Genomic DNA, 142051 nt, shown 5'->3' with positions numbered 1-142051 from the left:
GAGCCAGGAGGGAGGCAGGCGGCACCAAGAAGAGAGGTTCATTAAGGGGCTGAGTGCTCCGGGCAGCCCCTCCCCAGTCCATGGCCCCAGGGGCAGGACCATGCGTGGGAGGACCCCCTGCCTAGGCTTGTGTGAGCAAGCCCGTGGGTGCCAGCTGGGCCCGTGCAGAGCAGGACTGCGCCCCCAGGTAGGGCCGTGGGAGGGTGTTAAGTCTGGGAGTGACCAGGTCTGCTGGGAGTGGAGCCCCATTGCCGGTGGTCCCCGGCTGGTGGGTGGAGCTGAGTCATTCGACACAGAGGCTGAATGTTCTGAGAGGAGGCACAGGCTGGATCCGGATCCTGGCTCCCCCAGGGAGCGCAGAGGCCCGCCCTCATAGCCAGCTTTGTGGATAAGATCAGCCAAGCGACAGTCCTGCAAAGGGATTGGTTATTTGATTATGCTAAGAGGGTGTGTAGCAGGCACCCGAAAGGCTTATGTGACCTTTCGGGATTGGTCCTAGGCTATTATGCAAATCGAGTCACTGTGGTACAGCAAGGGGAGGGGGGGGGGCAGATCTATCCAGGACTGTAAATTGCATTTCTTCAGAGGCTGCACGTGGCAGAGAAATGGTGGCAAGAGAGAGGAGCCGGGAGGAGTCGTGGGCCACCCAGCCCACAGAGCAGGAGAGCCGAGCCCTTGAGGTGGCTGCTGGCAGGGGGAGAGCTGAGCACTTGGGGGCAGGAGGCCTGTGGCAGAGTGGGGTGTCCCTGAGCTGAAGAAGGGTGACCCTTGCCGAGCAGGACAGAGGAGCACTGCAGGGCCTGCCGGCTAGTGTGACCAAGACAAGGCCGAGAGGAAGTTGGCCGTCTGCGGGCGCAGCCGGGAGGACACTGAGTGCTGTCCTGCTTGAGCCATTAACTGTCTCCTGTCCGCTGAGTTGTCCTGTGACTCCCCAGATAAGCCCCAGGAGCGTGAGCTCCAAGGAGCCCTGTGAACAAGTGTCTGAGCCTGGCTGAGAAACAGAGCATCTGGTGTTGGGAGCAGTGAAAAGCTGTGGGGGAGCAATCTGCCTGACACCCCCTCGTGGGAGCCAGCTTCGGGCCAATCCCCCTTCTTATTCCTCCTCCTCCATGCAGATTCGGGCACTCCTGTCCTAGGAGGCACCACGAGCTAGCTGTGTGGTCTTGGGCTGGTTACTTGGCCTCTCTGTGTGCCTTGGTTTATGCAGCGTCGGCTTTAGTGAGCTCTCACCACATCCCCCACATGGCACCAAAGCAGCAAGGCGACAGGGAGGGGGCCCTGCCCCTGGGAACGGGCAGTTGCAGGGGGTAGGAGGCAGGGTGCCTTTCTCTGTGGACAGAGCGATGGGGATCCCACCTGGGCCTGGAGAGACTCTGGAGAGGGAGACATCTGAGCTGACAGCTGACACACAAGTGGGGATGAGTGGGGCAGGGAGGAAGGAGGGGCTGACAGGGGCCCTGGTCCCTGCTGTCTTCATGCTGAAAGCAGTAATGAGCCACTGGAAGGTGCCTGTGAGGGGCTACTGGCCCTTGGAGGTGAGCAGGGAAACCGCCTGGTTCTCAGTCTGTGGCTGGCCCGCCCTCCTGCTCACTGGGCTCAGGGAGTCTCACTGCTGTGCTGGGGTCGGGCCCGTGCTGCACGTGCATGGACATGAGCATGACTGAAGTTGGGTGGGGGAATCAAAAAGTACTGCCTAAAGGGTTCTCGTTCATACGTGTCATCCATGAGGACCCCCAGCAGGGCTTGTTCCACCCTTCTGCCATCGGCGGGTGGATGGCTGTTGACTGTGAGGTTCTCCTTAACAAGGGGTCAATTAAAAACAGGGGCTTCCGAGGGTATCCGCTGGGCCAGTGACACTCGGGCTCGGAAAGCAGCGACCATTTGGAGGGGATCCCAGGCGTCACCTGGACACATTTTCTGGAAGCAGGCAAGATGATAGAAAAAGCTTGGGAGGAGGATGTTTGAAGTAACCAGGAAGCTGCACTGGTAAGGCCAAGGCCAGGACTCTTCTCCAGTCTGTCGTCAGAATGACGGGCCGCCTGCTCTTCCCTTGGGTGCAGCAGCCAGGGCCTGCCCTGTGAGGATTCCACTGGGAAACCTGACATCATGTACTCTACGGCCCCACCCAGGTCCCTCCAGACTGCCCCCCCTCCCCAAACTCAAAGCTCATTGAAGAGGGACACGATTTGAGTGTCTCGGGGGTGACAGACGTCCACTTTGAAGGACTGTGAACTGAGCGGGCAGAATGCTATGAGGAAGGATCTGCCCTCATTGCCATCGAGTCGGCTCTGCCCCACAGCAACCCTGTGGGACAGGGCAGATCTGCCCCTGTGCGTTTCTGCGGCTGTACCTCTTCAGGGGAGCAGAGAACCTCCTCTTCCTCCCCTGGAGCAGCTGGTGGTTTCCAACTGCCGACCTTGCCCAGTGCATCACTCAGAACACGACCAGGCTCCTCGGCAGAGGGTTAGAGGGAGAAACGCCACCTTCAGGCGGGTGCAGAGCTGGGCGGAGGGCGTACAGGGAAACAGTAGCTTTGCATTGTGCTTCCTAGTTCAGTGGAGGTTTCTCTGGTTTGCAGCAGCACTTGCGGCCGGTCCCTCCTGGCAGGGGCGGGGGGTGGGGTGGTCCCGAGGGATGAGGACAGGGACAAGATCTACCTGGGTGGGGGGAGCAGGTCTTGCTGACATTGTCTGGAACTGCCCATGTATGATGACAAATTGTTTTTAAGTGATCATATTTACACTCTAGCAACAATGTCCCCCCCCACACACACACACACTCCTCTGCTCACTCCCATCGTACCCCCTCAGCACAATCTAAGGACATTTACCAGAAGCAGCACCGGGGCTTTGACAAAGTGGCAGGTCATACGATGGTGTGCCAACGTGGGATTTAGGCATCACTTTGGATACGGGTCTCAATGAAGAGAGTAATGGGGTGAAGCAGCTCGGGGTGGGTCAGGTTTGAACATGGAACCTTTGAGATCTCTTATAGACCAGCCTCCGCCCCCCACCCCTTATCCAGTCCCCACCCCACCCTGCTGGAACATCCTCATCCAATCAGAGCTCTTGCTTGACTTGTGTGAGAGCCTTTCTCCTCTCCTGGGACTCGAGTTGCTCAATAGACATGGCGGATAAATGGGCCCCCGGGGAGGTCAACCAGTCGGCTGGCAGGTCAGTGAGTCTGGTGTTCTGAGCAGGGTCCTGGCAGGCGAGGTCCATCTGGGAACACTTGGCATCAAGCCTCATGCAGAACCACCGTGGTCCAGTTCTGCAGCCGCCTCGTGGCTTCAGTGTGCTTGAGCCCGGAGCTCTAGGACACAGCGGCTCCCAGGCTTTTATTGTCCCTCTGCAGACTGACACTAAGGAGCGTGAGTGGCACAGGAAGGAAATGTGTCTTGGGGTGAGGCTGGGAGCACGTTGGGGAAGGGGAGTGGGGACAAGGAGGCCTTGGACCCACTCTGGGCAGGCCTGGTGTCCCGGAGGGGTCAGGTCTGTGGGAGACGCTGGCAGCACACTAAAGGTATCTCCTGGCTTGTTTGTTCCCATGGGCTCTGAGCAGCATGGCTGCGGGTGTGTCTGGGGAGGACCAGGTGGGGAGAAGCAGTCACAGCGGGTCAGCACAGTATCCCGTAGCAGGCCCAGCATTCAGTCACACAGAAACCCCCCAGAGGCACGGTTCATGTGTGGCTGGTAAACAGAGCCGGTCGGTAGCCGACCTTCTATTACACGTCCCCAAGAGGCCAATACCGTGCAGCTGTAAGAGCTTCATAGACGTGGGGGTGGGGGTGGGGGTGGGGGGGTGTGTGGCACAGATAAGGGTCTGGCAGCACAGGGACACGGACATAATGAGCCACGTGGGACCGGGTCTTGGGTCTCTGTTGGGTCACCTGTAGGAAACGACTTTCCCTCTAGGGGCTGTAGCTGCATCCTTTGTCCCTGGCTGAAAGCTGGGCCCAGTGGTTCTCCCTCACCTGGTCCCTGAGGGCCTGCTGTGAGCCGAAGGTCAGGCTGGTGAGCACTTGGCAGTGGTGGGATTCACAGGACAGCAAACTCACAGACACACCAAGAGGCTTGAGAAAATTCATTGAGATTGAAAGCGAATGGAATGTTAACTTTTAACTCCTCACCTGCTGTTGTCATTTCCCTATCAGGAAGACAGGGGGTGCCAGGGCCATGGGGAGAGAGAGCTTGAAGGAGAAGGATATGTTGATCAGAAGTCCCAAGTGAGAGGCCTGGCCGGCTGGAGCCCAGAGCCCGTATGTGTATGTGCACGCTTGTAAATGTTTGGGCCCCATTGTCTTAGGAATGTCCTGGTGACATTAGAGCTGACGGTGCTGGGTCAGATACCCGCCTGCCTCCTGGAGGACCCGCAGGCACGACGGAGGATGTGGGTGCAGCGTGGGGCGAGGCTGGCCAGGATTGCTCAGAAGGCTGTGGTCGCCCCCTTCCAGCCCGAGATCAAACTGATAGACGCCACAGATTCATGAGTCAGAAGCAGCTCAAGGGCAGTGAGTGGGCTGTTTTGTGTGAAGGGCTGATGATGCATGACCCCTGGGAAACAGCTTGGACTGTCGCTGCATTCGATGCAGAGCATGAGTGCTTGGAAAGTGTAGGGAGCCTAGAATTCCCAGAGGGCCTGGGAAAGGGCAGGCGCAGGGCAGGTGCTTCCCGCCCCTGGGTGATAATGCCACTCTGGCTCTTTATCTAGCTCAACTTCTGCATTTCGCCGGGAGGGCGTGGGGGAGGGCGGGTCAGTGGGAGAAGGCCTTTTTGAAGAAAGGCTGGCCCCACCTCCCTCGCCTTCGTCCCAAACAGCGCAACAAGGTTGGCAGCAAAGGCGACCCCCGTCCAGCATGACACTCCTGCTGAAGGTCCCCAGGAGAACCAAGGAGCCCTGATGTGCAGGGCTTAAGTACCCAGACGCTCGCTGAAAGGTCAGGGGTTCAAATCTACCAGCCCCTCTGGGGAAGAAGAGGCTGTTGCTGTAAAGATGGACAGCCTTGGAGATCCCATGGGACAGTCCAGCTCTGTCCTACAGGGCTGCTCTGCGTTGATGGCCCCAGGATTGATTTCAGAGGGTGTTCTGGGTGATTATTTCATGCCCAACCTTGTCCTGCAAATGAGCCAGTTTCCTGCCTCTGGTGAGCCTCGCTCACTGCATCAAAAATCCTCACTGTCATCAGCTTGGCGCCGACCCATAGGACACAGTGGAACTCCTAGGTCAGAGTAGAACTGCCCCTGTGGGTTTCTGGGACTCTAAGTCATGATGGGAACAGACAGCCTCATCTTTCTCCTGCTGAGAGACCGGTGGTTCCGAACTGCTGACCTATGGTTCGCAGCCCAACACATATAACCCACTGTGCCACCCAGGCTCCTTTAGAGGGCTGCAGAGAGCTCAAGTCTTACACCTGTACCCCTCACTGTTTCTGACTGGCTCACCTGCTAGTAGGCCACTGTTCCACTGCCACCCCTTGGAGGAGGACGACCCCAGGTGGCAGTTGGTGGCAAGGAAGGGTTTCAGATTTGCGGAAAAATCCCCCCCCCCCCGAGGCTGAGAAGTTGCTCCCCACCCCGTGCTTTCCCTTGGTCTCAGGATTTAGAGATAGGAGAAACTGGTGTCTAGCCTTATTGATGTGGTTGGAACACAAAGGAGTCTTGGATGGCTCCTCCCAGAGGGTTTGGAAAGGGAGGTCAAGTGCTGGGTCAATTTGTGCAGGCCCTTTTCAGAGGAAAAAAAGTATGTGGTGCCCCCCCCCCCACACACACACCTGGCAATTAATCACTTTTGTACTCTGAACCATAATCCAGAATAAAGTGTAGACATTTTTTGTACCCCCCTCCCCACCCTGACGGTCCCTATTCAGTGCCCCCCGGGGGTGGTACCGCCCACGATGAGAAGTCTTGTTGCAGAGGCCTTAATCTGTGTGCTAAATGATGGGCTATTTTATCATACTCATTCAGCACTCAACACCCCTTTGTGGTTGGGAATATTGCCATCCCTTACATCTGGGGAAACTGAGGCCAGGGCTGGATGTGACTGTGCTGGGGCAAGTGTCGGACACAGGCAGCCTTTCTTTAATGGCCGTGGCTTTACTCGACCTTCTTGTCTGATCGATGATGGTTCTGGTCTTCTGTTTCGGTGTTACTCACAAAAAGGAAATGGAAACCCACCACCCTCTGGTCCGTTCTGTCTTGTAGAGACCCCATATGTAGGGCAGGTAGAACTGCTCCTTGGGATTTCTGAGGCTATAAATCTTGTACAGGGGCTAACAGCCTCATTGTGTTCCTGTGGAGCAGCTTGTAGGTTTGAACCATGGACCTTCACGGTAAGAAGCCTGTCACTTTGCCCACTAGGCTCCTTCAGTGGTAGGTTTTCAGAAAGTAAATAAGAGAAAGATGGTCATGGGGGCAGGGGGGGGAGCAGATCCACCCCTTGGGGGTGTGGCCCTCAGAAAACGCTGCCTGTAGGACTCCTGCCTGTGTACGCAACTTTGAGTTGCCCAAGTCCAGCGCCATTCGGTTGGCCACCTTGTGTGATTCTGCCCAAAACGTACTGAACAGCGGCCCTCGGGAGCCGTCCCTCACCAGGGGGCCCTTCTGGGAATCCAGCTGACACACACCCCCGCAGTCCTAAGCTGAGAACCCTGGGCTCTTAGAGACACTGGGGTGACCTTGTGCTCTGAAGGGGAGAAATATAGACCAGGTGGGCCTAGCGACCAGAGGGGGCTTAGGGACATTTCAATGTCTGGGCTTGGGAGTCCCTGCCCACAGGGAACTCGCAGCTCTGGCGCAGAACGCTGACCAGTGGGGGCTTTGAGTGAGTGAGCTCGCGGTAGCCTTGGATCATCGAGGGTGCAGTGGGGATAAGCCACAGGGGCCAAGGCAGGGATGAAGGATGGGATGAAGCTTGAACGTGGTTGGGATTTAAAAAGAAAAAAGGAAGTCACTGCCCAAGCATCTCAAACCCCTATGGAGGGAAGGAGTGGGAATGTTCTCGTCCTTACAGCATCTGAGCATCCGACAGTAAGAGGTACACTTAAAAAACGTTTCACCTTGGTGTTTCTACAAACCGTGTAAGCAAAGAGGGGCCTTTTGACTAGGATCGAGAGGCCTTGAAGCGAGGTGAGCCCCTCTGACAGTTGATTTAAGGCAGGCATTAGGAACCTGGAGGGGCCCCTGGTGGGGTAGTGGTTACGCCTTGGGCTTCCAACTGCAAGGTCAGCAGTTCAAAACCGCCAGCTGCTCCGTGGGAGAATGAGGCTTTCTATGTCAGCATAGGCCCGAGTGCGGCGAGTTCGAGGTCTCGTTTGCCTGCAGGCTCTTTCTAAGGAAGAGGGGGCAGGAGGTGCCATGGACCCTCGTGGCTACCTTCCGTGTGACGGAGGGAAATGCTGCCCATCCCCGCCATCCTCGCCCTCTTGGCTCTGTAACCGTGAGCAAGTGGCTTCGGAGCCTGTGTTATGGGCTATAGACCGGGCCTGTTGGTGTGCGTACGGCTTGCGCAGAAAGATGAGACCCTGGCCCAACAGTATGAACTGCGCAGGCCCGACCCCGAGCAGGTCCAGGTGGGAGAGTGCCCTCCTGGGAGACAAGACAAGACACTGGTACAGCCACTGCTTCCAATGGGTTTATTGCTCAACTATCACGATACAAGCCGTATAAAAATACTTTACATGTAGCAAAAATAAACTGCATTACACTGGAGGGGAGACGCTTTTCCGGGGAATGTGATGTATTCAAATGCCTTGTAACAGTTGGTGGGGTGGTGGCAAACCCACACCCCGCAGGGCTCACCCACCATTTTCTCCCCAGGAGGGGGACCACAGAGGTGATGGGGGCATGTGAGGTTCTTTGACAAGCTGACCAAGATGCTAAGTTAATGGTCCCCAAGGCCATAGACCCCACGCCCTGTCCCCTGCGATGTCATTCTGGGGAGATGGTTCCACCTCTCACGTCCAGTAACTGCACCTCATTTTCAGAGGCGGGGGGGGGGGGTCGCTCTCGCTCACCAGCCACCAGGAAGGTTTGTTTGGGGCAGAGTGCGGGCCGCGAGGTCGGCTCCCACTCAAGGCACTGCGGTCGCAGGAGGTATGCTCAGGGTCATGGCTGAAGGCGCTGGTTTGGTTCCATGAGTCTTCCGGCCCCGAGGCTAAGAGGCATCGGAGGGCAGGGGCCCAGCTGGTCGAGTGTCACAGCCCATGTGGCCTCCTAGTAAACTCAAAAAATGAACAGCGGCGTGAAGTGGCCTGCTGCCGGGTTTTCCATTTGGAACAATGGGGAGCACTTGGAAAGGCGACGTGAGCAAGCGTCAGCGTTTCGGACTGCTCTGCGGGATGGCCCGGCGGCAGTGTCCATCCTGCTGCTGTGGACCACAGCCTGCATTTAGGACACTTCAAAGACACAACTGGGGCTCACTTGGAATCACATCACAAGTACAGGTTTTGGTGAAAAATCAAATTATCCTGGGTTGCTTCTGGGTAGGGGGCGGTTCTACGCCTTACAACACAGCCCCCTTCACTCACAGGCTGAATAAAGAGAGGCGGCATCACCCTCAAACAAAACACAGAGGGGGTGTACTTTATCACCCCACCCCTGATGCTGGGAGATGGGCACCCAGCAGCAAGTCGGTTCCAAGTCGTTTTCTTAGTAACAAAAATGTTGCAGAATACATCGTTTCTCTTAAGATCAACATATATGTAAGGAGAGAGGCACTGGGGAAGAACATTCTGGCCGTTTATAAATATGTTCTAACTCCAGCAGGGCAGAGTACAGAGCATACAATGCAGCTGAGAATAAACGTTCCGTCACCCCGCGTCCGTCCGTTGGGATGGCTGTTACATGTGACCAAGCAGCAGCATTAGGACACAGGGAGACTTGGCAATGTCCCAGGCAGCCAGCATTCAGCCCCAGGGCTGCGAGTTTACATGGGATAGCTAGCTCATGCTTTGCCCACGCGAGCTCCTTCAAACCCAGGCGGCTGCCTGCCATTTGTAACTGACGATACTTGACAGCCCGCAGTCTCTACGGTCGCCCTCTGGGCCCGTGTGTGTCCTGGACCAAAGCTGCTTCCTCCGCAGGCAGCAGTCTTAGGCGGCACGTGGACCTGAGCGGCCAGGCGGCGTGGTTAGAAGATGCACCAGTCCTTTCTCGCCCTGTCGACAGGGAGGCCCGGGGTTTTTGCTACAAAGCAGGAAGGCATGTGGCTGCAACATTCCGCGATGGAGGAAGGGCCAAAGTTTGTCATGTGCAAAGGTGGCTGTGGGCCAGGCCAAGGGAGAGCCGCCCCTGGCTGGCTGGAGCAGGCGGGCCAAGGTGGTTGGGCGAGGAGCGCCCTGGAGAGTCCGGCGGAAGTTAGCATGCTGGCGATCCTGCAGCAGTGGTCAGCTCTCACTGGTATAACCATTGTGCGTTCCTCTGGGCTTGGGGCGGGAGGAGGAAGGGGGTGCAAGGAAATGCTTGATGTTTACGAAAGGGACAGACAGATGGACGCCTCTGTCTGGAACACGGACATCGCGGCCGTCACTCTGGAAGGTTCAGCAACCACAGTGCAAGTTCTACCCGCCCCATCCTCCTCGCAGGCCTCGTGCCCAGCGGGGGGGGGGGGGGGGCTGAGGAATCGCTGTCTGTGGGAGTGCTAGGAGCTATGTGCACAATAAGCACTTGGCCCGCCAACCGATGATGAGCTGTTCAGGCCAACCCTGGTTCCACGGGAGAAAGAGCTGGCAGCCTAGCAGGCCCAGGGGCAGTTCTGCCCTATCAGGTCAGTGTGGGGTGGATCAACTAGAAGGCACATCACAGGGTCTGGAGATCCCTGTGGTTGCTGATGAAGGCGTCGTGGCATGCCCACAGCTGGGTCCCAGCTCATCCGGGGGTGTCTGCAGGAGCTGCGGGTTGGGGGCCTGGGCATCACAGCATGGGGCCTGCTGAAGCAGAGCTCTGAGACAAACTTGGGGATCCAATCCTGAGCAGTCCTTGCTCCGTGCAGGCTGGACCCAACTATAGAAGAAGCGTTTCACCCCCAGACAGGCCCTCACTTAAAGCCCTGCCCTTTCACCATTCCTCCTCAAAATCCATTGCATGTGCTTAAACTTGAAGCTGCTGAGTCGTTCCATGGAGAAGGTTGGGCTGCAGCGGGGACAGAATAAAATAAAGGCGCAGGGTTGTCATAACTTAACGCTGAGAAATCTGGAGAGGAGATCCGAGTCAGCCAGTCTTGGTTTGGGATAAGCGGTCGGCCAGGCTTTAGCCGTGACCCTGGTGTGTGGCTGGGCAGTCCGCAGACATGGGGCTATGGCTTCTTGGTTTGGACCAGACTCCTGAGCCCTGTTCCTTTGGTTGATTGCTTTGAGAGCTCCGTCAGAGGGCCCAGGAGCTGGACGTGTCCGGGCTTGCCCGCTCAGCTAGCAGGCACGTCGCGGCATGCCTGGTTTCTTTGGTCAGAAGGCCCTTACGTGGATGGAACACCATGCTCTTTGGGGCAATGAAGAAAGCGATCCCTCGGGTGTTGACTGAGGGAGGTGGCGAGCACCTCAATGCAGAGTCTGTGGGAACTGGCATGTCGTCTGTTCCGCAGTGGCCGCTGAGTCAGAGGGGTGCAGGGCAGGAGGCGGAGGTGAGGGGTCAGGTCCGAAGGTGGAAAGTGTCTTGCTTCAGTCCTGCTTTTACGTCTGAGTTCTGGTGGGAGGTCCCGAAAACTCCTTCCTGATGATTTCGTTAACTACAAAAGAAGAAAGGGGGGCGCAGTGAGTGAGACGGCACTGAAAACAGGTCTGATTCGCTTTCTAGAACCTCAAACCATTGGGCTGGTCTTAGTGACTGGCTTGTTGTACCTGTTTAAGCCATGCCGTACTGGCTGGCTCATGACAACGGCCCTCGTTCACATCCCTGAGACAGAAAGGGGGGTGGACGAGTTTCCAATCAGCTTGTCTCCCTCTCCTGGACAAGGGCCTTCTTCAAAGTTCGTGGGACTGGAACGGCCCATGAACCTTTTGAAGGTTCCGCCTATTCCATGCAAGCGTGGGTTCATGCTTTGCATTCTCAACTGCTTCCCTTAACGGGCAGCGCCCAGTCAAGGATGAGTGTGATGAAATGCGGTTCTCCCTCAACCGAAGAGGGGCCCCTACAGAGTGGGGACAGTCCTGTCCATGTCGATGGGAAGCTACCCCCCCAACACTCCCTGGGAGAGAGGTGCCGGTCTGCTTCCATCAAGATCCCACCCTTGGAAACCGCACCGGGCAGTTCTACCCTGGAGGAGGGCCACTGTGAGTCGGAATCCAGAGCAGTACAAGTTGGGCCAGTCACCTGGATCCAAACAGTAAGAAGTTACCCCCAAAGCTCCCAGGGGAAGCAAGTCTGTGCAAGCCACAACCTCACCTGCCCCGAGGCCAGAAGAACTAGCGGAGCCCCGCTCCCACCACGGGCTGTCCTGATCGGGGTCACAAGAGTCGGTCCCAGATGAGAGTAAGAACAGATGAAGAGCTAGAATTCTTAAAGTCACACGGAGGCAACGACCTGCAACAGAGCACACCTCGAGGCGTGCTGAGCCCAGAACCGGCTGGCTCAGGGGTCGGCAAACTTTGTTGTCCCTCACAACAATTCGAAAATTACTTAAGAGCCACAAATCTATTTTTACAAAGCCAGGGACTCATCATCAGGTAGGTAGCAGCCCTTCCAGGAAACGGTGGAAGTTTCGTTTTCAGTTTTACTTCGGAGTGTTTGCCGGCCCCTGGCCTAGCCCAAGATCGCCCTTTCGACCAGCAGCAGCAGACAAAACAAAGGATGTTACGCTTAAGATCAGTGTCCTACTGACAAACCATCACACAGAGGCCAAAAGGTCAACTCTTACCCAGAAGGGGGGGGGGAGAGGGGGGTGCACAGAGACAGGGATCGGAGTCCTAGAGCCAGGAGAACACAATGTTGGCCCATTGCTGCCACTCAGCATGCCATGAGGGGATGGGCGCAGGGGGACTTTGATGTGTACAGTGTCACCGCCCCCCTTGTTTTGTTTTTAACAGGAGGTGCTAGCTCTGCCAGGGGCCCTGAGGTGCAAATGTTGTCTGAGTGGATTCCAACTCTGCCCGGGCTGCTCCTGGAGGTTTTTTGGGATTGGCAGTGTTTCCCATGAGAAACAGCCCAGCCCAAGCAAGAGGACACGGGTGTGGGGGGGGGGGGTGACTGTCTTAATTTGGGGGGGATGTTAACTTTTGGGGGCCATGCTGGCGAATCAGGGATGAGGAGAGTGACTCCCATTCCCACAGGTGGTGGGTGCCACAGCTCAGGGTCCCTACTTCCTGTACCCCTCTCTGTGCCTCGCTTCCCTCGTCTGTCCAGCAGGGGCCCGTGGATCTCCCGGGCTGGGGCTGTGTCTAGAGCCCCTCACGGTCCGTTCTCGGGGTAGAAGAGTGGACGGACCCATCAGGAGGTGCATGGAGGAGTAACTAGGGTCCTCAGCCAAGCCTCTGCTCCCACCCGCACCCCAGGCCCGGGCAGGAAAGGGCTGCCAGGGAGGCAGAAGGGCGGCCTAGCACCCTGTGAAGCATTTGAAAGCCCGGACTTTGAAGGGCTTCCTGTTTTCTCAGCCTAGGAAACGGAGGAGCTGCTCCTTCCTGGGAAGTTTCCAGAGGCTCTGGGTGCTAAAAATAGCTGCTGGGCAGGGAGCTGGCACCCACGGGGGCCTCTGTCTTGGAGGGGTTTCCTGCTGCAAACACAGGGCTGCAGTGGGGGCCCCTTCCCGGCCTGTTCAGCCCCCACAGGAAGCTCTCTAGAGAGGACACAGAGCCCTGGACTATTCAAGAGAGACAGACGCTCCAGGGTCACGCTTGCAGATGTGGGTTGTTTCTGACATGCCTGTGAAATCTCCTGGGGAAGTGTGTGTGTGTAGGGGGTGTCTCCTGCTCTCTACTTGTCACCTCCCCTCACCTACCTCACTCCGTCTCCACGGTCTGACCACCTCACTTCCGTTGCTGTGCCCTGGACCTTGGGGTGTTCTCTTGCTGGGGGCTCACTCATGGGCATGCGGTAAGTGAGCGGAGGAGGCAAAGGAAGCTCAGGTTAGGTGTTGAGCCTCTGCCCCCAGCACTGCCATCAACTGTTGGGGCATCTACGCTGCTCCACCACCTGTCCTCCCACCCCTGCCCCAATGTCACGCCTTCCAGGAAGGCAGCCTGCCGGGGCGTGAGAGCCCCCAGCCTGGGCCTTGCACACCAAGCCACACTCCCTGCCACCGAGGCGATGCTGACTCCCAGCCACGCTGTAGAACCAGGTAGAACTGCCCCCGCGGTCCCCAAGGCACTCACTCTTTATGGGTTAGAAAGCCCTGTCTCTCTCCGAGGAGCAGCTGGGGACCTTGCAGAAAGCAGCTCAAGGAGTGACCTCCACGGCACCTGGGCTCCGTGAGCTCAGCAGGTGCTTGACAGCCCCTCACGAAGGCCAAGAGAAGCTGGTTTTCCTCTGTCCTCACGTGAGCTGTCACTTTGTCTGAAGCCTTTTACTCCTGCCCCCCCCCAACTCATGCTGTCCCTGGCTGTGGCATTAATGAGGTGCCCGGATGGGAGTGCCAGGCTCCATGGTCAGTGAAGAGGCTGCCCCGTGAGCTAGGTGGCCACTGAGGTTGTCAGCCCCATCCCGGTAAGGACCCCAGGCTCACAGGGTTGTCCTGGACTGATCTTCAGAAATAGCTCACCGGGCCTTTCTATCTAGTACATCCCAGTCTGGGAGCTCACCACAGCCTGTTCTGCATCGCGGCAAGTGGGGCTGGTTTAGGAGGCACATTGGCCGGAATGAAACATCTCAGCCCCATCACCTCTCTCCTGGCGCGCGGAGGGTCTCTCTCTCAGCCATCCAGCACAGGGATGTGACTGGTGCCAATGAAGCTTTACTTACAAAAACAGACTGTGGGCCAATGTGGCCCTACACCAAAGCCCACCCTGCTGCTGAGCCTCGACAAGACAGATTAGAATTGCCCCCTATAAATCTTTACAGAAGCTTCTCCTCTGAGCAGCTGGGGGATTCAAATCCCCCACCTTTGGGCTGGCAGCCAAGTACTTTGACCTTGGCGGCGGCAGTAGGGCCGGCTAGACGGGGCGAGTGTGGTGTGTCTGCTCTCAGACATGTCACCAGACATTCCATCTGAATCAAAAGTCCACATCCTTCTGCTGTCCACTGGATGCTGAAGGAGCCCTCGTGCCGAAGCAGTCACTCATTGGGCTGCAAAGTCAGCAGTTCAAATCTATCAGCTGCTTGGAGGGAGAAAGAGGGGGCTTTCTACTTCCATAGAGCTGCAGTCTCACGCCCACACAGGCAGTTCTACTCTGCCCCGTAGGGTCGCCAGGAGTCGAAACTGGCTCGATGGCAGTGTTTGCTGGATGCTAACAATGTGCGTCCTCCCAGAGGGCACTGTGAAGAAAGGCCTGGTGATCCGCTTGGGGGGTGGAATCACTGAAAATTCCCTGAGGCCACAGATCTATTCCAGGGTGGCAGGAGGAGCCTTGTGTCCGGCCATGACCCCTGGGATGTTCCGTGTTGTATGGATGCCCGCTGCCTGGCTCAGAGGTTCTCCCCTTTCAGAAGGAAGCCCCTGGGGGTGGGGGTGGGGGCACAGGAACCCGGGCTCTGCTTTAGCATGTCTCCACTGCAGCCCCTTGCGTGCCAACACTGTCCCTCCAGCTTAGAGGGGGACTGGATTACCTCAGGGTGTGGCGGCCAGCATGGCCTCCTCCCTCCCTCGGTCTTGGACCCACCGGAAAGCCCATGAAGGGTTCTTTGGAACGTCTGCTCCTAAGGCAAGCTAGACTGAGCACCGCGCACAAAGCCAGGGTCTGCGGGGTGAGGGCGGAGGGTCCGGGGCCCCGTGCCCAGGCCGAAGGACTTTTCTTTCATCCTCTCCCACCACTGTTGCATGCCCAAGAGCTTGGGGCCTTGGAGGAGGCTCCCAGGGGAGGACAAAAAACCTTTGATAGGACCGTAGCCCAAAGCTGTGGGCAGAGTCCAAGAAGTCATGACTCAGCCCACTCCGATTCCACGCAGATTAGAAGTGGGCACTGCAGTCCACGGCGCCTAGCCAAGCCTGCGTTCCCAGGCCCCTGTGGGGTCAGAAGCGCTGGCATGGGGACAAGCACATTGAAAAGGCCTTGTTCTCAGTGGCTTACACGCTGAGCAGCTGTGTTAACAGCATTTCTGTCCCCAGATCCCTGGCCCGGGAAGCCCCCTGGGGGACACATGGTTCTGAAGGGGGCTTGGGGAAGCAATCAGCCCTGTGTGTTACTGGGCTTTCAGAGCAGAGACCACCTGTGGGATGTTCCAGAGCCGTCCTGTCAAAATGCCACTGTCCTTGACCCAGGAGGAATCCCAGCACAGGGGCGGTTTGGTCTGACTTATCGCAGGTGCATCCCACCCTGGCCATCTGAGAACAGAGATGGCCTCCGTACCCAGGAGCCTCCACAAGCATGCTCGGCCTGGTGAGCGAGATCAGAAGGGAACGCCCCCTCCCCACCACCAATTGCCTACGGAGAACAGGAGGAGGAGCAGGGCAGTGTGGGGGTGGGGACCCTCAGAGAACATGCAGGCTCCCCTCCCCCCGGCCTCTAAGCATCTAACTCATGCCCTTTGAGGACAGGACCCTTCGACTCTATGGCGTCGTCGTCGGCATGGTCGACAAGTAACAGTTAAGGAAACCCCAAGGGAGAGGGCGAAACATCCATTACCTTCGACTTGGATTTCTCGGATCAAAGAGCACAGTCACTCTGTCTCATAATATGTTTTGTATCCAGCTAAGGTGTGTGTCTATCAGCTCTGAAAAAGATGTGCAAAACCGTTTTTGAGAAGAAAAAAAATCACCATTGGCCTCTATTACACGTCTAGCTCATGCCCATGTCCTCCATCCAAGTGGCGCCTCTCAGCCCACAGAACCCAGGGCGGAAGTTTACCCACCAGCCGTAACTCAGCCCACATTCCGCAGCGACGCACACTGGGGCGTTCAACAGGGGACCCCCTCCCCCTAAGATGAAAATCTAAGATGCCTTCTTCTATAGTTAGCCAAAAGAGCTGTCCTGATGGAATGTCAGCGGTACTTTGAACCCCAAAGAACTCAAAGCTACCCTGAGCACCCCGTCCTCCTGTAGAAGCTGGGGCACCTGCCTCCTTCAGAGACCCTGGCCCTGCACGCTCAGAAAAACCTGCGCCTTTTCTTCCTGTTTTGTTTTGTGGGCAATGCAGAAAAGAGAAAGGAAAAAAAATGCTACTATTTTTAGCCCGGCCCCTTCAAAGCAGCGAAGGTGCTTACAAAGAACAGAATGTGAACCGCGGGCGGCGGGAGCCCGCTGTTAGCGCCTGTTCTCCTCAGCTCTGAGGAGCGGCGGCCTGCTCTCGGCGGCCTGCTCTCGGCTCAGGTCTGTTGTCCGCAGGGTCGCTAGCAACACCACCAAGCTGGGTGAAGCTGGCTCCTCCCGCCCAGTCCTCAGGCCGGAGTCGGTGCCAGGGTTCATTTCTTACAGGGCCCGCCTGCAGAGCAGAGGGAGGCGCAGGGTCCTCCCTCCTGGAGGCAGATCTTGGAAGGGGAGGACCTGGACTTGCTGCATGTCTGTGTCACAGCCTGGTCACTCTCCGCGTAGTGGAGACCGAACCTTCCCTCTAGGTGACTATTTAGGCTGCGGCAGTCAGACCTGGGGGAGGAATTGGCTTGCTCCATTCAGATCCGAGCAATTGGCTAATTCACACAGGGCCTTCCTGGCCCCCACCGGGCATCTCAAATGGAGCCAGGGCAAGAAACAACTCCTGAGACTCTCCGCCCACCCCCCCACCCATAATCCAATCCATTTCATGGTCCCTTCCCAATGGGAACTTCACTCCCATTCCCTCTCCAGAGCTCACTAGGTGCCTGACTTTATCCCCTTGGTTTGTCCTGGAGGGTAAGGGCTCGGCTGCTAACCAGGAGGGTGGCCATGCGAACCGCTAGAGCACCTTCATGGACAGAACAGCCTGAAGATCTGCTCCTGTAGAGATGGAGCCCCCGGGACCCCATAGGGTTCCCTCCCAGCACTACCCCATCTTCCTAAGCTCTTTAAACCCAACTTAAAAATCCTTCTCCTAGAACGTCAGGGGTTTTTACTGGTCCCCAGGACAGTTGGCCACCAGGGTCCTCACCCTACAAACTGTCCCCCTGGCCAGGCTGGGGGGGAGGAACTGCCTGCCTCTTGTTATTTCCTTACAGAAAGAACTGCGCTTCCAACAAGCCACCCTCCCGTCACGCAGGAAGCATGCCTAAAGGGGACACAAAACACCTGCTCTGGGAGCCACAGCTTCATGGAGCCGTGGGTTCCGGTCTGTTTCTTGGATAAGGCAAGTCAGAGACCCAGACCCCTCCTGCACCTTCATACTGGCCTGCAAACTTCAGACAAAACAATAAAAATAAATCCCCAATGGTCTGCCAAGCCAGCTTTCTCCCAGGACCTGCCTCGCCATACGTGTGTCTGAACGATAGCCTGATGGGGGTGGGGGTTCAGACATCCCAGGGGGAGCAGCAGGTGAAGGCCTGGATCTGACAAGTCTTTCCACCTGGAACCCCAAGGCTCCCTCCACCTGCTGGATAGTTTACATTCTGCTCTCACTGTAAATGCACCTTCCGGATCATTCTATGGCCTACTTATGCACAAGCAGCTCATGGCACAGCCCCTCATCCCATACGACCACGTGCCTGGTCACATGTCCCTACTAATGGGTCTTGGTTACTGTATGAGTTTGCCTTGAAAGACTCCAGCCACTTCTGTCGCCCTCTCAATACACCCCAAGCACTACTGGGCATGAGAAGGGACTGCCGGGCCCCACAGCAGGGGCTCGGGGTGAGTGGAAACAGCCTGGAGGCAGGGAGCAGACGCAGAGTGAGAGCACAGCTCCTCCCTCACTCTCATGTCTCTCAACTCGATAGCCGCTGCCCAGAGCGACCAACAGCACTACGTACCTGAGACTCTGCCAAGTGTCCCCGAAGGCCATGGACACTGAGGGCACACCCTGCACCGTCCCTTTACCCCACCCTTGTGGCTGCACTGTCTTCTAAGCACCATTTGCCAAAGTTCACCCCCAAAGCAAGTAGCAGCCAGTAGAGGAAACCAGGCTGAAGTGACTTGCCCAAGGTCAGGCAGCTAGTCTGGGGGCAGGAAACGCTGCCCCACAGGGAACGCTTTGCTCAAATCCAGCCCCAACCCCACTCTGAGTCTCCACTTCCTGACCCGTGGCGGGTGCACATGCACTCATCTGCTTGTCAGGAACCTAGGAAGAAAGGCCTGGCAAACACTGAACACCGTGCAGGGCAGTTTCCTTCAGCCCTGTCGGGTCATAACCAGTAGTCGGAGGAGTTTGAGCATAAAGGTGTTGGCCCACGCCAGGTGCTTCAAAGGCATACAGAGCCTGACTCCCCTGTGCCTCACTGTCTTGGTCTGCAAGATGGGAAGCTTTGTGTGAGGTCCTGGAAGGGGCTAGCACTTGGCACGGCACCAAGCTAACCACACAGGGCTGGTGGCTGTCCCTGTCACCGCCACTCGTGTATTTTTAGCCCACCACACAGCTCAAGGTCAGTGAGCAGACAGAATTGATTTGAGAGCCAGCCCACCTCGCTCACCAAAGCACTTTCACCCCAAGGCCACTACTCACTGCCTTTCCGGGGTGGTGGCTCTGAGAAACACTGCTCACAGCCTGCGCCCCACCACCCCTGCCTGACCTGCTGCGTACCTACCCACTGACCCACACAGGATGCCGCCAAGGCCCCGGAAGCAGAGCACCCAGCCACTTTACAAGCAACACCCGGAGTTACAAGAAAAGCGCTGGGCCGCATCCCAAACTGTCCTGGGCTCTCGGGATGAGTAAGCATGTGCTACTGTGGTTCCCAGCAGAGAGTGCAGGGCTCCTGGGGGGGGGGGGGGTGTGGTTGGCAGCTCAGCAGCCAAGGAGGTGTAGAGTAGAGAGGCCCCTTCACTCTCTCTTGGTTGGGCTTCATCCCCAAACTCAGCTTTCTGGACCCAAGGTATGCGCCCGTTAGCCATCCTCCCCCCACAGCAGAGGTGCTTCTCCAGCCCACCCACTCCACCAGAAAGCAAGGTTGAAGACAGGCAGCTCTGCAAGGCTGGTAGGAAGCGCCTGCGTGGAGGGCCAGGAGCACGTGGCCCAGGGTCTGGCTAAGGTTCCCTAGAGGTCAGTGCATGTGTGTGCAGGCTGGAATTCCAGCACCTTCCATGCAAGCCCCTGCTGGGTGCGCTCACACCCTTAAGAACAGTAGCTGGGGACGGTCATGGTCATACAGCAGCACTGTTTGCAACAAGGACCCCTAGTGTCACGGTGGTAAACCACGCAGCTGCAGACCTGTCCCCATGAGGGTGACGGCCTCTCAGTCCCGTGGGTCCCTGTGAACTGGCACTGACGCAACAGTCGTGGGTTTGGTCATCAGCCACCCACAGACAGCCTAAGTCTTTCTGCAACTACATCGAATGGCCCAAGACCTGTCTGTTCGCCAAAAGATGATTATCTCACACACTTTTTGGTGACCCGCCAAGTGGGTTAGCCAAATTCCCGGGCTGAGCAAAACAACCCGTACGTCTGTCACCATCACATCTTGCTGGGATGAAAAGCGACATCCCTCCCGTTGCTGGCAGAACCGGTACCACCTCTTGGGGAGACAATCTGGTCCTGTCTGGCCGGGCTGAAGGGGTGCCCGCCCTGTGAGCACGCACTGCCACTCCAGGTGCGGCCCTGCAGAAACACCTGTTTGGGGCCCCTGGGAGATGGGTGGGGGCGGGGTGGGCAAGGGCACATGCCCGTGCCCGTCTGTCAACACGGACACTCTGGGAAATCAAGGCCCTGGTGACAGGGAAAAGCCACGCGTGGAAGGACACCACACCCATGACAATGGGCGGCTCTCAAGAGCCAGGCGTCAATGGGAAAGCAGGTTGCAGGGACTACCTGGGGAAGGGGTCCACTGATGGACGCCCCGAGCACGCGGAACTGACGGGTTGTGTATGGGACTCCAACATCAAACCCATGAAGAAAAGCAAGGCCCAAGCAGAAACTCTGGCCTGTAGTCACTCACGGTGGGCAGGATGAGGGTATGTTCAGAATGACGTGTACAGCCCAGGCCTGGAGCATCACTGACCGCCAACACCACCCCCACCCCTTCTCCGCTGAGGGCCACACCGCCCCTGAGGCGGAGAAACCAGTCCACCCAGGAGGCAGTTCTGCCAAAAACATCAACCTGGATCCAAGCCCCAACTGAAAGGCAATCCCCAGGTCAGAACACATGACAACGTGGAGCTACAGTCAGCAAAGCCCCGCCGGGGGGGGGGGGGGGGGGGGGGGGGGTCTTTGGGACAAGCTGCCTGGCTGCTGCCAATACCACGCCGGCAGGGGAATGGTGAGAACGACACACTTCAACCAACCACAGTGCGAAGACCCCCCTCGGTCCTGAATTAAATTGTGTGTGTACCTAAGGGACCCAGGGGCATAGGGGGTTATGCGTTGAACTGTTAACCCCAAGGCCAACAGTTCGAAACCACCAGCAGGAGAAAGATGAGGCTTTCTACTCCTGTAAAGAGTTGCCATCTAGAAAAACCCACAGGGACAGTTCTACGCTGTCCTGCAGGGTGGCTAAGAGTTGGAATTGACTTCATGGTAGTGGGCCTGGCATACATATGTAAAACATACTAAGCCATCTACGAGGCAACAACATCAGAACGAAGGTAAGTTGAGGTTTGACAACGGACTCATTCTTGGGTGCGACAATGCTGTCAGGCAGAAAGCTTTGTTTTCTGGAAGGTTTGCAGAGGAACTTTTCTCAAGAGGCTGAAGAGCTGGAAGATAATGGTTATGCTGTTTTTCGCTCTGAACCTGGAGGTGGAGGCTTTTGTATCCATTTGCATTACTTGTTTCTGTTTTATATCTCACATGCTGTGAAAGCTAGACAATGACTAAGAAGATTGAAAAAGAAGGGATGCCTTTGAACATGGGTGTTGGCAAAGACCACTGACTAGACCACAGGCTGCCAGAAGCATGTGCACCTCTCTCTCTCTCTCTCTCTGAAGTGATTACAATGTAGCACCCCTGCGGATGGCTCCGTATTTCATTCGGTTGGACATTGCTAGGAGTTGAAATCGGCTTGATGCACCTTGCAACATATTTAACAAATGCATCTATTTAATTAAAATAATTTAGTATCTAATGGAGGGAAGAAGAGAAGAGAAGGAGGGGGTTAGGAAGATGATGACAAAAGTGACAGGTGGCCTTTGTGCCCACCTTATACGCACTAGCAGGTGGGGTCAGAGCGGCTTGTCCCTTCAGGGAATGATGGGTAAGGCAGCTGGACGTCACTTGCCCTGGGAGGTCCTCCTGGGCGACCCCATGTAAAGTCTCTCTCCCAGCAGGGCAGTCGGCATGCATTAACCCTTCCAGAAGGAGGTAGGAGCGTTCCTCTCCCCGAGGCTGAGACGGAAGGGCCTTGCTCTTCGCGATGCTCAGAGCCCTGCTTGGAACCAGGCGGCTGGACCCTAGGGCACGTGATCAAAAGCTATCTTGGGGCGGCCAGCACGCCTGCCTCACCCAGAAACGCTCACTCCCCGGTCAGGACAGCGCTTTCTGCTCAGGCTGATGGCGAGCTGATGTGCTGACCAACTTGGCCTGCCCGTGCCGGCACCTGGATAGTTCCTTTGCACACACCACCTGTCCCCTTGTCCGCATGGTCACTGTACACACCTCAGGCTGCAGCTAGTGGTCTGCAACTTGCTCCAAGCAAGGTGTGTAGAACAAGGGGCAGGATTGGGGGCTATGACGCCAGACCTTCCCAAAGAAGAACACGAGGGGGGCCCCACCCGCCACATTTCCTTCCTGAGGAGATGTATTGGTTTGAACGGCCTCCCTGCTCAGAAAGAAATTCAAAGCACCTAAGAGAGGTGCTGGCTGTCAGCCACTCCCATCTGAACAAGAATTACTCTCACCAGAGGGCTTTCCTGCCCGCAAGCTGCCACATAGGGGCCCCTGAGTGGTCAGAAGGGCCTGTGGCTATGAGAGCTGGGCTTTGGGACTGGAGAAATGCGCCCCTGGCTGGGCCCAGCTGGAGTCCCCGGTCCTCACGGGATCTGCAGGTGACGGGATAAAGTGGCCAAAGCATCCCTACTGCAGACCAGCTAGAGCCATTTGCCCTCTGAGTCAAACGACATCCTTAGAACCATTGCTCCATTCAGAGTGAACAGGAAGCTGGCCCCCGCCCTCCCATGGGGGAAGGAGTGCTGGTGGGCACCCTTCTCTGAACGGGTCTGGGGTGGGCAGGTGAAGGGAGTTCTGGCTCCTGGGCTGAGGCTTGGATTTCTCAGAACTTCGGCAGCCTGGAAAACACTGAGCTGGTTTCTGTTTTCTGTCCCCAGAAACAGTCTGTAACCACAACGGGAGGGAAGCCTGCTGGCCCGGCCGGAGTGCCCAGCTGCTGGGAGGTCAGCAAGCTGCTGTTTACAGAGGGAAGACAGGCCAGCTCAGATGCCCACTTCCTGGGCTTCCCCGGCCACCCTGAGCTCTCAGCCAACCGCACCCACTCACTTCACCAGGAGCAGGGAGCTGGGAAGCAGCTACAGGAAAGTGGGGTGGAGGTGGGCCACATCTCATGGGGTTCCCTGCAAAAGAGCTTCTGAGTCTAGCCCAATGGCAGGGGGCTGGCTGGGAAGAGGGGGCACAGGAGGGCGCTGCCCTGTGCCAGCGGGCTACACTGGGGTTCCCCATGGTTTCCATGGCACTTGCGTTTGCTGTCACAACAGCCCGGGGTGGCCCGCCCCAGCAGCTCAGCTGGCTAGAGGTGGGAAATCGATTTTCAAGCAGGCCCAGAGGCCAGCACATTTTTGAATGTCTGCCCTGTCTGGCCCACGTGTCCCCAGCCATCTGCCTTGGTCAAGTCACAAGCACTCTGAGGCCTGGAGAGGGTGACTTGTGTGGGGACCTGCTGGTGCCCCCCTGCGCTGTCCAGGTGGCAGGCTGCCTTCTTTCTCATAAGCTGCTGTTTCAGAAACTCCACCTCCTGTCCCATCAAACCACTAAAACACCCCCGTGGCTCACAAGGTATGTAACTTCAATGCCACTCCATAGGTTGAAAAGAGAGCTCTGCTGGCATTATGGATTAAGCAATGGGAAGCTAACCACATGGTCAGTGGTTCAAGTCCACCATCCTCTCCAAGGGACAGAGCTGGAGCTATCTGCTGCTACCCAGATTCATAGCCTCGGTCACTTTACCGAGCATTGCTGCGCTATTCCTGTGGGCTCGCTCGCTGTCAGTCAGAATTGACTCAACGGTGGTGGGTCATATAGGCCAAAGGTAACTGCTACAGGTATGGAGTCAGTTGCCACTCAGTGACCCCTTGTGACAGAGGGCCTTCTAGGCTGTCCTCCTCTTGATGGGAGCTGATGGCCAGGCCTTTCTCCTGAGGACCCACTGGGTGGGTACAAACATTCAACCTTTCAGTTAGCACCCACGCACCCAACTCATGCTTAAGGAAAAGGTCAAACTCAGTGCCACTGAGGTGATTCCAGCACATGGCGACCCTACAGGACAGGGCGGCACCGGCCCCTGTGGGCTGACGGGACTGTAACTTTATGGGAGTAGAAAGCCCAGTCTTTCTCCCACGGAGGTGACGGGGGTTTTGAACTACAGCCCACACAAATGACAGTCCAATGCTTAAGCACTACGCCACCAGGCTTCATGCAGGAGCAGAAAACCTCTTCTTTTCCCATGGAGCAGCTGGTGGGTTTGAACTGCTGGCCTGGTAGTTAGCAGTCCATTGATTCGCATAGCCCCCTAGAGCCACAGAGTGTTAATAGCGTTGAAGCCCGGGCCTCGTGTGGTATAAACGGGACTCCTGGAAAGCCCTTCAATTACACACCTATCTGGGGAGCCTTCTGCAAGGCCCACAGCACTGGGCCAGGCTCTGAGCTGACCTAGTTGAGGGCCTTCAGCCAGGGGCTGGCATGGTACAGAGGAGCCACCGACCAGAGTGCTCACTGTCTGGGGACTTGAACTTGAATCTGGGAGAAAACAAAGCTGCTGTGAGGGACCATGTGTGTCCTCAGGACCCCTCCAGCTGCAGAGTGCACCAGGCTGTCAGGGCCTTCACTGCAGATCTGAGTTCCAAAGGCAGAGGGAGGGGACAGCACCACAGGCCTGGTCAGCCTGGCCAGCATCCTCCCCACACTGTGGTTGGAGGCGGGCAAGAGGGGCATTGTGCACCCCAACAAGTGAGAGACACCCACAGTGGAATTCAGTTGCTTCTGCTTCTAGATCCCTATGTTTGCCTTGGGGGTGGGGGGGTCACTTCCAAGACCTGGAGTCTGCCCATCTTTGGTTTTACACAATAGGTACACAAAGGGGGAATAAAACCTCTCCACCCTTTCCCCGCAACTCCAGGAAAAGCCCGTCTCCCACACCTACTCCCAGAGGCCCAGTGTTCCGTGTGGTGGAGGCTTATTCAGAGACACTAAGATTGTTTCTCATCTGTGATGACAAGCAAGGCTTCCAGCCACCCCCACGCTCTGCAGATGGGCATCTGCATGGACCAGACCGGGTCCCTGAACACAAGGCTCATGACAGTACCCTGAACAGGAGGCCCCCACCCGTGTCTCCTGTGACCCGGGTGCCGCAGACACCACAGGGCAGCCAGTTGGACAGCAGCGTGCAGGTCTGGGCGTCAGTCTGAGCCATACCTGTGCCATGCCACCTACCTACCGGGACAGACACTGGGTCCTCGACCTTCCATGTTGACAGCTCTTGTCAGAGTCGCCGAGGAGGAGGTGCAAACGCACTGCCGCTGAGGGGATGCCGACATGGCCACGCTGTGGGTTTCCGAGACAGTGTCTCTTGACAGAGCAGAAAACCCCGTCTTGCTCCCGAGGAGTGGCGGCTGGTGGATTCAAACTGCTGTCAGCAGCCCTACTCGTAACCACCACCCCGGCAGGGCTCCCCCAGATGACACTTGCAGAGTCCCCCAGGGACGCCTGCCCTGGCCACCTCCCTGCCCTTCCTCCACCTCCAGAGCAGCAAGAGAAACGGGCTGGGGTCCAGGTAAGTCTGATGCCCAGCACACTGCCAGGGCAGAAGGGCAGTGTGGGACACTGGGCACTTACTTCCACCTGCACCTAGTACCTGAAAGAGCCCTGGTGGCGCAGTGGTTAAGCACCTGGCTCTCTGGAGCTGCTCCTCGGGAAGAAGAAGGGGTAGCCAACTTCTGGAAAGGTGGACCTTGGAAACCCCACCCCACCCCCAGGACAGTGTTACTCTGTCGCCTCTACTTGAGTCCACTGACTCAGTAGCAATCGTCTGGGGACCTGGGTGCAGCTAAGAGTGACGTAGGATGGACAGAGGGCTTTCTGTCCCTTCACCCATCCCTGTCAAAGCCAAAGCACAGCCCGGGCGGCTGGCTCCCACTTCAGAGAGGAGGCCACTGAGGCCTCGGGCGCTCACTGAGCGGCCAGAATCCCTTGGCAACCATGCAGACCACCGGAGAGGGGAGGGGAGGGGAGGGGGGCAGGGCCAGCAGGAGACAGACAGACACTGTGTCCTGGAGTCTCATCGGCTGGGGAAGCGACAAGGGAGTCATCCCTTGTGGATGGAATGGAGATAGTGACTCGGCACACCTGCCCCTCTAACCGCTCGCCCTCTCTGCCTCTAGCTTTGTGACCCAGCCAGGTAAGTCCCTCTAGCCCGCTTCCCACCTGCGGCTCCGAGATCACGCCAAGTCCCTGCCTGCCCGAGGTGTTCATTATGTGGGAGCGGGTGTTGTGACTTCCGTAATGACTTCCTGTACTTGCCGGTCTGGGAAACACACCTATGCCCCAGAAGACTGCCTGCCTTCTACCTGCGAGTAGCTTCCCTTGCCGGCAAAACCCGCCCTGTCTCTCGGGTGCCCTGGGAGGCCCAGATGCCCGGGGAGGTCTCCCGTTCTCCAGTGCCCCGGCCACATCCTCTGCTACACAGCAAGCCAGCGCTTCCTCTGAACTCTGGCCCGTAGCACTGCTGGTCCCTACTGGTCCCCTTGGGTCTCAGGTCACATGTCACCTCCTCAGAGAGTCGTCCCTGCCTGCCTCATCTACCTTATTTACTTCCTCCAGAGCATCTACACTGCTGCCTGGGAGCAAGCCTGCCCCATGCAGCCCCGGGCACTCCATAGGGTGTTCAGCAGCCAACTTTTCGGAAACGAATTCCCAGGCCTTTCTTCTGAGGCGTCTGTACTCGGACTCAAACCTCCAACCCCCCCGTCCACAGCTGACTACACTAGCCATTGACAACATTCAAGGACACTGTGTACTGTCTTCAGAGCGCATCTCAAGAGGGGCTGGTTGGCATTTAATTGAAAGCTCCCTCCCCCCAACACACACACACACACACACACACACACACACACACACAAGCTTTGTCAGGCAAAGGAGCGGGGCCTTGTCTCCTGGCACAGAGCCCAGCACACAGGCATGCTCAGTGAACGTGTTCGGGGAATGAGTTCATGGGCACCTGCTATGAGAAAGCAAGGGGGGGTACCCAAGCAAGAAGACCAGTGCTCAGCCAGATTAGTCAGGTGTCCCCCCACCATCCCATCCTTCCCCCAGGCTGCCTACCACCTGTCAACCTACGCCAGCGCACCAACCCCTCCCCACCAGGGCGGGCGGCGGAGAGTCCACGGGCGGCCTTCCACAGAGGCCGACGTCACCCACAGCCTTGGTGAGGGAGAGACCAAGCAGACTCCAGCAGGGCTGCCTGCCTCTGACCACACACTCCTCATGGGCATCTTCAAGGACAGAGCCTCCGTCCTGGGCAAAACACCCTGCCAGGGGCCCAAGTCCCTCAGCGGGTGCGGAGTCTTTATGCACACACCTGTCACCCACACGGTGCGTCCAAGCATGGCTGGACACGTGACACTTGCACTGTGGCTGCCCCCAGAATTGGGCCTGCATCCTGCCATCAGTGCTTCTCACCCGGGGGCAGCTGGGGCTGTAACCACTGCCACTGGACCATGACTCTGACGGTAAATTGCCCGAAGGACCGAGGGGCACGTCAGACCCCGTCTTGGGATGGACCTGGCGGCACCGATTGTGGGAGCTTCTACAGGACAAACACTGCTCTTTCTCCAACACGGAGGCTGCACAAGGACAATGACAGAGGCCATTGAGGCCACCAACGACCACCAGGCCCAGGAAAGCCCTTCGTAACAAAGAGCAAGCCCGTCCTCACGGTCAGCCGTGGCTGGCGAAGACAGTCTGATGACGGCCTGGCCTGACATGGGGCAGGACAAAGGCAGTCTAGTCTCCCGTGACTCAACTTCCTGGGCCTCTCTCCCCACCCTGCTGTAGGCTGCCTTCACAGTGCGAACCCCACCTGGCCTCAGCACAGACATCTAGTTGTTGCTCCCACTAGGGTGTAAGCTGGCTCCGTGAAAGCTGAGATTCCAGGCACTTTTTGTGCCTCGCACCTTTGGGGCCTAAGCATGTCACCTCCCAGGTAGGAACCATTCAATAGATATTTGTGGCAGATGACCAGATATCCTCTTTGGAGCCAGTTTTCTCATGCTCCTGTTTCCTGGGCAGAGACCCCAAAATCCAATCTCCTGGTCTTCTGTACATAATGGATTTTAGTAGGCCACCTGAATGGAGACCGGCCATACAAAACTACATTTCCCAGTGTTCCCTTCTGCTCAGCATGGACACAGAGCTTATCTCTGGCCAACCAGGGATCATGGGACCTCCTAGGTATGCCCTTCAGGGGAAGAGGCATGCCCATCCAGGAGCCATGTTGGACAAAGCATATAAGTACTCCTTCCTAAGAGTGATGGAGTGCTATAACAGGAGAAAGGAGTCCAGCAAGCCAGCTCTGGACAGCTCTATGTCCGTGCTGTTGGCAGGCGACAGAAACCATCCATCTTGTTTAAGCCACTGTGACGTTGGGGTCCCATGACAACAGGCCCTCTACTTCCTAAGCAACACATCACCTAGTCCTGCAACTGTTCTAAAATCACATGCGAAGACCCTACCGCTGTACGGGGCAGCTCGGCCAGCAGACAGCCAGGAGCCGCCAGGTCAACTCTCCTTCACACATAAGGTCCTTCCCTGCCTGAAGCCCTCAGCATATGTGGGCACACGTCTGTGCCGGAGAGAGCAATGAGAGGAAGTCATGGTATTTATATCTATCCGATGAGGACAAAAGACACTATTTAAAAGGCCCATAAACACTGTCCTCTAAACATATCAAACACACTAAATCCCTGAGTTCATAATGCCAATAAATTAAACACACACACACACACACACCACTACCAAGCCAGCAAAACCTAACTGATCACCCCTGGAGGATGCGAATGAACCAACTTATTCTTATTATTGTAAGCGCCTAAGTACAGAGGAAGAATGAAGCATTCAAGCCTGCCTGCCCGTAGGACTTCGCCCATTGTCCAGGAGGGGAAGTTCCCCTTTATAGAAGTTTTCCAGCTGAGAGAAGGAAGAGGAAGGGATGGAAATATCAGAATAGGAAGTCACCGCTTTGCAGCCTCCGACGGGCTAATGAAACCAGGCTCTGACTACCCACGGCGAGCAGCGCCGTCAGAGGAGAGACCCGGTGGCATGGCGGGCATCATGATCGGAATGTAGGCCATCAGCGAGAAAGCAGTTTCTCAAAAGAAACACACACTGATCCCACATTGGACGAAATCTACAAAGCGGCCACCAATTTCCAGGAAGAACAAGGGGCAGAGAAACAGGTGAAACCTCACCAAGGAGAACCCAGTAAAACCAAACTCACTGCCACCGATTCCAGGCCAACTCACAGCGACCCTACGGGACGGAGGACCTGCCCCCATGGGTTCCGAGACTAATTCTTCACGGGAGTGGAAAGCCTAACCTGGTCCTTGCAGAGCGGGCTGGTGGCCACTCTGCTGCCAGGGCTCCTCCAGCGCGGGGAGAGGACCGGCCAATATAAACTGCGAGGAATTTTGTAACCCAAACCACCTTGCTTCCTCAACACTGCAAAGTGACAAGAATGACATTCTGCGATTTAATCTGAAGAGGTTAAGCCCTGGGTTAAAACAACCTAACGGATGGGGCAGCCACTGGCCAGTGTTAATCCTCACTCAGGCAAAGGAGAAGCAACAAACGCAGCATGAGGCTGAGGAGGCAGCTGGAAGTTTAAATCCTGGGTATTGTGTATTAAGGAATTATTAGTGTGTGTGTGTTATGGTACGTGTCTTATGGTGTGTGTGTGTGTGTGTATGATGGAAGGAGCCCTGGTGGTCCCGTATGCTAAGCGTGTGTGTGTGTGTGTGTGTGTGTGTGAGAGAGAGAGAGAGAAAGAGAGAGAGAGAGAGATGGAAGGAGTCTTGGTGATCCCGTATGCTAAGCGTGTGTGTGCGTGTTATGGTGTGTGTGTGTGTGAGATGGAAGGAGCTCTGGTGGTCCCGTATGCTAAGCGTGTGTGTGTGTGTGTGTGTGATGGAAGGAGTCTTGGTGGTCCCGTATGCTAAGCGTGTGTGTGCATGTTATGGTGTGTGTGTGTGTGTGTGTGTGTGTGTGTGTGTGTGTGTGATGGAAGGAGCTCTGGTGGTCCCGTATGCTAAGCGTGTGTGTGTGTGATGGAAGGAACTCTGGTGGTCCCGTATGCTAAGCGTGTGTGGTATGTGGGGTGTGTGTGTGCACGCATGTGTGTGATGGAAGAAGGAGCCCTGGTGCTAAGCATTGGGCTGCTGACGACAAACCCACCAGATGAGGCTGTCTGCTCTGATCCAGAAACCATCTATAGCAATGAGAGGCATTGCTTGACCGGCTCAGTTGAGGCTTTATTTTGGTTATTGTTGGTACTGTGGGCACCGTCATAGTCTTATCTGTCAGCGATACCCACTGAGCACTGTGGACATGTTGCCAGAGGAGACCAGTCCATGGAGAAGGGCATCATGCTAGGCAGAGTAGAGGGGCAGCAAAACAAAGGGGGCGGGCCCTGGACAAGACGGATTGGCACAGCGGCTGCCACGATGTGCTCTAACCTAACAATTGAGAGGATGGCGCAGGGCCGGGCCGTGTGCACAAGGTCGCTCTGAGTCAGAGCCAACTCGACTGCGCCAAACAACTGAATACCTCAGGGAACCCCGGAGGTTCAGAGAGCTCAGCCGCTAACCAGAAGGTCAGTGGTTCAAACCCGCGAGCCACTCGGCAGAAGAAAGATACCGTCGCCTGCTTCTGTCAAGATGTGTAGCCCCCTGTCCTGAGACTGTTACGACTCAGCATTGTCTTGCTGGGCAGTGGCAAGTAACTGACCACATGGACGCATACAGTGATGCGGCCTCAAGGGTTGGCTTCGTGGGATTACCGAGGGGTGGGGGTGGCAGAGGACGGGGGTGTGGGAGGAAACCACATGGAGAGCTGTGGCAGCTGGGCGGCAAGTTCCGGAGAGTGCACCGTACACTTGATGTTCACATGCACTCAGAATATTTCACAGCAAACGCTTTCCCCCCATCGTGACCCTGCAGGACAGAGGGGAACTGCCCACTGTGGGCTTCCGAGGCTGTCAATCTTTCGGGAGCAGACCCCCTTCATCTTTCTGCTTCAACGCGGCTGGTGGCTTTGGCCTGCCGATCTTGAAGTTGGCGGCTCGATGAGTAACCCACACCAGAAGCCACCCATTCAAATGCATCCTGGGTCCAGGTGGGACCGAGAAGGAGTGAGTCGGTTCAGGGTAAGAGGAACAACGGTGCCAGGGTGCTGGCCAGTGACCGTGGATCGATCTGTTGATGGATGGTCAGGAGACGGCAGACGTGGTTCGGAGAACTTGCCGGCACTGGGTTACATCTTTAGCACGCTCACCACTCCGGGGGAGCCATGGCCTCAAGTCCAGGTAGCCGCCACCAGAATGTAGGGACCAAAGAGGCCAGATCCTTGGGTTTTCCAAGAAAAGCCAGAAATCAGTATTTTTATGTGCAATCCTCTGACTTTGAAGTGCTGGCACTTAATCCAAATATTTTCTTAAATAGTGTGTGGGCCAAACAAAATATCTGCAGGCTGAACGCTGCCTGTGGAACACCAGTTGGCCACCCCCGTTCCAACGCTCTCGCAGACCACAACTCAAGCCATCTGCGCGCAGTGGAAAGGGTGCATTCATCAACTGTGGGTCAACTCTTTCTTAGGCATCCAATAAAGCCGAGAATTAAAGCCACAGCGACTTCCAGAAATCTGTAAGAACCGGCTGCAGAGCCTTTCAAAGGCCTCTTCCACGTAGTCAACTTATGTAACCGAGCCTCCACTTGGTCCAGAGCTTGGGAAATTCACCACCGGGGAGTGTCCTCGCAGCCTTGCTGGGGCTGCGGAACTAACAGGCTTCAGATGAACCCACTTGCTGGTGTGCAGAATGCCGGGACTGAAGTCCAAACCACTTACAACAGGCAGCCCCAGCAGGCAGCCTGGGGTGCTCATCAGGGCCTCAGAAAGAGGCCGGGGGGCGGGCTCTTTCTGAGGCTGTCTGGTCAGAGACTCAATTTCATGGCCACTGAAAGGTTGGGGCCGAGGGCATCCCCAAGCTGCAAAGTGGCAAGGTTCACTGCCTGAACAGATTCTCCTAAACTCATCAGCCACCAGCCTCCCCTTGACTTTGCCTCGAGGGCTCTTCACACCGAGCCTGCAAATCAGTGCCGCCTCTTCCAGTAGAGACATGGGGGTTCAGTGTGACCAGATCCCCAGCAACAAAAATCCACCAGGACATCCAACCATGGTGGAGAAAAGACAGCTAGACGGCTTTGTTGTTCCCCAAGGACAAAGCCTCGCTTTCCTTTCAAGGGGATGAAAACCAAACAAATGAAAAAACAAACTCTCAACACCTGGCACTAAAATAAAATTGAATGCACCCAAGGCAAAAAGAGTGTCTAGCACCATCTTCTTGGGAAGCCAAGTGCATGCAATTCTAGTTCTACGGGCTGGAGTAAGAGCCACCCGCCAAACCATACGCCGCTGGGTTCATTCTGGTGCATAGAGACCTTGTGGGACAGAGTAGAATGGCCCCACAAGTTTTCCAAGGCTATAAATCTTTCTAGGAGCGGAAAGCCTCATTTTTCTCCTTTGGAGTGGCTGGTGGATTTAAACCACTGACCTTGTAGTTAGCAGCCCAACAGGTAACCCATTAAGCCACCCTGGCTCTAGCCCAGTTCTAAGAGACAAAGTAAAAGCAAGCCCAGTCCTCCTGGTACTGAGTGGGTTCTGATACGGAGCAGCTCTGCAGGACAGAGCGGAAATGCCCCGGGGTTCCATGGTTGTAACTCACTATGGAAGCACGCTGTCTCCTCTTTCTCTCGGGGAGGGGGGTGGCTGGGGTATCTGACCCATCAACTTTCTTTGCTAATAACCAAGCCCTTAACCATTGCACCGCCAGGGCTCCGAGAGCAGGCGTATTTCATAAAAAGGTGTCTTTTTCTGAGAAAACCTAGTGTTTCCATGTACCCAAAGAAGTCCCAGGATGGACAAGGGAGTAAGGAACACAGACGAAAAACCATGTCCTTAAAATAAGAGATTTCAGTAACTGTCACTCCACGAATTCATCACCTCAAGTCACTACCTTGCTTTTTAAGTTCTTCTTTCTAGAGAGGAACGAACGACAACCAGACTGGTGTTGGGAAGTTAGGTTGTTTTAAAATATAAAATTAAAAAAGAACAACCTGGCTTATTGTGGGTGAACTTGGCAGTATTCACAGTCATCACTGGCTTGCCGTCTCGTCTCAGAATGAGCCAAGCCTCCAGCAGGCCCGGCCTCCCCCATGGAGCAGGGCGGCAGGCTCGCGTTTCAGCACTTCTGCGCGGCCTTCCAGTCAGAATGAAAGTATCTTTGCCGCCGTCAAGTTGGCCTCCGGCTCACGGCAAACCCACACACAGGCGGGTAAAGCTGCCAGGCCTGCCCTGGCTCCATGACCTGTTATGGATGGAGCCACCGGGGGTTTCATTGGCTCATTTTCAGAAGCAGACCGCCAGGCCTTTCCTCTTCGTCCATCTCGGCTGGGTGAGCCCTGCTGAAACCTGCTCAGCTTCACAGCGCACTCAAACTTCCCCTGGCCAACCGGCTGCCAGCTCTGCATGTGGGGCACTGGCTGGGCATCGAACGCTCAACTCCCACGTGGAAGGAAGCATGCTACCACGGACTCGTCAGTGAAAGTAGAGAAGGGGCTCTAAGTCATTGGCGGGGTGATACTGATGTACCCGTAAAGCCTGTGTAACTGAATGCCTGGCTTCCTTCTTGGGCCATCACTCGCTCGCTGCCACGGACAATGGCAATGAAATGGAGAGGGCGTGACAGAGAGGGAGAGCTGGCTCTGTGGGGTGGCGAGAGGCCACTTGCTGCCAACGGGGGCTGCTCCTGGGGTCCTCTGTTGGGTGCCGCCAGCTCTGGAACACGAGAGGGGCCGTCAGCACATCTGGGAATGGCCTCTCTTGTGGCTTGGTAGCTGTTGACCTCCACAGGCAAGAACACATTCCTTTGGAAACATCTGCCCGGCAGGATTTCAGAAAGATGGCGAGACATTCTGGGGTCTGGAGTCAGCTGGAGGGCGGCTCCCTGGAGCCAGCCAGCAAGGAAGAGTACATCACATCTGGGGTACTAGGACAGGGAAGGGGAACAGCCAGGAACTGAGGCTCCAGGGACCAAATACAGACTTTTACTCCCCTGGGGCAGGGGCCAGCTACTGGCTTACTGCAGTATCCTTCAGAAAGTCAAAAACCCAAACGCACTGCCAATGAGTCAATTCAACTCAGAGAGACCCACTAGGACAGAATAGAACTTCCCCTGTGGGTTTCCAAGCCTGTAGCTCTTCACGGGAGCAGACAGCCTCAACTTTCTCCTGCAGAGCAGTTGATAGTTTCGAACTGCTGACCTTACAGCTAGCAGCCCAACTCATAAGCACTATACCACCAGGGCTCCTCAGCCCTTGCAAATTGTGTAGGTTCGTTGATGGGAAAGATTCCCTAGTGATTCTGCATAAACAACCTTTGCTGACTTAACCAGAGGCAGCCTAGTAGGGGAACGAGAATCCAGTAGTAGTAGTTAGCCACATGGCTCTAGCCAGCACGCCCGGACCCCAGCGTGGTACTGCTATTGACGGAGGATGTGTGCTTACCAGCTGCCGGCTAACGCGCTTTGCCGGGTGAGCCCATTTCTGTCGCACTAATGATCTCCTGAGCGGGTGCTATGGTAGAAAGTCCCTTTCTCCAGGTCACCAAGGATGGAAAGCCAGGCCAACTTCAGAAACCCTACATAAAACTCAACTACAGGCCCAAGAACCAAGGGTGGAGTGAGCCTCCCAAGCACCGACCCCCAACCCCTGGACACCCCTGTGTCTCCCTGCGGACAAGCATTCCAGAGAACCATAGCAGAAGCCCCAGCCACAGGGGGCTGGATAAAGTAGACATCACCCACCCCAAAAAACTCACTGCTACTGAGTCAATGCCAACTCACGGTGACCCTTAGAACAGGGCAGAATCACCCCGGCAGGGGGTGGGGGGGTGGGGAATGATGGATTCTGAGACCATACCTCTTTATGGGAGTAGAAAGCCTCATCTTTCCCCCTGGGAGCGGGTGTTAGTTTGGAACTGCTTACCTTATGGTTAGCAGCCCAACACACTCGTGCATCGTAGGGGAAGATCCCATGAAGCTAAAAACACCTAGCTGTGGGCCTGTGTGTGCATCTTGCTATCTTTTGTAGAGGAAAGGAGAACGGTCTAAATGTACTCCATTTGCATCTCCTATGACCCAGGACAGAAGGGAACACTGGAGCGGCCTTTCTCACTGGGCAGATACGCTCTCCCTCACTGCCCGGGCTCGCCGCCACCAAGTCAGTTCCCACTCGGAGCGTCCCTGCTGGTCAGAATGCAATGGCCCCCCTGAGGGGGGTGGCTCCGAGGCTGCAAACCTTTGCAGGAGCAGAAAGCCTCATCTTTCTCCTGCAGTGCAGCTGGTGGTTTCCAACTGCTGACCTTGTGGTTGACAGCCGCTGAGACACCAGGGGTCCTCGCCAAGACGTGTGGGTCAAAAGAAAAGAAAGAAAATCTTGGCTATGACAATGGTGTGTGGTCTGGCAAGCGAACTGTGTGTCCGAGGCGTGGGCATTGCACGGGGTGGTGATGAGGAGAAACAGCTAAAAAGACTCCAGGGGAGGCGGCAGCCAAGAAACAATGAGGAGAGCTTGAGGAGTCGGACTCTGGAAGGCCGGAGAAAAGCAATGGCCGCTGTGGTCAGAAGGCAGGGCAGACAGGGAACGAGGTAAGGCATTTTGCTGTCAATCTTTCTGCATTGTGCTGCTTTGTTTTATTTTCCAGACATGTAAAAGATATTGGAAAGAAAGGCCCGGTGATCAGACTCCATAAAAACTTCAGCCACAGGGACCCTGTGTCTGTGTGTGTTTCAGGGTCCCCCACTCTATTCTGCCTTTTGGTCAGATGTCATACCTATGTAAACTACAAGGTAAATATTGGCAAAAGCCCTGGGCACACCGTGTGAGCTAAGCGTGGCCTTGGCGGTTCCGGGAGCACTGGCACAGCCAGCTGCACACTCGGACACCGACGTGGCCGCTGGCGTGGGGCCGGCCACAACAGAGAGTCCAGCTACTTCCCCTCTGCCAGAGGCACCATGCCCAGTGCCAGGAGCCCAGACCTCCTGGGGCCAGCATGGCAGCTGGGCACATGGGACCACACCCCGCAGCACCGGGCTCTCAGTGTGCTTTGCACGCCTGGCAGACAGGGGCTGCTTTGTCTCAGGCTCACCATGGGCACGGCCTGGCCTCACTTAAAGCCTGCTGAGCTGCAGGACAAAGTGGTGGCAGTCACAGAGGCTGGTTGCCTCTCCCTACGGCCCCTTCCCTGTGTCACTGTCCTTTCTTGCCTGGCCCCTTGTTTCTCACGCACTGGCACGTCCAGCTTCAGGGCAGAGAGCCTCTCCCAGCCCTGGTACAACTAGGGGAATGTGGGTCAATGTTCCCCTGTCTGCCAGAGAGCCCAGAGTAGAGGAGATTTCCCAGCAGGCCCTGGGCCAGAGCATGGTTTCCCTCAAGCAGACATCACCAGGTCCACCCAGGAGACTGGACGGTTGCAGAGAGGGTCCTGTAGGGGATCTCCCCCCCCCCTAGGAAATTCCAGACTGGCTTTTCTCTCACACTCACTGATTTTTAAACTTTAGAAGCCTGCCCAAAGTCAGTGACGTCAGAAGGAACTACAGAGAAGCCTGGGGGAGCAGGTGGGGCCTGGCGGTCCCAGGTCTCACCAGGGTCCCGCCTCTGACGGGGTCAGGCCTCTTGCCACTTCTCCGCAGCGCTCTACTGGTAACAGAGTTGAGTTTTCCTCTCTGGCTGGTGGCTGCCTTACCCAGCCCCGGCTTGTGTGGTTCCACTGCAGGAGCAAGAGCTCCCACCTGCAGTTAGCTGTGTCTACGTGTGTTTCCTGTATTCGCTCCCTTCGTTCTCACCACGGCCCGCACACCAAGCCAAACGAGTCACCGCCATTGAGTCAATTCTGACTCCAGGACAGGGTAGAACTGGCCCCCTAGGCTGGTTCCTAGGCTGTGTGTCTTTACAGGAGCAGAGAGCCTCAGCTTTCGCCCTTGGAGCAGCTGGTAGCTAGAACTGGGGAACGAGCAGTCCTCCTCCTAACCAACAAAAAATAAACAAGCTCACTGCCCTGAGTCGATGCTCACCCGCAGCGAGCCTATCGGGCAGGACAGCACTGTTCCCGTGCGCTGCTGAGGCTACAAACCTCTAAAGGAACAAACAGCCTCATCCTTCTCACTCAGAGTGGCTGGCGGGCTCACACGGCTGACCTACTCCACCACTGGGGCTCCTGAACAGAACAGAGGGGGGGGGGGACAAAATGTGCTCAGCTCTTCCTGCAGTGGGGCAGTGGCCTGGGCAGCTCCCCTGAACACTCCTGTGGATAGAGAGAGACGCTAGTGCCCTGCCCTACACTCGGGCCCCAGTCGTCGGGGGACAGGAGGAAAGGAGGACAGGGGCCCTCAGTGGAACAGCAAACTCTGAGCAGAGCTTCCATCCTGCTGCTCTGCGGGTTGGAAAGCAGTTCCAGTAAGCTGCAGACCAGCTCTCTCCCTAGGGCTGTTTCCGGTGGGTGTTTCACAGTGTCTTCTCACCAAACACAAATGGCTGAGTGTGCAGTGGCCAAAATAAAGGGAGAGAGGGGGAGAGAGAGAGAGAGAGAGAGAGAGAGAGAGAGAGAGAGAGAGAGAGAGAGAGAGAGAGAGAGAGAGAGAGATGGCCGCAACAGAAAATTGGTGGTGTGCAGGGCAGCCACCACCAGCATGGTTCTAGCAGGAGCGTGTGCTGTTTGTGGGGCATTTATTATATCATGAGGGGATGTCCTTTTTCTGGTAGTGATTCTCAGTGGCTTGGAAGTTACATAATGGCACATGCATGCATGCATGTGCACATGCTTTCCAATGTGATGTGAACCCTAAGCCAGGTAAGAGAGGTTCCTGGTGTGGCCTGTAGTACATTTAATATTCCAAATATCCAGCTGGTTGCCATCCAGCTACTTTGGATTCCTGATGACTCTATGGGCAGAGTAGAGCGGCCCCTGTGGGTTTCTGAGACTGGGAATCTTTAGGGGAGCAGAAAGCCTCCTCTTCCTCCTCCCGAGGAGCGCCTGGTGGGTTCCAACTGCTGACCCTGAGTTTAGTAGCCCAACGCATAACTCATTTCGCCACTAGGGCTCCCTCCCTTTCGTCTTACATGAGCTAAAAGAAGGCGTGAGCAGAGAGAGAGGGGATCAACTACCACCAAAGAAGAGGAGCCGGGAGCAGGAGTGGGCTGGAGCCTCTGTGTTGGGAACTTGCTAGACCCACGAAAAGCCGGACGACAAGCCATATGGAGAACGCCAAGGAGCGCCACGTGAGTGGATGCTGACAGGAGCCAGGGACCTGCCTCCAAAACGGGGAGCCCACAGGGAGAGAGAAAACCGCTCCTCCGGGCTGGCGCCGGGCATTTAGCCCCTCGCCTCCTGAACGGAGAAAGGGCAGTTTGGTTTTTTAAAAGCACCCATGTGTGGTATGTTACTGCCGCAGTGCTGGGTAACAACAGGCTTTTGATGGGTTTGTGGTGGGGACACACTGACTCGGTGACCTGAAAACCCCCAGGTCAGGTCAGCTGCCAGGCCACCGAGCCCCTGAGAATGTGTCACCAGCAGCACCCAGTGGGAGTGGCTTCTGAGGCCATCCTCCCCAGTGCCTATCCAGCTTGCCCCTATGCCACGTGGCCAGTACTTCCACCTTCTCCACGCCTGGGTGCAAAGCTGCAGCTGCCCTCTGTGACACGCCGTGGGAGCGGTCAAGGACCCCAGTGTGCACATCGAGACCCAGCGACATTTTAAATAAACTGACTGACTGGTGAGCAGATTCATAAGGTGCACCCTCTGTAAACAGCTCTGCCTCACCACAGGCTCCTGCCTCCGTGGGTGTTCCACACCTACCTTTGTCTACAGCGAAGGCAAACTCATCCTTCCCATCTCCTAAAGAACAAACAAATGACTCTCCCTGCTTCTGACCCTCAGCTCCTTCTGACCTGTCCCCTCATCTCATGTGGCACTGCCCTCCTGCCCAAAGCCCCCACCACTGCCTGCTGTCTGATCAGACCACCCCCACACCTAATTCCCTGACCTCACTCCTCTTCCTAAAACATCCATCCCTCCCCTCTCCCCGTGGTGGGCTCCTGCCCTAATGGGCAGGAATATGCTCTGCAGACGGGCCTAGCTGTCCCCTCGGCCCGTCCCCACACTGGCCCACTGTAGCCCCTGTCCTCCTTTCTTGTCCTTCATAGCTTCCTCCTGGCTTACTTCCTTACAGGTGAATGTTTATCTCCCCCCAAAAATGCCACCACCACAAACCTACTGCCATCCAGCCACGCCTACAGGACCCCGGAGGTTTCCGAGACTATAATCTTACACAGAACCCCAACTTATACGAGCCTTGACAATGAAGTGGGCCGATGTCCCGCTTCCGGGGTAACTACACATATGTATTCGGAGAGGACAGATTTTACTGAGCATGGTTAAGCATGATTCCGTACTAAAAGATATTCCAAAAGGCAAAGTCCTAGCGTTCACGATCACAAACTGAACACACAGGCCCTGAAGAGACGAAAACTCTCAGCTCCCAGTGGACATCCAGCCAAGAACGACCTCATCCATCACCCTCACTGTGGGAGGAAGTAGATGTTGTTCAGCAGATGAAACCGCTATTGGGGATTTGTGAAAACGAGGGGGGAAATGTTTTTAATTACAGCAGGTTAGAGATGAAAGCTCTTTCTGAAAACACAGTATTTTGTCTCTTTAAACAATCTTTCTGGAAGCAGACTGCCTCACTTTTCTCTGGAGGAGAGGCTGGTGGTTTAGAAAAGCCAACCCTTCTGTTAGCAAGCCAACACTTAACCCACAGTGCCACCAGGGCACCTCGAGAGAGAAACACACACACACACACACACACACACACACACACACGAGAGTCCATTCTAACTCACAGTGACCCTACAGGACAGGACGGAACTGCCCCTGTGGGTTTCTGAGAGTGTAACTCTTTACAGCTACCTCTTTCTCCCTCAGAGCAGCTGGTGGCTTTGAACTGCTGACCTTGTGGTTAGCCGCCTAATACACATTTGGTGAGAGACACCCCTTTAAGTGAAACACGAGAGAGACAGAAAAGGATCTTCAAAACCAAGACTTTCTCCCTCCCACTCAGACATACGGGCCACAGCCCGGGATGTCCAGGTCACCAGCCGGAAGCAAGCAGAGGACACCAAGCCTGTGAGCCCCACACCCACAGCTGACTGGGGACACTGCATGCACACACAGGCCAGCGGCCTCCACTAGGAGGTTCTGAGCATCCCAGGAATGGAGATCAATGCTAAGCCCATCTTCCAGGGAGCTGCAGCTGAGGGTGCCCTTGGGGGCTTCCCACTGGGCAAGACAGGCCACAGGGGCCACCGCGATGGGGGAACCTGGGCTGGGCAGTGCCTTCGAGAAAAGACCAGTGTCATGCTGAACATCAGAGCAGCGATATGGCTGCCATGTGGGCGGCTTGCAGGGAGAAGGATTCTAAAACGCCCTGTCCTGCCCTGCCCTGCCCTGCCCTGTCCTGCCCTGCCCGGGGCCCAGACAGGAAGGCCAAGACTTGAGAAGCCTGAGAATGAACATCTTGTATTAAATGTAATACACTTAATACGAGCGTCCACACAGGAGGGGCATGGGGGGCCCAGGCCTGCAGGCTGCCCACCCCAGGAGCTCAGCTGGCTCAGACACACAGTGAGAGGGGATGCACACAGCGCCCCCTGGAGTTGTGCGGGCACTTCCTCCTCGGAGTTCCGAGTAGGCCCACAGTGACCATGCGCTCGGAGAACCCGGGTCCGGCCTAGAGTTTGTTCAACTTTCTTGAGCCATGGGGCCTCCCTTTCCGAGCCATCCTCTTAACATCTCATGAGACTGGGATTTGGGGCACAGAATCTGGAAAAGGTTTCCTCAACCGGAGTTGCGCTCCCAGACATCCTCACACCAGCCTTCCTGTTCCTGGCGCCGGGAGGCCACGCTCCCCGTGAGAAGACCCAGAAGGGCCTCCAGTCGGTCGCACCTTTCTGCTGATGGAAGCTTCGGTGTGACTGGCGGGCGCCTCTGTGGCACCAGGCATTGGCACCGGACAATGAAGGGAGTTGCCTTCACGGATGTCAGTCTAGGGGATGGGCCGCCACTTTCCCTAAAGGACTCACCACGGCCAGTTCTGTGGGGTAATGGCAGGGTGGGAGGGGCCCGGCGCATCTTGACCCAACTGGCTGGGGCACTCTGCTAGGGATGGAACTTGCCCTGCCAAACTATGAGGAGCCAAGAGGGGTCCGCTGACAGTCACGACGCCTTGACCCACAGGCACGAGACAGTCTGCAGCCACCACACTGTCTACGTGGCCAAGCCCCTGACCACTGACCACTGAGCAAGCGCTGGAACTTGATTCAGACACTCCTGACCGGGGATTGTTCCAGGCTGCACTGCACATCGGTCTCCCTTTCAAAGCAGGGCACGGTGACCCTAACTCGGCCAGCGTGTGGCCACTCCAGGCTAGAGGGATCAATTATTAACACGCCATTACCCTGAGGCCGGGGCCGGCCAGCACGTGGCTTGCTTTCACACTGCGCCAAGTGGGCCAACTCGCCGTGCCTTGCAAGTGTGCTGGAGTTTTTGCTGCCAGCTCTACCAGAGAGGGGACGTGGAAACTTCTGGAAGTCACAGACACACACACATACACCCCAAGGGCTGGGCTCACCACAATTATGAGGGTATTGCCAGCCAGCAGCCACTGAGCACACCCTCAGGGGTCCCCTGTACCCCAAGTGTGGGCACCTCAGCACCTGTTCTTTATATGGCAACTGCACTGAGCCTGGCTTCCGATTCCTTGGCTGGGTTCCTGCGACGTCACTTTCCTGAATAATTGAGGTTTCGGGGTACATTCGATGCGACAGCCTATAAAACGCAAAGCTGGGCCTGCAGATGGTGGTTGGGGATACAGGTTTCTCCTGTTCAAAATAGCTCCAAGCACCTGCCATGTTTGTCTGCACCAACAACCACCCCCCCACCACACACACACCAGGGAAAAATGCTCTGCCACCTGCACTTCTGCCCTCCAGGTGGCATCTCCAACACAGCTGGCGTGCCCTTTGAGGTTGGCACCTGACACCACACACAGCAGCTGCAAGTTCCTCTTTGGCTGGCCCTGTACCGACCAGAGTGGGTACCTCAGACTCACTCTCCCAGCGCCCCTCTGGACCCCCCACCCCATCAGCTGGGCTCACCACAGCAGAAGCCTCTCCCCTGGCAGAGCCCGCAAGCCACCCATTCACACGCCCTTCTCGATGAGCTTTCTTTCTTCCGTATTCTGCCCCCATCCCCAAGATACACAACAGAAAACACTAGATGTGGGATGTCCCCTCTCTGTGTGAATAAGAGGGTGGGCTATTTCCTCTCCTGGTTCTAAATGCGGCCACCGGGAAGACAGTGCCGCAGTCCTCACGGGCTTCTCTCTAGAGGGAGGGGGGTCAGGGGGGCCACACGTGGGCAGAACAGCCAGACTGTTATCATCCCACCCGCATCCTGCAGGAAAATTGTTCTTGCACAGAACTGAGTGAGGCCTTAATGGTCATCTTAGTGCACATCCTTAAGAAAGGGGAAACTGAGGCCCAAAGAGGCTGACCACCATCCCGAGGCCATTAGGCCAGGTTCCTGGGTGGAGGTTTCGGGCGTCATCCCTACGGGCACTGAGGAAAATGTGCAAGCTCACCGTCATCCAAGTAGGTCTGGTCCAGATTCTGCTCCTGCTTGACTGTCACTCCCGCGGGCAATGCTTCCTTTGGGTCACTGACTGGGGGTCCATTTTTGGCGGCTCTTTGGCTGCTGGCATTCTGCTGCTGAATGACCGTGGGGTAGGAACCGGGGCTCAGCCTCTGCCCTTGGCTGGCCGGGGATTGGCTGGACCTGGCGGGGCCTGGTGGGAAATTCTCACAGCACATGATGCGCTGGAACTCCTGGTGGCTGCCACAGCGCAGCTGCTGATTGGTGGGTGAGTAGTGGATCACGGGCGAGGCCTGTTGAGCGGCCGGGGTGGGGTGCAGCAGGGCCTCGCCCTGGCCCTGGGAGCCCGTGTGCACCAGCACGGAGCGGTGGGCGTCCGCGATGGACAGGGGGGTGGCCATGAGAGCTGGCTGCTGGTAGCCCAGCAGGCTGGGGCTCAGGCTCTTGCTGCGTTGGTACAGGACAGCCGCTGGGTTCTGCTGCTGGTAGCAGGCGTCGGGGGACGAGAGCCCCGAACGGAACTGCTGGCAGGGAGCCAGGGTGGCCACAAGGCAGGAGGGTGACCCGGCGGCCATCGGGTGCTGTGGATAGTAAGGCTGGCTCCCCAGGCCGCCGTGGGTGGGGCTGCAGAGCAAGGTGGGGTCATACTCGTCCGACGGCTCCGTCTTGATGGCGGGAACTGTGAAGGGAGAGAAAGCACACGGGCAGGTCGCTGCTGCGCCGCACGCAGGCCAAGAGGAGGCGCGGGCAGCGGTGAGGAAGGTGGACTCGGATCCGAGGCTGGGATCCAACCGCTGGAGCTCTGGGCAGGAGACTCCCTGGGAGGCTGCACCCTGGCAGATGGTCTTCAATGATCACTGTCCAGTCCCGGGGAGGGGCCTGGTCAGGCCGTCCTCCAGGCCCTTGCACACGTGTGGAGGGCTAGGAGCAGAAGCTGCTATTTCCAGCTCTACCTCCGGCCTCCTGGGCAGTCCCTGCCCCTGCCCTTGCCTGCTGTCGTTAATAACACTTCTCGCCATCCGCAGGAGCCCCGATGGCCCTGTTGAGTAAGCACTGGGGTGCACACCCCAAGGTCGGTGGCTCAACACCCCCAGCAGCTTCTCGGGAGAAAGATGAGGCTGCCCGTACCCTGAACGATTCGCAGTCTCAGAAACGCTACAAGCCGGAATCGACGTGGTGGCAGCGGGTCTCATTTCTGATCACCACTTGACATATGTTGGGAGAAAGAGCCTCCTACTTTCTACCCGCTCAGAGTTACAGTCTCAGAAACTCTCCTGGGGCAGTCCCACGCTGTCCTACAGGCACTGAGTCGATGACAGTGAATTTGAGTTTGGGTTCTGACATATTACAGTTGAGGTGGGTATTTCTTATCTCAGGCCCCAGTCCCACTGGGATGTCAGCTCCTTTAGGACAAGGGTCTGTCTGTCTGTCTCGTCCAGGCCTGGACGAACATCTGCTACACAGTTGAGGAGTAGATAGATACCTTCTGGACAAGGGACTGAATGAATGAGGGACCAAGTGATGCCCATCACCTCCCGGATACTGTGGTACCATGAAACGGCCTGGGCTTGGGCCTCGGTTTCCTCCTGTCACCTCGTGACCATCCTATATACTTCCAGGGGCACTATATGAGATGCTTGTGCAAGGTACGGAGTGACTGGAGGCTCAGTGCTTGCTGCGGCCACTGCCATTACCGCTAGTGTTGGATCAGCATTGTCATCACAGCTGCCAAGGATCCGCTGGGCCCTGCACTGGTCATCAGAATGGCCCGGGGAGTGCCCGCCGGGGCAATCCCCCTCACTGGAGTAAATGAGTTGGTGACAGAGCTGTAACGGAGTTGAGGGTGGGGACTGGGGAGGAGGAAGGCGTGAGGGGAGGATGCAGGAGGCTCAGCCTGACACCCACCCATGGCCATCTGGCCCAGCCAGACAGCCCGGAGCCACGCTGATGTCCTTACCAAAATGAGAGCAGAGAGGGCTGTAAAAGCTCACTGGAAACCGCCACTTGAGACACAAGGGCCGAGCCTGCAGGCCGGGTTCTCTTGTGATGTTCTGCCCCCACGGTGTCAGGTCCCCTCAGCCCTGGCCACCCCAGATGCCCCTGATGGACAGGGCACATTGGTCCCAGGGCAGTGGACAGCCATGGGCCAGCACCCACCCATGACAGCACTCCCTGGGGCCAAGGCTTGAGCAGCTGCGCAGGGAGACCAGGAATGACCCTCTGGGTGACAGCCTCCAGGGACAGCTTCCCATGCCCGGGAAGGTGGCTGGTGGGTCTGGCTCGGCCTGGGCAGAACTCAGGGCCAAATTATTTATCAAACCAGCCGGAGCCACCTCCCAGCCCTGGTGTCTGTATTCTCTCCATCCTGGCCCTCCGTCACGAGACTCTGGCCCACCACGCAGTCTCGGTGTTAGCATGTCGGCTCTTACATCTGCAGGGCCAGCATGGTGACCCCACCCACCATCATCACCACTACCCGAAGCTCCGTTTGGTGCAGCTTTAGCCACAGACCACAGGTGTTTACAGCTTGCCCACCTGCCTCCTGTATCATACAGGAGCCCTGGTGGTGTGAAGGTTAAGCATAAGCTACTACTGTTTGCATGGGAGAAATGCCCAGGAAATCCTATGGGGCGGTTCGCCTGTCACCTGGGGTCACTGAGAACTGGCGTAACAGCGCCTGACAACCACCCCCACCACGGCCATCTGTGCATCAGCTCCACATGTCTGCACACGCTAAGCACTGGTGTCCTGGGTCTTCCTGGGAAGAAGCTGTGATCAGCCCCATCGGACAGGAGGAGGCAAGGAGGCTCCCAGAGCTGCTTGGTCAAAGCGGCACAGCTGGGGCAGCAGCTCGGATCGCGGGGTGAGTTGGGGTGGGGGGAGGTATCCGGGGCTGCCGCTTCCTTTCGAGAGCCCGCCTTACCTGGGTGGTAGGTAAAGTGCTGCGGCTGGCTTCGTTTCCTCTTCCCGTTGATGACATAGAAATTCACCTTCACAGAGGCGCGGACGTGCTTGTTCCGGTACTCGGGAATCTCAACAAAGAGCATGTTCTGGAAGGAAGGAATTGTGGTTGACTACGATGAGGCCCACCTTCCTCTGGCCGGCTCATCTCCAGTGAGCCCTGCCCCCACCCATCCCTCCGCTGGCAGACAGGCACAGGGCACCTCCGCCGTGACAGCCACTCTGGTCAAGTTACTGGGAGGACCTTGCTACCAATGGGGTGTGGGGAGAGCGGGCACCTAGTGGGTGCATCTTAATTCATTCATCATCCAACACGAGTTTATTGAGTGCCCGCGGGGTCCCTACTTCAGTGAAGGAGTGAAAGAGGTGGGGGGAGGCGGGAGGCAGTGGTGTTTAGAACCCCCTCTCCGTGTGCTTACAGGCTGGCTCTTGTCTTTGTCCACGGTGGCTTCCATCTCCCAAATCTGCTGCCCATCTGGAAACATAAAACAGTGACAGGCTGTGAGGGTGGGATTCAAACCCCAGACTTAAAGACAAGGAAACCACACCCCGCCAACCTGATAGTTCTCGTGATTCCCAGATGATGTCTGACGTTTCTGGAAGGAGCGTGGGGAACTGTATGTCTTTATAGCTGATCTATGATATGGGACCTTGATGGTGTCGCGTGGGTTTACAAGGTCGGCAGTTCAAAGCCACCAGCCACTCCTCAGGAGAAAGATGAAGCTCTCTGCTCCCAGAAACACTGACCGTCCTGGAAACCTGCAAGGACAGTCCTCCTCTGTCCTCCTGGGGCACTGAGTCAGAATGGACTCCATGGCCGCGAATGTATGCCTTTATACATGTATATGTAAAACATGCATTTACATATCGTATGTTTACATATACCGTATATACTTGTGTATAAGCTGAGCTTTTCAGCACATGTTTTATGCAGCTTCTGTGGTAAAATTAGGTGCTCCGGCTGATATTCGGGTAAATTATATAACCTATACGTTTATCAATAAATTACATTTCTGTATATTTGCATGTGTGAATTGAGAATCACGACAAATAATGGATAACATTGTTAAGAGAGGCGATTCTGGAACCCTGATTGGGCTCATGGGGAACCTGTAACTAAACCAGAACATCGCTTGACCCCAACAAGCCAAGGGACACTGTATGGTGAAAACCAGGAAACGCGTGCCGCGGAGGTGTGTCCTTTCACCTGTATACTGAGCAAAGAAGCCAAAAGCCTGGGCTATAGGAAGGGGTCCACAGCAGGAGGAGTGGAGGAAGGTTCACTAATGCATGCTGTGGGGTGCTGATGGTCCAACCTCGCTTGCTGAAAACCCAGAGGAGCTTACAACACTTAGCAAAGAAGACAGAAGACTACAGCCTTCGGGACGGCTTACACCTCATCATGACAGCAAACAACTGACCGATGGGCAACATCAGGACAAACGCCAAAGAGTGATGTTGTCAAGGATTTAATTTTACTCGGCTCTTTAATCAAAGTCCACAGAAGCAAAAGTTAAGAAATCCAGCCACACTGGGAAACGGATTCTTTACAGTGTTTGAAAGCACAGGTGTCCCTTTGAGGACTCTGGTGCCCCTGACCACGCCATGCGGTTCTCCGTTGCCTCGGATGCGCGTGACAGGGAGTAAGGAGTAAGCACAATGAATCAGGAGAATGGATGCTTCTGAACTATGGTGTTTGGTGAAAAAGACTGACTATATCATAGACTGCCAGAAGAATGACCAACTGTGTCTTGGGAGACGCACAGCCAGAAGGCCCCTTTGGAGTAAGGGTGGAGGCCTCACGTGCTTCGGCCTGTTATGAGGAGGGACGGGTGCCTGGAAAAGGACATGCTGCTCAGTAGAGCGTCACAAAAGAGGTGGTGGTCCTTGGACCAGCTGGACCGACCCAGCGGCTGCAACCGCAGGCGCATGCACAGCGGTGGTTGTGTGGACGCGTGGGGCCAGGCAGGGTCTCTTCTGTTGGCGTGGGTTGCTGTAAATCAGAACGGACCCAACAGAACTTAACAGCAGCACGCACATCCAGGGTGGACTTAGAGATCTCCCTTACACAGGTATGCACATTTGCATGTTTTTTCCCAGCGAGAATGAACTGTAGAAAACTGGCCAATAGAAAACAAGCACAACGATGAATTGCCATAATCTTAGCTGTTTTCTTGATCTAAGTGTCTCCATATCTTTCTTTTGAGACAAATGGTATCATTATTGCCCATTATGTGTTCTAATGTGCTTCATCCAACTCCAACCAAAGACTATTTCGAAATACCCTGAATTCCCCAATACTTGCTGTCTTTGAATGATGATGTTGCCCAACAATACTGAATATACTATGTCCTGCCAGAGAACAGGCAAAAGTATCACCAAAAACCACAGCCAGAATGTTTCTCAGACACGAGAAGGGTGACACTTCCTCGTCCACACGTTGGGCATGTTGTTAGGAAAAACCAGTCCCTCCTGAAGCAATCCTCACGGGTCACTGGCCAGCTCAGATGCATCTTCTCATCTGTCTGAAAGCCCAGGTGGCTTAGCTGTCCGAACACAGGATGCTGAAACCATGTCTGAGCTTGTGAGCCACTGGGGAAGAACCCAGACACTCACCTTCCCAACCAGACCCTCCACCTCTCAGTCAACAAACAGTTTGGATCTTACAGAACTCATCCCAACCCCGACGAGAGGGCTTCCCCTCACAGTGCACTCTCCTTGCCTGGAGCAGAGTGCGCTTTGGGGCCAACAAGTTGGGCCAAACAGAACTCTGTACTTGCAAATAGGAGATTCCTCTCCCTGACCACCTACATGGGCCACTGGGCCATCTGGGGCGGAAACAAATCCTTTCCACAAGTGTTTCCAGGGTGTTTCATGGAACACTGGTTCTGAGGGATATTAAATGATTTTATGAAGAGAGGGAAAAAATTCTATGTGCTAATAAGCACTGGAAATTGCTGAGTCAAAGTTGAGTGGGTTTCTTCATGGCAGGCCTTCTCAGGGCCTTCCACGTGCTCACCTGCTGAGTCATTCTCCAAGGTAGGCTAGATGGTAGCAAACATCCCAACAGTTGGCCAGAGAGACTCTCTCTCTCTCTCTCTCTCTCTCTCTCTCTCTCTCTCTCTCTCTCTCTCTCTCTCTAATCATTTCACTGGGGGGCTCTTACAGCTCTTATCACAATCCATACATTCATCCATCGTGTCAAGCACATTTGTACATTTTTGCATCATCATTCTCTAAACATTTTCTTTCTACTTGAACCCTTAGTATCAGCTTCTCATTTTCTTCTCCCCTACCCTCTCTCCTTCATCAACCCTTGATAATTTATAAATTGTTTTTTCATGTCTTACATCAACGGCTGTCTCCCTTCACCCTCATTTCTGCTATCTCCCTGGGAGAGGGTTATATGTGGATCTTTGTGATCGGTTCCCCTTTTATCTCCCCACCTTCCCCCTACCCTCCTCCCTATCTCTGTTCTCACTGTTGGTCCTGAGGGGGTTTATCTGTCCTGAGTCCCTGGGTTGCGATCTCCGACATGTGCCCATGTACATGAGAGCCCCTCTCTTAAAGCAGTATTTGCATCTTCTGCAATAGGTTAGGTTTGAAGCCCTGTCATCTGGGGTAGTAAGATTCACCCATGGAAATCGATTCCATAAGCATTACTTAAACAAGAACCTAATTCCCAAAATCATAATCGGCAAAAGCCGGGCTTGCTGCTCATGCTGATGTCATCGGGAGGACCGAGGACGCACTGTGTCCTGCAGGGAGCCCCTGGCAGCACCAGTCTACAACCTCTGGCCTTAGTACTATTAACTCCAATTCCTGAAGTGACAGACGATGCCGCGGGGTCAAGTCAACAAGGGGAATTAAAAAGGGCTGGGGTGGGGGGGGGCGCTGATGAATTGACTCTCAGCTCGGTGTGAGATCATCACCGTGGGCAGGGAGCAAGTCATGCGTTCCTCTCTCCCGACATAGTGCAGGTGCTTAGCATCTAAGAGCCAGTGAAAGCGTCTGCAGCAACACTGGCTCCTGATGTGCGAGGCCGAGAGAGAGCCAAATTCTAACATGACACTGTTGAAAAGGAAGCCAAGGAGGAAGGACGGATGGACGGACAGACGGATGGATAATCGGCTTGGATGTTTGGATGGACAAATAGAAGAGTAGCATTCAGATGGACAGGTGGGAAGGTAGGAAGGAAGTTTGGATGCTCGAAGGGGACCCAAGGGATGGAAGAATAGATGTTTGTATGCATGGCCAGACCATGGAAAAGCAGACATTCGGACTGGAAGTTGGATGCACGGGGGCGCAGATGTTTGGCTAGATCAGGGAGCTTCGTTTTGAGTCACCAAGGCCTCAGTAAAACACGTCCAAGACAAGGTTCGCATCTTTGTCAAAGGCGTGTCTGCGTGATCTACCAGAGACATGCCCCCTCCTGGGTGGCAGCCACGACTAGGAGTGTGGCTGTACAAGCCAGGTGCATCGCCTCCCCAAATTATGCTTCCTCCTTCACGAACTGAATGCAAGCTCTGAGCCGGAAGACCCGGTCAGAAATTAACCAGAGGGGCACGCAGGAGCATGTTGTGGTGTGACTTGTGACCCTCTTCCTCAGCCCCTCTGGCGTCTTACTTGGTGCCTCCCACCCAGAGTTGCTCCTGTCTGGCTCCCCAACCTATGGTGCATTGCTTGCTTTGGAGGAAATTAAAAAAAAAAAAAAGGATCCTCTTCAGAGGTCTCCTAACTGGGAGGGCAGGGAAAAATAGTCGCCTGGGCTTCCGTCCCCAGCTCTCTCCCTGGACCCCTGCCGATGAAGTGGGAGACGTGGCACAGAGAACACAAAGCAGTGGGGCGGTATAAAGGGGACCGCCACATGAGGAGTCCTCACGGGGCCTCTTCTCCAGTGTCTGGGGGACCCAAAGGAACCCTTCCCCCAAAATAGACCCTCTTCCTCATCTTTGGAGGAACTGGCAGTCCTCGGTGTCTCGTGCTTTCGTACTTGAGAGTATCTTGGAAATCAGTGAGCCCAGAGCCCCCAGCTGGGAAACCGAAACCCAGAGGAGGTGGAGAGATGTCTAAAGGCCATTAAGTCACAGCCCTTGAAGCAACAACTGGCGAAACCAGGGATGAAGGAGATGCTTTCTTGAGGAAGAGGAGCAGAGAAAAGATGACTGGCTTCCTCAAAAAAAAAAAAAAAAAAAAACAAGAAAAAAAAACTGGCTGTCACTGAGTCCATGCCAACTCACAGTGATCCTACAGGCCAGGGCAGAATGGCCCTCTGTAAGTTCCCAAGACTGCCTCTTTACAGAAGATGAAAGACGCATCTTTTTCCCCTGGACTGCTGGTGGTTTCGAACTGCTGGCTTTGAGGATTACAGCCCAATGTGTAACCACTCTGCCACCAAGGCTCCTTTGCTGGCTTCCTGAGACGCTAGAAAAAGGAAGTCCTACGTGTGCAGGATACGTCCAGGGTCGTACCCACCCCCAAGATTCAGAGGGCACAACCACTTTCCTGCTTCTCCTGGGCCCTTGAGACACAGTCTAAGCCCCGCTGTGACTGTCAAGGCCCTGCTGGCCTGGCTCCTGCCCTCCTCACCAGCCTCCCTCCTTCCTCCCTAGGAGGAGTAACAGTTGACTCTTACAAGTGCATCACTCCAAGCCTCTCACAGGTACAGACGAGGCTCATCCCTGCAGCAGCCCTGGAGAGCGCTTCAGCTCATCCATTTGTAAGTGAGAGGAGGCGGTGTCCAGAGGCAAGGTCACTCACCCAAGACCACAGAGCAGGTTGAGTGGGACAGCCAACTTCGTACATGGGCTCTCGCCTGTGCCTCTTACCGTTACCATGAAGCCCTTTCCCTTCCTGAGCCCATGTGACCTCGTCCACCAAATTCAGGAATGACAGTAGGGAGGACAGTCCAGGTGGCTCCTCCTTTAAACTCCCTTGGAAGCCCAGCCAAGACTTATTAGGCCTGGCTTGTCCCCCAGGTGCCACATCTCACTGTGTGGTGACAATGCCTGTCCATCATCCACCGTCTTAGGGACAGCCTCAAAGATCCTGTCTGCCCTAGCGGCCCACCCAGTGTCACCCCAAGCAGGATCCCTGTGGATCCATGAGGCTGTGGTCAGAATTTAGAACTCGTGGTGGACCGCTGGGATGCGTGAGAGTCAAAGTCAACACATGGGCCACAGGGCCGTGCTTCAGGGAAAGCGGTGGCCGAGGCCTGGCCTGCTTCCTGGCCTATCTGGTGTCTGGGTGGTTTGGGATTGGTTGCTGTCATTTCAGAATGAGATTGCCCTTAAAAAATCTGGATTTTGCTCTTGGCGGGGGGAGGGGGGACAAGACATGTGACCACCCTCGGCTCCCCTGGCCCTCCTGCCCTGGTCATGGGGGCTCCTCTAGACAGTCCTGGCCCACTGCTCTCCTACGTCCCCACCCAGGGGCCTTCGAGAGAAGTGACAGGTGCTTCTCCTGCAACCTGGGGAGGACACCTGGCTCGGTGCCCGCCCTCAGCTGGGATTAGCTGGCGCTTTTCTCACGGTGAGACAACACTGAAGTAGCCGCTGGCCCAGTTTCAGTACCTGCCCCTCGCAAACTGAGGAGCCTCAGCGGCTGCCAGGATGAGAGAAACCAGCCCCCTGCCTTCTTCCTGAACTTTCCTGATTCTGCAGCGTGAGAGCCAAGTGCCCGAGAAGCCCACCACAAAGGGGGGCCCTGACACTCGGGCTCGCCTTGGAGGCCCCGGGCTCTTCTGAGGTGCCCACACGATCCTCCCCAGCAGGGCTGGGTGGCAAGGCCTGACAGGCACTCACACGACACCTCCATCCCTCTGTCCGTCCTCTGGACTCCAGCCAGAGCAAACAGCACATGTGCCACTGCGCTTCCGTAGACACCCTCTGAGACGAGTCGGTGGGGGGACCTCAGGGCAGGGCAGCCTCCTTGCCGCGGCCCCCAGAGCTCAGACACCCAGGCCAGGGGAGCACACCTGGGGGCCGAGAAGGAAACTCTTGCTTGCTCCAGTGACCTGTCAGGATTTGGGTGACATGTTTACCGAGGTCCCGAGCACACTCGGGCACCTTCTCCGCTGGTGTCAACTTCTCCCCACATGATGCATCACGTCAGCTGGTGGCTCCTCCGTCACCCCTTCCTTACTCGGTGCCATTGGTCAATTCTGACTCACAGACGCTGCAGGGCAGAGCAGGACTGCTGCCCATGGTTCCCGAGACAGGGACCCAACTGATGAGGCAAGAACCGGGGGCAGACGAGGAGTCAAAGACAACCAGGCCGGACCAGAGGCCACCGCCACCTGCCACCTCAATGCCAGAGACGAGACAGAAGTTGTTGACAGTCCACCTTCCCCATCTGCACCATCGATAAGGACCTCTGGGAAAACTGGCCCTGAACAAGACAGTGGGGCCCACGAAGACCCAGTGCTCCCCTTCGGCTCCGGGCTGAGCTTCCGTAAAGGACACTTCCCCCATCCGAAATGAGCACAGCCTACGGAAAACGGGGTGAAGGAGACTGAAGGCAGGAAAAGCGGGCAGAGAGTACTGGACGTGCCATGGACTGGCTGCCAAAAGAACAAACAGAGCTGCCTGGGACAAAGGACAGCCAGGATCCTCCTTAGGAGCGTTGCCTCGTGGACTCTGGACATGTGATCAAGAGAGCAGCCCCTGGAGAAGGACGTCGCACTTGGGACAAGAGAAGGGCAGCGAGGCGGGGACGGTCTCAACAAGATGCGCTGACACAGGCTCACCATGGGCTCAAACACAGCCACAACTGTGAGGCTGCTGGTCATTCATCTTACTGTGCAAAGGGGCTGCCAGGAGCCAGAAGGCCCACGCCACCCCCTAGCAACCTCCACAAACAAGGGAGCCCAGCAGCCCCTGTGAAAAGATCCTGCCAAGTCTTACTCAGAGGAGGGTGAGAGGTGTCATTTTTTTTTGGGGGGGGGGGTGAATCTTGCTCCAAGAAGCTCCTGGTGGTTTGAACTTCAGACCCCATGGTTAGCAGCCTAACCTATAACCACTATACCACCAGGGCTCCTTCTGGCCTAGACAACCCTAGGAGCCAGTTCTGCCCTGGCCTGTGGGAGCACCAGGAGTGTGCTTAGAGCACACAACGACAACGGACTTCCAGCCTGAGGAAGTTCCAGATGCCTCGTGGCTGAAGAGGATGCACATATGCTAGGCGATATTCTAAGGGGCCCTGGTGGGAAAGTCCTCGGCCGCTAAGCCAAAGGTCAAAGGTTCAAACTCACCAGCCACTCCCCAAGAGAAAGATGAGGCAGGTGATCTGTTCCCATAAAGATGACAGCCTCGGGGCAGCTCGACTTTATCTGCTGGGCTGTTGGGTGTTAGAACTGTGGTTTAGACGCTGCAGCCGAGTGGGGACTGCCGCCAACAGCACCAGAGGCTCAGGGTAGACAGAGTCCATGCTGCTGGAGTCAGATACGCCTCCACCTGCCGATCTTCCTACCCATCCTTGCCCCCTCCTCCCCCACTCTCCACTTCTCAGCGAAGTTCAAGGACTCAATCGCTGCCTTCACGTCGATGCTGACTCATCGTGACCCCCTGTGGGTTCCGGAGACTGAAACTGTGTAAGAAAGTAAGTACCTGTCCTTTCCCCCGAGGGGCTGCTGGTGGTTTTGAACTGCTGACTCTGCAGATGGCAGCCCAACACACACCCATTACTCCACCAGGGGCCCAGCCACAGGCCATACAGGTATGGGGATTATTAGAGGAGTCAGCAGGTGACAATTCAGGTGAGACATGAGGCCAGCCTCTTCTCTACAGCGCCCACAGGCAGGCCTCTGCCCTCATCAGGCGATGTTACCAAGCTCTGTCGGGTCTGCCAATAAGCGCCCGGAGAGCAAGTCACTTCAACATAAGCCTCAATCCAAGCTCCTGGGCCAGCAAACACAGCTCCCCCAATTAAGTGCCTGGAAGCACAGCACTCCCCAAGCCAGCCTGCTGCCTTAAGGCACTCAGCTGGACTTGCTCTGTGGCCTGGGAAGTTCACTGCTCTGGCTGGAGCGCTGGCTCCTGATTCGGTTGCGGCTGTTCTTCTGGTGTCAGCAGTGTCTCCTGGATCAAGAAGGTTCGGGGCGCAGGAAACTCGGGGTCCAAAGGACAAGCTCTACTCCTGACTCTTGTCTTTTGATGGCAGAGGTTCACCCCTGCCCCACTCCATTCCTGCTTCTCGGATGGATGGCTCATTTCACACCTGTGATGGGCGATGACAATCACACTTAACCTTGTTCTACCATCACTCGCAGCCAAATCGTACCATCCTAACAGTAGCTCCCCACCCCTACCCCCTCTTTCACAGAACCATGACGGAAAGGTCCCGGATGGGAGTCACAAAGACCATGGTGAGGATAACTCACTTCACTCTAAGCCGACTGAGGAGCCATGAGTTGGTCATGGTCGTCGTAGGGCACAAAATTCTCTTGGCTTTGGATTCATATTCAACGGCATATTCTATCCACCGCTGTGACTTCACCCGAGGCAGCTCCCCGCCCGGCGCTTTGCTGTCTCTCCTATGACCTGCTTTTCATCAACTTCCTGGCACTCTGAAATCACCTTACAGGTTCAAGGCCACCCACGCCCTGAGAGCAATTTGCAGTCACATGTGCCGTGGTGTCCCCAGTGCCTGGCCTAAGACTTGCTCTCAAGAGATGTCCCGTAGCTGCATCATAGAACAGATGCAGGACACAGGGGCCCGGTGGGAGTGTCGGGTGGTGCAGATGGTGAATGCGTTTAGCTGCCGACGAAAAGGCTTGCAGGTTCCAAAGACTGATGAGCATCTTTCCCTGAAAAGTTCAGCCACTGAGGACACTGTGAGGCAGAGCCCCGGACAGGCAGTGCCACCACAAGCCGGGGCATGCCGGGGCACCTGCCATGGTTTCTTTGTGGAAGGGGAGGGTCTGGAGAGTGGGAGGAGGCAGGATGTTCCCCAGTGTGGTCAGTTTGCACAGCCGCGACATTTCAGCTCCTTGCTCACCCCCTCCAGCCTTGAGTCTCCTTGAAGCAATGCACTGTCATCCAGAGATGACCCACACAGGTTCCATCCGCCTGTTGCTCTGGGAACCAGGAAATTGGGGTTTTGGGCCCAGCCCTGCCACCGACAAGTTCTGTTACCTCAAGGAAGTCTCTCAACCACACACCGTGTGACTCAGCTTCCCCATCTGTAAATGGGGGCGGGGGCCATGCATCCAGCTCCCTCTAGCTGACAGGTTCCAGGAGTTCAGAGGCTCCAGGGTCAGGGGGTCAAGGGGGAGTCGCCATGCCAGGAAGGGCTCTTCTCCAGCCCAGTGGTCAACACAGAGCTGGTGCCCTGCGTCCTCGGTAAGTAAACTGAGCTCCCAGGAGGCCCGCAGATGCTGCGTGAGCACGTCCTGCACCTAAGACACGTCCGGTTCCCCGATCTACTCAGTGCTGAGCTACCGCCAGCCCCACTAAAGACGAGGAACCTGACCCCAAGCCGACACAGCACGAGGTAGATCCAGGCTTCGATGCAAGATGGCCGATACACTAAACTCCGACCCGCTGACTGGGGACTTCATCAGGCGCCTTCACTCCCAAGCACTGGGAGCTGGGGGCAACCCTCGGACCCCAGCTGATCAGGAAACGTGCTTCTGTCACCTCTTTCAAAGACACCCTGGTGAGATGAAGGCCAGTGTCTATTCTTAAATCCAGGAGGCCCCGAGTCTGGGTCACTATTTAGCTCTGTGAACATGAGACCATTGTGCTTGGTCTCTAGGGAGCCGGGAGCTGACCCCTCTTTGGACAGAAGCTCCCTGTGCTTAAGTGGTGGCTCCAGCCCAGAGGACCAATGGTATTACAGGCTTGAGTCACTGAGGGCAGAGGTCGGCAGCGTCTTACTCATGCAGGAGCCCAGCCTCAAATCTGACATTTCCCACAGGGGACTCCAATGTAGGCCCACCCACCCCATGCCGCTTGTTCCAGAAACCTCCGTACAAGATGAAACAAAATGGGGATGGGGGTCAGGGGTGGGAGGTATCTTTTCTAAGCTAGTCCTGATTTCTCCAGGATACTAAACTGATGGTTAAAACCATTTCTCAAAAAAAATTTTTTTAATGATATTTTTAAAGCATCTGCATCTGTACTTCTGAAACAAAGCAGACACACAGCACCGGGCGCTCTGCGGATTGAGATGACTCGCACCCGGGTGTGATGACTCAGTGGGAAGCAGGGAATTCCACCGCCCACACCACGCTTCGAAAAAATCAATTTGCTTCTCTGGACAGGTGATGGGGGCCTCTGCCACGGGCTGCTCCAAGAGCAGCGGCCAACCAAACAAAACACGACATTCTCTTCAAACAATCTCAGTCTCAAAGCTGAGTAAGCCCCAACAGGCCGGTTTCCAACCTCCGCCCCCGCAGGACACAGAGGGCCAGGCAGTTCCTTGGCTAGGAACCGGGGGCCTGAATTAAGAAGGATTTACCAGCTGAAAAATTCCAAAACCCTGTGTCATGTGGGGGAACCTTCCAAAACATTGGATCCCACCCAGGCTCAGCGAGTCCCTCAGAGCCATGGCAACCCCGTTTCCGCTGCCACATCACTTTTATTTTTGTGTCCTTGGATTTTTTCCTGTTTTGCAATGTTTTGCTGGGACCCCCGACTCCGCCTGGGGCCCGTGTGGCCCGGGGCCAGGGTTGCAGCTGAAGCCAGGCCGAGGCGGGACACCCCGGCGGGCGTGAACTCCGCCTGCAAGGTTACAGAGTGTCCAGTTGTCCGAGGACAGCCGCCGGCCTTTCCAGCAACGGCGATGGGGAATGGTCTCTTGGAACCACGCTAAATGGTTCTGGTTTCTGTTTGTCGCTTTTTTCCTGGCTGAGGGATGAGCTCAGGCATTGAACATAAATGCCGCCGGGAGCTTCCAGCTCCATCCGCAGCGAAGGTGCTCTGGGGCCTTGAGCCTCAGTCACCTCAGCTGTAAAATGGGGGTGGCGCCACCGATGCCTCTCGGGGAGGGGGTACACATCCACTCCACAGTAGGCAGGACCACCTCCTCTGGGCCAGAGACTGTTCCAGATGCTACAGACGCAGCAGTCAGCACGGCCCTGCCCTCAGGGAACAGAGTGCAGGGTGGGAGAGCAGCTAGAAACGAGTCAGCCAGTTCATCTCCGGCAAACTCGCTGCCTTGAAGAGGGAGAGTCGGGAGGATGGGAGAGGACCGGGAGCTCGTGGAGGAAGCACCCTTTGGGCTGAGGAGAAGGCAGCCTGACAAGTGATGGGTACCAGGCCCCCAGGGGCCCTGGCCCAGTATGGGGACCTCTGGCCTGTGCCGCACCCACGTGGGTAAGTGTACAATGATTGGCGTGAGCTGCCCAGTAACGAGGGAACTAGAGCTGTGTGGCGTGCTGGGTTGCAGGTCGGGCTGCTAGCCACAAGGTCGGCGGTTCAAGGCTACCACCTGCTCTGCGGGAGAAAGATGAGGCTCCGTGCTCCAGTCTCAGAAACGCACTGGGGCCATCCTGCCTTGTCCTGTGGGGTCACCATGGGTCGACATGAACTCAGTGGCCTCGGGTGCGCACACCTCAGAGGACCCTGCATGTATGCTCTGGAGCATCACACGCACCAGTGTGCAAGGGGGCACAGTCAGCCTTCACAGCAGGGGGGCCCCAGAACACCAATCAGCAGGGACACAGACACATCAACTGTGCTGCTGTGATACCACCCTACACAGCATGAGGAACCCTGGTGGCGCCATGGGTTCCATGTTGGGTCGCTAAGCCGAAGGTCGGTGGTTCAAATCCATGGGAGAAAGAAGAGCCAGTCAGCTTCCATCAAGATCGGGCATGTCCACTCTGCCCTACGGGACCACTATGAGGCAGAAAGGACGTGACAGCAGTGGGCGTGTACAGTCCTCAGAAGGCCGGATAAATAAGTCCCCAAGACAACACGGAATTGGGGCTCAGCCAAGCTGTAGGCGAAAGCGAGCAGGATGGATCTATTGGGTGACGGGAGGTGAAGGCTGCAAGGCGGCGCTACACGCAGTGATGGCGGCCCGTGCGCTGACGGACAAACACAATTCAATATGGTGGCTGTCTACGGGGCCCGGTAGAAAGCTAGCCAGGGAGGACACACATGGATCTAGTTCAACGATGCCTGCATGTTTTGTTTCATAAGCGAGTATTACAAGTGCGTGTCTTGAGCTTTAAAAGTGATCATGGGGGGCAGGGGTTGGGGGACGTTCTGCGGAGGACAGGCAAGAGGCAAGCTCCTGAGAGAGGCGGAGCTCGGGGTGACTGAGGACAGAAGAGGCAAGAGGAGCAGCGGCCCCGGGAGCGAGCTGCAAACACTGAGATCAGAGAGGTGGGCCGAGGCCAGGCCTTACAAGTTCTTGCAAGCCGCGAAACGAATTAAAAATAGCAAAGAAAATAATATTAGCACCGTTATTATTACGGCTGCTATAAATACACCGCCATTTTCCAAAACACCAGGCTTTTCTGACTCCAGAACACGGCGCTGCCCTCTCTGCTGGTTTTCCACCGCTCTCGCATTTGTCATCTTGGCTGGAGTGAGAGCTGCCGATTCCACTTTGGTTCTCGGCTATAAAAAGATCGCTGGCGCCCGTGGCGCTGATGACCCCATGTGGGGGCTAAGATTAGCCCAGGAGGCTGCCACCTTGCCTTAATGTGAGAACCAGCTGGGATTCCCCTTCCCTGGGAAACGGCAGCTGTTCTGCCCCACCCTCCCCAGCCCCACTGTGGAGATGGCAACGGGCATGCGTTTTGGAAAAAGCAAGGTTGAGCAATAAGGATTCTCCCACAGCAGGAGGCCCTGGGCTGCGAGGGGAATCCTAGGGTCAAAGAGGGCAGGGCTGGCTCCCTACACACCCCAGGGGAGTTCATCTCTTTCTTGGGGTTCAGCAGCGGCTTGGTCCCCCTGTCGGTCTGCTGTACCCACACAGTGTTGGCAAGTGCCCAGCGTGCTCTGGTTAGACACCACAGGGCTGAAACGGATCCTCTGTCTCCCAGCGAGCCCCTGGGGAGAGGCCACGTGTGTGGACCACCAGAAAGGAGCCCAAGTCAGTGACTTGGAAGAGCCGAAGGGTCTGGCGGCATCACAGCCGGACTCGAAGCCTTCTCACAGTAGGACGGGCCAACTCTAAGCCTTTACCCCAGAAAACAGCTAAGGGTCACGGTGCAGACGTTGGAGCCAGGCTGACTGGGGTCACCGATGGCCAGCTGTGCGCCTCTGCGCCTCTCTCGGCCGTTTCTCAGCAGTGGAAGTAGGAGAACCCAGCCCACCTCGCAGGGCTGTCAGGAGGAGCCAAATCCGTCGATGCCCATCAGGCACTCCTAACAAGCTGCTACAGGGTTTCACTGCTTTCGAATGTTGCTCTGCGCGTCTCTTGGTTGCAGGAGACACCACCCTGCTCGTCTTTGTCCTTCCTTGGTTACCGGTATTGTAACCACAACAGAGACTAACTAGATGAGTCTGTGCAAGGTGCCAAAGCCCCCATGCCGGGGGCCTGCCCCGCACCCTCTCATGCCATCTGCCCACTTTTTTAAGGGCAGCCATCGACATGCTTGGACGCCATCGAGCCCCTTGTCGGCTCATGGCGATCCAGAGCGCAACTGCTTCCTGTGTAGCACAGGCCTGGGGTCTTTCTCTCACGGAGCCTTCACCAGTGCACCACCATGCTGCCATCATCGTCCTCACTTGACAGATGAGATGTTGGCTCCAAGAGGTGAAGCGACTGGCACAGCTCCCAGGTGACAAGCCGTCGGGAGCTCAGAGTCACCACTCCCCGCGGCAGCCCAGTACAGTGCCCAGGGCGGTGTGTGTACCAAATCGCTCCCGGCTGTGCTAACTACTGAGGATCTGGTCCTGCGGAGACACCCGCACAGCGACAGCTGACATGCAGCCAGCCCTTCCTCCTCGACAGGGCAGATGCACTCTGCCCACGTCTGCTGTGACCTGGCAGTGGTTCCATTTGACAGTGGGGCAACGGAGCAGTGCTGGCTGTGACTCGCAGGCCAGTCCCTTGACATGTGTCCCCAGAACTCGGAGAGAGTTAGATGAGACCAAGGCTGGCAGAGGGCCAGCTAGGGCTGGTGCTCGATAATTCGGGAAAAAACAACACAACAAACCAAACTCCCTATCATCGAGTCCAGCCTGACTCACAGCGACCCCATGGGACAGAGTATACTGCCCTTTGGGATTCCAAAACTGCACATTTTTCCAGGGGCAGACGGCCTCGTCCTTCTCCTACGTTGCAGCTGGTGAGTTCGAACTGCTGACACATGAGCTTGGCCGCCGAAGCCGAATCCCTTCCACTAGGGGAAGCTGCGGAGCGCGCCCATCACAGGCACATGAGATTGTTCACGGGAAATCAGCAGCACAGAGGGGAGATCTTCAGGGCCACTCTGTGAAGACAAGTAACTGGCAGGCGAGTGTATCTTATTAGCATTTGCCCTTTGCCAGCAAGGCACTTGGCAAATGCTTCTTCCTGAAAGTCAGCAGAAGGCCAGCAGGCTCGATTCCCATTCCTGGAGATGCATCAAAGCAGGGAGCCTTGTGCTAACTCAGACGCTGATGTTTCGTGCCGCTCCCTGCTTCAAGAACCCACGATGGCTCCCTATTACCTTGCCCATGTGCAGACCAAGCATGGCCATGTCTCTTGCGTGGCACCAGGAGACGTTTCTGGCCCCTGGGAGCTCATCCAAAGTACCTCCCAGAGCCGACCAGCCTCAATTCTCACCACAGCAGTTTGATTGTACCTTCTCCAATTCTTGCTGTAAAGACCATTTTTTAAAAGGTTCTCTCAGCTGAAAAATAAGCCTCGCCTAACTCCAACAAGGCCTTTGCTGCAGGACATCGCACCTGGGCCAGGGCTCCTGTTCAAACTGTTTCGAGCGGTCCAGGGGAACTGAGGAAGGCCAAAACGAAACAGGACGGGTCTTTCACTCGTTTGAGTGGGAATGTTTGTGTGTTCCTGCTCAGACAGCTTGCTGCCTGACGCAGGTGCCACTGCATAACCTCAGGTGTTCACACCACACCCAGACAGGCAGGTGACTATTTCGGATGAGCCTCAGAGCTAGGAGGGGAAGCCTGGCTGGCTGGCCCCACAGGATGCCTCCCCACCCCTCACAGTACCTCCTCAGCCATTAGACCCTCAGTGACCTTTCTATCTTTTCAACCACTGCCCGAGGCCATTCATGTTCTCCACTTCCCACCACCCTCACCCTCACCTCACTTAACACCTTTTTGCTACATTGGCTTCATCAAACCTTTTAAAAATAAATCCCAGCCTCCTAGCAAGCTTTCAAAACTGAGAAAACAGTTCCCACACACTGGTTCCTGAGCCAGGCCCGCCCTGGAGGCATCTTCTCTTAAGTGGGATGTAGCATCCCCTCCCCATGGCTTGCTGCTTCCACCTGCCAGAGCATCATCTTAGCACACATGCTGGCGGATTTGAATGGGAGTCCTGGAAGGGGCTGCCCTTGGGCAGCGCACAGTCCCCACAACTGGACAATGTGCCTATGAGTATCTCCTCATCAGCTTACGGGAAGTAAGAAAATGGGCAAACACCTCCTCCCTGTCGTTAACCCACTGATCACACCCGTCAGGAAAAAGGAAAGAAAACAAGCCAGATCTAGCTAGCAACCGTCTATGAAACCATTGCGTAACATTGCTGGTCTTTCTTACTGCAGACACTTGATTTCTCATCGCATTCCCACTGGCAAAGGACATGAGCAGCCAGGAAGAGGAAAGAGGAAAGAGAAGGAGGAGAAAGAAAAAAAACCCGAAAGATAAATTCTCACAGCAAAGAAACACAAAGGGAAAGAAAATAATCAACTCAGCACCTTTTTTTTTTAAGTGCTTCTGAGCAGGGGTGGAACGATTGATCACAAGGTACTGATGAAAGTATCCATTGAACAATTTCAAGATCATTGGTAACATGAATTTAAAGCCACAAAAACGGTCCAGAAATTCAATGCTGGGGATCAACCCTAAATAAACCACAGAAGGTACATCTATGTTTCTCTGCGTAGAGATTCGTGGATACTGATGATTGATTGGCCCTAAATGTTCACTGCGGGGGTTTAAACAAGAAAGTACTTTAGAAGGATAATCGCAACGGGAGTCAATGCACATACTATGCACAGCCAGTGTGGACCGAATGAGAGCTGAGAACAACGGCTGTATCTGACTGCAGAACCTGGGTGGCCACAGGATGGGCTGAGAATGCTTGCTGTTGCTGTGCTGTACGCATGAGGGCATGAGGCCCAGAGAGATTGGGTCACTGGGAGGAGATCAGGGAGCAAGCAAGTGGCCAAGCCCAAATGTGAGGCCAGGATCTGCAGGGTCAGCACACACCTCCTCCTCTCCATGCTGTCCGGCCTCCTGTGTTAACAACAACAAAACCCTTGCTTCTCTACATGGAAAACAACCAGCAACAGGCATGGGGAGGGGAACAACCACGTCCAATACCACCACCCAGCGCCAGCTGAAATACCTCTGTGGATCGTTCTTATCAGGGTCACCCTTACAGTCGCTGTCAGCACGAGAAGCACATCCCGGGGAGTACAAAGGGCAGGGTATAAAACTCCAACATTGTCTGTGCCCAAGCCCATACCATTTACAAGAAACGTGTCATCCTGCAGCTGCAGAATGGGGAGGAGGAGGGAGCATAAAGGCTGTCTGACCTGTGGTCTTCTCGGTAAACACGACCTTGGACTCGGCCGTGAAGTTCTGCCCTGTGAGGATCATCTGCTGGCCCCCGTAGACCAGGCAGCTGTCGATGTCCTGTCGTTCAACCATGGGCAGCTCATGGGCGGACCGCTGGGCTGCGGGGGAGAGAAAGAGGAAGAGCCGTGATGAGTGGGAGTCCAGATTTTCACAGTGATGTGACACCTGACCCTGCCCACACCACACCCTGCTCACCTGTACCAGCCACCCTGTTGCCATGGCCAGTGGGGGCCCTCGCCCCTGACCACCTGTGACTCCAAGGGCCAGGCCTCTCCTTAGAGGGGAGGATGAGGTGGCAAAAATTGACATTTTCTTTCCATTATTATTTCTTTTAATAAAAGGAATGGGCAAACTTCTTTTTGCATAAGGTTTTAGTTGGGTATAGTTTCTCATCTGCTTTTGATGGAATTGAACATTTAAATCAGTGGTTCTCAACCTTGTTAATGCCTCAACCCTTTAATACAATTCCTCATGTTGTGGTGACCATCCCCCCAACCATAAAACTACTTTCATTGCTACTTCATCACTGTCATTTCACTACTGTTATGAATCGGGTGACCCCTGTGCAAGGGTCATTTGACCCTGAAAGGGGTCGTGACCCACAGGTTGAGAACCGCTAGTTTAAACCATCAGACCCAATTGCTGAAGCTTTTCAGCAGATGGGCAGTTTATTCGAGAACCTTTTCTGGTCTTCAAGACCCCCGTGGATGGCCCCTGACCTCTGACTGGGAGCCTAGAATTGCCCTCACTATTCCTCACCCTTCGTGGGCTCCCCTTGGACAGTTTGTGGTCGCTGCTTTTGCCTAGGTGGTTCAGGCCCTGTGGTTGCCATGGCTATCTCCCGCACTTCTTAGAGGGTTCCACCCCAACATCACCTCCTCAGAGGGGCTACCCTGAACCAGCCCCCCGCCCCCAGTTAGAACACCAGCACCCATCTCCATCTCCTCCTCTCCCGTGTGGCACTTCACCTGCCCTTTGCTGTTCTTTGTGGAACTGTTCACTTTGGGGTCTGTTACACAGGTAAGTCGCTCTTATGGGTTTGTCTTCCTGCTGCCCCTCACCACAAGTGGCAGGAGGAAGGGGCTTGATGCTGGGCACCAGTGAGAGGTCCAGGGTGGGGAGAAGGTGCCTGAGATAGGCAGGCAGGTAAGTGGATGATAGATACGCACATCCGTCTCAGTAGAAGTGACTACCTTGAAGCACAGACCTAGCTCTGTGTCTCAGGCTTGGCGAAGAAGGGGGATATGCAGAAGACAGCCCTCAACGAGACGGACTGACACAGCACTGCAACACGGGCTCAGGCACAGGGACAGTTGTCAGGGTGGTGCCAGTCGGGGTCGCTATGGCTCGGAATGGACTCAATGGCCCCAACAGTAACAACATATATCCCAAGACAGCCCATGGCAAACGTCTCCACACAGCTACCGTGTTGAATGCAAACAACCGGTGCGCCAAGTATTACTTTCTTTCCTTTTTCGAGCTGTGCACCCTTCTCCTGCATTCCGTTCCGAGTAGCTCAGATTCACCCGACTCTTGGGGCTCCTCCCAGATGGGGCGAGCTGGGCAAATGGCCAGGCCTTCTCATTCCAGCGGCCTGCAGGTCTGTTTAGCCAGGAGCTGGGCAGCAACGGCCCACTGAAGCCAAGATCTGATCCTTACCCTTCCCTCCAGGCATGCCTGGACCTCCAGATGGCTACCACACACACACACACACACACACACACACACACACACACACACACACACAGTGTGGCCACCGCCAAACAGCTCCTTCTGCAAATGCTACACTGGCAACATTCAAAGAGCTGGCTGGAGCCTCACAGATGCTTCCAAACATGCCTTGCACCCTGAAAGTCTAAGTTCTCGCTCAACAACCCCATGAATCGTGGTCCTTGTCCTGGCTCCGGCCACAGGTTCTCTCAGCCCAGAGACTGACTGCTGGCCACGGGTCCAGGGGGTGACTGGCAAAGTGTATGCATTTAAAAAGCCAGGTCACAGAGGCTGCTGAGGCTGCCACATGGGCTGCGGCGCTCGGCTTTTCTCTCAGTATGGGAGCTGTGTGATGCCTTCCACACGGGAGACTCGTAGGCAGAGAAAACAGCCACCACGTGGCCAGGAAACACAGGCACCTGGCTCTTCAGCTCTGCCTTTGATGAAGCAAAGAGGCAGCTGGGCCATCAGGCAGCAAGGACCATCCACTCCCGTTTTGCAAGTGGGAAGACTGAGTCAAGGCCACAGGGCAAGCCAGTCAAGGACTGGACGTGGCCAGCAGGAACTGGCCTGCAGGCCGCTCTGCACATAAGGCCTATCTATTTCCTAAGGCAGCTTCACTGACCCAGGTTTGAAGCATCGATTTCAAGAACCTGCTTATCTGCCCTTGCCAGGTTTGCATGGCCCAGCGCATCTTACGGGAGCCCTGGTGGCCTCACATTGGGCTGCTAACAAACAGGTCCACAGTTCAAGACCACCAGTCACTCTGAGGGAGAAAAAGGAGGCTTTCTACTCCGCTAAAGAATTACAGCCCCAGAAACCCACGGGGCAGTTCCCGTCCTCTAGGGTCACCGTGAGCTGGGATCAACTCGCTGGCAGTGAGAGTGGGATCTAGTCTTAACTGAAGCACATTGCCCCCTCACCCACCCCCACCCCGCACCAGATGACTGAAAGCGAAAGGGGGGAGAGAGAGAGACTCCAGTCCCCATTTCATGATGCTCCTGTCAATTCTCCACTCTTGCCACAGTGGTGCCCTGGTGGTCCAATGGTGAAGCGCTCAGCACTGACTGAACGGCTGGTAGGCTGAAACCACTAGGCAGCAAACCCTGTGGGCCCCTCCCAGGGCGATGATGGCTCAGCGATGGCCTCACAGTGGGGCACCGGGAGTCAGAATAGAGCCCACAGCCCCTGTGGACAGCAGCCAGAAGGGCCCCGTGGTGCCATCCTTTCAAGGGGGTTCTCAGCGAAGCCATAAGCTCAGCTTCCTCCTCTGTAAAGTGGGAGGTCAGCAGTCCCACCCCTCGGGCTGCAGTGAGGACAGGACGGGCGCGGCAGCACTAACAGCAACTGCTGTTTCTGCGCATGTGCCAAGCACGGGCTAGGCACTGCTGTCGGGTATTAGTATCTTACAGCGCATGCGCTGTCCCCCTCCACCTGGTCAGGTGCACTCCCTCTGGCTGTACTAGGGTTCTTAGTGCGGTGTCTGGACCCCTGCTGCCAGTAGGCTGGGGGGAGAGGGTGCAATGAATAAAAATGTCCCCAGACTGCGTGCAACCCAGTCTCACAGGGGGGGATGGACAATTGCAGGTACACCATCTTTGCAGGTGATTGGTCCAGGGCCGGGCTCTACACTGGGGATCGGTGACCTCCCCTGGGAGACCGGTAGACAAGCAAACAAGTCCAATTAGTTTCTGTGAGAGGAACGGAGGGGAAGCCAACAGCAACCACCTGCCCACCTCCGGGGGCCCCGCCTTCTGCTCTCTGATGCAAGCCCGACAGCTCTTGAGTGTAGTGGCACCCCCAGGGCCTCCGGGAGGCTTTCAGGCAGCCCAGTGGGCCCCCAGTCAGCACCTGCCCACCCCACCCCTCCATCCTCTTTCCCACTAGCTGTGTTCTGAGCAAGCCAGGAGCTGTCACCCTAAGCTGCCCCTGAAGGCTTGCTGGTGGGTGACCCCTTGACTCTCAGCTGCAGCTGAAACAAGCATGCTAACCAGGCGGTGCCCCTGTAAAGTGATTTTCCCAGGCTTCCTTCCTGCCCTGGATGCTGGCAGCCATCAACTGGCTTGGAGCTCTGGGTTTAACAACTCTGACCAGTAGGGCACAGTGGATCTCCCCAGCAGGGTGTTTGCTCTCCCTGGCCACACAGCTGGTCGGAGCCAAGGGACTGAGGGGAAGGCTCAGCTCAGGATGTCTGCGGGATCCTAGTCACCAAGCATTTGTTACTCCCTGCTGGACATGTACCTTCTCTCCAAGAACCCCAGGGGACGTGGGAGAGCATGGCCGGGCCAACAGTGACCCCTGCAGAGCTCCCCCGTAGGGGGCGGGTCCTGTGGACTACATGACAATTACAGCTGAGTGTCCAAGGAGGGCCGGATTCCAAGTGGTTCTCACCTAAGCGCTAGCTACCCGCTTGCACTGCAGGGAGACCAGAGACTCATGGAACAGATCTCACCAGCAGCCTTACCTGTAACACCCCCAGAACCAGAAACCACCCCCAAAGTCTGTCCACAGCGGCCAGACAAATCGTGGCACACCTGTACCACGGATCATTGCTCAACAATAAGGAGGAAAGAGCCACCGGCACCCACCACAGGGATGCCACTGAGAGACACAAGACACTGGGGGGTGTTCCCTGCATAATCCCATGACATGACGTTCCAGAACACAGAAAACGGGTCCATCCAGGCGATAGACATCCACACCATGGGCCGGGGCAGGTGTGTGGGGTGAGGTGTTGACTAGGAGGGAGGGAAACGTTCTGCACAATGTGGCACTGACAAAAGTGTGGACTGTGGTCATTTACAACCTGTGCGATCTAATGGGCCCGATGATCGCTCTGTGAAGAAGTGTCCGCATGTGTGTGTGTGTGTGTGTGTGTGTATGTATGGATACGTCAGTGCATCACTCCCTGTCCCCATCCCATGGGGACTGCATAGGACACAGAACTGCCTGTGGATTTCTGAGACTGTATTTCGTTATGGTACTAAAGGCGCCTCTTTTGCCAGAGGACTGGCGGGTGGTTTCCAATGGCTGACCTTGTGGTGAGCGGCCCACTGCATAACCCATGACACCACCAGGGTTCCCGTGAGTGAGTGAGTGAGTGAGTGAGTGAGTGAGTGAGTGAGTGAGTGAGTGAGTGAGCGAGCGTACATAGACCCAAATGTACATGTATATACATATTACAAAAGAGAGCGGCATAAGAATCCTTCTTATGGGGCACCCAAGGGTGCCCCACCCTCCCTGACCAAAGCGTCAAGTGAATTTACACTCTATCCTCTGCCTGAGGCAGGGCTTGGGGTCACTTCCAGCAGCTGCAAAGGTCCTTTGCAAGTTGAAGAGGAAACCCACGGCCCAAGGAAGAGTGGCAGGAATTGGAGGTTCTGGAAGGTTCTCACCGGACGAGGGCAGTCCCTGTGGACATCTCCTTTGTGTTATTGCTGCCACTGTCCCCAGCTGGGCAACGTGGCCATGTTTGGTCTGACTCCTTGTGCTTTCTACAAATGCTCCAGAGACTCTCACCACTCTGCTGGTGAAGAAAGCACTGGGAGGCGGGACCCTCTCTCCTGTGGGGCCAACGGCTTCCCCCAGGAAGGGTCCTCTCAGCAGAGGCCGTGGATAAGGAGAGGGCTGGAGGTTGGGGTGTACAGGAATCACAGGGATGGGGGCTTCAGCTCCCATGTCTGTACAATGGACCCAAAGAACCCAAGTAAATGCAAACTTTGGGATGGGGAGGGGTGGCCTTCCTATTATTTTGTAAACTCTAAGTGATTCCATGATGTGGCCAGGAGGGAGAACCAACACTCTGGGTGGAGGTGACCAGGCTGGCAAAGGTCCAGGAGTTGGCAAAAAAGCCCAGAGTGCTGGGCACTGAGGAGCCTGTGCAGTAAGAAAAGTGAGAGAGCGAGCTGAAGAGGGGTAGGCACTTGTTGAGGTCTAAGAGGGTATACCTCTCCGTGCCCTCAGGGAAGTGGGAAGCCTGGTTTTCTGCCTGGACTGGGAAGAGGTTGGAAGGCTGGAGAGGGTCCCCAAACTCTATTACCACCCCCAAGCTCAGCACGTGGCCTCATGGGGAGCAGGCTCCTTGCGGAGGTGTGGAAGGTTAAGGAAGGAGAGAGCTCCTGTGAAGTGGGTCTCAGTGCAATGTGCATGTTCAGTAGACACCCAGCGACAGAGGTGACAATGGCATGAAGACAAAGGATGAGAGTGGGGGACATCATCTACAGCCGAGGCCGGAAGCTCGGCGTGAGCAGTGGCTTCTCCCGAAGAACCAACCTGCTGACCCCTTGATTCAAGCCAACTTTCAGAAGAGGGAGAATGCATTTGTGGTTCAGTCGGAAACAAATCTACCAGGTAAGCAGAGCCCAGCTCAAAGGACAAGAACACACTTGGGAGCCAAAGGGGCCTGAGGAGTGGCCCATGCAGACATTGAGCTCAAGTGTGGCAGGGACTGATGGGCGGACAGACGCAATGCTCCCAAGGGATGAGGACAGGCTGCAGAGGCAGACTGGTTGTTGGGGTGGGGGAGGGGAGGTGTCCTCTTCCATGCTCTCGGCAAAGGGTGGGGGCAGGGAGCACGGTTATCTGCAGGCAGCAACCCACAGCAGGAAGACAGAAGAAGGTTCAGCCAGTCGTTGCTGAGAGTAAGAGAGGCAGCAGAAGAAACACTGGCGTGGTCCCTTGACAGTGCTGGTGAAGGGGGTGGGGTATGGGGTGTGGGGTGTGTGTGTGTGTGTGTGTGTGTGTGTGTGTGTGTAATCAATAGGAGTCTGCGCTTCTATCAAGTCACCCTACTTCCAAAAGGGTGGCCTCTGGTGTCTGGTTCAGGATTTCTCCACCAGAAAACCAAACTCACGGCCACCAAGTCTATTCCAACTTATGGAAACTGAGAACTCTTTATTGATCCCTAAGACAATGCAGAAAGGCAGCCGCCGAGGCACATAAGCTAGCCCTACCAGTGAGCACCAACTCCCCCCTCCCCACAAGGGCTACATCGTATGCCTCTGGTCAATAAATATTTACTGTAAAAAAGTTTATATTTATAGTCAATAAACACTTACTGAATATCTCAAAAGGGGTATGCATGGGTCAATGAGTCAATAATATTTATTGTACATGTACTGTCAATTAGTATTTGTTGACAACTAGTCAATAAATATTTATTAGCTATCTCCCCATAGTGTACATAGGCCAATTAGTGACTATTTACTGTGCGTGTACCATTAAACATTGCCAATTAGTCAATAAATATTTATTGAATAGTCTAGGAATATACCTACGTCCATTCATATTGACTGTGTTTACACTGTGTCAGAAGCTTGTGTTGCCAACTGTGGGTGTGAGGTGCTGGAGTCACATCATCCTGCTGAGAGCCTTCCTCGTCCTTGATGCCCCTCTACCTCACCAAGCAGGATCCCCTTCACCAGGGTCTCCTCTCTCTGGACAACACGCTCAAAGCACGTAAGACCAAGTCTCACATCCTCGCCTGGAAGGCGCATTCACGCTGTACTCCCTCCGAGCGAGGCTTGTTTGCTCTTTGGCACGCCACGGTGCTTTCAATATTCCTCACTGGCACCGTAATCCACAGACAGTGTTTCTTCTTCGGTCCTTCTTTTTAAGGTCCAACTTTCACATGCATATGCGGCAACTGAAAATCCCATGACTTGGGTCAGGTGCACCTTAGTCCTCAGTCACCTCCCTGCTTTTCAACACTCTAAAGTTGTCTGGTTGACAATCAGTCAATAGGTATTTCTTGACTATCTTCCCCCCAAGGATTATACAGGAAGTAAATTACTCAATGAATATTGACAGAGCAATTAGGTTCCAGTCTAGAAAATTCGAAATGAAGCTGGAACTAAAATGGCAAAAGATTCTGGGTGAGGAAGTGCGGAGACACGTGTTGGTGGCTAAACATGGTGGTGTAAGAAAGCAAAAAGAGAAGGTATTTCCCAGAACTAGAAAGTTGGAGACTCTAAGTCAGCTACCGACTGAGTAAACCTGCGTGAATCACTTTACTAAGAAAGTTTCTGGTTCCTTATCTGACAAAACAGGCAGTTGAATCAAATGCTTTTTGAAAAGGGGGAGAAAGAACACCCACAGTTTCAAGGTTCAAACAACTTGAAAACACCTGGAAGATCTTGCTGGAGGTACATGTGTCTCAGTGATGGTCCTCGGAGTTTCAGATTGACAGAAGATAAAGGTGAAGTGAAACGTGGGCCTCCCGTTCCCCACCTTGCTACAAACCGCAACCTCATCCGAGAGAGTAATTTGCCAGGAAAGGGAGGCCTTATCGGCTGAAAATCCCCCAAAGCCCTGAAGACAAGCCTGGGTTTCCCTCCAAAAATATCTTGAGATGTTCAGCGCCACAAACAGGGGTGGCACCCTTTTGTGCACAGGAGAATACAGGTTGGTGTCTGCTAGGTAGTTGGAGGAAGGGAATTTCAATGTTTTGGCAGGGATGTTTTTCAATCTTTATTTCCCTGTGTTATCTGTAGCTGGGTTTCTCCCTCTCCCTCCCTCCCTGCTAACAGTGGATAGTACAAAGGCATCATGAGATTCAACACCTTGACCTGAAACCCACAAGAAGACAGAGCACCCCTGTATCTATGTCCAATGACCAGCTCTGAGCGAGTCTGGTTATTCTCCCAAAGAAAGGTCCAGAGAGTACTGGCTTCTAATGCTGGGGGCCTGGCATCCTCAACTCTTTCTGCACTAAAAACCTTCCCTCTGTGCCTCATCAGTGTCACATAAATATGAAATCAAACCAAACCCACTGCCATCAAGTCTGTTCTGATGCACTAAGAACCCTATGCGACAGATGCCTGCAGGGTTTCCAAGGCTGTAAATCTTTACACAAGCGGACAGACCCATCTTTCACCCACGAGCAGCTGGTGGGTTTGCTTAGCAATCCAGTGTTTTTGAGCGTGGCGCTAACAATGTTCCTTGAAGCCACTTGTCTAGCCCCCAGTTAGCTCATTTTGTTAAAAATTTGTTGTATTTTTTAAGAATCCGATTTGTAGGTAATCTTTTAAAACCCAGATTTAGCCACACTGGGTCTGTGCCCCGCTGTGGAAACTGGGAATGCACAATCCTGGTCCCCAGTCTCCAGCACTCCCTACTGTCTACCACCCAATCCACCCACAGCACTCCTTCCCAGGCCTGTGGGCATGGATGTTTGTGGCCCTCCTCTGTGACCCCACGTCCGGTAGAGAGGGAGCACCCTGCAACAGCATTTACTTTCAAACACAACTGCACCAACATAAAACAAAATATTCTGAGGGGGGGAACCCCAAGAAAGGAAAAATGGTAATTTTTTTTGTTTCTGGCGCCCATTGTTCACTTATTTCTTCTTTGTGCTGTTCTAACTTACAAACCTTTCAACTGAGCTCACACCAACAATACACTTGTCCTGAAAAGCCCCCGTGACTGCGTTCGAAGTGGCTCCTTCTTTTGAAACCTGGTCCCAGGACCGGAAGGCCGAGTTCCACTTAGCGTCTTCCCGAGGGCCAGGCCCGTGGCAAAGGCTGCCAACGGTCACTCTGGACTCTGACAAGCGTCTGCCTCTTGACCGTCTGTCTGCGTGCGCTTACCCGCTGCCGACGGGAACATGCCTAGCTCATTTGTGGATCCCGGGGCTGGCCAGTGGGAGAGACCAGAGAGCTGAGTCCCAGTAATCACCCGCGAGCCAGCGAGGTTGGAGGCAGAGGAGGCAGGGTCTGGGGTGAGGAGCAAGGATCCTCAAGTTCCCACGGATGTACTGGGATTGGGGGAGGGGATGAGGGGGAGGGGGAGGGAGGGTCCACGTGAGGTGACTCACGATCAATTGGAGGTTCGGATTCCCATCAGATCAACGGTGGGGGGTGGGGGGAGTGGGGAGCGGTCTTGTGGAGGAGGAGCAATGTGGGATGAGGCGCCTCAGGTTCGCATCAGACCCACTGATGGGGCAGAGGGGGAAGGTCGCGGGAGGCACCTCGGGTGGACAGCTTCCTCATTCCCCTCCCTCCTCCCACAATATGGACGACACTCCGCTGCACGCCAGGGTCGACGCGGCGCGCACGCGCACTCCTCTAGGACGGCCGGAGGCACGTCGAAGGGGGAGGGGCGGAACCCAGCGTGACCACGTACAACGTGCTCACGCCAAGTGCTGCGTGCGTCTCCCCTTGGTAAGGGCCGAGCGCCATGTACACGCATGGGACCCGCCACACATAGTCTCGGCGCCTCCTCGGCTGCATTTATCTTCTCGTTTCCTGTGAGGAAACAGAAGCCGCGAGACTAGCTCCCCGGGCGCCTGGGGACTCCACTCGGCCATTACCCAGTGTGCACTGCCTGGGGGTCGAAGGTCACGCGGGGAGCGGCCCCGCCCCCCGGAGCCCGACTTACAGCACTCGATGGGGTTGGAGGCGCTCTGCAGGGAGACGATGCGGCCGCTGGCCTCCGGGATGTGCACGCGGAACACGAGGCGCACGCGCGTGTTCTTCCTCCCGATGTCCGTCTCGCCTTTCCGCAGCTCGATGTCGGCGTTGCGCAGCTTCAGGATCCCCGCGCAGTCGATGCTGCCGGGAGGCCGAGGGCCCCGTCAGTCCCACGCCACCAAGCCGCCTTCCTCCCGTGGCCACGGGCCTGCTGCAGCCACCCTCCGCCACCAGCAGCCCAGCCAGGAACTACCTCCGGGGGTGAAGAGGGGGCACCCACAGATATTCATGAGATCCCCCTACAGGAAATCTCATCTCTTGGGAGCGTTTTCATGCCAACTAGTCTGCCCGGCCCGGCCGGTATCTCACAAACGCAAAAAGGCCTCTGGCAAGCATCGGAACGTGGGCTGGCGGACAGATAAGAGGATCCTATCCGCAAGAACGATCACAAGTTTGTTAACCGTCCTGTGGTTCTGTGGGAGCTTCCTTGTTCAGAAATGCACGCTGAAGTATTGAAAAGTGAAGGAGCAGGATGCTCACAGCTAACTCTTGTCTTTCATGAGTGATTACCTTCTGCATTGAATTTTTGTTGCTGAAACCATGTTTCCAATAATGGACAGCATTTGGAATGAAATTTTTTTTAATGTTTTGCTGTAATAAGGGATTTTTTTTTACACTTAATGGGACACATGTACCCCAAAAGGTCGCTAGTGTTGGGGTTGACAGGTTGGGGCGTTTCTTCAGGTTCATGAAGTTTTAGAGGCCCCCACCAGATGGCAGCACTCATTAAAAGTGGGATAGGAGTTCCCCACCAAACCCTAGATATGGAAAGTATAGGTGGGCACTATATGGCCCACAGGTTATGAGTCAGATAGTTCTAGTCTAGAAAGGGAATGGCAGAGCTAATCCCCAAAAGAAAAATGGTAACAATTGGTAAGATGCTTCCTCCATCAACTCGCCCCTGTCCTCCCTCTCAGACACCTCTCTTGTCCCTTACTCAGTTCCCCCACAAGACCCACCCACTTCGGCCCCTGTCCTTACGTGGCCCTCATGTTGTTTTTTGGCTCCAGAGGAATCTCCAGGACTTTGGTGTTGCCCACAATCTTCTCATAGCTAGTGGTGGTGACAGTCTTCCCCGTGATTCGGTGCACTTGATAGAAGGCGTGGGGCTTGAGGATTCGTTCATCAGCCGTCCCAATGAAGATCTGGAGTCCCAGGGGCTTGTTTTCCATGTAGCCATGGAGCTAAAGGAGAAAGCACACAATTACAGCGTGTGCAGCAGGTAGGGGCTCCCATCCAACACACACATGAGATCAGAGCAGCTCACAGATATCCAAAAACGCATGTGATTGATGAACCTTCTAGAAGCGTATACAACAGCTTAGAATCAGTCTTGATGCCCATCCATAGGGACCTGCCTGAATAATGAATAAGATTCCCTCTGGGATGGAATGTTTAAGTAGCCATGACAAAAAAAAATGACATGTACGGAGAAGCAGCCAGTAGAGGTTGTGGAGTAGATGATGGGATGAAAAGGCCACCAAGTACTTGACAATAATTAACCCTGAAGAACAGAGGAAAGAACTTCCCTTATGCGCATAACAATATTCCACAGAACAAGCTCTGAGTCTGTCATTAAAAAAAGAAAAGACCAAAGCAAGAGTACCAGAACCTACGCTGAAAGGAAATTCAAGACAGCAACTAGCAAGATAACAGACAGCATGCAACATAAAGGAGGAGGTCAGAGAATGTCTACGGAAGAGTACATGAAACACAAGGTCCCCAGACTTAACTATTTACAATCAAATCCCATGCCCACAGACACGCCTTATGATTTTCCTGCTTTTTATCACCATCTAGATGGGGGGGGGGCGGCTTCTAAAAAGTGAGTGGACAAATTCCATTGTCTCTTAGTTCCATTTTTCCACAAGCTTTTTCTTTCTCCCACAACAAGAATATCACCCTCTTTCCTCTTGCAGGCAGGAAAACATTATCTATTTAAATTGCCACAAAATCCCTAGAACCCAGGATAGTGCTTAGCTCTTACACAAAGTATTCCAGCACATATTCATTGAGTGACTTAATAAGATCAGCCATTAGCAGCAGAAATTAAGACATTTAAACAGGCAATTCACAGAAAAACATCAATAGAACACATGTTTAGTTTGACTTGTAATCAGAAAATTGCAAAATAAACAGCCATAAAATAATATCTGATAATATCAAAGTATCCTGGAGGCAATAGTCACACAGGCACTCTCATATAGTAGATAGAGATATGAGAGGGCTTCAAAAAGTTTGGGGAAAGTATGGATTTTTTTCCCCCAAGACTTTTTTGAAGTCCCCTTGTGCATGTAGGCTGGTATGAGTAATTTGAAGCACGCTGGAGTGGTAGTAACTGAAAATTTCAAATGCACACATGCTCCTAAAAACTCACTACCATGGAGTTGACGTCAACTCATAGTGACACTATCGGATCGGGTAGGACAACCCTCGTGGGCTCTCCAGACTGTCCCTTTTTATAGTAAAAAAGCCCCCATCTTTCTATCCCAGAGCGGCTGATTGTTTCAAACTGCTGACCTTGCAGTTAGCAGCCGAACTCATAAGCAGTCGCCACCAGCCACCCTCGCTGTGGACGCTAGGGAAACACAGGGTAGACAGAAAACACATGGGACAATGTTTACGGAAACAAACAAAGTTGCATCCATCCGCTTATGACTAAAAGGGTAAGCCCTAGGTTGTGAAATACTATGAAGCATCTCTAAGTGTAAGATAAAGGTCTCTGAATTGACCCAAAACACCTACCATGAGTTGTTTGAAGAGAAAAAAATATGTGCAGTATTATACAACTTAGACAAAGGCCGAATACTTTCTGTCCATCCATTCATACATATGTCAGTGCACCAGAAAGAGGTGTGGAAGGATGCCCTCCAAGGAGACCACACCAGCATCGCCGGGGGGGGGGGGGGGGGGGGGGAGGAGCATCTCAACAGTAAGAGGACAACCAAAGGGGACTTCAACTTTATTCACATCACAATACTTGATAGAACGACTATACTTCTGGAAAACTTGTGAAGTTTAAAGTTGGTTCAGCCAATGTGAACAAGAGGAAAAAGTACACTGAGCTGAGTGTGCCTGGAGACGGGTCCCCACCCCCCACCTGAAAACCACTAGGCAAATCCTCGGCGCTTCAGTTCATTTCTCTGCCAGCTGAAGGGTGCTGTGGCGAGCGTCAGCTAACTTCGATCCTGCCTTCCTCGAAGTTCTACAAAACATCAGTAGGTTCTCCAATCAACCGCAACAACAAAAGGCAAAAGCAGGCTCTACGACAATGGACTTACATGTAGCGTCTGGAATTGTGTTATCCGGTATGGCAACCACACATGACTTGCAACTTAAATGAAATCAGATTAAAAGTCCATTGCCTTCGCTGCACTGGCCACATTTCAAGTTCTCCGCCGGAACACGTACCTAATGGCTACCGTAATGACCAGCAGGAATACAGATTTCCATCAGTGCAAAAAGCCTCATTGGGCAATGCCAATCTGCGGAGATGGAGAAGTCCGTGTATTCCCCACTCTCAACGCTATTCCGAGAGGCAGCACCATGTGACAGCTCTCGTCCTAATCCACCACTCTGACACACATTATCTGCATTCATGTCACCCCACGAGGTGGCCCAGCACTGAGATGGAAATCAAAGTCAGCAGCCTGTCCTTCTACCCCATGCAAACTGAAGAGCAGGACCCTGTGGCTTGGTGACAGATGGCAAAAGGGAGAGTGACCAGAGCGGTTTTTTTGTGTGTCTGCTTTGCACTGGGACCCAAGATAAACATATTTCATCACCCCCATCTCCAGGATTTATCAGAAGATGGTAAACACTATTGAGAAGATAGCAGAGAGAGCAAGCTTGCTGGTCAGAGGCCACTTCCTCCTTCCGAGGTGAGAAAAGCAGACGCTGCAGACTGGGTGTGCTCACAGTGACGAGCCAAGAACACCTGAAGATGACACACCGTCTCTGTCCTTCCTTGGGGTTCTATCCGAGTCCAGCCACTTCTCCCCATCCTACTGCTGGCATCTTGCCTCAGGCAAGCACCCTCTCTTGGGGTCACCTCTGCGTCCTAACTGCCTCTGGCCGGTCATGCGCAGAGCAGCCCTGTGATCTCTCCTAAGAAGAAATCAGATCCAGGCACCCCCGCTGTTTAAAGGCCAGGGATGGCTTCCCGTAGCCTCAGAATAAAACCCAAACTGGGAGCTGTGATCTAGGAAGTTTGCCACAATTTGGCCTCTGCCTTCACTTCCTCCCACTCCATGAGATTCTGTCTCCTGAACACACCGCTTTCTGACCTCAGGGCCTTTGCACAAGCTCTTCTGGATTCTGAAATGCCCTTTCACTGGCTCTCTGCACCGGGTAGTCAGCACTTTTTATCTCGCTCGACTCACCCTGTCTGCCTGCACCGAGGGGCATGCCAGTCAGCGCATACGGACTTGTGAGTGACAGATGTAGAACAGTTTAAAGAGTCAGTGGGCCTCTTTGGTACCTTGAAATTGGGCACCGAGTATTTACACCACAGAAAAATGGCAGATATCACAAATGACAGCTTCTATTTCTGGAGAGTCGAGTGCTGAACAAGTCATGAGCACAAGAGCAAGCACCCTGCCACGGAGTCGGCATGGGGACCCTGTGGGATGGCGTGCAGCTGCTCCGTGACTTTTCTGAGATTGTAAATCTTTTCGAGGGCACCCAGTCTCATTTTCCTCTTATGGTGCGGCTGGTAGCTTTGAACTGCCAACCTTGTAGTTAGCAACCCAATGCTTATCCCACAGTGATGCCAGGGCTCCTTTACAAACGGCACTGGAATCTTTACCTCTTTACCATGAGAACTTTTGGCTTCTTAGTTGTCTACCTGCTTCATCCCTCTCATCCCACCTCACTTGACTATACGGCCCGCAGCAGCAGGAGTCTTGCTGAGGTTGCTCAGTGCCGTCATACACTTCCGTGGGACATGAGTGAAGCGCTGCATTGGCCAGCAAAGCAACAGCCAGCGGACACTGGCTCACAGCATCGCAACTCTCCACAGGCTGGGCCTGCTAGGACTGCAGCCCCCAGACGCTGCCTAAGGCCAGGCAGCCCGGCCACGTCAGCATCACCAGTACAAGGATGCTCTGGACCATCATGCTGGCCGTGCCCTGAATCTACTGGATCCATAGCTGCTGGCCTGCAACTCTGGGTTAGAAAGCACGCAACAGGCCCTCAAAGGAAATAGGAACAAAGGTAATTTACATGAGCTAGGATGTCCTTCCTGCTGAAAGGGGGAGGGAGGAAGAGAGAGAAACACTACAAATAAGCAAGTCATGTTGCATCTTGAATGATGACCCCAATTCTTTAAGAAAGCTAAGAACGAGCCCCCAAGTCAAAAGCAGCCCACTGAACAAGACTAACTGCTCTATGGGAACAGAGGGACCCCGCCTCGCATGCATGAGAGAGAGCCCTCGACAAGGTAACACCAGAGAGGGGCACAAGATACATTGTTCTTTGGGTCAGATAATAGCCGACCGTCAACCCTCGCTCGGTTTCTTGATAGCGGTGTGACTTTGGGGAACCTCCTCCCCGCTTCTGAGTTTCCATTCTCTCATGCAAAAGAGGAACAGCACCCAGCCCCGCTCCCAGGGCATCTTTCGAAGGCAGCCATTGTGGGGCTGCAGGTGCCCATCAAAGGAGAGCGAGCCTTCCACGTCATGAGAGGCTGACACAGATCAGAAACGGAGGTGCTATTACAGAACTGAGAGCCAGGGCCAAGCTCGGTGAGAGACCAACGTGAAAAACCACCCAAACCATCGCTGAGCTGGGGAAAACCGGAGCACCAGCTCCAGCCCTCTGAGTGGCGGGCTGCTCAGCCCCACCGGAAGCAGACCAGTGAAGGAAGCAGCGCCATTTTGCTCAAAAGGCACCCTTTCCCTCCACTGCCCCCTCCCCCAGTTGTTGTTCCTGGGTGCCCTTAGTTGGGACCCTACAAGACAGAGGAGATCTTCCCCCAACATCCCCAACAGGATGGATTTCCTGGTCTCATCCTAAGAACAGATCTCCAGGTCTGAAGGGCGACTCCTGAAGGGCGCTTAGCCACTGTCCCACCAGGGGGTCCCCCCCTTTCTATTCCAGGACTCAAAAACTCACCACCGAGTCCATTCCAACTCAGAGGGATTCTACCAGGCAGAGTATCACTGCCCCTGGGGGGTTCCCAAGACTTAACACTTCATGGGAGTAGAAAACCTCATCTGTCTCCCAAGGAGCAACTGGTGGTTTTGAACTGCTGACCTTGTTACCAGCCAGACGCGCTTGAACACTGTACCACTAGGGGGCTCCCGTCCTATTCCAGACGGCGGTAGAGTTCTCCAGAGCTCTGGTAGCCCAGCCAGCCCCCTCGGAAGGTGGGAGCCCTGCCAGCTGTGCAGAGGAGAGACAGGAAGAGCTCCTAGCTGGAGTCGTTGGGGTCTTAGAAGATGGAACGCAGGGTCTTGTAACACAGGGATCTGCCTCCAAGGCTTCTAACCCTGTTGCCTCTGATTTACGGAGACCTGGGTCTCGTGGGGCTTTACCAAGCCTCTCCCCAAAGGGAAGGGCTCCTCAGAAGCCTGAGCTGGCACCTGTGCAAGGGGAAAGTTCTAGGCCACTGGGCTCCAGAGCCAGGGAGACCCCACCTCCTGCAGCTACGCTAAGAGCAAACTGTTTTCTGCTCTGCTCTTCCGGCAGGCAGAAAGGGTGCAGGACGAGGGGTGTCTGCTGAAGGCTCAGACCCGAGCCTCTGAGAGGTTGGGGGGGGGGGGGGGTCCAATGCTGCCCTGTCACGTGACTACCATGTACAGAGCTTCTTCACCAAAGGGACACCCCCCCCCCCAAGCTAACTGCAGGCTTGGCACGGGGGTGGGGGGGGGCAGTTTGCAAGTCATCCACTCCCTCTGCCTGCCAGTTCAGCTACTTGAAAAGTCAGACCCGAAGTTGGAAGTCCTCCCGTCGCTGTGTAATGTACACATCCCTCACTCCCTGCCAGGATCGCTGGCAGCACCATGGTTACGGAGAGGGTGGTGTAAAACCCACCCAGGAACTCCAAGGGAGAAAGGCCTGGTGATCGGCCAGAGACCCATGCAGATTTCAGCCCCGAGAAGGCAAACCCCCCTGGGACTCAGTCCCGCCCACCAGCCCCGCTCAGAGGAAATCCCCAAGAAGGTGAGAACTCAAATCAGGCCCACCAGCCCCACCCCTACTCCCAGCAGCAATTTCTCTTTCTTGCTGCAAAGATTGTGAAAGGGCATGGCCATTGGTGGATTCCTGATTTGCCCCCTTTCCAGAGGTTCATTGATAATAGAAAAGCCAGATAAGACAGGAAAATAGGGAGGAGAGAGAAAATGTCCCTCAACAGCAAGGGTTTCCCATCTGGCCTCGCAGCCCTTTGTTGGAGGCACTGAATACTTGCCATTGAATAGACTCAGCACAGCCACCCTGTCCGGGCTATCAGTCTGGAGAGCTTTACGGGTGCAAAGAGCCTCATCTTTCAGCCAAATCGTTCCTTAAAAGCAAAGAGAGTGAGACTTCGTCTCATGCACTCTGGGCATGTTATCAAGAGTGCCCGGTTCCTGGGGAAGGACAGCATGCTTGGCAAGGTGGAGGGGCAGCAAGACAGAGGAAGACGCTGAACAAGATGGACTGACACAGTGGCTGCAACACGTAAGAACAAGTGTGAGGGCAGCACAGGACTGGGCTGGGTGGGGTTCTGCTGTACATAGGGCCAGCGATGGGTCGGAACCAACTTGGCCACACCTAACGACCACATGTGCCCCTGTGCGCCAAGCTGTGGCTCTTGAGAGCACAAGGCCCCAGCACGTCCCTAGCCTGCTACCTTTGTAGACGCAGCTTGCTGGGTCTCTCATGCTTAAAACCAGCTGCTGGGGAGGCGGGGGGGGGGGGCAATTTTCGATCCAATGGACCACCTATTGATTTGCTGCTGAGCACTTAACCACTGCGCCACCAGGACTCTGTGCCCCAGCCCCACAGCACAGATTCAATTAACCCCTAACTGCTCGCTCCCAGAGCTCTCCTACTGGGAGGCTGTGCCACGTGGACCCTGGTAAGTGATACTTCCTTTAGAGCAATCGGTCGATCAACAATGCTCAGATCTTTTTAAATACTCACAGGCGGAGGCCGCTGCCACCAAGTCCGAAATGTGGGACTGATTCTCAAGATGGCAACCGGCCAAGGAAGCTGTTTCGAATTTGGCGAAAATCAAACATTAGCCATGTTAAAGAGCGTTTTTGTTGGATTGGAGCTATTAGGACATTGGTATCATCCTCACTCACTTCACTCTGAAGGCCAGGGAGAGCCTGAGGTGGGGGGGGGGGGCACGGGGTACCGTGCTGCAGTTTCCAATGGCCATGCAGCATGTGGGGAGCAGGCTTTCTTAGCCCCAATCCTGAATTTATTCTGGGGGTGTAAGAGCAGAACACAACTACCAGTACCAACCACGCCCACCCCTTATACATGTCCGTGCACACACACACAGGCATGTGCACGCACACATGTGCACACCACCCTGAAAGTACCACCACAATTTTTCCTCTAATCTGAGCCAACCATAGCAGCAGAACACATCCATCGACAGAGCGTGTGTCCATGCCTTGAGTGACGATTCTAATTCTTGCCACTTCTCTCAACCTCCCCCGCGTCTCAGACCCATCTCCACTTCCTGTTGATTATACTTCCCCAAAGAAAGCAGTCGCCGTGGACTCGAGTCTGCCTGCCTTAGCTGGATCAGAGTAGAACCCTGATCCACACAGTTCTCAACAGCCAATGCTCTGGAAAGTGATCATTCGGCCTTTCCTCCAAGGTGCCTCTCAGGGTGGCCTCACACATCCGACCTTCCAGTTCTCCTCCATCACTTCAACCCTAAGCCACTACCATTTCCTCCTCACCCCTCACACCCACCTTTCTGACAAAATCCTGATGCAATCACAGAATTGCCACGGGCTGGTTGTCAGGGGTCTATGGCCAGCCCTTTCTTCCTCATCTTAGTCTGGAAGCACCCCCTGAAACCCGACCCCACAGGCGACCCTGCTGGTATGTAGCATCACAGCTACAAGCACTCTGCCACCACACCACGGGTTACTCAGGGCAGCGTGCATTAAAATAGCAAAAGATCAGAAACTGCAGAGACAGTGGGTGAGGCTGTTAAGGGTATATTATGAAACACAACGAGGCTGTCAGCAAGAACAACTTTGCTCAGGATCAGCAGGGCCACCTCTGAAGTCCAGTGCACAGGGTGGGTAGCCCTCTGGGGTCCCCTAAGAAAACTTTACAGACTGATAAGGAACCATCTCCAAGGCGTACCCCCAACAGTGCGCGCAAACAAACTGCTTCTGCAAAGTGGGGGGATGCTTGCGCGTTGGTGTGGATGCTCGCATATGTAATGAGGCTATCTGGACACACACATATTCACACAAAATCACACCAAACTCACTGATATCAAGTCGATTATGATCCATAGACACCCCGAGGCCAGAGCAGACCTGCTCCTTTGGGTTTCTAACATGACGCCTCACCTTTCTCCCTGGGCCGGGCTAGTTGGTGTGACCCACAGACCTTGCAGTTAGCAGCTCACCGTGTGAACCGCTGTGCCACCAGGGCTCCTTGGACCAACACCACAGCCTGTGGAAGCGGTTACCTTTGGGCAGGGGAGTAGGGAAAGAAGTGGGAGAACGAGACCTCACCCCGGACACTCTTTTAATTAAAATATGTTACTGTCTTTTTGGTGAAAGCTTACACGCCGACTTCGGTTCCTATTGAACAATGTTCTACACTGTGTATTTGGTGGCATGGTTTACGCCTGGCACCTTTATCATGACTGAGATTCTGGTCCAGTCTCCCTGCCTCCTCGCCTTTCTGTTGAGTGAATGTTGACTGTCCAGCCTGAGAAGATTTTTTGTTTTTTTTAAAGGAGTGCAATAGCACTCATGGGTGATACTGTTTTGTTTTTCAGCCAGGCTGCTATTTAGCTAAACACTGACCTCGTGGGATAGTTTGGGGTTCGAGAATTAAAAAGGATCTCAGGGAAAAAGTCTCCGTGAGCCCACTGGGTCCTGTAAGTCTGGACATGTTAAGAACAGAGTTTGGCTCCATATTTTGCTTCTACGATTTCAGAGCCCACCGAGTGCCTTCCTGACCAGGACTGTGGGAGTGGGTGGCTGGGCACCATCCAGTTCTCCTAGTCTCAGGGTAGATGAGGTGAACACACTCCTGCGGCTTTCGAATTTTGAACCGTATGCACATAGTACCTCTATGCAAAAGAACATGAAACATAACCGTCTTCAAGTGCGCACAGTGGACTGACAGTGGCTGCACCGCGAGCTCACATGTAGCAGTGGCTGTGAGGTTGGCGCAGGGCTGGGCAGCCTTCTCTCCCGTCCTGTTGTTCACGGGTCACTGTGAGCCAGCGCCAGCGGGACCGCACCGAGCAGCACTGTCACCACTAGGCGTGCGGTGATTCCCAGGAGGCACCCACTGTTGAGACTGAAGCAGGAAGTTCGGGGGAACGACAACTCAATTTTTCTTAAGGTACACCTTAAAAAATACAGTCCAACCTACTCGCCCCAAGACAGGGGTGGGGGCCTCTGCTTCCCATGTTATGAAGCTCATCATGTCTCATAACGTCCTCCCAGGAGAGAAGCTGTGGAAGGTGGGGGGAGGGAGAGAGCACAAGAAAAGCGAGAGCCCAGGCCCCACGCCCCGAAATCTCGAGAGCAAGAGTCTGAGGTGGGGGCTTTGGGAAAGGAAGAGAGGCAGGTGCCATCAGGTGGTCTTCAAGGGCAGGGGCAAGGTCCCTTCCAGAAAAGCAGGGGTCACACATGTCGGGATGAATACCGAGCACAGTGGCTGGGCTTCCAGAATCCACCTGCTCTCGACCACTTCCTTTATGATAACCTGTTCTGAAGGCCTACTGTCTCCTATCTGGGATGGGGCAGTAGAAACTTCCCCGGTCTTCTGCCTCCAAAAAACACAAACACACACACACACACACACACACACACACACACACCACCCCCTAGCTAGAATGATCCTCAAAAATCTACGTCGCAGCTGGTCAACCCCTCCTCCCCTCAAGGTGAAATGACAAAGTCTTCATTCGCATGGCCCCGGGGGTCCCATATGATCTCCATCTACCCCCTCTCCTCCACACCAGCCAGTTTGTCCTCTAACCAGGATGCCCCCATCCCAGGCCGGCCCCTCGCCCCAGGGCCTTGGGACATTCTCCTCCCTCTGCTGGCAATGCCTTACCCCATCAACAAATCTCGACTCTGTGTCTCCTTATCAGAAAGGATAAGGCACTGCCTGTGCCAAGATGGTGGCCCACAACATCCCCACCTGGCGTACGCTGCATTGCACAAGCACCACCTGGCACTGCGTTGGGCATCTGATTGTGTTCTACCTCCCACTAGCACCTCCGCCCTGGTGAGCAGGCACCTTGTCACCAGGCTCCCAGTCCAGCACAGTACTGGCACCATCCCATCAAGTTGACTTTCAACACACCAACACCCAAAGCTCATTGCCAAAGCAGCCCTATAGGATAGGGCAAAAGTGCCCCTGTGGATTTTCAAGGCTGCAGCTCCAGAGTAGAAAGCCTCATCTTTCTCCCATGAAGCAGCTGGTGGCCTTGAACTGCTGACCTTGCAGTTAGCAGCCCAATACATAACCTGCTATGCCACCAAAGCAATGAGAGCCCACCCCCAAAGCAATGAGAGCTCAAGTTAACGCAAACTCAAAAACATTCACTGCCATCGAAGTCAACTCTGACTCAGCGATGCTGGGAGCCTCAGCGGGGCTGCTATGTGAGCATGCCTGTAAGGAGGAGGTGCTCCATGGCAGTGCTGTGCAGAACCCCCATTTCCTCAGACTCGCCCTCCCGAGGGACAGGCAGTGGCCATGCTGCCCATGCTAACTAGTGTCACTTCAGGTTGGGCAGCAATTGTCCTAGCCTGCAGTGACCGTGGTCAGAGGGCTTCCATCCTGCTGTTAGCAGGGCAGAGGTGACAAGGTCTGGGAGCAAGGACAACGGTGACAGAACTGCCGGAGCCACCCGGCTGGAGGCCCTCGGGTGGATAAATAGGCAGATGCCTCACAGAGAGAGGGCAGCTCAGGCACCATGCCGGCCCGTTTCTGAGCATTCTAAATTAGGAATCAAGTCATTCGACATCTCTTACATCCCTGGGAATTGAAAACAGACACATCTACCGCACAGCAAGCAAGCACACTGGCAAAGAGGGATGGATGGCAAGGGTCTGGAACATGCTAGATTTGTTTCCAATTACTAGTCCACACGGAAGCCGGGGAAGCAGAAACATGGGGTCGGAGGATGCACACGAGGCCAATGGGGCTCACAACCACGTGCTGGGCCTTCCTTTCCACCCACCGCCCCCAGGGGGCCTGTGATTAAAGAGGGTGCATCATTCTGCTCCCCCTACACCCGCCAGGGTCAGGACATTCCCGCCTCTGCTCTCTCTCTCTCTGCCCCTTCACTCTCAGGTGTCACCGGGTCACCAGGGGGTCTGAGTCACTTGGGAGAACTCAGGAGGCCCTGGATTCGAGGATCCACACCTTTGCGCAGTCAGCTTTGCACACGTTGGGTTTGTTGGCTTGTTTGTTTTTAAAGGTGCCTAGAGGTGCCCGTCACATCTTCATGGAGCAGAGAAGGTAGCACTGGGGCTGCCAGCCCTCTGCCCTGGCAAGGGTCCTCCCTGCCTCTCTTATAAGGTGGGTGCTGGTCATCCTCTCTGGGACCCAGATCTCCAGCTGTACCAGAGACCAAATGGCCCTCATAGCATGCCCCACGCATTCAGCAGCCCTAGCCAGCTTCAGTCCTTCCACACTAACTTGGAGGGAGGGAGGGAGGGAGGGAGGGAGGGAGGGAGGGAGAAAGAGGGAAAGAGGCAGAGAGAGAGAGAGAGAATATATATATATATATATATATGAGCCCTGGGATGCAGCAGTTTCGCACTCGGCTGCTCACCGACAGTTCAGAGGTTTGAACCCACCAGGCAGACACTTTGCTAACGGGGGCAGCCTTGGAAACCCCGTGGGGCAGTTCTCCATCCTACTGGGTCACTGAGTGGGAACGGCGATGGGTTAGATCACCAGGCCTTTCTTCCAAGGCACCCTCGGGTGAGCCACAGCAGTGGGGCACACGAGCTGGCTGTATCACCTCTTCTCGTCTCAGTTCGTAGGAGCATCATTCGAAGGCTGTCTCATAGTTCTAAGATGTAAGGACCTTCAGGCACACTTGGGACTAAATCCAGACTCCTCGTCACTGCCTGCACAACACACTGGCCTTGCAGCTCCACACCAAAAACCAAAATCACGCCCATGAGTTAGTTGATGCCAACTCACAGCGACCCCACAGGACAGAGCAGAACTGCCCCGTGTGAGCTTCTGAGACTGTATCTCTTTATGGGATTAGGAAGCTCCATCTGTCTTCCAAGAAGCGGCCGGTGGTTTAGAACAGCTGACCTTGCAGTTAGCAGCCCAACGTGTAACCACTACACTACCAGGACTCCTTGCTGCTCCTCAAAGAGGTCAGATCTGCACCCACCCAGCCCTTGGCTGGTCCCTCAGGTTGGAACAGCCTTCCCCCGGGCCCTCCCGAGCTGGTCCCTCTCTGATCCACCTGGTCCCACGGGTCTTAGCCTAAATGCAGAGCCTTCAGAGGACCCTGACCACCACTACCTCGCCAGACCAAGTACCACCCTGGAGCCCCCGCCAACTCCTGGCCACCCCACGGACAGCACAACTCAGGGCACCTTTGGGTGGTAATCATGAGGAACGTGGACAACCAGTGCCACAGGGCCCCTGGGTGGGTTTGAACCACTAACCTTAAGGTTCACAGTCTCTCGCAAACCCACCGGGCAGCCAAGGCCATTTGCGCACCCGAGGCCTCCGCCATCACACCTCCTCTGCTTCTCTCTCCTGCGGTGAGAGGTGCTAGCATCTGCACCTGCTCTTTATCCACCTCCCCAAGCTGGCTCGTCACCCTTGTTCCCGGTCCTGGGCCCTGCCTGGTCTCCAGTCCCAGGTCAGCAGCTGCTTGTTGAATTAATAAACCAATCAATGATTCCCAGGCCTCACCCATTGCCTGGCAAGCCATCCTCCATGATGCTGGGATAGATGGCTTACTCACATCTGGAGAGAAGCCCCATGCTCGAGGCTGCCCAGCCTCTGTGTCATTCCAGCCAGACTGCAGGGGCGCGTCTTGCGGTGGAAGGGGTGTCTGCGCCGACCAGTGGGCCTGGAAGCCCGCGAGGAGACAGACTGCCTGCAAAGTCCAGCCTCAAAATCTCTTCCCCAGGTGGCATTCGGGATGGGTGTGGTGGAGTCATACCACAGCGCCTGGCAGCACCCCGGGGATTGGGAAGGGAGCGGGAGGCCCACACAGTGTCCCCCCACGCTCCCCTGGCCCCCTGGAGACCAGACCACGGAAGTGAGCAGACTTCCAAAGCACTCCCTGGGATCCCAGTGCCCAATACAAAAGAACAAGGTCGCTCTGTCTGCAGGGCCCTGGGCTCAGGGAAGCTGGGAAGGAGGAGCTATTGAATTCTGGGGAACCATCCCATTGTTGACAGCAAGATCGGTGGTTCAAATCCACCAGCTGCTCCCCAGGAGAAAGATGAAGCCACCTGTTTCCGTGAAGTCACAGCCTTGGATACCCAGGAAGCAGTTATGGGTCCTACGGGGTCCTTGTGAATCAGGATGGACCTCATGGCCATCAGTGTGACACCCTGTACAGCTCTCTGACCCTGACCCCATGCTGGTACACGGTGGGTGCATAAGGGTGCTGGGGTGAGCAGCCTACAGAATCCGCGACAGTGCCCTCGGAGCACGGCACCCCGAACCCCGAGGCAGGAGATCGTAGTCCCCGAAACTGTTCTACGCAGGATGGAGCACCAAGGGCCAGGGAATAAGCTGGGCAGTCGGGATGGCGGGTGGTGGGGGTGGGAAAGGCAGGATTTATGGGATGGCCTGGAGCCACTGCCCAGCTCGGCCACATCACAAAGGTGAGCCATCCCTCCTCGGAGGCCCTCCCTGCCCACCCCCACCCCCCACCCCACCCCTGCCACCGGCGCAGGCCTCCCTGGCCGAAGACCAAGCTCTCTGAGTCACTTTCCCCACGAGGGAAATGAGCGGGCAGACGTGATGCGGTCCTGTAAGGACGCTATTTTGGGATTTTTAAGATCCAGTTTCTCTCTTTTCAAAGGGTGGGTTTTTGGAGGGCTCGCCTGTGCACGGAGCTCGGCGAGACGGCTGGAAGACGCGCCTCCGAGGCTGACCTGGGCGAGGCGGCCCCTTGGCAGGTAAACAAATCGCATCATCCAGGAACAAGGAGCCCGTTCTTGTGCACGGCGTCCTGGCTCCCGGGGCGTGTGTGTGTGTGTGTGTGTGTGTGTGTGTGTGTGTGTGTGTGTGTGTGTGTGTGTTGGGGGGGTTATCCCCCCTCCCTACTCACCCCCTTTATGGAAGTAGGCCCCTTAATCGCTGGCACAGTCACTCCAACTCTCAGCGAGAGGAGGGTCGACTGAAAGCTGTGCATCTGAATAACAAGGACTCAGCCTGGCTAAGGCCCACGGGGGATGAACTTGACTGTACGCTGATTTCAGACGCCTTGTGGCCTGATCCATCTTTGCAGTAGGGGTGGGTGCCAGACCATGCCAATTATCCCGAGCACCAAACCCAAACGCACCACCACCAAGTCGACTTCGACGCCTAGTGACCCTACAGGGCAGGGTAGAAACTGCCCCCGTGGGTTTCTGAGGCTGTAACTCTATGGGGAGAGAAAGCCTCCCATTTCTCCTTCAGAGCGGCTGGTGGTTTCAAACCGCTGACCTTGTGGTTGGCAGTCCAACACCTAAACACTCAAAGAGGTGGGTTTTTTTCTGCAGAAAATCTGTACTGGACCCTGTCCCTGGTCCACCCCATAGGGTCCGTCACAAAGTGCTGGGCTGGACCTTAAGACTCCGCCCGTCATCCGTCCACAGCTCAGCTTCTCCTGCACGTCTCCACCCCATGAGGAACTGTATGAAAGGCGGCATTAGGAAGGTTGAGAGCTGCTGCCTTAGAGCCTGTTCCCATCTCTAACGGCCAGAAGACCAGCTGCCCGTTTGAATTTTACAGATAAGGACATCAAGTCTCAGATGCACCTATTCTTGCGCTCAGCAGAGAAGAGCACATACCAAATGCCACTTGGGTGACTAAGGTGCGCCTGACCCAGGCCGCGGTCTTTTCAATCATGATGCGGTTGTGGGGCTACAAACTGCAAGGTCAGCAGTTCGAAAGCACCAGCTGCTCTGAGGGAGAAAGAAGAGGCTTTCTACTCCTGTGAGCAGTTACAGACTCAGAAACCCACCGGGGCAGTTCTACCCTGTTCTATAGAGTTGCCCTGAATCGGAATTGACTTGGCAACACTGAGTTTGGCTTTGGGTTTTCATCTGGGTTTTGAACAGGCATGCACAGGCTGGGCGATGAAAGGGCAGGCGCGGGACTGAGCGTGTGTCCTGTGTGGTCGGCGAAGAGCATGCACCGTCACCCCACACCCTTGCCAGAAGAAGGAGCAACGGCCTCGGAAAACGTCCAGCCAGAATGCCCTTTAGAAGCGAGCATGTTGAGACGACTTGGGGCGTGGAAGCGGGGGACTGGTCCCTGCAGGAGGACGTCCAGCTTGGCCACATGAAGAGTCGGTGAAAAATCAGAGGAGGACATTCCAGGAGATAGCCTGGCGCAGCAGCTGCAATCAGGGGCTCAAACAATGACGGCGAGGAAGTGCTTCCTTTAACGCTGAGTCGGAGCCGACCCCAGACACCTAAGAGACCCAACTTGCTGTAAAGCCCCCACCAGTGTTCCTACAAATGCCAGTAGTATTTGGACCGAACAACAACCAATGTGCCCTGCCACCTGTGGGTACAAGCAGCTCAGCGCGGAGAAAGGCAGCTGGGTTTGCTGGAGGACATGCTAGGGTATGCTAACCAAGACCAGACTCACTGCCATCGAGTCGATGCCGCTCACAGCACCCCGAGAGCTCAGAGCAGAACTTCCCCTTGTGGGTTTCTGAGACTGTAGCTCGTTAGGGGAGTAGAAAGCCTCCTCTTTCTCCCTTGAAGCGGCTGGTGGTTTCAAACTGGTGGCCTTGCAGTAGGCAACCTGACACATCACCACGGTGCTGCCAGGCTCCAAAGAGAACTTCCACACTTGCTCAGAACGCCATCACCGACGAGAGTTGCTGGTGTTTCAGTACCTTCCTCCACGGCCTCTCCCAAAGGCCTGTGGGGTCTACCAGCTCACCACTCGTCTCTCTCTGGATTGTAAGCTATGGAAAACCAAGTGGTAAACCAAGGGGCCCCTCTCTCGAAGCTTTTAAATTTTTCATTACAAAAACAGTGTTCCGTTGTCTTTTTTTTCAAGGCCATCTGTTACGGGAGCAGCTGCCTGTTCGCAGCTTCTAGAAGCAGGTTCCCGGTTACCTGGGGTAACAAGGAGCACACACCAGAGACTCTCCTTCCCAGCCTCCTCTGCAGCCGGGCGGGGCCGGGTGGCTAGGTGTGGGTCCGTGAGAGGTAAGTACAAGTGTGTGAGCTACCTGTGGAAAGGGCTCTGAGAGGAAGCCAACCCAGCTGGGGAGTGGATCCCTTTGCCCCTCCTCTCTTCCTCCCCTGTAATTCCACTCCTGGGAATGCAGATGGGATGGCTGCAGCCCCAGCAAACTGGAGCAGAGCAGGAGGCAGGAGAGAGGGAGCCTAGGTGACCTCATCCCAAGCTGGGCTCCCTCTCCAAGAGAGCGAGAGCCGATTCTCGACCCCCTAAGCACCTGTTACTTGGGGTTCAGATGCAGCTAAGCCTTGGTCTAATGGAAAGACCACCATGACGCCCCGTCACAGCGTCCCTGCATGCCTGTGTTCTGTTCAATAGAGAATCACACACAGCGACCGCCTGCTTAAGTGGACCTGGAGGAGCCCGCATGGCAGAGGGGTTGGGCACTGGGCTCTGAATCACAAGGTCGGCAGCCTGAAACCACCAGCGGCTCTGAGAAAGAAAGATGAGGCTTTCTTCTCCTGTAAAGCGCGACAGTCTAGGAAACCCACGGGGCCGTTCAGACCTGTCCGGCAGGGTTGCTATGAGTTGGAATCGGCTTCACGGCAGTGGGTGGAAGTAGGTAAAACCGCGCAGGTAACCTTTGGGTCAAGCAAACCCGGGGCACAAATAGCGATGCAATTCACGCAGCAGTCTAAGCTGTAAAGAGGGCTTAGCAAAAAAAAAAAAAAAATCAAATCAAGACAGTCCCTCTGAAAAGCCAGCACTAAATGTGAATTCAGAAAACCAGCCGCATCCAGTCTGTGAAACGAGCCGTCCGTTCCCATGCAGAACGGCAGCAGGCCCCACGCTAGCCTGCCCGGGCTCCGGTCCCTTTACGCGCAACCTGAATGGCCGTCTAGACCTGCTTCCCCAAAAGGGGAGGTGAGACGGGGGCACGGCGCTGTCTGATGCCCCGGTGGTGACGACGCTGCACACTAGAAATAAAAGCCGCTGCTTACTTTCTGTCTGGTTTCTGAACGGCTTTTTCCTGGTTGCAACGCGCCAGGCCTGGCAGCTTTCGAAACATTAAAAAATCCAAGACAACAAATATTTGTTGAGCACGGCCTACTTACACGCACACAAAAAGCGTGGGGGGGGGGGGGGGGGAGAGGGGAGAACGGAGGCAGCACTCGTTAAAGCTCACACAGCAGGAGAGGCAGTCATTAATCATAAGCACAGCAGCAATAACCAACGGAGCAAGCGTGGACCACAGACGAGGGTGGCTAAGTTTTGGGCTGTTCAGCCCGGGTGCCGGTGTCTGCCTCCACTTAATCCTCGTCGCAGCCCCACGGGGAAGGGACGGCTACTGTCTGCAGGAGGAAGCAAAGGCACAGACAGGTTGGGCAATTGGCCCAAGGTCACACAGCCAGGAAGGGAAACGTGGGGACTCCGATCTAAGTGGTCTGGCTCCAGGGACCACTCGCTCCACCCCACTGATAACTCTGCTCTGACAGGGCTACAGGCCACACCCACTAATGTCCAGTCTCCAGTCAGGTTGCTGGGGTTTTTTTAATTGATTGTCTTTCTAAACCACACAATTTGTTACTAAAAGGAGCCCCGAGGACGTAGTGGTTACTCCTCCGTCTGCTAACCACAAAGTCGGCAGTTTGAAACCACCAGGGACCTGATGAGAGAAAGTCAAGGTTTTCTACTTCTGCAGAGTCGCATTCTCAGAAACCCCCAGGCGCAGGTACCCTGTCCTAACTCAGACCTTAACTTACTAAAAATGACTTTAAAAGACACTATGTCACTGCCATCAATAGGAAATGGGGGTCCCCAGTCGTAGATTAACCAGAGATGCACGAAATTCACAATAAAGTAAGGGTGCTATTAAAATAAACGACTGCAGATGCTCCCCATGCTGACAGAGCGACACACCCTCAAGGGGCCGGCCGGGGTCTTCGGAAGGCTGCAGGGGGGCCCAAGTCCGTCCTGGAGGAGCCAGGAAAGAGCACAGCCTATGGGCGGGAGCCTACCTTTTCCAAAGCCAGGCGGTGGTGCCTGAACCTCCGAGTCGGAGGTCATGGAAGGATTGGTGAAGGAGGGCCAGCGCTTGGACAGCAGGGGCTCAGCAAGGCTCCCCGGGGAGAAGGCCTGCATCGGAATCTGACTGCAGTAAGGAAAGCCACCCCTCCCTACTCCCCTGCAGGAGAAGGGGCCCACATGCCAAGCGGGCAGCGGGCAATCAGCCGCCCAGGTAGCAATGTGAGGCACCTTCCTGAAGCCAAGAGTGGCAGCCAACCTGCCTGTCTGCTCCAGAAAGTAGTCACGCTGATGCAGCCAGCTACGCCCTGGACTGCCAACTGAAAGGTCAGCAGTTCGAACCCACTAGCTGTTCACCCAAGAGAAAAATGAGACTGTATGCTCCCATAAAGGTTTACAGCCTCACTTGGAAACCCTGTGGGGTGGGGAGTCAGTCCTACTCTGCCCTATTTAGACTCAGCCTGAATGCAGTGGGGTTGGGTTAAGTTGGGTTTGAGGGGAGGAGGTTGCTCCAATTGTGTACCTTGGTGGGCTGCTTGCTGTTTAATAACGGGTTCTCCAAGTCTGGGAAGCTTCATTTGCAGTGTTGGCCAATGACCACAGTGTAAACACTCCCCCACGGCTGATGCCACGCCACCGCCAGCATGTTCTTGCCGAGTGGAGACCGGGAAGCAAAGCACACCAGCCAGCACACTGTAACAGGCCCTACCACCTGCAGGCACCGTCCACTGAACCCCGTGTGGAGCAGACGGCCTGACGATGCTGTCATCGTCACTGGGTGACACTGGGTTGGCTAACCACGGCGACCCCAGCAGTACAACAGCGGAGCGAAGCGTTGCGGGGTCCTGCACTCTCCTCAGGACCCCAGTCATGTCCGAGCCCACTTGTCACACCGTTCCCTACAGGATCGTCCTGGCGGCTCACTCTCCCCTCTACCAGGCAGGGTGCCCTCCTCCAGGGATGGGTCCCTCCTGACCACCTGTCAGTGGGAAAGCCATCTTAACCACGCAGTCGGCCCCACTGGCAAGGAACTGGCTCCTGCAGTCCCTGGCCTGCTGGTGACCGGGCCTCCCTGCACATCTGCCGTCCCTTGGCTCACTTTCTCTTCGCCTGCTTATTTACACACCCCCAATACACAGGCCTTACCCCCTCATGCCCGCTCCCAGTGCAAAGAGCTGAGATGCAGCCCCTCTCCACTTTGCCCACCCCCCTCTCTGCGCCCATGCCTCAGGCCTTGACACTGGCACCACGCAGTCCCCAAGCCTGGAGCCCAGCAGGCCCGGAGGAAGGCCAACGCTCTGGCCCCCAGGCGCTGGAGCCCAGCAGGCACCAGAGCCTCGTCCTTAATGCCCATCACAGGCAGCTTCCTGTCTAGACGAGCCCCAAGCCTGCCAACCCTACACAGTGAGCAGCTTCCCAGCCTCCACACCCTGGCACCGCTAGGACCCGTCCCTGCACTCGGGGCAGCCCCGGGGGACCTCGGGGACCCAGAAGACCTGCCATGGCTCCCACCCAGTTAGTCTAGCAGATGGTTGGGAGGCGCCGCAGGATCTACGGGCGTGCGTGAATGCAGCAAGACACGTGGGGTGTCACCCCGGTCATCCATCACGCCTGCACTGAAAGGCGGGGGGGAAAAAAACCACCAAAGTGCCCCGCCTGCCTGTCCACCCGCCGGCCGGCCGGCCTCAATCCACACAAACCACACACAAAAGGCGGCAGGAGACAGCTTTTCCCTTTTGTGTTTCCTCTTCCGTCTGACAAACACCGACCCGGTGAGATAAGGGGTGGAGCGGGGGCCTCCTGGATTGTTTCAAAGGGTTGGCACCCACCCACCCTGCAGAGCCCCGGGTGGGAGCTGGGGAATGGCCGGGCCCGCACGCCAAGCCCCTTGGAAGAGGTTGAAGGCTCGCACACCAGAAGGGAGGAAGCGTCCCTGTCAGAGGCGTGATAGAGTGTCTCCTTATCTGGAAGGTTCCTTTCAACTGCCTCCAAGGGAGCGCGGGGCCTGGGCCTGTCAAGGCTGAGTGTGTTCCTTTCATGTCGCCATGTCCCCGGTCGGCACTGTGTGCGCACAGAGCCGGCGTATCCGCGCCAGGCTAAGCACTGCCGAGAGGATGAGTGACACGCTTCCTGCACGCCTGGGCCTGACCGGGCTCCCGGGCAGCCCTGTGGCATCTGCAAAGTCACCAAGACCACGGAACCACCCGAGCCCAGGCTCAGAGCAGCAGACAGAGACCTCAAAGCAGCCCGGAGCAGCAGGTCAGGTGAGAGCTCGGGACTGGCAGGCCCCGGGCTCACAGCCCAGCCACTAAACTGACATCCCTACGCCCACTGGAAGAAGCCCTGGTGGAGTTGGGCTACTAGCCGCGAGGTTGGCAGTTCGAAACCACACGGTTCTGTGTCTTTCTGAGCTTTTCCCCAATTCAGTGGTTCTCACCCTGTGGGTCCCAAACCCCTTTGAGGGTCAAACGACCCTTTCACAGGGGTCACCCGATTCATCACAGTAACAAAGTGACAGTGATGAAGTAGCAACAAAAATGTTATGTTTGGGGGGGGGGGGTCACCGCCACATGAGGAACCATCTGAAAGGGTCGCGGCCTGAGGAAGACTGAGAACCACTGCCTAAGCCCCGTTGCAGCGTTACCAAAGAGAGTCCCAGTTGGAATCAAGCTAGAGGTGGAGAGTAGCGAATTGGCTCAGGCTGGGTCTCAGAACCCCACAGGGGCAGCTCTTCTGCTCGGCCCTAGAGGGTCGCTTTGAGTCAGGACTGACTCGATGAGTTTGGAAAGAGGGCTGCTGACCACAAGATCCTTGGTTGGAAACTACCAGCTGCTCCACGGAAGAAAGAGGAGGCCTTTTACTCCCATCAGCAGTTACCGGGGAGGGCGGAGTGGAGACTCAAAGCTCATCTGTAGACAACTGGACATCCCCTTACAGAGGGGTCCCAAGGAAGAGACGAGCCAGCCAGGGCGCAGTATAGCACTGATGAAACATACAACTTTCCTCTAGTTCTTTAATGTGTTTCTGCTTGCCCCCCCCCTCCCTGGCCCCACTATCATGACCCCAATTCTACCTTACAAATCAGGTTAGACCAGAGCATGTAGACTGATAGATAAGAGCTGGAAACACTGGGAGTCCAGTACAGATAACTCCCCCGCAGGACCAATAATGAGAGTAATAATACCAGGAGGGGAAGGGGAAGGCGAGGGGGAAGAAAGGGAGAACTGATCACAATGATCTACCTATAGCCCCCTCCCAGGGGGTTGGACAACAAAAAAGTGGGTGAAGGAAGACATTGGTCAGTGTAAGACACGAAATGATAATTTATAAATTATCAAGGGTTCATGAAGGAAGGAGGGTTGGGGAGGGAGGGAAGAAAAAAATGAGGAGCTGATGCCAAGGGCTCAAATAGAAAGAAAATGTTTTGAGAATGATGATGGCAACATATGTACATATGTTCTTGACACTATGGATGGATATATAGATTGTGATAAGAGCTATGAGAGCCCTCAATAAAATTTTTTTTTTAATAAAGAGTTAGTCTCCGGACCCCACAGGGACAGTTCTACTCTGTCCTACTGGGTTGTCATGAGTCAGAACTGACTCGGTGGCAGTCAGTTTGGTTTTGGGGTTGGGAGATGCCGGCTCTGCTCTCATGCCTGCCACTGTGCAGGAGGTGGCCTGATGTCCCAGATCGTCTGGAATTTCCCCACAGCCCACCCTCCTACCCCTGAAGGCCCCGAAAGATCTAAATCTGCTCTGCCTTGCAGGCCCAAAAGGAGGTGAGAACCCTCTTGCTGATGACGAGGAGAACCTGGGATCTTAAAAGCTTGTGAGCGGCCCCTCAAGATCTGACTGGTCTCACCTGGCCCGGCCCGGCCCAGGAGAGGAGGAAAGAGACCCAGGAACCAGAGGCAACGAAATGCATGGGAGGCTATGTGCCTGCATCACCCGCTCCCTTCAGCCAGAGACCCAAAGAAACAGATGGTGCCCAACTTTTATTCCTGACCATTGTGATCCGGGACCCCGGCAAAGGCCCTGATCAAGAGAAGGAAAAGCGTAGAACTTCACATGCCTACGAAAATCCCACTCCCTGGATCCTTCAAGGTTGAGGAAGCCCCTGTGTCTATTGCCCACAAGTAATCTTAAACCTTAAACCAGTTATCCCACGATGCTGTCATTCACAGAGCGTGTTTGCCGTTCACGTGAGCTGGGCTGCGAACTCCCCGCCACTCATCGGGAGAGAGACGGGGCTTCTACTCCTGTAGAGTCGCAGAGGCTCGCGGCAGGGAGTCCGGTTTTCAGAGTCTGTGAGTTCAAATGGCTTACGATTCATCTAAACCGTGATGAGGTATTTCATGAGGCCAAGCCTCGTTTAGTGGTGACGAAACGGGCAGAGAGCTTGAGACGTGACACAACGCGACACGGTGCTGAACTGTACATGCTGTGCAGAAACTGTCCATGAGTTTGTGTTTGAAAAGACTTCCCCTGAGAAACGTCCCTAGGGGACAGGGGACAGGCAACCGCCGGGCTCACACCCAGGCTGCCAACAAAACTCAGGTCCCTAAAAGCCCAGCTCCGAGCCCGAGCTGCACTTGCCAGGGAAGTGGCCACCGGGTGCCTGCCTCGCGGTGTCTGCATCCCAGGTCCAAAGCCAGGGTCCCGAGACCCACTCTTCCTCTCCACGCAAGAAAAAGAACAAGCCTGGCGAAGCAAACACACCCAAACAAGAACGGCAGGTGTACAGACCTGGCCCCGGTAAGGAATGGCAGATGCTTACCCCTCAATGCAGGCACATAGGACTGTCTGGGGCTCTGTGTGAACTTAGGAGCCTTGGTAGCGTAGTGGGTTACACACTGGGTTGCTACCTGCAAGGTCAACAGTTCAAAACCACCAGCCATTCCAAGGGGGAAAGATGAGGTTTTCTGCTCTATTCTGCCCTACAGGGTCTCTGGGTGAGAGCTGAGTTGAGGACAGTGAGTGTGTGAACTCCTGGGATCAATTTCCTTTCAGCCCCTGTCTGCGCTGTTCTCGCCCCTAGCACCTGCATCTGCTCCTCACTGACTCCCCTCTGCATGGAAGCCTCCCTGACAGCTCAGTGGGCTAAGCACTAGGTTGCTAATGGCAAGAAGGCCCCTGGAGATCCAGGGGCCAGTTCCGCCCTGTCCTGTCGGGTCACTAGGAGGCAGATTTGGGGCTCCTCTGGGTGGATGTTCCCTCCAGGTCTGGGTCCTACAGCTCCTGCCTTCCCACTAAATCCACCCCAGACCCCACTTCCCCACCCCCACTCATCCTAGAGGGGGGAGTGGGCAGTGCTGGGCGGTGGGTGGGGCCTTTCAGAACAGGAAGAAGATGGAGTATGCTCTGGGAGGTAGGGCTCTGGACACAAAGAACAAGCCTGCTGCCTTGTTTGGAGATGGGCCCCGGACCCCCAACCCTGAGCCAACACTAAAAGCATTAGTTCAAAGTTAAAGTTAGACCCAGGCAAAGCTGGAGCCCCCGGGGGAACCCAGAGCTCGGGAACAATCCTCCGCTTTGACTGTAAAACCACAAGGGAACACCCACAGCATACTTCTCGATTAAAAAAAGGAAAGTGAAAAAGAAGGTTTCTTCTTTCTTTCTTCTTCATCGTTACAAATCTAACTTGTGCCCATTCCATCAGGTCACGACTCCTGTGCGCCTCGGGCCAGCGTGGGTCACGGGGGATGCTGGGCGAGGGGCCCAGAAAGCCTGGACCGGTCCCAGAACTGAGCTGGGCCTTCTTAATTGTTGCTGCTTCCTTCCTCTGCTTCCTTCCGCACAGGAAGGGCACGGAGGAGCCGCCTGCACCAGGACATCCATCACCCACTCCCGGGACGTCCATCGCTCCCCCGGGAGGGAGGTGGGGCCGGTACTCACACGACAACTCATCCATGCAGCAAATCCAGCATCTACGTGCTGGGTATGCAGCAATGGAGCAAATGGCGGTGGGCGGGGTATATGAGTGGGTGGGTAGGTAAGTGTATATGTAGGTGAAGGGTAGGTGGAGGGTAGGTGGATAGGTATGTGGGTCAATGATGAGAGGACGGACGGATGGATGGATGGATGGTAGAAAGGATAGAGATGGAAGGATAGATCAAGGCTATGGAGGGGGGGGAACCAAGTAGCACAATAGAGGCTGTCTAGAAAGGAATGTGAGATAGTTAAGGTTTATTGTGCCAACCTGGCCGATAAACACATGTGGGATTAATTGAAGGGTGGAGAGATAAATGGCTCGGTGAGCCTCACCTTTCTATTTCTCAGGTCTCTTGCTCTCTGATGGTCTCTAAGGCTGCAGCTGCCTTAGCCAGTTCTCTGCTTCAGCTGGCAAGGCTCACTTCCTGCGAGACAATTCTGAGAAGCCACATGGCCCTACCCTGATGGAGCCCTGGGTGCTGAGTGGAGACCCCTGCCAGTGCTGAGATGCTTACATGCTCACTCATTCAGCTTTCTTCCTGCAGTCGACGTCACTGCATGTGTTTTGTGAGATGGAGGAGGACTTTGTGGATTGGTGTCGGACATGTGGGCTAATGGTGGACTTGTGGGCTTGGGCAGCACTGGGTTGGGGTGCTTTCTGAATGTATACTTACTCTTTATATAAAGCTCTCTCTTACATACATATGAGTTTCTGTGGATTTGTTTCCCTCGTTTACCCAGACTCACACAGAAAGTGTATTTCAATACAGGAGGCAGGGAAAGTTTCTAAGTGGTGACATTGGAGGCAACACCTGAATGAAGCAGAGAGGGGCCGTGGGAAGTCTCTGGGACATGTGAAGAACACGTGCAAAGGCCCTGGGGCAGCGCCTGCTGAGTGTCTAAGGAGAAGCCTGGAAGGGTGGCATGGATGATGTGAGTGAGGAACCAGGGGTGGGCAGGCACTCGGTGGCACAGGCTGTGGGCTTGTCTGGGGAGGCATGGAGGCTCAGAATAGGGGGGTGGCATGATCTCAGATACATGGAGACTGGCACCCCAGCTGCCACGTGGGGAACATACCCCACAAAGGCCACAAGTATGCGTGAAATTCCTTTTGAGAGTGAATGTTCCCCAGACAAAAGACGATGACAGCCTGGCCCCAGGTGGCAAAGAGGAGGTGGTGACAAACGGTTGAGCCAGTGGCTCACCAAAGGCCCACCAGCCCCTCCCTGTCCCAGAGTTTGACAGAGAAGGGCAGCCCCACAGGGTTTCTGAGGCTGGCTGTGGTCTTTATGAAAGCAGACAGCCTCATCTTTTTCCCACCGAGCAGCTGGTGGATTCAAACCGCTGACTTTTGGGGTCTCGGCCAAGCACTTTCACCACTGTACCACAAGAACTCATCTTCGTGAGCTCACAGGACTCCACTCACAGAGTGATGACAGATCCTGCAGGTGAGTCGTTCGTTAGGTAACGTCTGGCTCACCGCAGAGGCTCCGATAAACAACGCATCCACACCCGCGCTTAACGCACTCTCGGTCAGGGCCACAGTGTGAGTGCACAGTTCGCCTCTCTGGGCAACTGCTGCAAACTAGCGGGGCAGGGACCTGCCTCCAGCCCTCGATACCTTCAGCGAACCGACAGGTCTGACCATCCAAGCCCTCCGAGGGCACCTGAAACTCTCCGCGGAAAAAGCCTTCAGTAAAGCAGAAGAATCACACATGCCGGTCATTCACGGGGATGGTTTCTGAGTCTCCTTCTACTAGCGGAACCCTCTGCAAACTTTATAGAAACAGGCTCTCTTTTATACACGGGCACTTCCCTCTCCTCGGAATGCTTGCGACCCTGAGTCACAGAGTCACCTCGGGCAAGTCGAGAGGGAGCTGAGGCTGAGGCTCAGAGAGGAGACATGTCGGGGGGCGGGATGGCACAGCCAGGTGCAGCAGAGGTGGGCGCCGAGTGGAAAACCCACCCTCCTCCACTGTGCCAGGAAGCTAATGGCTCAGGGGCAGGAAGGAGAGTACAGCGAAAGGCCCGCCTTGTCGAAGGAGAGTGCGGGAGCAGGACGTCATCGGGCTACCCACAGGGCTGCTAACCACAAGGCCGGCAGTTTGAAACCACCAGCTCTTCTGCAGAAGAGAGGTGAGGCCTTCTGCTCCTGTAAAGAGTTACAGCTGGGAATCCACAGGGCCGTCTGCCCTGTCCTACGGGGTTGCTGGGAGTCAGTGAGCCCTGGGTGTCAGTGAGTTCCCGTTTGAGACCTGAAGGGGCCAGGGAAGCGATCTGATGAGCTGGGAATGTGCAGACCAATGGATTCCAGGGACAGGACTGCCCTGATCTAAAGTCGCTCAAATTAAAGAGGTCCCCCTCCCCCGCCCCATTTCTATTTTTAAAAATTATACTTGCAGGGCAGGTCACGTCACGTCACGTCACGGCTAGCCCAACTGGCACTTCTGCCCAGAGTTTTAAAAAGACACCCCTTCCTGGGCCGGCTTTGCAGGCGTGGGTCAGAACATGGTCTGAACACACGACGGGAAGGTGAAGGGGCACCTGGACCTGGTGGCAAAGACTCCTCAGACACTGCAAGGAAGTGTCGAGGTGCAGGCCCCACTTCCTTGCACAACACGCAGGTCCAAGGTGAGGCCCCCAGGGAACACGCCCCCCCGCCCCCGCCATGAGCAGCCAGCTCAGCAAAGCCCATTTCCAGTTCTCCCCCTTCTCCCAGTCGCTCTCCGGCGCCCTCGGTCCTGCTGCCTGGGGTCACTTCCTCAAAGGACTGTGGTCAACTGCCTTTGCGTCCCCACCCGGCTCATGGCAACACCATGCACCGCAGACTGCAGCGCTGCCCAACATTGCCCTGTGCCCACGAGCAGCTGTGGCTTAATCTGTCGGGTCCCGCAGGGTTTTCATGGACTCACTTCCGGAAGAAGATCACCAGGCCTTTCTTCCTACTTCTTCTAAATTAGCCTGGACACCCCCTGAAACCCGCCAAGCCTCGAGGCAACACACAAGCCTGAGCAGCCGATGAGGATCCCGGGAAGGCGAGTATCCAGACACAGAAGCTTTGAGGCCCCCACCCCATCCCAAATAAACTGCTTGCATCCAAACACTCGGCGCTGCCTCTTGCTTCTGAGGGAAGTGAAAATAAAGGCTCCAACTCAGGGGGTGACAACATTCCGATTTATGGTTTGTGGAAGAGCTCCTTCGCTACTCTCATTACCCTGCAGGCCACCAACCCAGGGTCTCAGACCCATGGCTGGGGGAAGATGCTTGGCAGCCGGCATGGCCCCTCACCCTGTCCACCCACCAGTGAGACGCGCCACATGGTGCTCACTCCACCCCCCTGCCCCCTGCTTCCTCCACTTGCTCATGTGTCCCACGCACAACTTCTGGTCCAGGCTACACTGGTTTTATCTTCCACCGGGTCCCAGATGGGCACAAAGCTGGCCTCAGCAAAACTGCCCAGTCCATAAATCCATTCCAGTGGCGTGCGTGTGTGTGTGTGTGTGTGTGTGTGTGTCCCATTCAACCTGTCACCAACATGGAAATGACTTCACTAACAAAGCACACCAGCCGATACTGGAGAACTTCAAGTGAGCGGTGCCTGGAGACAAGGCCCACAGTCACAAGAACAGCCACCAAGCCGCCGCTCACACCTGCCGCAAGGTCCCTTCTCCTGCCATCCAGCAAGGGGAGCTGGCCGAGAAAGAGGAGGCCGTCAAGCCCAGCAAACACCCTGGCAGCGTGTGAGCTACGGCAGCCCCTGGCCAAACAGCCCAATGACGGGAGGGCAGTGCGGGCAGAACCACGCTGAGCGAGGGCCGGCAGACACAGCCACGTGTTCAGAGCTCCCGAGGCAAGGCTCCGAGCTGGATGGTGTAGGCGGCCCTGTCCACAGGGAGAGTTGATCTGCACGCAGGTGCAGCTGTTTAGAAAGGAGGCAAAAGTCCAAGGGAGAGCATCTAGCCACGGGTCTCAACATGGACCGGCAAAGGCAATTGGAGGCACTGTGTTTCTTGGCACAACTGAGGGTTTTAGGGGAAGCTAGCTCTGCCGGGAGGAGGCTGACCTTCTCCAATGCAGCATGGCTTCTGTTTGTGGCAATCCTCTGGATCATAACGAACACGTGTTCCTTGTAACGGAGGCACCTAAAGCAAAGGCCAACCCCAGCTACTCGCTGATCCCCTCAGTCTCTGCCGCCACCGTGCCCGTCCTCCCTGCGCGCACCTTTGAACTTGGATGCCTGCCATCGCCTTCCCGCTGGCTCCCACCCTCACCCCCGACAGCCTACTCGCTGCAAGACTGCCAGCCTGGAAAATAGGAAGCAGTACATGCGTCTGTCAGGGGACCCTACGTGGTCAGCGTTAGAGAAGCAGCCCGCCAGCTCTCTCCTGCCACAGAGCTTCTGGTGGGTCCATACTGCCAACCAAACTCGCCTTCCTGTACCACCCAAACGCCTCGACGGTGCCCACAGCCCCTGGACACAGGCATGGCAGCATTCCAATAAGACTTCATTGACAAAAACAGGCAGCAGGCCAGATGTGGTCCAAGGGACATGTTTGTTTTTCATTTATGACGACGATGACAGTGACAGACAAGACCACGCCCAAAGGACAAACAGGTCATCTCTGGGAGGATGGTCAAGAGGCTGGCAGTGCTGGTGGTGTCCTGGGGTGGAAGGACAGTGAGTCCTGCCCTCCTCTTGCCCTTGCCAAGCCTCACAGCCCAAGGATGCATTTCTTACTCCCAACGAGAGGTGGGGAAAAGCGGGCGCATCTGCCCTCAGTGACATGCCCAGAGTCGAGCTCACGCTCCCACTGGCACCTAAAAAGCCTTTGGAAAAGTCACCATCGCTCTGATTGGTTGCCGTTTTTCACCTGACACGGAGTCGTCCCCGACTCACGATGCCCTCAGGTACAGAGGCACGACACTGATCTGCCGGGTTCTCACTGGCTGGTTACAGAAGTAGCTCACCAGGCCTTGCTCCCTAGTCTCTCTCAGTCTGCGAGAAAGCCACTGACCCTGCTCAGCATCCGAGCATCCCAAAGATGCCACTGATGGGCAGGCGGGGGCTGTCCTGGAAGCGCACTGACCAGGAGTCAGGCCAGGCTCTCCCCCACGGAGGGAGAGACCTTTGCCGCTGAACCACCCCTGCCCCTCTACTCTGTCACTGGCCCAGGAGGTCAGCTTACCAAGGTTCCAGGTCACAACCCCAGGAGGGGACACAGGCTCAGGCTGACAGGCCAGACAGCCCACCAGGCAAATAAAGCACAGGGAAGGTGGTGAAAGGACCCCGGACACAGGTTCTCCCCACAGATGCCCCTGGGCTCCGATGTCCACCTCTGCCCACAGGGCCACTATGATTCCACCTGTGCCCAGGAGGGCCCTGCTGAGCAGCAGTGGCCAGTGGGGGTAGGGGGGTTCTGCAGGGGGACACTGCTGGGCAGTATGGGCCTGAGCAACCGACAGGGAGGCATGAATGGCTCAGTGCTTCACCAGGCTGCTCACTCATCAGTGCTCAAGAAACACCGTTGATAGCGCACAGAGCTCCTAGATCTGCCTGGACAACCCTCTCTGGGACAGCGGCCATGGGGCTCTCCCAGCAAAGCATGGACACGGGCCCTGCCTCTCCGCAGCCCAGTCTGCACTAGCTGTTTCACCATCACCGGGGAAAGAAAGGGAGCCCTCTCCCTCCCTCCACCCCCCCCCCCAGCCAAGCACAGACAGGAAAGGAGAGCATCCCAAGTACTAACAGGTGCACTGGGTCGACTCCTCCCAACATCCCCAGGCAGGAACTAGAGGCACAGAGAGGCTTGGCAATGTCCTGAGGCCACACAGCCATGAATGGAATGCAGGGGTCTGGCCCAAAACCTCACCCATAATAGCTTAGCCGCTGAGCAGACACAGGCACCGGGCCAGCCTGCTACCCCCACCCCCTGCCTGTGCCCCTTGCAGGCTGGTTACTGAGGCACTGGCCTCTCCCGAGGCGGTCATGGGTCTCATTCATGGGCCCAGATTTTCCTAGAAAGTGCTGAATGGCCAAGGTTGAGGTCTTGGCCCCCACACCTCTGAACCCAGGGCCACAGGGAAGGGTGGCAGGGCCCCCCTGGAGACACAGAATGTCTCCTCACACTCAGCAGCCTCTGCCAGCAGCCAGGGTCTGGGGTGGGAGGGTATGCTCCAGAACCTTCCACAGGGTTCCAGATTGGAACCGACAGGTGCATGAAAACCCACCTGGTGCAGAAGGCTGGTTGCTCCCAGAAGCAGACAAGGTCATGAAATAGACATCCAAGTGCCTGCCATGCCCCCCCACTGGCTGAGCACCCTCAACCCAGCAGTGGCACTCTCTCCCCAGCCCCTCCCACCCTCACGCCACCCACCAACCAGAGCGCCCGCCAGCCCCAACGTGGGCCGTCTGCTCATGACAGGAGGGGTCTTCAAAGAGTGGGTGGCACAACAAAATGAAAAGATCATGGCATTGTGGAAGCCCCCAAGCCCGTCAGAGCATGTGCCCAGGGCCGAAATACCAGCAGGGTCACCCGCCGTGGTGGGCATGTTTTAGGGGAGTTTCCAGACTGGGCTAGGAAGAAAGGCCTGGGGATCTACCACCAAAAACAGTCCATGAAAGCAAGCCTGCACATTCCAACTGAATATTATCCAACAGCAAGCCAGAGGGCTCGCCGCCCCTCGGTGGACACACGCCGTCATCATCGCTGGGTAACAATGGACTCAGGCTCCACTAACCCTGACAGTGCCAGCATGGGTCCCAGCATCTAGTCCTAGGCTAGCGGAACCCCTCACCAAGCCCAGGCTGGGGGTAACCCTCCCACCGCCAACCGAGCGCTTGCTTTATTCCCCAGCAAAAGGGCAGCCACGTGTCAGCGCCGGCTTGTGTGCCAAAGACCCTGCGGGCACTTTCACTTAGAATCCGATTACTCTGAGGAAAAATAAAAATACAGAAGCAGGACACGTAACCTGAAGGCCTGCCGCATCGATTTCACAGATGAGCTTCCCGGAATCCTAAAGCCAACCCCGACGCTCGGCTGCCTGCTGCCTCCCGACTCCAAAGGGTGGGGCAGACCGACGTGAGTGCGCCCAAGAGGCCCTGGCCTCCGATGGCCCCATCTCCAAGTCAAGCACCCCCACTCCCTCACCAGCTGGGTGGCCTTAGGCGGGTTGCTTACCCCCTCTGTGCCCCAGTTCCCTGGCCTGTAACTTGAGAGGTGTAATGTATCCCCACACTCCCTGCTTCTGAGGCGGACCCAGGGCCCCCAAGGGAGCACACAACAAGTGTCCGCGAGCCTGGCTCTCATCAGGGTACCCTCACAGCCAAAACAAGGTCCAGCGAAGACGTGACGCTTCAATATGTCCCCAACGATGGCAACAAACAGGGAAAGTTCCTCACTGAGACTCACCCTCTAGAACAGCTTATTTCTCTATCTGCCTCCTGTGTTCTACCTGCAGGGGGTGATGGGATTTCAGTGGCCAATCATGACAACTGACCCCCTAGTGTGGGCTGAGGACACTTCTTGGGCAACACTGGTGTGTGAGGTAGAGATGGTATACCACAGACACACCTGAGCTCCCCAGCCCTCATCATGCTCAACCCCACCCAGGATGCCCTGCTTTCTAGTCTGTTTGGCACAGAAGAACCGGCCCTTCTGAGGGGCCTCAGCCAAGGTCACGCAAGGGGCCACACATCTGGCCTGCAGATGCACAAGGTCTGGTCTGTAGGCTCTGCTGGGTCTTTCAAGTGGCGGCCAAGCCAAACTCCAGCTAAGCCCTCCTCCGGGGCTCGGACTCTGAGTCACAGCCGCTCAATGGGGCAGGGCAGAAGGACCCCGCAGGGTTGACCAGGATGCAGATGCTCAGGGACGCAGACTGCTGCAGGGGAGCTGCGGGGCGTTCGAGCCCCGGCCTTTTGGTTAGCAGCCCAGAGTCTCAACACTGGGCCACCAAGGCTCCTGTGGGTGCAAAGAGAGAGACTGGGCGGGTAGGGAGAGTTAGAGAAGAACCTCAGGGGCCTGATGTGCTGATGGCAGTGTGGGGAGGGGGGACATGAGGGACAACTCGGGAAAGATGGGCGAGCACGGAGACCCCAAGAGATAGTAGTCTTCAGAGTCGCTGAACTGTGCAAGTGGAAACCCGACTGAGTGTGTGTTCTGCTGTGTAGCTTCTCCCCAACAGCAGCGCCATTCCGAATGTTCAGATGAAGGGGCTGGGATCGAGGCACCCTAGGAGATGCTGAAAAGAAGGGCCGGGCACTGAACCCCGAGACTCCAGGGCCTTTCCCAGGGCACACCTCACACAGACGGAGGGTCTCCCCACCTCCCCACCCCCAACCCCAAGACCTAAGCCTGCCCATCACCTGGCCACTCGGCTTTCACAATGCTCACAGAATCTGAAGCTTCTCACCCACACCCACTGCCCTGGCCCAACCACCAGCCTGTCTTGCCTGGACCTCTCCGGTCAGGCTGAGGACCAGGAAGAGCGTGGATGCAGACACGTTCGCTGTGCTCCTGATGACCAGCCTGGGAGGCCAGCATTCTGGTGGGGGAGGGGGCCTTCACGTTTGTGAGTGCAAGATGAGTCCCAATCACTTTCTCCCAATTAAAAATCATCTCCACTATGTCCTCCTGTAATAGTGCTGCCTTAAGGATCCTCTGACAATACGGCCTGCTCAAAGGGCAGCCGACTCCCCTGCCGGCCCCCAGTGCTGATATTAGGTATTGTTTCCCCCCAATAAGCTCAGGGACCTCTAGTGTTAAGATGCTGCCCACTTTGTGACATATGTAATTCATGAGGTCTGCATATTCCGAGACCATATAAACACATTATTCAATAGATTTTCTCTCTCTCTCTCTCCCTCTCCCCCTCTTCCACACCCTTCTCTCTTTCTCTCCCTGACCTGGATTCATAGCACAGGTGAGCACCCAGAACTTTCTGTCTATTTACTGCTTTCAATTACACAATCGATCCGCAGGACCTTATTGGTTGTGGGGGCTGGTTCCCCCCCCCCTCGGCATCTTCCCCCTTATACCAATGCATCCGCCAAGCCTGAGCAGTCTGCCTGGCACACAGTAGGTGCTCAGCACACATTCTGGACCGGTGAATGAATGAGTGACGAGAGCCCCCAACCCCCTCGGGAGTCTCTCCTCCATCAATCAGCCCACCGTCTCAGTGCCTTTTTTACTCTCCCCTTTTAGGAAGGTTCTGAAGGGACCCTTCTACAGAAGCAAAGGCAGCAGCGCCTGTCTGTCAGCACAAATTAGCATCAGCAAGATCTACTTCCTGTTTCAGGTCTTAAAAAAGGGAGTGAGGGGGAACACGGACAGCTCACCAAGCTCAAAACCTCATTAGTCTAGCAGCAGCCGGCGGGCTGGCCAATCGCCAGAAGTGCTGCCGCAGCTTCTCCCAGCGGGAAGGGGATACCTCACCCGACACCTTTCTTCCCTTTCTCTAAATAGCCCCCCAACTCATGGCCATTAAGCCAGTTTTGACTCTTGGCGACTCTATAGGACAGGGTAGAACTGCCCCTGTGGGATTCCAAGACTGTAACTCTTTACGGGAGTAAACAGCCTCATCTTTCTCCCCAGGAGGAGCTGGTGGATTTGAACCACTGACCATGTGGTTAGCTACTTAAGAGCATAACCCAAGCTTCAGAGAGCACACATGCTGAAACCCAATGGGGCTGCCAAATTCTGGCCCAAAGTAGCCAACCTTACAAAGGTGGGAGTCTGGAGACTGACGGCATCTGCTGGCTTGGGGGGTGGAGGGGAGGTGGACAGGGCTGCTACTGCCCCCAACTCAGGGCCCAGCATAGGTGTTACAGTTACCCGGATAGACCAGTGATCAGGTTTCTACAAGTGTGCGGAATTCTTCCTAAAGGCACCACCCTTTCTCCGGAATCCCCATCCCCACCCCGTGTCTGAAACATCTGCTAGAAAGAATCCTAAGTGCTTTCTTTGAAGGGGAACCTTGTGGCCGGGCCGTGTTACATTCTGTCGAAACTCTGCAGAAAGGTGGTTTTCTGATCCTTCTGTCTGCTGACAGCCTATCCCATGAGACAGGGCTCCCCAAGAGTGGCCGCCTCAGCACAAGAGACACACACACACACACTCCCGGAAGTGTCCCAGGCTGGACTTCCGGGACAGGAATACAGTTTCAGGGTCAGGTGCCGTTACAAGGCCACTCTCACTGGACCATTGTGAGGTCCCCCCGCACGCTGGGGCAGGATGGAAACGCTTCCAGCCCCGTCCTGCGGAGCCGCCTTTGAATGGGAGCGTTGTCCCCCTCAGGACCCCAGTGACCACTCCTAAAAATAGACTGAGGCGAGGTTTCACCGAAAGGCGGGTGGCTCTTCCGAGGGGACTTAAGCAGCTAACTGGTGTACGACTACTGACGGTTCGGAACGTCGATTGTTGGACTTGTTCTGCCTCCACGCAATTTGGGGCTTTTTCGGAGAACAATGAAGTCTTGGTGGTTCAGTGCTCGGCTGCTAACGGAATATTCAGTGGTTCAAGGCCACCAGCCACCCACACAGGGGGTGAGGCTGTCTGCTTCTGTAAAGATCCCAGTCGTGGGCACCCTGCTCTGTCCCCCTCTCTGCCACGTATTCAACGCTGACTCCTAGAGACTATAGGACAGGGTGGAGCGGCCCCACTGTGCGTTTCCAACACTGTCACTCTTGACGGGTAGAAAACCTCATCTTTGTCCCTCGGAGTGACTGGTGGTTTTGAACTGCTGACCTTGCAGCTAGCAGCCCACCTGCATTCCATGACTCAGTGCCAGAGGGTTGCTACGCGTCAGCAGCAACACCACAGGCCCCAACACCACAAGCGAAATCACCTGCAAGGCTGTGAAGGGCACTTCTCCCTGCCGACTAATTCGTGGAGGCTGGATAAACACACCTTCTCTCTAATCTCCCTTTTTATTGGTAACCCTCGAAGGCGTCTGCCCTTATTTGCCCCCGGAGGAGATGAATGGGCAGCGCTGAGCCAGTCTAACTGAAAGCTGGACGAAGCAGCCAAGACCAAAAGAACCAGGGAGGTTTCGTCAAGATCTAGACGTCCGGCAACTCTGGATAAAAACTGGAAAGTCCAGTGACACCTGGGCCACGTTCCCACAAGGCGTGACAAAGGGGGGCTGCCTGGGGACAAGGCACACACTCCGACATGCTCTGATCCCCACCACTCGCTGTTCCTGCCTGACATGGGCTCAAGTCGGTCATTTCCACTAACTGCCTGGAGGTGCGGGTATCTCTCGTCTCTTCCATGGTTCCAGCTTTAGTCTGCTGCTTTGGGGGAGACACAGGCTGGTACTGTGGGCATGAGGAATAAATCCTTACCGGTGGGGGCTCACTAAGCCCCCTGGTGACTGAGCATGTGGTCTTGGGGTAAGCTACAAACTCCCGGGACGGTGCCTCTGAAGCCCAGACTCATACATCCAACTACGTTTTTAACAGCTTGGCCTGCCCACCTCCTAAGCAGCTCCACACTCTCTATATCCCAACCCTCCCCCTCCCAAAATCACTCCTTCCCCAATCTTCCCAGCCTGGCCCACAGCTCCACCAACCACCCTGCTGAGACACCCACCAAGTGCTCCCGACCCTCCTGCAGCCAAGCCTACACCAAGCCCTCTAGGCCACAGATCCACCTCCACTGCCAAGTGGCCCTCACCACTGTGGCCTCTCACCTGGCCACCTGTCACAGCCTGGCAAACTCTCTAGCCCAGCCACCGAGAAGCAGCTGCGTAATCACAAAGACACTGAAATCACCGCCACTCTCCCCCTACCCCCTGCTCACAGCCTGACGTGCCCTTCCCCTTGTGCTGGGATCACACTCAGTTCCTCACTGCACATGCTTGTGAGTCTGCCTAGCCTGGCCCATCTACTCCACCACCTCCACAGCAAGTTCCCTCCGACACGCCAAGCTCTCCCTCCCCTGCCACAGGGCCTTTGCATGTGCTGGGAACCACTAAGGGAGAGAGAAGGGTCATATGTGTGTCCCTGCTGGCTCTATCACTCGCTCCTGGCCTCCAGCTGTTAGTCACCTCCGCAGAGAGGCCCTCCCTCTAAAGCAGGTCTTCCAAAGACACCTCTCCATGAGGTCGGTGATGGTGGCAGTCACTCCGAGCTGTTGAACCCAATGGATAGTGTCTGGCCTCAGAGTCTAGGCATCCGACTGCCAATCATCCCAGATCACCTCACCTTGCCGCCCTCAAGCCACCCTCCATCACCCACCCAGCCATATCTCAGCAACAAACACGACACCCTGTCTGGGGGTCCGTCGGGGTTGGACCTACGTCGACCTCACCCAGTTGTGTGTCACATAGCGCCTGGGACATGTCACAATATCTGTCTGCATGAAACATTTCCAAACGAATGGCCAATGGGATAGAACTTGAAAAGCATTTCGGGTTTGCAAAGAACGTTCTCCAGCAACACGCAAGGACCGAAAACCAGCTAAGAGTGACTAAAGGCATCTGGCTACTCACCAACAGGTTGCAAGTCCACCTCGCCAGCCCCACCTCCAAGGGGAAGCCCAATGGTCTCCATGCCCCCAAATCAGCCACTGACAGCCCTGCAGGGCACCACGCTCATCGGGCTCACACAGGGGTCCCCCGGGGTGGGAACTTACCCGACACCTTTTTTTCCCCGTAAATGTGACATATGTTTGTGGTTTTTACATGCATCCTTCAGGAGAGCTTGCCAAGCCATCTGACATTCACTCCGTTTTCACATGAAGAGGAGGCGTCAAGCCACGAGGCAGGATTTTTCTTTTAACTGACTCTCAGAGCATGACAAGGGTGGAGACCAAACACTGAAAAAGGAAAAGCCATCTGCTGCCCGGCACAGGACTAGGGACCCGATACAGAGGTCAGGAGGAAGGGGCTCACAGAAACCAGCGGGCGCAGCCAGGCCCCAAACAACGCAGGGAAGGAAAAGGGCAGCTCCTGGGGACCCCCGATTTCAAAAGGGGTTTCGCATCCACCGGGAGGGTACAAGCAAGATCACTCCGTGGCTACTGGCCACTTCACGTTTCAGAGAAATTCGCTTTTTTAAAAATTGATGCTTCTATGCTGAAGCTGTATAAGAGGTTTATACATCTCATTTGAAAGAGGACACGGTCTTATCAGAGGAATGAGAAACCAAGTCTCCACTTGAGGCTCCTGAGGATCTGGTTAATGAAATGTATGAACCACTTGCTGGTTCTTCAAAGTTATAGGGACAAGAGAGACAGGCCCTTGAGAGCTGCCAGTGGGAGCCGTGAGTGCCCGGCATGACTGGACAGCCAGTGCAGTGCATTCCTCGTTCTAGAAACTTCCATGGCCCCAGTCTCCAGTGAATGAGTGGAATTAGCCTGAAGTACACACAGACCAACTCCCCCAGCCACAAGCTAACAGTGGCCCCTACGACCAAGGCTAACGAAAGACTCCCTGGGAATTGGGATTGGGGCTCCTATGGGTGTGTTGGCGGATGTGAACTGAGAAAACTGGTGTGGGAAGGGGGTCGGTAATTGTAGGCAGGAAGTGGGCAGCCCTGGCCACCAGGTTCTCTCTCTGCTCAAGGAAGAGGAGGCAGGGAACGCTGGTAGGGGGGTGAGGAAAATGGTGCAGCAAACAGAACCAGGCACTCCTGGGTCCGCCACTTCCTCTCTGACCTTGAACAAGGTGCTTGCTCAGCTCTTTGTCATCTGCCTCCCGGGGCTCTTGTGAGGATGTCAGCCAGGTCACAGCACTTGGAACCGGGCCTGCTCAGTCAGAACAAAAGCTGAGCCGTGGAAAGGGAAGCCAGAGAAGCCATGAACACATCTGAGTTGCCACGTTGGCAAAGGGGTACTGAGCTTACCATGGGCTGCCACAAGGACAAGCCGGTCGGTCTGAGAAGACACACAACCAGAATGTGCCCCAGATGTGAGGATGGCAAATCTGGACACATCATCTGCAAAGACCAACGGCTAGAGAAGGACTGGCGTCGTGTGTCTGCAAGCAGCGCGCCCGCAAAATGAAGCAGGCCCTCTAGGAGCTGACCGACTGATGTGGCAGCCACAGCGGTGGACTCCAACACACCATGACCGCCAGGATGACACAGGCGGGCCATGCGTACTGCTGCGCCACACACAGGCAGCCACCAGGAGCTGGAACCCAGCCCGGGCAAAAAGAACTCCCATCTCACTATCCTCTCGCTACAACGTTATGGTCCAGGAGGGCCCTGTCGGCTGATGGGGGTGGAAGCGCTCTGTCCACAACTGAGCTGGCCTTTGGAGGAAGAAACAAAATTCCGAGTCTCCGTAATGCCCTGTGTATACCGCCACGTCACGACGCCATCAACAATTACGAGACATGCAACAAAGCAGCGCAGTGTGACCCGGGGCCCAAGAGAGACACAACCAACAGACACAGACCCCAAGGAGCCGAGATGTCAAAATTAACAACGGCCAGGATCTGTAAGTCCCTAATATGATCATAGAAGGATTTAACTCCAGGAGTATATATGCAAATCATCTGTGGAGGATTTGGGGGTCTGATTCTTGCCTGTGAATGTGCTAGGTTCCGCTTAGGCAATTTCTAGCTATTGTGAACAGAGCAGCTGGGGGTGGGAGGGCGGGGGGATGCGATGTGCACTGTGAAGGAAGAACGGAGGTCTTTAATCACAGAACGTGGGGGGAGCGGGGTGGTAGGGGAAAAAAAGAGGACCTGATGCGGAGGGCTTAAGTGGAGAGCAAATGCTTTGAGAATGATTAGGGCAAAGAATGTAGGGATGTGCTTTATACAATTGATGTATGTATGTGCATGGATTGTGATAAGAGTTGTATGACCCCCTAATAAAATGTTTTTTAAAAAATCACAGAACGAACCCACTGAAAGGCAACTGCAGCAAAATCAAAAAGTTCATTGAAATAAATTGATGTCCTGGCTCACTGAACCAGTCTACAGTTCCTACTCAACCCACCGATACAACTAAGAGCAATATTGCACTTATTGGAGGAAGGGAAAAAGGGAAGCCAGGCAGAACATGCCTCCCTGTGTTTTTTTTAGTTCCAGATTAAATAAAAAAGCACAGACGCAAGGCATACGTCCACAGCGATGTCTACACACAACTACACAGCCACTAGAATAGCATCCGGCAAAGACAGACACACGTATATGGAAATAGAGAAGGCCGTGTCTGTGAGTCAAGAAAGAAAGGGAAAAAGAAATATGTCAAATGTTAACCATGGTTGTTTTAGGTCAGCAGTTCTCAGCCTGTGGGTCGCAACCCTTTTGGGGGGCCAAGCGACCCTTTCACAGGGGTTGCCCGATTCGTAACAGCAGCAAAATGACAGTGATGAAGTAGCAATGAAAAGAGTGTTATGGTTAGGGGGGGTTACCACCACATGAGAAACTGTAGGACAGGGAGGCGGCGTGAGGAAGGCTTGTAACCGCTGTTTTAGGGGGTCTGACTGGGCCCAGCTTTCACTTTTTCCGACTTCTCCGAATTTGGAAGAGCACACTGCTGCTTGTCCCTAATGGACTGACTTTTCATCTGAAACTGAGACCCAAGATCAGGGGTCCTCAAACTTTTTAAACAGGGGGCCAGTTCACAGTCCCTCAGACCTGTTGGAGGGCCGGACTATAGTTTTTTAAAAAAAACTATGAACAAATTCCTATGCACACTGAACATATCTTATTTTGAAGTAAAAAACAAACCGGGGCAAAAACACCCAGGGGGCTGGATAAATATCCTCGGCGGGCCGCATGTGGCCCGCGGGCCGTAGTTTGAGGACCCCTGCCCAAGATGCAGGTGGCAGTGTCTCCGCAACACACACCCTCCAGCAAGGGCTTAGTGGGAAAGACAGGGTCGCAATCCCCTAAGCAAGCACATTGATCCCAGCCTTCTACAACTCCAGGGGACACTTCTCTTGCTGTGCAGAAGAAGATTCCCTCCTGGCACTGAGGTAATCCCAAATCCGCCAGGTGCCAACACACACTTCAACAGCGGCTCCGCAGAAGTGAGCCCCAGAGACAAATGAAGAACACGGAAGACGAAAAATTCACATCCCTACCTGGACCACAGGGTGACCGCCCGTTGGAGCTTTGACGGCGCCCCGGCTGCCTTCGGTCTCATAGTGGGCCCGGTGATGTGGCTTGGGCTGTACTTCAATGCGCAGCTCATAGGAGCCCGACTGGCTAGACAATGGCCACTCGAGTGGAGGGAGAGACGCCGTCACAGGGATGCTGAGGGAAGAAGAGAATCGGTCATGTACTATCCAGACGATAAACGTAAATGGACCCTCCTCGGGAAATCACATCGGGGATGGGCGACTTTTTGTCTTCTCTTCCATCTTAATGACAAAGAGCTAACTGTCATCTCAATTCAGGAAGCGAATGTCAAAATAGGTTCGTTGTGTCATGTGTCTAACATGCTGAAATTTCTCTTACGCTGGACATTGAGAACCTCCAACTTCGGCCCCTCAAAAGTACACGGAGACAGGCCTCCGGGGACCTGCGTGTGCCCCGATCTCGCTGTGTGACTTTGGGCAACTAAGGTCACCTCACTCATCCTCGTGTCCCTAGAACCATGTGGTGGTCGATGGGCCAGATGGCATCTGAGAGTTGGTGCCTACGGTGAGGGTTTCCATAAAAGGGGCGTGTTAAAGAAAGTCTCAAGGTCAGGTTTAAAACAACAAACCAGAGCGGTGTCTAGTCTGGGTACAGATGGGTCCAAACACTCAGATCACGAATGTCAAATGGAGAGGAAAGGTGAGAACGTGACTTCGGTTCCACAACCAAGTTCAAGTCCCAGCTCCACCACTAACTTACCCATGCGACTTTAGCCAAATAGCTGGGCCCTCTGTTGGAGCACGAGGGTACTGAGGTGATGTAAAGAGCATAGGACAACAAGGAATGGATACATCGTTTTACTATCATTGTTTTCCCTGTACTATATTTCAGCGAAATCTTTGTTTCCTGTAGATTGTCACAGCTTCGCATGTGAAGCCTGAGCTCTTCGAAGGCCTGTGTTGAAGTTTGAATCCAGTTTCACTTTCTCTTAGACTCTCACGCAGGACACACAGTAAGTACTCGGTGAGTGGTTAGAACTAGGACACTTAAGAGCTGGCTGAGGTCTTGGAGGTCCCTCTAGGGCAGGGGTAGCATCCAGCCTGTGGGCTGGATAGGGCCTGGGCATCGTTAATAGCAGCTAACATCACACCCCTCAACACCGAAGAGCAGTGCCAGCCATCACATGAGGGGTGAGTACATTAAATGTTTGACCGGTATGGCCCACGCATGATGTAACAAGTGCCCAAATGGCTCTTGGCACTTCCCCAGCCCTGATTGAGAGGATTCCTTAAGCCTCCGAGGACAAAAAGACATTTCTTCATGGTCGTTCAACAAGACACACCAAAGCGCCCACTCGTGCCTCTGGACTCCCCGCCTCGTGCTCCATCTGTACCTCCACACACTATCTCCTACCTTACTGAATAACTGAATAAAACAGGCCCAAGAGAATATCCCACTCCTGGCTGAGGGGAGCTGCACATGGGAACCTCTTTACTTCTATTAAATCCCAAACTCTTTTTTCTTTATTGGAGATGGGGACACCAATGACTGATTTACCATAGTGCCAGTTTCCTGGGAACCCAGGCTGGAGAAATGCCAATGGACTCTCCCGACCTTCTATTTTAATCTGACATCAGAATGAGCAAGACCTGGTGGACAGGGCCCCTGACCACCCTCAGGCTGACATCAGTCAGAGTGGCTCTACCTTCTTCCGTGTTGAGGAGCCCTGGTGGTGGAGCGGTTATGTGTTGGGCTGCTACCCTCAAGGTCAGCAGTTCTAAACCACCAGCTGCTCCACAGGAGAAAAGATGGGGCTTTCTATTCCTGGTAAAGAGTTACAGTCTCGGAAACCCACAAGGGCAGCTTTACCCTGTCTTCTAGGGTCGCTCTGAGTCGGCAGCAGCTCGGTGGCAGTAAGTTTGGTTCGGTTCGTTTGAGTTGATCCTCAACTCAAAATTATTATTATTTTTAAAGGGGGTTTCTACTTTCCAAAAGCAAAAATAGCTTGAAGACCACTGAGATCATCGTAACAGCAAAAGGCTTCAGATGTTTCATCCTAAGGTGGAGAAAATAATGCCTGCCCTTCACTGCTGTGGGCCTCAGCTTTCTTATCAAAATGAAGATTAAAAGCAGTACCAAACCAGGTTTATGGGAGACTTCAATGGATTGTGTCTGGCAGACAGCAAACATCCTTACACGCTGGTAAGGACCATCCTTTCCACTGCGCTGAAGGCTGGCATCAGCTCACACTCCCACCTCAGCGCTTTTCAACCAGAAGTCCTTCTTGGAGTTCTTACTACATGCAGGCCCTTTGCCACACACCTGACATGCGCCTTCTCACCCAACCCTTAAAAAGGCACCATGAGGTCAGTCCAGGAAGTTATAGTCATCTCATCTCATAGGTCTAGAATGGTGCTCACTGAGAAAGAGGGTCCTGATTGATTAGCGATGTCTGCCATGGATGCAGCATAGAAGATGCTCAAGGAAAAAAAGGGATCCTGATTGATTAGCAATGCCTACCAGGCATTGGGTTTCTAACCGCAAGGTCAGCTGTTCAAAACCACTAGATGCTCCTCAGGAGACAGATGGGGCTTTCTATTGCTGTAAAGAGTTGCAGTCTCCGAAATTCAACAGAGGCATTTGTTCCCTGTCCAATTGGGTCGCTCTGAGTCAGCATTGATTGAATAGCAGGGAATTTGGTATGGCTTGGGCCATGGGTCAGGCCTCAGAATGATAATGGCAGAACTGAAACCCAAAGCCAGTCCTGGGAGACCCAAAGTTTACAGATGCTGCTTCCAAACTTGCCACGATGTTAAGCTCCCTGAGGACAGCCGTCCTAGTGACCATATGGAACAGGGTAGAACTGCCCCTGTGGGTTTCTGAGACATGACTCTCGATGGGAGTACAAAGCCTGTCTTTCTCCCCCAGAGAACCTGGTAGTTTCGAACCGCCTACCTTGTGGTTAGCAGCCCAGCACAAAACAACCACACCACCAGAGTCCCTTGGAGTCAGAAGTGATTCTGTGGTAGTGAGCTTGGCTTTCAGCTGAAGACTATCAGATGAGGTGTGGGTGCACCTATCTCGTAGAGCATGGAAACTCTTTATAGAAAGTCTCAACCCTCTGCGCCGGGGCAGCTCCACCCTGCCCTCAAAAGTCACCAGTCAGAATCGCCTCGATGGAAGTGAGTGAGAGTGAGTGAGTGAGAGTAAAGAAGAGAGTGAGTGAAAGAGTGAGTGAGAGTGAGTGGGAGAGTGAATGAGTGTAAAGGAGAGAGTGAGTGAGTGAGTGAGTGAGTGAGTGAGTGAGTGAGTGAGTGAGTGAGAGAATGAGAGACAGTGTAAGGGAGAGAGTGAGAGAGAGTAAGGGAGAGAGAGAATGAGGGAGAGGGAGAGCGGTGAGAGTCATCACTAAGCACAGGGCTGAGGTGACGGCAGATGTCAATCAGATAAGCCGCCTTTCTTCTTAGATGGGTGTCTTGCAGTACAGCGGGCAACCTGCTTCTAGAACGTCAACTCCCTGGAGGCACCGTTGTATCCGCCACTTGACCGTCAGGACAGCAGAGGAGGAGGGGCTTGACAAACCGTGAGGAAATGAATGGACCAACCAGTGGCCCCTGAGCAAGCCCACTGTGACCACCTCGACCACCTGCTGCGTCCCTGCATACCCAGCCCACAGGTGTGCGCACCGGGTCTCACAGCCAGGGAGGGGCAGAGCCAGGCTTTAAGCCCAGCCCGTCTCCCCAAACCCCAGGCTCACGCCCCAAGTCCTCCCCTTGAAACGGAACCTGAGTGGACGGTTCCAAAGGGCCGCTCACCTGCAGATGGGAATGGCGGGCACCAGCTGCTTGGGCCAGGTCGGGGGCACGAACAGGATGGACTCGGGGCCGGAGCTCCTCCGCTCCTCCTGCTCGCAGGGCCCCAGGAATTCCACGGCCGGGTAGACGTGGCGGGGCAGGCCGGCCTTGGCGGGAGCCCCCGGCACGGGCGACGGGTCGGGGCTGGTCTTCCACACCTTGGGGGGGATCCCGCACGGGGAGTCCGCCGCGAGGCTGTTCAGGGCGTCCATGAGGATGGCGGAGCCAGCCGTGAGTGGGTACCCGGCGTGCGCGCCGTCGTCGTGGGCGGCCGCGTGGGGCACGGGCTGCGGCGAGGGGCTCCGGGAGCGCTGGGGCGAGGCTCCGGGCAGCGGGCTCACTAAGGCTTCTGCGCACGAATGCCTCCGCTTGGCGCCGGGCGACGAGGAGCGGGAGGCCGGACGGGGCACGGGCGAGTGGCGGCCCACACAGCTGTCCTCGGCGAGGCCGGTTCGAGGTGACATTATTGGCGACGTTCTGGGGGAATAATAATTAGCAGGGATGTTTTGAAACTGGGGACACAGGTCGTCGGGCCCGCCGTTATTGGGCGAGACGCAGGGCGAGGTGCAGGGGGAGAAGGTGTCGGAAATGAAGCTGGCAGAGGAGCCGCTGCTAGCGGGGCTCAAGCAAAGCGGCTCGCGGTAGCCCTCAAAGCCGGGCACGGGCAGCGTGAACCTCGGGCTGGCGGTGGTGCCCGGCCCGGGCGGCTGCTCGACCAGCAGGCCAGAGTCTCTCACGGGGAGGGGCCCCCCTGCCTGCATCAGTTCGTGGGACGGAGTGATCTCGATGCGAGGGCTCAGGCCCGAGGCCCCCGCTGGCTTGACGGGGCTCAAAAAGTTCTGGGGCCCCACCCTATCCGGCTCTCCGAATCGGCCTGGGGGCTCGCCAGAGAGACTGGCGAAGGGGTTGTATGGCTTGAGGCCAAAGTCCAGGACTTCATCGGGGTACGGGAGTCCGGAGGGTGGGCCGACGGCCTTATGTGCACTCGGTTCTTCTGGAAAGAGAAGGGGGGAGGGAGGGGTCTTTTTTAAGCCTCTAAAACAGAATTCTCGAAGCAGAGCAGTCAGGGGCCAGGTGCTGGCTCCTCGGGCTTTTTCAGTTCCCACCATTCCAAACCCCCGTGCCTGACAGAGGGGAATCGGGGGCCCTCTGTCTCCCTGCCTTACATAGAGCGGGTGCACAGAGCCCAGGGTGCCCGAGGGGTGGGGGAGCGGCTTCCAAGTGGCTTTTAAATGCCACCTTAGAAGAAAGGCATTGGAGGTACCAGACCCTCCATTCACACCTTCACTCTCTCAATTCACACCGTCACTCGCTCAATTCACTTCTAACCGAGTGGATTCCAACTCATCAGGGACCCTACAGGCCAGAGTAGAACTGCCCCTGTGGGCTCCCGGGACTGTCAATCTTTACAGGAGTAGAAAGCCTCATCTTTCTCCCATCTTGAGGCTGGTGGTTTCGAACTGCTGACCTTGTGGTTAGCAGCCCAACTTGTAACCACTGTGGTGCCACCTGGGCCCCTTCACACCATCAGAGAGGCCCACAAACAATACTTACCCATGCTACCTGAGAGACACTTTGCCCCTACCCCCACCCCAGGTGGCCTTTTAGATTGGATTTCCTAGCCCACCCATGGGCCATGACCCACCCCCCAGTTTGAAAACCCCGACTCCGGGACAGCCCTGTTACTCCCACAGAGGGAATGGGACAGCAGCAGACGGCAGAGGCGACTGCACAGGCTGGGGTCCCATGGAGCTCTGTGTTTGGGGGCTCACTGCTTAACCAGGGCTCTGACTCCCCACCCGTCTGGGTCATTGTACGGACAGGGAAGCAGAGGCCCAGGGAGAGGAAGCCATTCACTCAGAGAGGGAGCCGGCAAGGTCACAAATCCTACGAAGGAGCCAGGTGCCCAAAGGACGGTGCTATGGTTAAGTCGAATCCCCCCACCGTTCAAACCAGGGCACGTCAGCTGACCTTGCTGGCATGGCAGGGCCATCTCCCTCGGAATTCCACCTCCCCCTTGAGGGTCTCAGTGCTAGAGAGCATCCTCAGGCAGACAGACTGACGCCATCACCACCGTCTGACCTCCCAAACCCAGTGTCTATTTCTTCTCATGCACGCCACGTCCTGCTGACCTACGCACCCCGTTGCTCACACACGGATCCAAGCTCACCGACTGTGTGAGGAAGCTGTGAAGTTAGTGTCACCCCCAGGGGAAGCATGATCGAGGGAAGCATCCATTCCTGCCAACCCTCTGTCCCTCATCCCTCAGCCCCCCCACACCTCACTAAGGGTCCCTTCCCCCGACAGTCCCTTGGGCTCAGCATTGACTTCCGTCTGTCTCACCTCGTGCCCAAACCTAACACAGCCTGACTGCTCCACTGTCTGAACATTAATCAAACTGACTCAACAACCATCCCTCTGACCCCCCATGTGGACCACTGCAATGGCTACCTTCTCTCTGGTCCGTGGCCCTGTTAGTCCCTACTGTCCGTTCTCCACCCGGCATCCTTTTGAAATGTCCATTTGTCAAGGTTTGAAATGGGACCTAGCGTCTTTAACATAGCTTGTCCCCTTGCCAGTCTGTTTCTGCCTCTCCCCACACTGTCCTAAGTCCATTCCCAGCCAGGCCCACAGACACCTTCACTTCACATCGGGCATGCTTCTGCCTCTGCACACTTCCACCCGCTCTTCCCACGGTCTGAAAACGCCGACCCCAGGGTCTTCGTATGGCCAGTTTTCCCAATGCCTTCATGTGTTTGCTTAGCCAACACCCTCTCCCAATAGCTCATCAAAAAGACTACCGCCATCCACCCCTGGGCCGGTCACTCTCCACCCCTCACTCCCGGCTACATTGTTATTCCTGGGTCTCTATTACCAACTGACATCACATCAGCTATTTGTCTGTTTAGGGACTCTCACTCCAGATCAGGCATCAACCAACGGCGGCCCTAGGGTCCTGTCCGGCCCACCAGTTGCCTTGGTAAATAAAGTTTTATTGGGACGCAGCCACAATCTCTTGGCTGACCTGCTACAGCTGGAGCCAAGGCATTCAGTAGCTCAACAGAGACCACACAGCCTGCCAAGCCCAAGCTGCTCACGATCTGGCTCTTCAGAGCCCAGCACAGCACTGAGCACCGAGCTCCGGGGCCAGGGCAGGGCTTCTGTGGCCGCTGTTGTGTGCCACGCACCCAGCACAGCAGCTGGTGCTTAGAGGCCTGCTATAAGCGTTTGTGGAGTGACTGACTCGATGAATAATGCAACAAAAGGATCCAGATCAGAAAGGGGAACTCTTCCAGAAGTTGCACCCAGCCCTTTCAGAGCCAGCCTGGAGGAAGTACACATGTGTTTAGCTGGGCTGATCTCATGGGGCAGATATTACCGATATACCCCCAGAGGGTCTCTCAGAGCTTGTTGGGCAAAGAGAAAGAACCTGGCCTTCCTGCTCGGCCAGCCAAGCTGACCTGGTTTCTCTTTTCAAGAAGCCCCCAGCCCCGTCCCACCCTGGAGCATCTGCACTTGCTAGGCCCTGGGCCCTGGGAGCCCGCCCCCACTCACAGAGCCCTTGTCTTCCCCTGCTTTTACCATTCCAGCCAATCATTATGAAGTGACTTGTGTCTCACCCATCTCTCCCCCAACCTGCCACCTTGCCCTCTCCAATCTGTAAATCCCAGGGCAGCCCTCTCCTGCTCTTCCGCAACCCTCCCCCCCAACCCCCACCCCCAGTGCAGCCTTTGATTGGGACCTGCAGAAAAACAAACTCTCAAGCATTTGCCTGGTGCTTGAATGAATGAGAAGTTAATCTCGGAAATGGCGATGTTGAATATTTGAGGGAATATCCAAGGATGTTAATATCCCACATCAAAGGTATATACATATAAGTTCTAAATAAACAAACAAACAAACCTCACTCGCTGCCATCAAGTCAATTCTCACTCAATGCAACCCAATAGGACAGAGGGCCCTGCCTCTGTGGGTTTCTGCGACTCTAGAGAAGTCGCCAGCCTCATCTTTCTCCTACAGAGGGGCTGGTGGGTTTCAACCTGCTGACCTCATGGTTAGCAGCCCGACGCATAGCCACGATACCGAGGGTAATTTCAAAGTATCTATCAAAATTCCAGACACACATAACCTTGGAGGTTCCTCCACAGCGAGCAACAATGTAGTGCCCAGCACATGAGTCAAACTGGTAATTAGGACAGTTAAATTTAAAAAGGATTGCAGGGGTTATTAATACAAAACCAATACAACTGCCACCGAGTCCAATCCAACTCACAGCGACCCCACATAGGGTTTCTGAGGCTTGGTGAGCTTTATGGGAGCAGACAGTCTCCTCTTCCTACCACAGAGTGGCTGATGGGTTTGAACCACCAACCACATGGTTAGCAATCCAATGCTTACCCGACAGCACCTCCAAGCCTCTTGTGGAATAGTATACAGCCATAAAAAAACAAAGGCGGTCTTTCTGCACGGACATGAAATGACCATCTAGATACCGAGTTGAAAGGAAAAGAGCAAGGTGCGTGGCCGCATGCACTGTGTTTGACGGAAGGGGAGGGAATGTGTGAACACACACACACACACACACACACACACACACACACGAATCGCTGGCAGAGACGCAGGTTCCCTCTGGAAGTTACAGGGAGCAATGACTTGCTCTAGCAAGAGAGATGGAGCCATTAGGGGACAGCAGGATGGCACAAATGGCTAAGCACAAGTCCACAAACTTCAAGGTCCGAGTTCAAGCCCACCAGGAAGTGCTGCAGAAGAAACGGTTGGCAACCTACAGTTAAAAACGCAGCCATGGAAGCCCCGGGAGCACGGTTCTGCTCCTCTGCACATGGGTGGGGTCGCCCGGAGTTGTGTCCTGTCTGATTGTAAGTATGGCAGAAAGGAGACCTGGCTTTATTGTGCAGGATGTTGCCTGCCCCAAAAGATACCTGTGTCAATTTTAAAGATGGGGGAGGGATACTATGTCCTGTAGTACTGGCTTAGAAAACTCCTGTCTGCCACTAAAATCTCAGCACTGTGGGGGGTTTGAGAAAGCACCCCCTCCCGCCTGAGGCCTCAGTCTCTCAACATAAATTCTGAAAAAGGCAAACTCGCCATCGAGCTGATCCTGACTCACAGCGACCCTACAGGGCAGGATGGAAGTGCCCCTGTGGGTCCCCAAGGCTGTAAGAAAGAAAATAGAAAGGTTTCAAACTACTGACTTTGCAGTTAGCAGCACAATGCCTAACCACTATGCCACCAGGGCTGGACGTAAGAATGCATTCAACTGCGTCTGTCTTACGAAGCCATAGTTTCATATAAAGTCATGTTTGCGTGTGTTCGTGTACGGGTGCACACATACAGGCACATCTTCCCCCAACAGGTAACTGAGCACAGTTTCACCCTCGGCAAAGGTCACCATACTCTGAGAACCCCGGGCCCGTGAACCCACAGAACACAAGAAGTCTCTGCAGAAGGGCCAGCTTTATCGGAAGCACTCCCTCAGGGGGGAAGCGAACCTTCCCAGCCCTACACCCCTCGCACACCCCAGAGCACATAAGCTCCCAACATCCCGGTTTGGAAGGCACAGTATTTAAAGCATGTGTGTTTGTTCTGGGTTACACACTGGGCTGCTAGCCCTCAGGTTGATGGTTCAAGGCCACCAGCCGCTCCAAGGGAGAAAGAAGAAACTGATGAGCCTGACAGTCTCGGAAACCCTGGATAGGGTCTCTGTGAGTCAAGCTCACCTCGTGACAGTGGGTTTGCACTTTGTATGTTCGTTTTAGTTCAGCAAAGGAGTACAGGGTCTCTTCTCTACCCCACCCCACCCCGCCCCCCGGCTCCTCCCCAGGACTTTGAATGGACTAGGAGGTTCATTTATAAACACCGCATTTGTAGTCCGCTAGGTGTCCGGCAGAAAATTTCAGAAAGGAAACAAAGGCCACATTATTAAAATATCCCTAAGTAACGGGGGCTCCTCACTCTTTGTCCTTGAAGGACAGTGTGATGCCCGCCCGGCACGGGGAGGAATGAGTGCCCGCTCAGACCACCTCGTGTCCTCAGGAGGCCTTCCAAGTGGCCGTGCTTCTCTCTTGACCCTTAGCGCGTGATCTCTGCTGTCCCTGGGCCCGCGGCAAACCGTACTGACTTAATATGCCTACTGCGGCGCACTTGGATTTCTCTTTTCCAGGGGGCTTCGCGCCACTACGCTGATGGAAAAATCAGTGCCGAGAGCCCGGACATAGACCGTAGGGCTAAAAACACAACAGAAACAGAAGTCACTAAATGCTGGGGAAAGACATGGAGCTGGCCAGCACTCTAAGTGTCGAGAGATGACCCGAAGCCCTCGGGCCTCCCCTGGCCCCAAGCTCTTTTCTCAATAAGCTCTCATTTACATAGGTAGATGTGAAGGGCTGGCTGCAGTGAGTTTTGCTGAAGGACCACCGCTGGCAACCTAAAAACCACCCAGTGGATCGGACCGCCTGCTCCCACAGGGGTAGTGGTTACATGCTGGGCTGCTAACCACAAGGTCAGTAGTTTGAAACCACCAGGCACCCCTCAGGGAAAAAACAGGACTCTCTACTCCCACAGAGTTACAGTCTCGGAAACTCAGGGGCAGTTCTAGCCTGTCCTATAAGCTCGCTGAGAGTCAACTTCAACTCGATGGCAGTGACCTGCTCCCACAGAGAACAGCTAGACCACCCTGTGGGGCTGGTTGGGCCCTGCCACATGGGGCTGATGAGTCAAAACGTACCCCGGGGTACACAGCAACAAAAAGCTTCCCTTTAAGCTGCAGGGCCACTAAATTATTTCATATGGCTCTTCTAGCCCAGGTCTCTAACGCCCACCAAACACCCTTCCCTGCATGGGTCTGTCAAGGTGGGGGGAAGATACTGATAGGATTCATCTGTGAGTAAGTGCCAACAAGGTACCCTGGAGTCCTGCTGTGTATAAAATGAGCCCTGTGAGAAGCAGGAGTGGGGATCTCATTACCAGTAAGGGTCAGGAGTGGAGCTGGTCCTCTGGACCTGAGGTCCCTGTGCAGTGACACTCCGGGATCCAGATGATGGCTGTACCAGGGGAGGAGCAGCTGTCCCAGAGCATGGGACAGAGGGATGGACTTCCCACCCCACGGAGCAAGGAAAGCCAAGTGCTTCTGTGCGGGAGGCTGGTTTGCAGAGTGGGGTGTCTCTGGACACTCAAATACTGACCCATGGAAATGGAAGAGTGCCTTACCATAGGATGGTTTGCCCCCGTGGTCATTTATCAGCAGACCTGAAAGATCTTGTAACATGTGCTGATAAACAACCCAACCCTGAGCATTTCTCACTGACATTGCAGCCTGTTAGCTTTCCTAATAAACCCTTTAATCATGACTTTTGTCTATGAGTTCTATGTAGCCATGATGGTGGATATGAAAACCCAGACGGGTAAAATAGAAAACATTCACTTAACAGCACAGTAACCACCAGAATCCACACACAGAGCATCTCCTGACCCCAGAAAGTGGTGATGGTGAGTTTGTGTTTTTTCGGTTTTGTTTTAAGGGGGAGGAGCGGGTATGAATGACAAGAATCAGAAAGACCTTAAAGACAGACAGACAGACACACACACACCTCTGGCATGGAGTCGATTCTAACTCATAAGGATCTTATAGGGCAGAGCAGAACTGCCCCTGTGGGTTGAGACTGTAAATCTACAGGCATAGAAAGCCTCGTCTTTCTCCTGCAGAACAGCTAGTGGTAATGACCTGCTCACCCTGAGGTTAGGGGCCCAATGATAAACCTGCTAAGGGCCACCAGGGCTCTGCATTAAAGACACAGTAGCACCTTAAAGCAAAACCAACGAGCAGTGAAAAGTGAGATCCTTGCTCCTTCCGACCAGTCCAGCGGGAGAAGAGGATCCAAGAAGCAGTGGCTGGGTTGTACTGATGGAGATCTGCCTGAGTCATCTCACCTGCCATGGGAAGCACCTGGCCTGACCTCCAAGAAATCACAACCCCAAGTTCTATAGTTTTACTACCTCACTTGCTGCCATCCAGTCGATTCCAACTCATAACAACCCTACGGGACAGGGTAGAACTGCCCACGAGGGTTTCTAAGATGATAACTCTTTACAGGAGTAGAGTCCCATTGTCTCCCACAGAGCAGCTGGTGGTCTTGAACTGCTGACCTTGCAGTTAGCAGCCCAACTCCTAACCACAACACCATCAGGCCTCCTGGACTGGCACTGTGTGTAAAACATTCTCTGTTGTGGGGCCATCCCGAGCTTGTAAACGCCTAACAACATTCCCTGGCCTCCACCCACTAGCTGCCAACAGCACCACTCCCCAGTAATGACAACCCAAACTGTCTCTCCGGACATCACCCAGTGTTCCCTGGGCGGCAGGACCGCCTCCCGCTGGAGCCACTGCTCCTAGCTCGCAGCTCCTCCAGGCTGCACTCAAACAGGGCCTCCAAGCACCCCTCTGTGACTCACACCAGCCCCTGACATGATTCAGCGGGGAGGCATCTGCTCCCAGCAGCCGAGGCAGTCTCCCTCCTGTAGCACACAGCTGAGAGTGCTCAGTTATCACCCTTCCCGCCTTAAGCTCCCAGGTGTCCACCCCCGCAACTGGCCTCACACATATCTCAGGAGACCTCTGACCCCTGCAGCTGAGAGAGCCTGCACTGAATTCCAGAACTCACGCCAGGAAGGGGATCACGGGGCCTGGCACGGCTGGTCCACCACCCACCGGCTGCACGACCTCGGGCCCTGAGCCTCCGCACATGTAACAGTGGGGTGGTGATGGTGCCGCACCCCCGATCGGGACCTTGAGGACATTGGTTTGCCTGACCCACAGTCTCCAGGCACACGGAGGAAGCACTTTAAGAAGGGGTTGTCATTATGTCATTATTATGGTTGTGGGACGAATCATCTTGAGAGGGAAATTCTACCCTGCACTTGCCTCCTTTCACAACAGCTTCTTCATGTGGCACACGAGGCCCCAACCTCTTCAAAAGCAGTTGGTTTTTTCTTAAAGGGGAAACAATGTCTGCAAACATCACACGGCCCAGTCAGTACTTGGGGACTCCTGGTTCATCACACCCAATACGGACTTTCAGAAAACATGGGGAGAGGGCAAAAAATGATGACATATCCTACCCCCCCCCCCCCCGCCACACACACACCACCCCCATCACCCCCTTTCCAGGACTTTACCGTCGTTCCCCTGGTCTACTAAGTCTTACTAAAGTGTTGGTGACTGCCTGTGCTGCCCTGTGATAAGAAAGCTGCTAGGAGCTGACACTGTGCCAACCACGTGTGTGCACTTCACATGAGTGATGTTCGTCTCACAAGAACCCTCTGAAGCAGGTGACACCGCTTTGTTCTACAGGTGGGGAAACTGAGGCTCGGAGAGGGTTCGCTAATTTGCCGCAGGTCACACAGTTTCTAAGTGGCAGAGTCAAGATTCAGTATCTGGGTCCCTCGCCTCCCTAGTCACTCTAAGAGGCTGTTCATCACAGAAGGGGCCATTTCCTGGAGGGTGCCACTGCTGCCAGCCCCCAGGAAACAAGGTGCCCTGGAATAACAGTGCAGAACCACCCCCATGTCACCCAGGAAGCAGCCTGCACCGGCAACTGAGAATCCAGGCTCCATTCTCCGGTACACGGTGGTTCTGCACTGGGCTACTACCTGCAAGGTCAGCACTTCGAAAGCACCGGCTGCTCCTCAGGAGAAAGATGCGCCTCTGCCCCTTTTCCGAAGCTCACAGAGGCAGTTCTGCCCTGCCCTACAGGGTCGCTCTGAGGCAGCATTGAGTTTGGTTTGGTTTTCTTTCTTCTAGGATACTCACAACTCCCTGTTTGCCCCAGGGTTGTGTAAACATTTTTTTAATAGTACTCAGGCCACAGTGAGCCGCTCCCCTGGGGCTTCTCTCAGGTCCACTGCTCCCCCTAAGGCACCCCAACAAATAGGGGTGGCCCCCAGTGTCGCCCTCTCCCGAGGCCTTCTGGGGGAAAGCAAACAGAGAGGCCCCTCCTCCACGTGGAGCTCCCAGAGGGCAGACGGTGGTTTGGGAGGCAGAGAGGGCATTCGTCAAACAGAAACCCAATTAGGGAAGCACCTTGAGTTGGCTACGGGGGGGGGGGGGGGCAAGAGGGGGGGGGTGGGACGGAATGGTGCCAGGACATGAATGAATGGCTTTGAGGTGGAAAGGGCACAGCCAGGGGCTGGACACATGGCAGGGGGCAGAGGGGGTGGGGGGAAACAGGCTGGCAACCAGGCCTCAGAGCTGTGGGCCATCCTTGTCCAAGATGGCCCGCCCTGCCATGCTGTGAGCTCACCCCCGAAGGTGGTATGGCCTCCCGGCCCTGGGTTTGAGACATCACAGTCTGTCGTCAGGGCAACGCCAAGGATGCCACAAGTTGGCACCGCTATTGGCAGCCCAAAGGAAAGGAGAAGGTAAAGAAAGCCAAGCTCGTCTTCCCCGCTGCTGCTCCAGTTCCCCACGCAGGGCAGACGGGGCTGCAGAGTCAAAAAAGAGGAACAGGGGCATGGCCGAATGCTTTGTCTCTCAGGAAAGACCCTCCGTGAGACCTTGCAGACAGCACCCCCAATACCAAGTTCAACCCTCAGGCTGCATTCCAGAACCCTAACTGCCCCCCTGCCCCTGAACACCCAAGAAGAAAGAGTCCCCAGGCTCCCCACTCAGTGACTCATGTGTGTGAACGACAGGAATCAGGCCATCACACGCTTCCTCGCCGGCGACACAGACAGAGCGGCAGAACCAAATGCAAGGAAGTCTGTCCAGAGAGGTCAGGTCCAGAAATTCCAGAAAGGGCTGGCAGGCAGCTGGAGCTCCTGTCTCAATGCAGAACACTGAAAAGAGCCGCCTGACCAGCTCGCTTTGCTGACCCTGCCCAGTGGTGACAGCAGTCTGCCTCCAGCAGCCGGGCAGGGCTCACTGCTGCTTCCAAGCCCTCTGCCATGGGGCCAGGCGTCCAGGCCCCACAATAATGTGAGGGCGGCATGCCTGTGGACTAGGGGCTGGCACAGCCATCAGCAAGTGCACACACACGCCCTCCCCCAACCCCCCCACTGACACCCATTGCTTTGGGGTTGAGGGGGGCGCAAAGGGGTCTGCAAGAAGCCCATGTGCCTCAAACCCGGGTTTTGAATTGGGGTCAGGATGTGGGGTGGGCATGGGGCCCAGGGCATTGGCAGACAAGCTGCCTCGTCTCCATCCTCAAGTTGGGATGCAATGAAGCACAGTTTTGCTGAATGACCCCCACTCCATGGGTCCCTCCTGCTTTCAAGAGGTTCAGAGACCCTGACCTATCTGGGCCGCAGCTGACAGGAGCCTGAGGGGCAGTGGGCTGCAGTCCAGGGGGGCAGGGCAGCAGCTCAGAAAAGGAGGCCACACCTCCAATGTCATCACCATCAGGGCGTCGTGCCTGTAGAAATGGCTGACTCGGTGCATGCTTTGCTGCACACGTGTCCAGCAAAAAAGGAATACAAGGAAACCATTCACTTGGGGAAGTTCAGAGTCCTTCCTATTACCATTCACTGTGATAGCCGCTAGCCGCCGCCGTGCTGGGCTACCTCACGCTGGGCCCATCCCTCTCTGCAGCTGCCAGCCACGCTGGGAGGCAGGTACTATCCACACCCCCGTTACAGATGGGGAAGAGTGAGGCAGGTCCCCAAAGCAGTCAGGGGCCCCAGAGCCGGGATCCAAATCAAGGTGTAATTCACATGCCGTAACCTGCACAAATGCTTAATAGACATCTCATGGTTTTCACACACATGCACACACCTGTGTGTCCACCACTCAAGAGAGGGACCTTTCCCAGCACCACCCCCCAGAGCAGCCCCTCTCTCTGTAGCCTGGTGGGGCCCATTCGTGAGCTTGATGTAAATGGGGTCGTTCAGAATGTGCCCCATGCACGGCTTCATCCCTGCATGATGGCTGAGAGCAGGCTGCACTGCGTGAGGAGGCTGGGGTGGGGGATGGAGGACCACAAATGGCCAACTAGTCAAAGGGTGGAGGTGCCCATGCCCCTCAGAGAAGTGCCAAGGGAGAACTGACCCAGTGCCAATGCCATAGAGCTCAGGTCTACCCTGGCACATGCGGGGTCACCATGGCATGGAGTCTGCTGGGCTGCAACAGTCTTTAATATTAGGGTGAGACCTGGTAGCTCAAGGGTGAAGTGCTAAGCTGCCAAGGGAAGGGTCAGAGGTTCGGACCCCCCCAGCTGCTCCATAGGGGGGCAAGGCTGCTTCCATAAAGGTGACAGCCTTGGAAAGCAGATGGGGAGGTGCTAAGCTCTCCACAGGGCCGCTGTGAGTCAGCATACAAAAATATCAGCTCAGTGCTGAGGCAGCCCCTGCAGATTGAACTTGGAATCAGAGGAGCCAGCTTCTAACAAAAGAGTGGCCAGCCCTCGGGCAGGGATGGAAGTGAGAGGGACAGCTTCCTCCCCCAAAGCAGAAGGAAAAATCTGGTGAGAGGAATTGGCCAGAAATAGATTGCGGATAATCCTCCCTCCAAACACACTTGCCACAGCCAAACCTGCCCTGGTCCGGCCTCTAAGGGGCCAGGGGTTGCAGGGTATACCCCCTCTTTTTCACCCTCTAACCCGCTCAGCCTAGATCCCCACCTTACACTTGCCCCCCCTCGCAACAATGCCAGCCACACCAATGGCTTTGCCCCATTGTGATTCTCACAACCCCCAGCACAGCCTGTGAACCCCATTTCTATGTATCCTTCATCCCCCGTCACACTCCCACTGGAAACTTCCCCTTAAGGATAGTGGGACCAGGAAGCACTTGGCAGGGGCAAGGTTGGAAGTGGGGGTTCAACTGGCTGGTGGCTCTCTGTTTACACTTTTCCCGGAGCTATCAATCCCGTGCCAGGTTCCCGGTGGCGGGCACACTGCATCAGTGGTCCCTGCCAACCCGGCTCACAAATGACAGCCCGCCTGTCTCCGTGGCAATGCAGTGATGTCATCCATTGGGGATTCCAGTCCCCCAGCCCACCTTCTTAGCAGCTCCCTCAGTAAATGGACCCTTTCTCTGGCTTTGAAAGAACGTTTGCATGCATTTCAGACCCAACGTTAGTTGGTTGAGTTTTTGGTTTGGGGTTTTTTTTTTAGTTGGGTCCCAGCCCCCCTCACCAACCACTCCTCCCACTCCCCACCCAGGCTCCTTCATTTAACACCCCTCCTGTTCACAGGCATGCCCGAGCAGGTCTGTTTTGATAAGGGGCTTTATAAAATCCTGAGCTTGGCCAGCCACTTGCTCTCCTCCAGAAAGCTCACCCAGGCACGGCTGGATTAAGATGCACATGGGAAGGGCTGGTTTGAAGAAATGCATTTTATGAACTAAAACAGACCCAGCTGAGAACATGCTGTTCCCATCCCCCCGCCCCCCAAACCTCAAATTAGAAGGTAGGCAGGGTCCTCAATGCCAACTCAGGAAATCTCACAGCTCTGGGTGTGTCGCTCACGGCCTGCCTTAGGTATAGATTCCCTTCACACAGAGAGAGGGAGAGAACTCTTACAAACCCAAAGCTTTAGCTCAGAATTCCAGTTGACAGGAAATGCAGGGGGAACAGAAAAACTTGTTAAAGACACTGGAGGGATGCAACTGGCAGAGTGGGGCAGGAGGGCAGGCTCCCTCCCTCCCGCCCCCCCCCTCCCCGGCACAGCCACGCGGCAAGAAAATCCAGCCGCTGGGGATTTTCATCACAGAAAGGCGATCATGTACACACAACGGGAGGATCCTCGTTGGATCTCTATCCAAACAAACAAAGTGTACAAAGATCTTTCTGAAGATAAACAGAGCCGCTCCGGCCCTGGGTCGTTGGATATGAACAAACCATTGCCTGTTGCTTTTTAGCGTCGAGAATGGTGAGCCGCAGAGCGTTCGGTTTTGGAGATGAGATGTGCATGGCATCTATGGAAGGAGGCAAGCTGACGAATTCTGGAACTTGCTGTAACATCATAGTTAGGGGGTGGGAGAGTGTGGAGAGGGGAGACAGAAGCAGCAATGCAATTGGCCTTACACTGCTCCTTGTGTAAACGGAGGCGCAGCCACGTGGACTTAACCCTCCCATGAGCTCCACTTTTGCATGCTTGGAAGGAAGGATCGGAAAGGCTCAGAACCAAAGCCAAGGGCAGTGGGTCTGGCTGCGGGGAACCTGCCTCCTCCTGCTCCGCCCCGACGGCTTTTGAAGGTTCCCCAGAGTGCGGGGTCTTCTGCCCTTGAGTTCATTTCCAGTGATCAGCAAAACTGACCTCAAAGCAGCGAGGGGAAGCGAGTTTGGTGGGAGCCTGTGGCTGCTTCCGGTGCTGGGGCTGGAGGAGGAGGAAGTCCCTTTTTCGGAGGGGAAGCCAAGGGCTGCTTTTACGGGGGAGGTGGGTCACCCCTTCCTGGCCCGGGTTCTGGGATCCCACAGGGTCAGGGGGTCAGATACCTGAGAAAGACCCTCCACCCCCAGGAGAGCCTCCATCCTCGGGAGTGGGGGGGGTTACTTTGGAGTGAGATGGGGACAGATGAGTTTCTGGAGTCCTAAGAGGCACCCATGAGGGTTAGCTACCCTGCTGTGCCGCTGAGCTCAAGCCCTCTGCCAGTTCTTCTCCAGTCAACAGACCGTGCGCCCTTCTCTGCCTAGACCAAAAATTATTCGTGAGCTATAAATACATTTTTTGCGCATGAATGGAATCGCCATTATCTGATTTTTTTTTTAATTTTACCTTTAGATTTTTTTCCCCATCTTACTTCATGGCCACACGTACATACGGAGTACTGATAGAGCCGCAGGTCGCTCGAGGGCCACGGGTGCCAGCCCCTGGCCTGGACCATCTTCTGGATCAGACTCTCTGAAGGTCAAATCTCACCAAAGGCCAAGGCCAAAGACCCACTTCCTCCTCCCAAAAGTCACTGCCCTCAGGAGGTCAGGAGAGCAAGACTGCTTTCTCAGAGTGCACCTGCACCCGCCCCTGCCTGTCCCCCACTCCCATCACATCAGCCCCAGCAAAGGGCACCACTTCACCACCCCATTTCACGGGTGAGAAAGACAGAGCCTGGAGACCCAGAACCATCCTATGGCTAACAGGGACTCATCTAGCATCTGGTGGGTTTAGCAGGCAGAGTCAGCAGCACAGGAGGGGGTTGTGGCTTGGGGGTGGGGGTGGGACAGCTGTGCCTGAGGTCCAGGGAGGGACTCTGATTTCTGGGGCTCTGACTTGTCCAGTCAGCAGCCTCTAGAATGGGGGTAACAGGGGCCCTCTCACCCGCAGAACATGCAGACAGAAATATCACAGGGCGGAACTGCCATCCCACGCTCGGCCATTCCGACCCATTAATCCCCACACGAATCCCAAGCCAAGCGATCCCTGCTTTACAGGGCAGAGCTGAAATCTTTGCAGAGAGCCCTGGTGTCTCCGAAGCCCAGCCCCCCGCAGTCTAAACCCCTAGCTCCGTCTCAGGGGAAAGACGAGGCAGTCGGCTTCAGCCAAGGTTAGCTTTGGAAACGGGAGGGGGCACTTCTGCTCTCTCCTCTGGACGTGGGGGACAGGTTTCTGTGCTTGCTGGTTTGTTTTTATCTTTACAGAAGCCGCTGCCAGGCCTTTCTCGCGGGGCACGGCTGGAGGTGGGGGGAGGGGTCTCAAACCACCACATTTGGGTTAATAGCTGAGCACAAACCATTTGTACCTTTAAACCCAAACCTCCTGCCATAGTGCCCAGTCCAATTCACAGTGACCCCAGAGGGCGGTGGAAGTGCCCCCTTAAAGTATTGGGTGCTGTAAACCTTTATGGTAGCAGAGAGCCTCCTCTTTCTCTTGCAGAGCTGCGGGTATGTTTGAACCGCCGATGACTAGCAGCCCAGTGCTTAACTCACTGCATAACCAGGGAACCTTTGGGGCACGGGCAGATGTAGGTGGGCCATGCCATCGCTACAACTATAAGGGGTGAATGCGTTACTCATGCTACCACACTGGGGACACCCCGACCCCCCACCCCAGGGCAGGGGCAGCTAGCTGTTCGATAGGGTCCCTGCCCTGGCTGGCTGCATTCTGGCTGTGAGGGGCAGTGCTGAAGGGCCCGACTCTGGACCCCAAACTCCCAAGTTCAAATCCAGCTTTTCCTCGGACCCCTGCCTGGTGTGTGGCAGAGATCACCTACCCCAAGGGGTCTGGCTTCACCAGGCAGAAGGGGACCCGGGAGATCCTGGCACAGAGTCCAGGTTGAAGAGCCCCGGCTGTATTTGTCCAAAGCACTTCAGTTACCACCTTACAGGGCCACTGCGCTCAGGGAGCCAAGCGAGGGAGCACCAGTTTGGGGGGCTGGAAGAGCCTCCCTTGGGAGCACGAGCCAAGGCCCAGAGCGCAGCTGCTGCTGTTAGCCATTGCCCAGTCTGTGCCCACTCACAGTCACACAGATCACAGTCCTTTGCGGGGGCACCACCATTTTTGCTCAGGTGCTTAACTAGTGGCTGAGCCCAGGGGGCCCCTCCTCAGGGGAAGCGGGGGGACTTGGGACTCCATACTGCAAAACGACTGAGGCAACATCGCACCCACTTCCTGCTCAATCCCAGGCCTCAGTGCACCCTCCCAGCCATACCTAGAGCTGCTATTTGTCCAGAGCAGGCTGATGTCAGCCAGCCGGCCCTCACCTGCACGGATGGATGGATGGCAGGCCTCCGCATCACGGGGTTGTGGACCGGCTTGCACAGTGGCAGCACTCTATTTTTAGTAAGCACCGCAAGCCTTTGGGTAGGTACCGTATCACAGCCACGCCTGTCCCTCCGTGTGTCCAGGCTGGCTCCCACAATGCCCAGGGCTGCATCAGGGCAGGGGCCACACCTAGCGTCTCGCCAGAGCCCCACAGCCTGGCGCCCAACCAGCATTCACGAAGTGTTTGCTGGAAGAATAAGGCTTTATTGTCCCCGTGAATACACCACAAGCAGGGGCTTGGAGTTGGAGCACAGGAGACAGTAGGGAGTGAGTCTCAGACGGCTGTAACCCGTATGAGAAACAGAAGGCTCGGCATATGTGCTTGGTGTCTGTGAGTGAGCATGTGGTGTGTGTGTGTGTGTGTGTGTGTGTGTGTGTGTGTGTGTGTGTGAAGCATGGTGCGTACATACATATGCAAACACCAGGTGTGAAGCCGGTGCAGGTGTGTGGTTTGGGGACTGCATGGAAGGGAGCGCACACAGGAGGTATGCATATGTTTGTGTGTAGACAAGCCACGTATGAATTATGCACATTTAGGGGGTGAGTATCAGCTTCTATGACCATATCAAAAGGCTGTGGCCCAAAAAGTCTCCACACCCCTGAAATAGATGCTTCCAGGCAATAAGCAGTGGGCGAAGGGAATGCATTCCCTGCGGGAAAGTCGCAGTGGGCAAAATGCTAAGACAGCACTCACTGCCTGAGAGGAACAGAGGTGGGGGCAGGGCTTCTGGGGCAGTGGGCATCCCGACACATCAGCCCAGACCCAGCCTGAGCCAGACCTGGATCCTCTGGTGGTGACCAGGCACTGCCAGTGCCCTCCCGTGCCCTTCCCCCGCTGATGAACGGCAGGTGTGCCGAAGTGAGAACTCCTGCTAACAGCTGACAGGTTAAAGGACCCTACACTCTTGCCCCCCACCCTCACCTCCCCAAAAGTGGGGGCAGTAGTCCTACCCTGGACCCCACTCTTTCCATTACTATCTCCCCTACTATCAAAAATGGGAAGAATCTACACCTTCAGGGGGGGGAAAATGAAACCACTGAGACAACATGGCTAATTTCTTAGAAAGATACAATCTAGCAAAATTGATTTCAATAGAAAGAGAAAGCTTAACCCAATTTCCATACACCCAACAGGCCGGCTATAAACCAACAACCCCACAGACGGCGCCAGGCCCAGATGGCTTCCCAGAAGATTTCTGCCACATCATCAGAAACCAAGGAATCTCCACACTACATAAATTGTCCCCAAACAGAGAGATGGAAAGAAGCCTAAATCTGTCAGCGCACATGCACAAAAATTACAGCCAAATACCATTCATAAATATCACTGGGGGAAATTCTGTCAACTAGATACCAGCACCCATTAAGAAAAATTCTCAATTACCAAATGAGGTGTATAACATTCAGAAATCTATTAAGTCAACATATTAATAGGCCTAAGGAGAACAGAGTACCTTTTCCAGAGATGTTAAAAAGCCTTGTAATTCAACGCCCCTTCCTAATAAAAAGGAGTCCCCGCTAGTGTAGTGGTTACACGTTGAACTGCTACCTGCAAGGTCAGCAGTTTGAAACCCGCAGCTGCTCCTCGGGAGAAAGATGGGACTTTCTACTCCCGTAAACAGTTACAGTCTCGAAAATTCACAAGACCAGTTCTACCCTGTCCTACAGGGTCGCTAGGAGTCAGCACCAGCTCAATGGCAGTGAGTTTGGTTTGGGCCCTCATAAAAACCCTCAAGAAAACAGAAAAGGCAGATATTCCCCTCCTAGAAAAACAGCCTGCTCCTCAATCCTGCCTCCAGGGTGCACTAACGCAAGAGGCATTCCTGTGAGCCTCAGGCAAGACTTTAGGCTTCTTCCCGCCCTCTCCCCACTGTCAGGCCTCCTTCTCCGAGAGACATTAGTCAATACAGTGAGACCCAAGAGTAAACAAAGGTGCCCAGTCAGTGAGGGCAGGAGCCAGGCCTTGCTCCCGATGGTACACAGGGGAGGTGCAGCGAGAGCTGGGTGAATGAATACTGGCTCACACCAACTGAAGTCAGGAGCCCCGATGGTGCAGAGGTTAAGCAGCTGCTAACCAAAGGGTCAGTGGTTCGAACCCAGGAGCCACTCCACAGAAGCAAGCTGCGGCCTCACGAGTTGCATTCGACTCAGTAATAATGGAGTTGGAATTTTTTGATTATTTGCAAAAGCAAGGATTCGTGCTCGTAGGACTGCAGTCCATGTTAATTCAAGCACGACCACCCAAAATCTTATGAAGGAGAAAAGAGAACCCACCAAATTTAACTGCCGTCCAGTGGATTCTGACTCATAGCAACCCCATAGAGCAGGGTAGAACTGCTTCTGTAGTTTTCCAGACTATAACTCTTTACAGAAATAGAGAGCCTCATATCTTTCTCCCTGGGATTGGCTGGTGGTTTCGAACTTCTGATCTTGCAGTTAGCAACCCAATGCATAACCACTACCCCCAAACCAAACGCAATTGCCATCGGATCAATACTGACTCATAGCGACCCCATAGGACAGGGTGGAACTTCCCCCGTGCAGTTCTCAGTCTGTAACTGTTTGCAGGAGTAGAGTCTAGGTTTCTTTCTTTCTCTCTCTCTCTCTCTCTCTCTCTCTCTCTCTCTCTCTCTCTCTCTCTCTCTCTCTCTCTCTCTCTCTCTCTCTCTCGGAGCTGCTAGTGGTTTCAAACGGCCAACCTTTTGGATCACAGCCCAACGCATAACCACTACACTAATGGTTCTCAACCTGTGGGTCACTACCCCATTCGGGGGTAAAATGACCCTTTCATAGGGGTCGCCCGATTCATAACAGAAGCAAAATTACATTTATGAAGTAGTAACGAAAATAATGTTATGGCTGGGGGGTCCCCACCACATGAGGAACTGTCTGAAAGGGTCGCGGCCTGAGGAAGGTTGAGAACCACTGCACTACACCACTAGAGCTCCCTGTCACCAATCCACAGGATCGTTAGTTCTAGCCATTATACCTGAGCAGAGGGACAAAGAGATAAAAATGACCCTAAGTCCACTCTGCCAGTAAGTGCTTCAAACCTCGTCTAGCACCAGCACACAACTAACTGCTTTGCACACGTCTCTCCACAAAGGACAGGGTGAGAGGCCTCCTACGATGGCCCAGAGTGCAGGTTCCGCAGCAGGGGTGCAGGGTTCATAGTTCAGCCCTGCCACTGGCCAGCTCTGCTTTCTCTTGAGGAGATAACTTAGGTCCCTTGGTTTGCTCCCCCCACCCCCCCACCCCCCCAGAAAGTCTATCTCCTAAAGGTGTTGGAATTTTACCGAACCACACTCACTGCCATCGAGTCAATTCTGCCCCAGAGTGACCCTACCGGACAGAGTAGAACTTCCCCTGTGGGTTCCTGAGATGTTCTTTATGTGAGCAGGCAGCCTCGTCTTTCCACCCACAGGACTGCTAGTGGTTTCCAATTGCTGGCCTTCGTGGTTAGCGACCTAACTCGCAATCTCCACCTCCTCATCAGCCATCCTTTCTCCTTCGAGTCTGCCTGGCCCGGTCCGGTCATCAGGGTAGAGACTATGTGTATTACCAATGGCACTGCCATCTAGCCCGAAGCCCAATAACAGCCCGAAGAGCAGGGTTGGTCTTGGCTCTCGGGTAGTTCCACCTGGAAAAGCCAGAGGTGGCCCACATCTGGAGCATCTCTCCCTAGCTTCTCAAGGCTTGAGATAACCCTTGCCCTCCCAGGATGGCTCTTCCGTGCTTCCTGGCCAGCAGACATTCATTCCCAAATGGATTCTGGAGCAGAGCACCCTGACCTATGGATGCAGAGAGCAACTCCTTCCAGCCAGCACTGGAGGGGCGCGGAGGGGAGAGCACAGGGAAGAAACCTGACAGACATGACCTCAGCCAGGTGACCAAGGTCAACATCAACAGTGATAACTATAGGTTGACAGCGTGTACCCTTGAGACAGCGGGATGAGAATGGCCAAACCCCAAACCAAGCTGATACCAACTCTAAAAACTAAACCTACTGCCACTGAGTCCCTTCTCTTTGGAACCCTCTATGGGGTGGGGGGGTGGGGGTTCCAAGACAGCCTTATCTTTTCTCCCAAGTTGAGGCTGGCTGTGCCCAGAAAGATCTCCAGCCTGGAATGCCTACACAGGGTCAAAATGAGTGGGAGTCAAATCATTGTCAGTGGGCTTGGTTTTGTTTGTTTGTGTTTACAAGTTGTGCTGCTAACCACAAAGTCAGCAGTTCAAAACCACTTTCTCTGAGGAAGAAAGACGGGGCTTTCTACTCCCCTAAAGAGTTACAGTCCCTCCCAGAGATCCACAGGAGCAGTTCTACCCTGCCCTATCGGGTCGCTATGATTTGGAATCAACTCGAGGGCAGTGGGGATGTTTTTAGTGTTGATTTTGGTTTGGGTTAATAAGAATGTCCCGCGCATGCACGGGAACAAGGGCCCCACGCTAAAGCAAGGTGTGCATACCAGAGGGCCTGGGGTGTGGAGTCTGCAGGGACTGTACTATCTTTACAACTTCTTCACAAATCTGAAACGGTCCTTACAAAAAACTCAAGTTTATCAAAAAGAAAAAACATTTTAAACAAGATTCCAGGGCTGTCCCGGTGGTCATCCCAGTCACCCATCTGGCTGCCACCACACATCACTTGCCAAAAAAACTATTTAAAAAAACCCTTCCCGTTAGATTTGACTTGGAAAAGATTTCCCTGGAAATCTACCCTGCAAAATAAAAAAATAATAATAAAGTTGGTTGATTGGGAATCTGGGAGGGGCGTTCCCTGCAAAACATGACTTTAATCTTAACCAACACAAAAGCCATTGATGTGCACGGGGATCGTTTGCAGATTCTTAATTGTATCTTTTCCAAGACAAGAAAGGCTTCCAGGCTGCAGCTCTAGAAGGGCCAGTCGCTTATGATGGCTAATTACTTCCATCTCCAGCTAAAACGCACAACGATCACTAATTACCATCTCCTGGATTCCAGGGAAGGCAAGAAGATCCCAAGTCAAAGGGCACCTTCACCAGGGGTGGCCAAGGACAGAGGGATAGGACAAGCCCCCTGACAAAATCGGGAGACCTGGGGGGGTGGGGTGGGTGTTGTATTTCTTTGTTTTATTTCAGGACAAACTGCTACCCAGAGAAGAACAGCGAGTTTGTGTGCGCCGCCACCTCCTCCCCCGCTGACAACGTCTCCAGTGGAGCAAGTGAAATGACAGATGAGCCTCAGCCTGGCCTGGGGAAGTCCCCAGCGCCAGCGACACGGGGCCACTGAAGGCGCTGACCAGCAGATGGTTACCCAGAAATAGCTTGTATCTTCGGGGATTCCCACGCCAACTCTCCCCACACCCAGCCCCCTCCATAGGACTCGGGTCCAGGAGCGTTTAACCCGATCTGGAAGCTCAGCCGTATCCACTTGGGGTGATTCGCTAACACAGCAGCCACAGGACGCAGGGAGGAAATGGGCCGGTCCTAAGAGCAGTCACACTACCCGCCCCATGCGCTGAACGCAGACAACCTCTTCCTTCGTTTCAACTGCAAGTCGCGGCCCAGGCGAGGGGGCGCGCAGCCGGCTGGCTCAAAGAGCCTTCTGGAGGGGACCCGCCTCCCGCGCCCTGACACTTAGGCTCCGTTGCAAGCTCTTTCTGCACAGCCCCCTCCCCACGGACTCCACTCCTTTGCCTCCCTCCAAAGGCACATAAATCCTAGCCCTCTGACTCCCCCAAGGGCCAGGCAAATGGCCAGCCGGGCCCCTCCCCCAGCCCTGGGCTCGCACCCTCGCGCTCTGCGAACCAAGTCTCCGGGGAAAGTCGCCGTAACTCGAAACCGCCGCCGCCCACGGGGCAAGAGCGCGCCCACCGCCCTCTAGGGGTGGAAGCCGTCACTGCGCAGCGCATCCCCTCCTCTCACCTGGGCTGGGGAGACCAACCTCCCCCACCCCAGACGCCCGCCGAGGAGGCTTGATGTCTGGGGCCCGGGGCCCTTCGAGCCCCCTCCCCTGCGCCACGTCCCCGGCCCGACTCGAGACCAGGCCGGGGGCCGCGGGGCGCCTCCACCGACCTTCGATGGGATTCAAATAGTCATAGTCGAAGAGGATGGAGAAGTCCAGCTCGTCCTGGGGGCTGCCCCCGGGCTCGTGGCCCGGGGCGTCCCCGCCGTCGGGGTCCGGCTGCTGCTCCAGGGCGTCCATGGCTTGGGAGCTGGTGGGGCTCGGGAGAGCGCGGGCTCGGCGCGCACCTCGCCGGGTTCTGGGCCCCTGGCCGGGGTGGCGGGGCGGCAGGCAGTGGAGCGCCGAGGCGGGCGACGCGGGGGTCACTTTCCTCGTGGGGACGCACGCCGGGTCGGGCTGGCGCGGCGCAGCGGGTCCGGACGCGCTGAGCGACGGCGCGCGCGCTTCCTGCTCCGGGAGGCACCTGTTGCAGCCCGCGGGGGAGGGGGACGGGGCGGGGACAGGGCGGCCAGGCCGGCCGGGGGCGGGGCGCCGCCCAGGGACCGGGGAGGGAGGGAGGGCGAGCGAGGAGGTTGTCGGGCCCGCGGTCCCCGGGAGGAAGGAGGCCGGCCCTGGCTGCACTGCTGGGCACCGCGGGGAACCACCAGCTGGGGTCATCGCCAGACTCGGGCGCCTCGCAGCTTCTGGCCGAGCGCGGTGCGCCCTGCAGACCCAGGGTCTAAACAAGAGAGCTGCAGGCCCTTGCCGTTTTGCCTCAATGCCAGCGGGTCCAGTTCTGATTTAGGGAGAGGAGAGGTTTAT

The 142051-nt window shown here is 55.3% G+C and overlaps 1 protein-coding gene and 1 long non-coding RNA gene across 2 annotated transcripts; both read right to left on the bottom strand.

Annotated features, from left to right (window-relative positions):
* Positions 1-7616: 7616 nt before the first annotated feature.
* On the bottom strand, positions 7617-15792 carry LOC142422345 (uncharacterized). Its single transcript, XR_012779076.1, has 2 exons — positions 15704-15792; positions 7617-10719 (listed from the first exon to the last, which is right to left on the bottom strand). It is a non-coding gene; the product is annotated as an uncharacterized LOC142422345 (long non-coding RNA).
* A 26497-nt stretch (positions 15793-42289) lies between these two features.
* NFATC2 (nuclear factor of activated T cells 2) lies at positions 42290-141490 on the bottom strand. The gene is made up of 9 exons (XM_075527700.1): positions 141361-141490; positions 118557-119589; positions 114744-114915; positions 74173-74375; positions 73100-73272; positions 62971-63111; positions 45713-45768; positions 45256-45382; positions 42290-43011 (listed from the first exon to the last, which is right to left on the bottom strand). The coding sequence occupies exons 1-9, from the start codon at positions 141488-141490 to the stop codon at positions 42290-42292; spliced, it is 2757 nt and encodes a 918-aa protein (XP_075383815.1).
* Positions 141491-142051: the final 561 nt, after the last annotated feature.

The sequence above is a fragment of the Tenrec ecaudatus genome, chromosome 12 (assembly GCF_050624435.1).
Source record: "Tenrec ecaudatus isolate mTenEca1 chromosome 12, mTenEca1.hap1, whole genome shotgun sequence".
NCBI classification, from domain to species: domain Eukaryota; kingdom Metazoa; phylum Chordata; class Mammalia; order Afrosoricida; family Tenrecidae; genus Tenrec; species Tenrec ecaudatus.
This window is presented reverse-complemented; position numbering and strand designations above follow the sequence as displayed.

Bases quoted from the DNA above. Each gene is read 5' to 3' on its own strand.
- NFATC2 (XM_075527700.1), bottom strand. From the start codon at position 141,490: ATGGACGCCCTGGAGCAGCAGCCGGACCCCGACGGCGGGGACGCCCCG. The intron at 119,590-141,360 runs GTCGGTGGAGGC...TTCTCTTTCCAG, and splicing joins CTATTTGAATCCCATCGAAG to AAGAACCGAGTGCACATAAG. The intron at 45,383-45,712 runs GTAAGCACACGG...CCTTCCTTCCAG, and splicing joins ACAAAGACAAGAGCCAGCCT to AACATGCTCTTTGTTGAGAT.